Below are 144,179 nucleotides of genomic sequence, written 5' to 3'. Positions count from 1 at the left end.
TCTTAATTACATTGAAAGGCATCTGCTATTAGCCACTTCTCTTGCCTAAGTGTATTCGTATGCTGGTCGGCAGTTACTTGTCTGCCTCAGTGATCTGTAGTAACTTATACGTCTGATGGGAGGCCCGCATCTCGTGGTCGTGCGGTAGCGTTCTCGCTTCCCACGCCCGGGTTCCCGGGTTCGATTCCCGGCGGGGTGAGGGATTTTCTCTGCCTCGTGATGGCTGGGTGTTGTGTGCTGTCCTTAGGCTAGTTAGGTTTAAGTAGTTCTACGTTCTAGGGGACTGATGACCATAGATGTTAAGTCCCATAGTGCTCAGAGCCGAGCCGAGCCGACCTCTGATGGGATAGAGTGTCTTGTTTTCAACAAGATAGTGCACCATGTCACAAGGGCCGCAGTCTGATGGTGTGGTTCGAGGAACGCAGTGGCCAGTTCTCATTGGTGTGCTGTAGCCCCCCCGCACCTCCGAATTCGTCAGATCCAGCATGTCTCATATATGGTATGCGACTGAGCGTGGCGCGAGAGCTCATTGCCTGTCTTCGCGCAATTTACGGGAGTTAGGTGAGCAGTGTGTGTAGATATGGTGCCAACTCCCTCTACTGGTGTACCATGGCTTCATTACTTCTATGCTACGACGCATCACCACTGTTTTCAATACCAGAAATATGATGGGCGGTCATAATGTCTGATCAGTGTATAAAAACCGTTCACAAAGAGTAAAATGAAATTTAAATAAATTAATCTCCATTAGAAAATGCTCAGTACTTGTAATTGCCAACTCTTAACCACTTAAAGTTCGATTTATTACGCTGAATTGCACGCTTAGCTAAATGAGAAGCCACTGTGACGGCAGGTTCGTCTCCACGGTGGGTGAGGGATGGAAAATGACTGCCGTGTTCGCAGAACTGGTATATTGCTACCCGTGCAGTGGGGAAAGCTATGCTGATAAAACGTCAGGCCGGACTGTGTTTAGTGGAACGAGAGACAGAAAATATTCCATCCTTACTTGGTGAGTCTGCAGTCAGACAACGCAGATCACTTTTCTCAGAAGTGATGGAGAAAAGAGTTTTTCATAAGTTGGGTGGCCACGGTATGCGTTCCGTTTAACTGCAGAATTACAGCAGAACTGCCATTGTAGAGGGAAACAGAGAGCGGTCAAATTTCGACGAAATTTACGGCTTCTTATACAGCTTCCCAGAAAGCGGAACAAGAAAAGACCCAGCCGCAACCACAATAGGAACTGTAGGATTCGGCGAATCACTTTTACGGTATTCAGTAATTTCAGAGTTATTACTACTTAAAAGTTCAACACGCTTTCAACTGCGTCAGTAGGTGCACATGCATATCCCTTTGCAAATATTTTATATCACTATGCTTTAATAATCGCCAGGCAGGAGAAGACCCTGTGAATATGATTGTTTTGTCCAGACATGCATTTACTTGAATTATGCATCCACAGCCCCTGTCCAAGTTTGCCAATGTTTTTTCCATTTGTTTGTTGTTAACTTGATAATGTACATATAATAAACTGAGATCACTGCGGCCATTATTTATTTTCGTAGTTGAAATTGGCAATTCAGCTGGTGATAAGTTACTTCCGAACATCTGACGCCACAGTTAGATCCACGCGAAAATATCTTTCCAAAATAAAACTTCATTTCCAAAAGGTTTTTTTTATCTCATCTTATTAATTATCATGATAACTAGATAAATCACTTTTAAGTTGCTGCCGCAAGACTACTTTGTATGATTTATTGCAGAAAAATAGTATGGTAGTACATGCTATCTCTCTCAAGTGGAAGACTATCATTGAACTTTTTGAAACGATTTTACCTCTATTTCCATTTTTCTGTGTAAATTTGTGTTAGGGGGACACTAAATTGCGATTGTGTGTGTGGGACCTGAGCATTTCATTCATTTATTAGACCACTGGAATTACAGTTCCGGTTATGGCCTGCTGAAATTCACATATGCACGAACTAGGATTTTAGCAAGGTCTAGCGAGGTGCAGAGAGAACTTTCGGTTTATTCACAAATAGTAGACAGTGGATCAGATACGGAGATACAGCAGTTCAATGTTCTACATGTTGGTGTCAGTGATCTATGGGTTGAAGCATCGCAAAATAAAACGAGTGGAAGGAACGAACATTGTCTGGCAGAGGACAGTGAAGAAACTTCAGAAGTTGAATTTAGGAGGGAAGACGATAGAGAAATTTGACGTGCAGCCAATACTCCCGAGTTGATGCGTCTCGAACGCAGGACAGAGTGATGTAATTAGCGAGCTCTCACCTCAACAACAAGTAGCGTTCTATCTACAGATTTTTGGAAATGACGAATTTAGGAAACGTAAAAAGTTAAATGAAGAACGATTTGCAAAAAGCGAAAAGAAAAGTAAAGCAAGGCTCTGTAAAATGGAAAAACGATTCGAGGAAAGTGAGAAACCATTCAAGCGAAGTGGGAAAAACAGGGACGCCCATTTCGAAGAGAATAGGAAGCGCTTATGTGATTACAGGCTTTATCGGCATATTTCCGTGATAAAAATCTTCTCTACGTCTTCTGACAGATGAACAGGTATGGGCAGTGAATAAGAAATTCGACGATCATGTGACGAAATACGATGAAATAGCCACTTCCGCACAGATGAACCTCCTACGATAAACGGTATTGTTCGTGTATCGCTATTAAAATCATCAAAATTAAAATTGTCTTCTTATATATTGTATCTGTACTTAACGCAGTGTGCACTCTCATAAAAAACTGTTAGAATGTGATCTCAGAAGACGCCCGTGTTACAGAGTCTTAAGATGCAAATTTTCATGTATCACAAGATTCTACGTTTTATCTTTCCTTTCTTTGTAATTAATAACTTTTCTGAATGCTGTTTGAGTAGCTAACTGCAGAAGGTTTCGAAGTGTCTCCGGACATCGCATGTGTCCGTGTATGAACCAATGCTGCTCCCACCCAAGCATTAGAAACTGGAGAGTTTCTGTAATTTCCGGACTAGAAATTGCGTGGGTTGCCTTGGCAGCTATTCAATTAGTTGCCACTCTTTTTCTTTGAGGAAGCTGCGGAAATATGGGATCACCACTGTGCTGGCCTGAAAAGTGATAATTGATGATATTCTATCAACATTTCCCTGGCAGCATCCCATGTCGATCTCAAGGATGGTCACGTCAGGCGGTGCTCCAGCGTCTCTCTCCCACAACAGGTTTGCCAATGTGAGGTTGGTCCTATGGAGTTGTTTGTAGGTTGGTAGCGCCCGTGGTCTTGTGGTGGCGTCTTTGATTCATCATCAAAACGTCTTCGGTCCCGGGTTCGATCCCCGCCACTGCCTAAATTTTGATATATAATCAGCATTGGCGGCCGAAGACTTCCAGCATAAGAAGTCAGCCTCATTCTGCCAACGGCCTTGTCAAAGAGGGCGGAGGAGCGGATAGATATTCAGGGCACTCTCTTGTCCTAGGGGTGGAAAATTGCCCCTAAAGGCGGAAGAATCAGCAATGATCAACGACATGAGGATGCAGAAGGCAATGTAAACCACTGCATTAAAGACACGTAACGTATAACCACAGCACATGTGGCCTGTAATTGAAGAAGTGTCATCATGATCTCTCCATTGGCAAAAGATTCCGGAATAGTCCCCCATTCGGATCTCCGGGAGGGGACTGCCAAGGGGGAGGTTACCATGAGAAAAAGATTGAATAATCAACGAAAGGATAACGTTATACGAGTCGGGGCGTCGAATGTCTGAAGCTTGAACGTGGTAGGGAAACTAGAAAATCTGAAATGGGAAATGCAAAGGCTCAATCTAGATATAGTAGGGGTCAGTGAAGTGAAGTGGAAGGAAGACAAGGATTTCTGGTCAGATGAGTATCGGGTAATATCAACAGCAGCCGAAAGTGGTATAACAGGTGTAGGATTCGTTATGAATAGGAAGGTAGGGTAGAGGGTGTGTTATTGTGAACAGTTGAGTGACCAGGTTGTTGTAATCAGCAGTTGTAAGGGAAGGAGTAGAAGAAAAATTACAGAAGAATATGGGCTTGGGACGAGGAATTAAAGATGAGATAGACTAATTGAGTTCTGTAACAAGTTTCAGCTAGTAAAAGCGAATACCCTGTTCAAGAGTCACAAGAGGAGGAGGTATACTTGCAAAAGGCCGGGAGATAGGGGAAGATTTCAATTACATTACATCATGGTCAGACAGAGATTCCGAAATCAGATACTGGATTGTAAGGCGTACCCAAGAGCAGATATAGACTCAGATCACAATATAGTAGTGATGAAGAGTAGGCTGAAGTTCAAGACAATAGTCAGGAAGAATCAATACGCAAAGAAGTGGGATACGGAAGTACTAAGAAATGACGCGATACGTTTGAAGTTCTCTAACGCTATAGACACAGCAATAAGGAATAGCGCTGTAGGCAGTACAGTTGAAGAGGAATGGACATCTCTAAAAAGGGCCATCACAGAAGTTGGGAATGAAAACATAGGTACACAGATGGTAGCTGTGAAGAAACCATGGGTAACAGAAGAAATACTTCAGTTGATTGATGAAAGGAGGAAGTACAAACATGTTCCGGGAAAATCAGGAATACAGAAATACAAGTCGCTGAGGAATGAAATAAATAGGAAGTGCAGGGAAGCTAAGACGAAATAACTGCAGGAAAAATGTGAAGACATCGAAAATGATATGATTGTCGGAAGGACAGACGGAGCATACAGGAAAGTCAAAACAACCTTTGGTGACATTAAAAGCAACGGTGGTAACATTAAGAGTGCAACGGGAATTCCACTGTTAGATGCAGAGGAGAGCGCAGATAGGTGGAAAGAATACATTGAAAGCCTCTATGAGCGTGAAGATTTGTCTGATGTGATAGAAGAAGAAACAGGAGTCGATTTAGAAGAGATAGGGGATCCAGTATTAGAATCGGAATTTAAAAGAGCTTTGGAGGACTTACGGTCATGTAAGGCAGAAGGGATAGATAACATTCCATTAGAATTTCTAAAATCATTGGTGGAGGTGGCAACAAGAGGACTATTCACGTTGGTGTGTAGTATATATGAGTCTGGCGACATACCATCTGACTATCGGAAAAGCATCATCCACACAATTCCGAAGACGGCAAGAGCTGACAAGTGCGAGAATTATCGCACAACCAGCTTAACAGCTCATGCATCGAAGGTGCTTACAAAAATAATATACAGTAGTATGGAAAAGAAAATTGTGAATGCGCTAGGTGACGATCAGTTTGGCTTTAGGAAAAGTAAAGGGACGAGCGAGGCAATTCTGACGTTACTGCTAATAATGGAAGCAAGGCCAAAGAAAAATCAAGTCACTTTCACAGGATTTGTCGACCTGGAAAAAGCGTTCGACAGTATAAAATGGTGCAAGCTGTTCGAGATTCTGAAAAAAGTAGGGGTAAGCAATAGGAAGAGACAGGTCATATACAATATGTACAACAACCAAGAGGGAATAATAAGAGTGGACGATCAAGAATGAAATGCTCGTATTAAGAAGGGTGTATGACAAGGCTGTAGCCTTTCGCCCCTACTCTTCAATCTGTACATCGAGGAAGCAATGTTGCAAATAAAAGAAAGGTTCAGGAGTGGAATTAAAATACAATGTGAAATGATATCAATGATACGATTCGCTGATGACATTGCTATCCTGAGTGAAAGTGAAGAACAATTAAATGATCTGCTGAACGGAATGAACAGTCTAATGAGTACACAGTATGGTTTGAGAGTAAATCGGAGAAAGACGAAGGTAATGAGAAGTAATAGAAATGAGAACAGCGAGAAACTTAACATCAGGATTGATGGTCACGAAGTCAATGAAGTTAAGGAATTCTGCTACCTAGGCAGTAAAATAACCAATGACGGACGGAGCGAGGAGGACATCAAAAGCAGACTCGCTATGGCAAAAAAGGCATTTCTGGCCAAGAGAAGTCTACTAATATCAAATACCGGCCTTAATTTGAGGAAGAAATTTCTGAGGATATACGTCTGGATTTCTGCATTGTATGGTAGTGAAACATGGACTGCGGGAAAACCGGAACATATGAGAATCGAAGCATTTGAGATGTGGTGCTATAGCCGAATGTTGAAAATTAGGTGGACTGATGAGGTAAGGAATGAGGAGGTTCTACGCAGAATCCGAGGGGAAAGGAATATGTGGAAAACACTGATAAGGAGAAGGGACAGGATGATAGGACATCTGCTAAGACATGGGGGAATGACTTCCATGGTACTACAGGGAGCTGTAGAGGGCAAAAACTGTAGAGGAAGACAGAGATTGGAATACGTCAGGTAAATAAATAAGGACGTAGGTTGCAAGTGCCACTCTGAGATGAAGAGGTTGGCACAGGAAAGGAATTCGTGGCGGGCCGCATCAAACCAGTCAGTAGACTGAGGACCAAAAAAAAAAAATTAGGTTGGTAAGGACTCATTTACAACCTTATACGAAGTGGCCAGCAGTGGTAGTGAGAGGTAACGAGCTGAGATGTTCTGGCGCACTTCTTCCCAGTGACGTATAGTGGCCCTGATTTCGTGCTTGTTCCTGGTGAACCTGTCTCTGTTAGCCTCATAGAGCCTCATTCCTCGCCTGTTGAGTGGGTCCAAGTATTGCCGCCGTGTGTAGCGCTTCTGCATAAAGAAACTCCGTAGAAATGCTAGCCGGGAGGGGATCGTCCAGGGACTGATTGGAGCTAAACCTGTGAAGCCGAGGTGCCTCCCTGACCATTGCCAGTGTCGGACTGTTTGGACTCCTTGCACGTGTGGCATTTGTCCTGTGCACCAAGGGTCCAGCGCATTTGGTGAACAGGTTGTCTCAACCCTACCTCCTCCGGTACAGCGTGCATGTCGGTGGGAATATTTAAATATGCCCCCTTCCACAGCACCCAGTAAGCAGATTGTCTTATAGCTCTGCCAATTTTCTTAGATAAGTTAAAAATTTGCCCTTAAAGCCAGATCTTTGACATGAGGGAGGGGTTGGTCGGTTGAAATTTCTGTGCTAGTTTCCATAGGAATGAATTTTCCCTAATTTTGTTCAGAAGCAGACGCCAATTGCAAGTTGCCCTTTTCTGAAAGTATGCCTGATAAGCGACGCGTAAGATTTTTTGTTGATCACTGATTTGGTACCAATCGTCCTGCGGGCAGCGATTCGTATAAGGATCAGAACCGTCTTACGTCATCTGATGTCGAACCCTGACGCTAGCCTATACAATTGTAATGTGGAGTGCGTCATATCGATGTTCATCCTATTACTAACAAACGAGGTCATCTGTGCAGTCACGACGGAACACGCATGCGTCGTAAACCAGTAGTAATCAGCACATAGAACTTAGTTTGCGAAGCAGAGGATTCATTGTAACTATGAAGCGCCCCAGGGAAAGTGGACAGCCCAGCTGTACTGACATTTGCTCTTCAATAGAGTTCGACAGCTAACCGTTAATCTTAGTCCTTGAGTCCGAAAACAGATTCGTGACTGTATTAGTAACTTGGCACCAAAACAAAATTTCATAATAATAATTTTCAAGTAATTATGACTGACATTGTCGAACAATCTACATCTACATCTACACATATACTCCGCAAGCCGCCCAACGGTGTGTGGTGGATGGCACTTTACGTGCCACTGTCATCACCTCCCTTTTCTGTTCCAGTCCCGTATGGTTCGCGGGAAGAACGACTGTCTGAAAACCTCCGTGCGCGCTCGAATCTCTCTAATTTTACATTCGTGATCTCCTCGGGAGGTATAAGTTGGAGGAAGCAATATATTCGATACCTCATCCAGAAACGCACCCTCTCGAAACCTGGCGAGCAAGCTACACCGCGATGCAGAGCGCCTCTCTTGCAGAGTCTGCCATTTGAGTTTGCTAAACATCTCCGTAACGCTATCACGCTTACCAAATAACCCTGTGACGAAACGCGCCGCTCTTCTTTGGATCTTCTCTATCTCCTCCGTCAACCCGATCTGGTACGGATCCCACACTGGTGAGCAATACTCAAGTATAGGTCGAACGAGTGTTTTGTAAGCCACCTCCTTTGTTGATGGACTACATTTTCTAAGGCCTCTCCCAATGAATCTCAACCTGGTATCCGCCTTACCAACAACTAATTTTATATGGTCATTCCACTTCAAATCGTTCCGCACGCATACTCCCAGATATTTTACAGAACTAACTGCTACCAGTGTTTGTTCCGCTATCATATAATCACACAATAAAGGATCCTTCTTTCTATGTGTTCGCAATACATTACATTTGTCTATGTTAAGGGTCAGTTGCCACTCCCTACACCAAGTGCCTATCCGCTGCAGGTCTTCCTGCATTTCGCTACAATTTTCTAATGCTGCAACTTCTCTGTATACTACAGCATCATCCGCGAAAAGCCGCATGGAACTTCCGACACTATCTACTAGTTCAATTTGACAAAGTCTACGCAAAGGATTGCTAGACAAGTTAGAGTAGTTGTGGAATTGGCTATAGCACCTGTGTACGTAAGCAGGACGTCGAAGATAGTACGGCCGAGGATCGCGCAGCAAAGATTTTCGTTGATACTTTCTCATTGTGGTTTTTAGGTAAGCAACAAAGCACCGTGCAACGAATTTGTGGTCGGTATTCGTAGACTGACGAGTTCTCTATTAACCTCTCTCGTGTGCCTTTACGCAGTAGAACTATGAAACCTTTTAGAAATGGTGTGAGAAGTGGAATCCGAGAAAATATTTAATGGACGAGCTCTGTAATCGTTGCGACCAACACGTCCCAGAGCCAGAGGTAGATTTCAGAGGTGGCACAGTTGTTAGCACACTGGACTCGCATTCGGGAGGACGACGGTTCAAACCCACGTCCGGCGGTCCAGATATAGGTTTCATATGATTTCCCTCGACAGCTCCAGTCAAATGCCGGGATGGTTCCTCGAAAGGGCACGACGGATTTCCTTCGATATCCTTGACACAATCCGAGCTTGTGCTCTGTTTCTAATGACCGCGATGTCGACGGGACGTTAAACTTAAACTTCTCTCCTTTCTTACTATATCATCTCCCAAAGCTACCCAGAGGGTAGGCCGTCCGTATGTGGCGTCTTCTCTCTAGCGCAGTTTTTTTTTTTATAGGGTTACGAATTTCATCTTCATTGAAGCGTTTGTAGGGACGCCCCCCCCCCCCCCCCTCCTGTTCTGGTGATAATGGATTCCTTTTGCAAAGTTTCCTCGGATGTTTTCTCATATCCTTTTACTTAAACAAGTTAGTGAAATGTCTATGCGCTTCCGATATCGCAGCCTGGGTTCTGACTTCCGTTTTGCTGTTTCAATCAACCCAGTGTACGTTGGCAGAGACCCTTGTGTTCCAGCGTGATGTGGTAACCGATTGGTTCCTGCCCGTAGATACTGCCGACTGGTTGACTTCTAACATTCGTGTCGTGCAAATAAGCTTGTTGCCGGACAAAGAACTCAGTCTTGATGTGTTTTAATGGCGGTCAAAGTTGGATTATTGTCTAACATATGGTAGTACGGTACCCAGCAAACGTTAGAGATAGAATTTCATGGTAGACTTTCGCCAGACAACTTTTTCCACGCTATGAGATTTCAGGGTCGATCTCAAAGCTGATTTCACGTTAGTGGTCCACCAATCTATGTTCCTGTGGAAGTTGGTGCGTTTGTCGAGAGACTGGTCCGGGTTTTCTGGAGTTCGAATCGATGTGGATCAAATGGTTCAAATGGCTCTGAGCACTATGGGACTCAACTGCTGAGGTCATTAGTCCCCTAGAACTTAGAACTAGTTAAACCTAACTAACCTAAGGACATCACAAACATCCATGCCCGAGGCAGGATTCGAACCTGCGACCGTAGCGGTCTTGCAATTCCAGGCTGCAGCGCCTTTAACCGCACGGCCACTTCGGCCGGCCGATGTGGATCACTTGGCAGATGTTGGATATTTAGTCTTGAGATTCTAGGCTGCCTCTGTATCCCATCTATTGCAACTGCGCTCGGTCCGTGTACGCACAGTGCCGGCCGGAGTGGCCGTGCGGTTCTAGGCGCAACAGTCTGGGACCGAGCGACCGCTACGGTCGCAGGTTCGAATCCTGCCTCTGGCATGGATGTGTGTGATGTGCTTAAGTTGGTTAGGTTTAATTAGTTCTAAGTTCCAGACGACTGATGACCTCAGAAGTTAAGTCGCATAGTGCTCAGAGCCATTAGAACCATTTTTTGTACGCACAGTATCAAGAGAATGCGAGAGGTTATATCTCAGTGCCTACTGTAGAAGGTGCACAATTTCTTGTTCCGAAAATATGGTCGTTTTGATTCTGCCCTATGACGTAGTAATGGGTGAACACCTTGTGGGTAGGATGGGGCTGTCTACAAAAGTGTCATCTTTTAACGTCTGCCGTGTTTGACACTTGTTAGGCCTCAGTTGCTGGAACGAGTCGTGTGTAATAGTCTTTTGAAGCCATCGTGACCTACAAAGAGAAGGTAGACTTTGTTGGTAAAATTTCGGCTATTATTTTTCCTGACGGAGCGTAAGTATTATCAAACAACACATGTTCCTCTGTACACTGTACGCCGCGTCTGGTCGGTCATCTGGAGATGTTATTAAAATCTAACGTTGGGATGACAAAATGTGCTAAAATATGTGAACTACTCGACTTTAGCTGTCATCACTTCTTGCTTTAAGAATCTTTAGAAATCTATAATGGCCTTTAGTTCAAAACGACGGTGAATTCAATTGATGTTCAGAGCCGTGACAACTAAAGCATTCCGAAGCAATATAGGACACTTACGCAAAACTGTAGACGACAAATTAAAGTGAAAAGTCAGCGTCTGCTCTTGGTCCCTCTCGTCTTTTTGTTTTGTTTTATTTATTTATTTCTTTAGTTTTTTTATGACCTTCGCAGTGCGAATGCCACCGCGAGTGCAGGGGCAGAGCCGTCAACGCGCAGTCCTCGCTTTTACGTTTCACCGGCGGTAGACTTTCCTCAAGTTGTCCTTTCTGCAAGGTTTATTGTTTCCGCTATTCAACTGGTTCAAATGGCTATGAGCACTATGGGACTTAACATCTGAGGTCATCAGTCCCCTAGAACCTAGAACTACTTAAACCTAACCAACGTAAGGACATCACACACATCCATTCCCGAGGCAGGATTCGAACCTGCGACCGTAGCGCTCACCGGGTTCCAGACTGAAGTGCCTAGAATCGCTAGGCCACAGTGGCCGGCTGTTTCCTCTGTTCACGCCTACGTTGTTCACTCGTTGTTTTCACGAACAGTCTTACTTTTGCACTTCCGTTTAGTGTTCGAGACATTCGTATCTGTTTGAGTGTCGCCCGAACAATATTTGGGAGAACTTGAAACGGCAAAGCAGTGTCCATTGCTCCCTGAAGAGTGGCTGAACTTGATTATCCAAATTCTTGGGGTATTCGTCTGTATCTGTCGAACATGTGTTGGTTCTAAATATCGCACCACATCCATTCGGACTATCTTACTAAACAGAGATTTGACATAGCTCTGTCGATAATCGATCCTTGCCTTGGCAGTTCGACAGAATGCCATCCTTCATTGGGACAGTCTTTCCAAAGGTGGTCCACCGACTTCCAGTTCGGCACGTTTGCGTTGTCCGCTGTATGAACAAGTGCCAGAGAATATTCTAGCTTAAGTCAGTTCGAACATACTGAACCCCAGTATCGGTTTGACAGTAGTATGAACCGGGCCACTTTCTATCTGTTACCCTAAGAACCTGTTTGTAGGAACATAATGCATTACTGTTTTCTGGTTACGATATTCGAAAGTTACGTTCAAATCTCGCATAGTTCGAAAAGTATAGTCTGCATGTTGCACAGTAAAATGGTTAATGCTGCATTAAGTAGGCTTGAAATTTTGGATTCCGCTATTTTCCGACACTGGCCTTCCACAGATATCTTAGTTTGCTAACTTGAGAGAAAGGCGGATAAGTCTAACTGAATGCCTGCTAATTCGTCTTGTGCCAAACACAAAACATCTTGTATACAATCAGAAATTTCGCACCTTTTTGGCCTTTGCGAGATTCTGTCGAAAGTGTATTGCACCATAAATTTCCTAGACGCATTGGCAGTCATTTCACTCACCGATCTTCTGAAAAGTCGCCAAAACTGAGTGTTGACAAGTCGCCTTCACAGAGCCACAGCACGGTGGTCACTAACGGTGTCGCTGTAGACGGGCCGCAGCTCGCAGCACGGACGTGTTGACAGACGGGCAGCCAGCCAAGTGCCGGCCACGCTCGGCGTGCTTCATCCTAAGACACCTAACGGTGGGGGTCAGCTAACTCACGCCTGTTTATGTTGCATAGTCTCGATCCAAGTGAATGTCATTCAACAGTTTCCGTCTGAGTTAGTCTCTATATAACTTTGTGTGATACTTCAGTGTCAAAAAGTTTTTAGAAAGCTCCTCCTTTGAAAGAAACAGAATTAAATTTATAATAAGGGTTCCACAACCCCTACCCCTCTTCGGTTTTCCACTTTACAATTATGCAGGTCTAAATTTCTTGCAGATTCGTTTTCTTGGTATTCTCAAGAATCAGTTTATTTCCAGTGGAAGTGTTTGCTGACGACATTCAGCTGTTATTTATCTTGTGTACTTTCAGAGAAATAGTTCAGTTCCCTGCTGTTCATATCAAGGCTCTAGAAATGACTAAAATACTACTTAAATCGTCTTTAGAGAGAGAGTCCTGAATGAAATTTTAGATAAAGTTTCTAATTCTGGAACTGAAGATCAGGGTGGTATCATGGAGTATGATTGAGATTGGGGAAGTAATGTGGACGTTGGAGGCAATGAAGATAATGCAGCCTCAGGTAGTCAGTCAGGAAGTGACTGTGACGAGGTATGTAAGGTGGTATGTAATCACACAGTACAGAGGTCTCTTGCAAATATAGTAAGGGGGCAGACATGAGAAACTCCAGCCGGTGTTTTCCATTCTTCTAGGGAGACGTTGATGTTACATTTTACACCTGATATCACGGACGTTATAGTGAAACATTCGAAGGAAGAGGCAATTAGGCTAAGCCGGCAGGGGTGGCCGAGTGGTTCTAGGCGCTACAGTCTCGAAACGCGCGACCGCTACGGTCGCAGGTTCGAATCATGCCTCGGGCATGGATGTGTGTGATGTCCTTAGGTAAGTTAGGTTTAAGTAGTTCTAATTTCAAGGGGACTGATGACCTCAGATGTTCAGTACCATAGTGCTCAGAGCCAGCCCCATTAGGCTACATGATATTTATACTAATCAGGAAGAATATTATGCCTTCATATGAGTACTGATACTTATACATGAGACGTTCATTAAATAATGCTGCAAACCATCGTCCACTTTCATCATAAATACATGTTTGAATAAAGCTCCTAATGTATCACCTCAATAAGATAGAAACAGTGAATAACAGAGGGAGAATGAATGAGAACAGTGGCGTATTAAATTTACAAAATAATAATAAGCTTTATAAAATCTTTAGCAATTACAACTAGCTGATAAACTTACACACAAATGACAAACACAAATCAGATAACGAATGGTATTTGACAGGCATCGCATACATTGGGGTGGAACCTATAGAAATTCTCCCCTGAAGTAATCACTTTTAGAGTACGAAATTGTTTACGAGAATCCATTGTGAAATTTAGCTGCATTCCAATGGAAACATCGACGATCTTCTGTACAGAAAACGAAGGTTCACCTGTTAACAGGGAGCTGTGAATATCATTTAACAACCCTACGCCGCTGCAGTCGTAATTTGCCCTTTCACCTCGACTCAGGCTGCAGCAGAAACCGGCGTGCTGTGGACAAGGAGCGATCGCTGCGGCAAATGTAATGATGTGACGCATCCACGAAAATATGTAAACTACGCGGAGTGGCGTTCTGATTATCAGAACGCGAGGAGCTTCCCAATCAGAGCGCTGAAATCCTGACAGATTTCAGTGTCAGGGGCACCCGTTTGCTGGTCTGATCAAACCAATTCGACTCACAGGCACGTTGGTGCCTGCTGCTGGAGTTGTCAGCCAGACGGCCGACTCAGGACGACTAAGTTCACCCTCGTGGCACGTGATTTGTCCGAGATTAGTTATGAATTAGTTAGACTGAAGGTACAGTTGGACACTACCACTGGCTCTTAGTACACCACGAGATACTGACCACAAGTGGCACCCACTAGGGAAAGACATGAAGTCATCCTCCATCGGAGGACCAGAACACGGCAGCCGCCCCCACATTGCACAAACCAATCGGTCTATTTTTTGCTCTTTGAATATCCCCTCTTCACTGTTCTGTTGGCCGGCGAACGAATCCAGACACAGAACTGGGTTACCATGCATGGGGAGCATGCCGCTACGTTGCATATCCCGAGAGAGAAGCCAATCAGCGATGCCATATCTTCGTTGCCTGAAAACAGAAGATTTTAAACTAGGGAAATATCGTTCTCGCGGTAAGCAAGGCCATGCTTTGGCAGAAAATACCTAGCTAGACAGAACCACAGTCGCTTATTTATGGAATGATCTAATCATTTTGGGTCGGTCGTTTCCAGTTTCGAAGAAAGACTATTAAGCTTCCCTGACAGTCGTTCCGAAATAGTACAAGTTTTTGCCATGCACTAAAAGGATCATCAAAGGAGGGATGGGGAGTTACAGTCCTACCTCCATTTGGGGTGAAGGGGGGTTATGGTCCTACATGACACATACACCAGCCACTTTGCTCATATCATCCCAGCTTAAAACATGAGAATGCACGGAATTCTATGATCATCCCACCATTTGCACAAAAGCTCAGTTTACAGCAGTCTCTCTCAAATGGCTTCTTCCTCCCATTTTCTGCCATAGGGCCTTCTTCTTCCGTGACAGTCTGGCGCCTGGCCCAGGAAAAATGTTTTTCAGATCGTTGCCGTATTATCTGACCCTAAGCAGGAGGACGAGTGTGCTTCTACCAGAAGTCCCTAAGCAGGTAAGAACCACTGAATACTGTTTCCCAGAGTTACCCTAATGGCCAAGTCACTGCGCTCAGCATTGATGGCCCCCAATTCATAATGTTCCCCGTTCTCGGTCACATCTGCTACGGCACCCCGATTACAAGCTCTCTACTGGTTATACACGAGAGCATTCTGCCCGCAGTTTCCTCATGTAGAAAAAGTCATTAACCACACATAGCAAATGTAGTACCAGGGAACGTTGAGAGTACACCCTAAAACATGAACGTTAATCTGAATGATAGTGTTGTTAAAGTGAGAGAATGGAGTGCCACCTCTCACTGTAACACACTTCTTTCTGGAAGTAGTTTGATTTTATTCAGGACTGCAATACACCATATTGTACTCCATTCTGCAAAACCCTATTTCTCAACACAATCTCTCTGGCATGCGACGGCCTTACGCCACGTTACTGGCAAGGTCTGTGTGCCTGTATCGCACCGCTTCACAGGTCGACATCGGAGCCAGTGTCTCAGTGCATCAATAACCTCGTCATTACCCACATTCAACTTCCCGCGGAGTGCGTTCTTCACTAGGCCAATCAGATGGAAGTCGAGATGTAGATTGGATGAGAAGGAACAGTCTAATGAAGTGTTGTGGACTCTTCGCGGATGCACATACTTGGGCGAGGCCTAATGTTGTCATGCAGAATGAGACGTTCGTTTGCATTTTTGTGGCGACGAGCACGCTGAGATGGTTTCTTCAATTTCATGAGGGTAGCGCAATACACTACAGAGTTGCTCGTTGCATCATGAGGAATGACACTAAACAGTATACCCCCCTTCAGAGTCCCTTAAGGCTGTCGTCATGACTTTACCACCTGGCATTGAACTTTTTCTCGGGAGAACGGGTGGTGGCGCCACTCCATGGACTGCCTTTATATTTCCGGTTCGAGGTGATTAATCAGTGTTTCATCGCCTCGCATGATGTTCGACAAAAAATTGCCACTATTAGCACCGTAATATGCAAGCATTTCTACAGAGATGGTCCTTTGTTGCTCTGTATGGTTTTCTGTTATGGGCGAGGAACTCAGCGAGTACCTTTCACTACTCCAACTGGTGCACGAATGTGTCGCTACTACCATCAGAGGCGTCCATCGGTGCACTGTGGTGTTTGTTCGACATCCGTCGATCACCCCGAGTGAGAGTGTCCACAGGTTTCAACAATGCAGGAGTCACCGCTGTGTGCTGCCATCCGGCACGCGAGAGATCGGACACGCCTGCGCTACCTTGTTGCGGTGATGACAGACGCCTCGCCCAACGACTCTCCGTGCTTTTGTTCACGTCCAAGTCTCCGTAGACATTCCAAAGGGCCTATGTACATATGCAATGTTCTGATTTTGCGCTAAAAGAAAATCAGTGACAGTTCTGTGTTTGGAACTCACCGCCGTTAAAGATGCCATTTTGAAGGTTACGCAGAGCGCCGCCAGCTGTCGGAACTTCATGAAAGTATAGGGGCTGAAGCAGGAATATTGCACGACGTACACAAGAATCCTGCACTTTTTCAATCGAAATTTGCCTAGAAAAAGTAAGTGATGCATTACGTACTGAAGGTCGTAGGTGCAAACAAGGACAATTCTGTCAGTGTACACAATCTCCGGTCAAACCTAATGTGTCGACGTACTTGCAAAGGTATCATGATAAGAGAAGGTTTAAAAAAATGGCTCTGGGCACTATGGGACTTAATATCTGAGGTCATCAGTCGCCTAGAACTTAAAACTACTTAAACCTAACTTACCTAAGGACATCACACACGTCCATGCCCGAGGCAGGATTCGAACCTGCGACCGCAGTGGTCTGCAAAGGGAGTATCTCATCAGTGATGTGGTGCACTCCTGGAAAATACGGTAGTGGAAGCCTAGCTTTCACCCTGGTGAAAACTCCTGGGATTGCTGAGAAATTGTCTGCTTAAAGTCTTTGCCGACGGGTAGTTTTGTCATCAAATCTAACGATTCACTGAAACCTTCTAGTTGGCCGCTGTGACCGAGCGGCTCTAGGAGCTTCAGCCCGGAAACGCGTTGCTGCTACGGTCGCAGGTTCAAATCGTGCCTCGGGCATGCATGTGTGTGATGACCTTAGGTAAGTTAGGTTTATGTAGTTGCAAGTCTAGGAGACTGATGACCTCAGATGCTAAGTCCCAACCCGCCGGTGCAGCCGAGCGGCTCTAGGAGCTTGAGTCTGGAAACGTGCGACCACTACGGTCGCAGGTTCGAATCCTGCCTCGGGCATGGATGTGCGTGATGTCCTTAGGTTAGTTAGGTTTAAGTAGTTCTAAGTTCTAAGGGGCTGATAATCTCAGATGTTAAGTCCCATAGTGCTCATAGCCATTTAAAACATTTCTTAAGTCCCATAGTGCTTAGAGCCATTTGAACCATTTGAACGAAGTTGTCTAGACCTGGACTTATCATGTGACACCATGCTAACGATTTTCATGTCAGTTATAACGATAGGAAGATACGTACAACACAACATGCAGTCCCTGAGCGCAGAAGATACCCGACCCGGCCAGCAATCGAACTCGGGCCCCTCCAGGTAGCTACCTGAGGCGCTGACCACGCAGTTGCCGAGGCGGACGGGACAACATTTTTTGGATGGGTAATAACACTTACCATAGGCAGTCACGGGGCAAAAGGTAGCTAGAAGAAGGACTGTTCCCCCATTCCCCCTCACCGTTAACAGGCACTCATATGAGCTGGCTACAGTACTTCTCAGCCATTTGAAGTCGGCTGGCCGACGCGGGCACCCTCAGCAGCTGCGGGTGTTCCGGACGGGTAAGAGTGACGGGTCTCGCGACGCCCACACCAGACCGGCGGGCCAGCTGCGTGGCGGGCACGCACTCGGAGGACCCCTTTAGCCGGCTGTCCTCACCTCTAGCCTGGAGCCTCCAGGCCCGTCGCTCCCCATTAATTATCGCCGACACCGGGAGGGCAGAGTGCGGGACGAGAGCCCACGGCACGCGGGGGACTTCATTAGGCAGCCCCGCGCGGTTTAACGCCGGCACGAGAGCGCCCGAAAGGCTGCCCATCGATCCGCTGCCACCGGCTCCTCGCGATCTCCCAGCCTTAAAAAGCTACTAGTGACGTCACACCACTCTACCTGCCAGCTACCACTGTTGCAGCTCTGGCCTTCGCTGCCACTTAACGACTAAAGTCTCCTCCTACAGTACTACCGCTTCCCGCTATCCATCGATTTTCAACGCTATACGCAAGAACTGTGGGTTAGCACACTGGACTCGCATTCGAATGGACGACGGTTCAATCACGCGTCCGGCCATCCTGATTTAGGTTTTCCGTGATTTCCCTAAATCGCTCCAGGCAAATGCCGGGATGGTTCCTTTGAAAGGGCACGGCCGACTTCCGTCCCCAACCTTCACTAATCCGATGAGACCGATGACCTCGCTGTTTGGTCTGTTCCCCCAAACAACCCAACCCCCAACCTCCTCAAAAACTGTGCTATCTGCTTAAGCCACTACTATCATTACCATAGCACCTTCTGATTACTGATCTATTTGCAATCTTCCTGTACTGTCGACGGGTTTAGAATAAATAGTCCACGACGAGAACTACACTACCTAACTACCAACAACCTACATACCTATCAGAATTCTGTAGACACCGAAGCACAATATCTGGCTTACGAAAGGTAACAGAAGACCGGAAACTTCCCTTGGATGCACAAGAGATGATCTTCATGTTCTTCTTAGACTTAAGAAAAACCCTTGACACTGCCGACTTCGAAGTTTTGTTTGTCAAACTTAGCAGTCCGCAGTTCTCACTAATTGCAGTGCAGTGCTTTTGTTCACACCTGACATCTCGCCAGCAGTGCGTCGTGTCCAACGCCATAAAGTCACAATGGAGGCAGGTAGTAACAGGCACCACCTGGGTTTGATATTATGTCCTATGCTCTTTTCATTGTATGTCCATGATGTGTTGTCAGTTTTGTACTACTGAAAACACCACACGCATACTGATGACTACCGGCCAGAGTGGCCAAGTGGTTCTAGGCGCTACAGTCTGGAACCGCGCAACCGCTACGGTCGTAGGTTCGAATCCTGTATCGGGCATGGGTGTGTGTGATGTCCTTACGTTAGTTAGGTTTAAGTAGTTCTAAGTTCTAGGGGACTGATGACCTCATAAGTTAAGTCCCATAGTGCTCAGAGCCATTTGAAGCATGCGGATGACCTCCAGTTGTATCCAACTGAAAAACCAATATCTATCAAGAATCCCAATACCGACCAGAATGCACTATAAAATGGAGCATTTAATGTTGAAGCTCAACCCATCCAGAACCCAGTAGTAATGCTTGGTCATTCTATGCTAATCAGCCAGAAATGTCGGGAATACTTACCATCCTTAACTATAATTGGGACAAACATCAACTTCTCTCCTTCAGCACAGAGTCCAGGGGTAATAACAGATGAAAATATATATCTCACTTAGCAAGTAAATGTAAAGTGAAAGCTGGCAGTTGTGGCCGAGCGGTTCTAGGCGCTTCAGTCTGGAATCGCGCGACCGCTACTGTCACAGGTTCGAATCTTGCCTCGGGCTTGGATATGTGTGATGTCCTTAGGTTAGTTAGGATTAATCAGTTCTAAGTTCTAGGGGCTGACTTCAGATGTTAAGTCCGATAGTGCTCAGAGCCATTTGAACCATTTGTAAAGTGAAAGATGACATCAGCATCTCTTCATGTTGTTGTTGTTGTTGTTGTGGTCTTCAGTCCAGAGACTAGTTTGATGCAGCTCTTCATGCCACTCTATCCTGTGCAAGTCCCTTCATCTCCGAGTAACTACTACAACAGTCCTTCTGAATCTGCTTACTGTATTCATCCCTTGGGCCCATCTTTGATTTTTAACTTCCACGCTTCCCTCATGTACTACATTAGTGATCCCTTGATGCCTCAGAACGTGTCCTAACAACCGATCCCGTCTCCTAGTCAAGTTTTGCCATAAATCCCTTTTCTCCCTAATTCTGTTCAGTATCTCCTCATTAATTACGTGATCTACCCATCTAATCCTCAGCATTTTTCTTTAGCGCCACATCTCGCAAGCTTCTCTTGTCTTCCGGTCTAAACTATTTATAGTTCATGTTTCACTTCCACGCATGGCTACACTCCATACAAATACTTTCAGAAAAGGCTTCCTGACACTTGTATCTATACTCGATGTTAACAGATTTATCTTCTTCAGAAGCGCTTTCCTTGCCGTTGCTAGTCTACATTTTATGCCCTCTCTACTTGGACCATCAGCAGTTACTTTGCTCCCCAAACACCAAATCTCATCTACTACTCTGTGTCATATCCTAATCTAATTCCCTCACAACACCTGCTTTAATTCGACTACATTCCCTTGTCCTCGTTCTGTAATTGTTGATGTTCATCTTATATCCTCCTTTCAAGGCACTGTCCATTCCGTTAAACTGCTCCTCGAGGTTCTTTGCTGTCTCTGCCAGAATTACAATGTCATCGGCAATTTTCCTTTTGTTTTCCTTACTGTTTGCTGAGTATATATATTGAATAACATATAGGCTACAAACTTGTTTCACTCCCTTCCCAACCTCTGCTTCCCTCTCATGCACCTCGACTCTTATAACTGCCGTCTGTACAAATTCTAAATAGACTTTCGCTCCCTGTATTTGATCCAGGCCACCTTCAGAATTTGACAGTATTCCAGTCAAAATCGTGAAAACCTTTCTGTACGTTCACAAATGCTAGAAACGTAGGTTTGCTCTTCGTTAATCTATCTTCTAAGATATGTCGTAGGGTAAATATTGCCTTGCGTGTTCCAACATTTCTACGGAATCCAACCTGATCTTCCTCAAGGTCGGCTTCTATCAGATTTTCCATTCGTCTGTAAAGAAGTCGCCTTAGCATTTTGCACCCGTAACTTGTTAAACTGATAGTTCGGCAATTTTTAGACCTCCTGCTTTCTTTGGGAATGGAATTATTACATTCTTCTTGATGTCTGAGGGTAATTCGCCTGTGCTCAACAGACGGAGGAGTTTAGACATGACTAGCTCTCCAAAGGCTATCAGTAGTTCTAATTGAATAGTGTCTACTCCCGGAGCCTTGTCCCGACTTGGTTCTTTCAGCGCTCTATCAAATTCTTCACGCTGTATAATACCTCCCCTTTCAACTTCAGCTACATCTCTCCATAGTATTGCCCTCAAGTACATCGTCCTTGTAAAGACCTTCTGTGTGCTCCTTCCACCTTTCTGCTTTCCCTTCTTTGCTTAGAACTGGTTTCTTATCTGAGCTCTTGATATTCATACAGGTGGTTCTCATATCTTCAGAGGTCTCTTAAGTTATCCTTTAGGCAGTACCTATCATACCCCTAGTGATATATGCTTGTAGGTCCTTACGTAAGTCCTGTAGCCATCCCTCCTTAGCCGTTTTGCACTTCCTGTCGATCTCATTTTTGAGACGTTTGTATTCTTTTTCGCCTGCTTCATGTCCTACAAAAATACAAAAAAGCCATTCTTTGTTGAACTAAAAAAGAAATTTTTACCAACCTTACGCTTACAATTATTCATACAGTGATATTATTTATCAAAGTCTTTCGCCTAGGAGCCCAAGCCACTTGGAATTGTTCGTAAATTTCTTTATTCCATTATATTTGCGATTTTATACTCACAGTTCGTATTTCTCGATCATATGCGCAGCCGTTCTGATTACGTGCAGACGAGCGCAGAGATTTCCATACGCCCTACCTTTTCGGCTGTCTTATGAATCTACACCGCCACTAAGACCTCCCCTCGGCCTTAATGAATTTATCTGAACCATACGGTAGAATCACTCATTCGCATCAGAGCAAAAGCATTTCTGTTCCACTCCAATGTTCAGTCACTTATTCACAATCATTCTCAGTAACAGGGACCCGATTCTGGAATAACCTCCCGCATTGTAATAGATATCTGAATAACATCTCAAGCATCAGGAGACAGTTAATGACATATCTAGTAAAGTAACATTAAGGACTGGCATTTTCCCTGTACGCACTCATTATGCTTGTACACCTTTCTTCCCAATCAGACCTTTTTTCCGCAGTATTCTTCGATTGTTCTGTCTCCTTAATTTCTTTTCCCAAGAATTCGCTGTAACAGGAGACACCTACTTTGTTCATCAATAATTTCTTTTTATATCTGCCACTATCTATATTATTATTATTATTATTATTATTATTATTATTATTATTACCTGCAGCAGCAGCAGAATTACAAGTACTATCAGTATTAATTTTATTATATACTCACATTACCACTTCAGATCTTAAATCCTTCCTGTACTGTATGTCATATTGATATTGTTATATCTTGATATTATATTATATCAACAGGATATTGTATGTGTGAAAGCTTGGAATGATGTAGGAGAGGGTCTGGTGGCCTTAATCAGATCATGGCAAATAATGAAATAAATACAATTAAATATCAATGCTTCATCACATATGCATGCAGACGTTCTCTGTGGTATTTGAAACATAAGCTCTGCTCAATGTAGATAGGAAATAGCGTCGGAATATCTTCTGATTCGGGACCTCTACATCTACTACTCTCTATCTGTACTAATTAACAAATCACATTCTCATGGTTTGGAAAGAATAATGTCAACACCGCATGAAATGCATCATTAAACATAAACGCAGGTGCTAACCAAGCCTGCAGGTGGGTCTCTTTTGCTTAGCCACGATCGTCACATGTGCAATGCCCTTAATGTGTGGCAACTGTCAGTCGTGGTCAGAACAGCTATCTGTGTAGTAGTGAGTGCGTTGGAGCTAAACTCGAACGTGGACAAATTGTTGGTGCTTGTTTTGTGGGTGCTCCCGTAACCACGGGAACTGAGATGTTGGTAATGTGGGGGTCACCGTATCGAAGATACAGATAGCATACTGGGGCAACGGTAAAATACATACGCGAAATCACAACGCCGACGGACTTGTGTTTCGAATGATCGTCAAAGACGAGGGCCGCCAAAGTCACTGCATAACCAAAGTGTCATAGTTGTGAACCTTGTCAACATCAAATCAAAGCGAAGGGAAGCCTTGTAAACTTGGATTTCCAGGGCGAGCTGGAATTCGAAAACCACACATCAGTGATGCAAATGCACGTAACTGGGAAACGTGGTGGCGAATCATTAAAACCTTGAATATGCAGCAATCTATGAACGTCATTCGGTCGGATTTATCTTGTTTCATATTTATTTATTTGTAATTTCTGCTACCAGACACGTTTTTATTTATTGTTTTGTGTTTAATCTAACAAAATGCAACGCGTTTCGAACATGTTTTCTTCATCTTTATGCGTTTATACACATACATACAGGGAAATGTCACTAATAAAAAACCATGTAAAACTAGACCAACCTAGAACTCTTTTTATATTGTTTGTTACTGTAGTAGCTGGTGTGGCAATCGATGGTGATGAAATTGTAAGTCCTCAACAGTCACATAAAAGCCTTTCACGCTATTTTCACAACGCACAACAGATGCAAAACTACCTGCATACTATACAGACTGTGATATCATATATAGTCAACCGCAAGGAAATCCACCAGTAGAAAACATCACTGACATCGATTTGTGGCCATCCCCTACCCCCCACCCCCCCGCCCGCCCCACCCCCAAGTGACTCACCAGTCACTACAGTAGCAAACAATGGACAAAGAGTTCTACGTTAATCTAGTTTAAGACGGTTTATATTTAAGTAACATTTCTCTGTATGTATATATAAATAAACACCTTAAGATGAACACAACATGTTCGAAACGCGTTGCATTATGTTAGATTAAACATGAAACAAAAAATAAAAATCTTACCGATAGCAGAAATTAGAAATAAATAATTATCCCACTCAATCACCGTTCACAAACGTAGGCATTATGGCCGAACATAATTGTTTCATACTATTTCTAGCTTCTCGTCAAGTTTGCGTTTGTCACGTGCCATACCATGTCTACAATGCAGACTGCTAGCTGCAAAGAGTGAAACATGGAGATGGTCCAGTGATTCTTGGTATTCCATCGTCACTCTGAAATTCGCTGTACTGTGACCATTTTGGCTAATTAGCTCCACCTCATGGTTGAATACTTCTTCCCCTACGGTGATGCTTTCTTCCAAGATGCCCCTGTTCACGCAGCTCACATCCTCCAGGACTGATTTTGGGAAATATGTTAACGCTTTCGACGGAGGGGTGGGTGATTGCTATCCACCAATATCATTGTTACCTGACCTTGCTGTGGGGAGAATAGTATTGGATAACCTTTAAATTATAGCGAGACTTGAATTTGCCCACTCCAAGACGACTGGGAGCTGTTTTTAATGCCAACGGTTTCATTTACAACGTATTAGGAGTGGTAAAATTTTGGGTTTTTGGTGGTTCCGATGTTTGCGTTGCCCCTGTAACTGTTTGGCGGAGGGTTAATTGAACATCTTTCAGAATGTTTCTCTACCGTTCCACATTCGCGTAGCTCGAGGGAGAAACGAAGACATATCTTTCTCTACGAGCAATGATGTCTAGTTTTATTACAATCGGATTCAACAAAATATTTTAGTATTCGGAGGGGAACGCTGCTGACTAAAACATTGTGAATAAGTCTCGCAGAGGAGAGAAACGCAACTACCGTATTATATCTGTGATAAAACTAGAGGCTCTTTTTTGTGCTTCCTTTGTGTCCTCGATCAATCCAGTGAGGATAACGTACCACACAGCAGTATTCCGGAAGACGACGCACAATCATAATGTAAGCAATGTCTTCAGCAGATTTTTTGCATCTTTTAAGTATTCTGCCAATAAAATGCAGTCTTATATTGTCTACCTCACACCATTTTCTAGGTATTTAGCCGAACTGACAATCGTTAACAATTTATCTGATTTATCACGTAGCCGAAATTTAACAGATTCCTGATAGCACTCATGTGGATTACTTCACAGTTTTTATTGTGTACAGACAGTTACCAGTTTTTCGTACCATACTCCAGTAGCGCACCGGCTAATGAACATATCTACGGTTTTATGTAAACTGAGGTGGGAGGGAGGAGAATGGAAGGGGAAGGAACTAATGATATCTGCTACATCGTGCCTTTTGTGGAATCAGCGGCGACGAATAAAAAAACAGACACTACCCATTCATATAATACCTACGACATTTCAGCTTCCTGCGATGTATACAGCCCGCATTGCCTTACTGGGAACACCTTCATTTTAATTATAACCACCCGGTACAGCTGTATAGCCACAGCACCTGCCACAATGACGTCATGTAGAAGCAATTAATGTGTTCCATTCTTAAATCGGATATCGACGCGGCAGCGGGATGCTATGGAAACACGATACATACACCGCGGTGACGCCAACAGAATGGCCAGATCGTATAGAGTAACCTGTGGTGCAGTATTTTCCATGGCAGGTGGGTGAGCCTGACACGAAGCGAATCCGCACTGCGCGTTACTGACAGTGTTTGGTGCTCTTGCTGGGCTAAGTGTGACATCTGAGTGGCTTTCCATACCCGTTTCGACAAATGTTGTGCCCGTCCCAATTTCCGCTTCAGAAAATACGATGCACGAACTGTTAAAGTACGATCACACTCTCTCACAACAAAGTTTCCTCGATACACAGCCACGTGACGCACGTGTCTGACCTCTCTTACATGTATGATGACTGCAGCGAAACGGAGGGCATCCGACTGCAAAGTTAAATAAAATAAAATTACTATATTTGAGTACAACAGATCCCATACTAGACGGGGTGCTAAACGCACTGAGCACACTTGCATTGCATTCAGCAAGTTATGTTTTAAGTAATGGCAAAAGCAGCATGCTTTCTTTCAGCGTATTCTAGGGAAATGCATTTGCGCTGCAATTCTCAGGTTATTCGCTTTCGTACTAGTAAGCCAAGTAAATATTACTAGTCAGTACAAAGTCATATCATGTACACATCAAGATATAGTCTAAAGGTCCACGGAGATCGAAAGTAAAAGCTCTCCTTTGAAAAATTTGCGCATATGAATAATAACATAAATCATTTTCTAAAGCTAATCTGTTACACGGGATATTGATTAAGCAGGTGAGGAGGGGCGAGGGAGAAGTTTTGGAAGAGATAAGGTGCTGGGAATAATTTTAAGCAGAATGGTACCACAAAGGTTTTATTAAACTGTTCTGCTACTAAATGACCTGAATAACTTGTTTAGTAAACACATCTCCACAAATCATCATGGAAGAGCATTACCCAATTCAAAAATAAAAAAAGAAATATTCATAAACTGAATAACAACCTTTACCACGCTGAACTGATTAATAACATTTATCTCAAATATTAGTGAGCTTTTTAAATAGTAAAACATTAAAACCCGTAACAGAGTTTTGATTAACCATTCTTGTATCAAAACAGTAATTGAAGTGTACTTCTGATTCACTGACGTTGGCATAACCAGCCGACTGGCGCCATTAATAGGCAGATAGCAACAGCATTAAAAAAATTATACAGATTGTTATAAACAACAATTTAAGCACGAATTAAATTTGGTCACTAGAAGTATGAGAGATTCTCAAACTTACTTGAGTGAGTTGACAGTAAAGTAGTTCCCGAGGTAGAGTCCCTGCAAACAGTTTAAATCTGCTAGAAAGTTTCATACTTTACTAAAACTTTAAAACATTTAAAATACAAGAAAATGTAGTTAAGATTGAATTCTGTGAACTACATTCTGGTTTTGCGCTCCCAAAATTAATATAGCTGGGCAAGAACAAACAATAGCTGTATTAAAAGGGTTTGCTAGGTGAGGTAATAATAATGTAAACAAATTATACAACGATTATCATGATTCTCAGAAGAATATCAGCAGATGATATCCCTCAGAATAAAAGAGTATGGTAAACACAAAAAGACATTCCAGACTGAGATTGGAAAGGAAAACATTAGACATAAGGTGGCCACCAAAATTATTTTCCTCTGCAACTGTTCAGGAATAACGGATTCATAGCCATCGGTGTCATGTGCCAATGTTAATGCACTTGGTCTCACTCCTTCAAAAGTTCCTTCTCAAAGTTAACAATCATGCAGGACACTGCAGCAAACTCACCAGAAGTAAACGCCATAAGCAGAAGCCTCCCGGTTGGTCACAAGAGGGAACAATATTACTAAGTAACACATCACGCTGATGAGCGGGGTCAATGTTGGCATTTCCTCCGGCACGCGATATTCTTGATAAGCACGACCCCTGCTCAAGTCACTGGTCAAGATGACAAAAAGATACTCGTGGGTACAGTAGAAATAGTCACACATACATTATCGAACCCAGGCACTCACACAGGCCAGTCCTTCTCCCCTGTAGCCTGTTCTGCAAGGCTTCGTAAACTACTCTTAGCCAAGCGGAGCATTGCTTGAATGGGAACCTCAGGAAACGAAGGAAAAGTAGGAAATCATAGCATCTGAACTGATAAATAAACAAATTGTTCGATCACAGAATCCCACCACCGTGGAGGGTCGCTCTGTTGTGTGACTAGGACTCCTCAAGAAGGGCCAGCTGACATACGAACTGAAAGTTTGCAGGTGTGGCATTGAAGGAACTCTTCGGCAGATTAATTCAGATCCAAAGAAAATTCTCATAGCAGAAGAGCTACAGGTAAATGTAAGAGAGTTACAGCAATGCGTTAATTTGCATCAATGGGGAAGTAGGCAAGGTGAAGGATAGTGTGGTCGTGATGTGTGCGTGTAATAAAATTTTAAACATTTATGAAATCCAGTTACAGCTCTGTTGCAAGGTATTCGTGAAATGTCCATTGGTAACAGTGTGCAAGAAACAGTACTCAAGAGTTATATATATATATATATATATATATATATATATATATATATATATATATATATATATATAATGAAATGCTTAAGTTAATTCTGTACCTTTTCGTAGTAGGGGCGCATATTTGAACTTTGATCGCATTGATAGGGAAGAGGAGTGGGGTGGAAAGTAGTGATGTTCCTGGAATAATTTTAACCAGGATATTAGCCCAAAATTTTCATTAATTGATTCTTCTACTAAAAGACGTACCTATGTAAAGGTTTTTGCCAACACATTTACACACTTCGTCATGAAGCATCATTACTTAATTCAACAGTAAAAAAATAAATAGTCATAAATTTAATAATAGCCTTCAGTTACCTGAACTATCTTTACCTCAAGTATCATTCTGTTTAGTAAACAGAAAAAACAATAAAAACGTAAACTAACCGCATTAAGTAGTGACTCTTATCTTAAAACTATAAATGAAGTATACGTCTGGTTCACTGACTCTGGTATAACCACCCAATTCGCGCCGTGTAATTGTAATAGCAAGCGAACAGGAAGAGAACTAATGGGTACTACAACAGACAGAAAGCAAAAATACTCATAAACTGAATTTAGACTATTAAACAGACCGATTTAAACACCAATCAAATATGGCCACTAAAACCGCGGGGGATGTGCAAATATACTTGGCTAAAACTGAAAACATTTAAAATTACAGCAAAATACGAAGAAAGATAGTAATATTTTAGTGCTGGTGTAATAACAATAAAAAAAGAAACACAAGATTCAGCTGCTATCATGCGACTCAGAGGAATATCAGTACTTGTCCCTCACACTAAAAGACAATGGTCAACACAAACATAAAATGTGTACCATGACTTACATCACGAAAATTTTCAAAGCCATTTTCCATTTAGATCGAAAGAAACATTATTTAACGTAATGTCTCACCAAAAAAATTTTCCTCTATGCTAATCCTGGAATAACCATTTCATGGCCATCGTTGCCTGTGCTAATGTTAATGCGCTTCTGCTTACCTGCTTCTGTAGGCGTTCTCAAAGTTAACAATGAGGAAACACACATGACACAAAGGCCCCAAGCAGAAGCCTCCTGATCGGTTACAATAGGGAGCGGTATTGACAAGTAGTAAACTTAGCCCACGACTGTCTTCGTGGGCACGATGGCCTGTTTCCTCATGTGTCGGGATATGCCAGTTCACCCCTCTGGTCAAGAAACGTAAACACATAGTTTCGATTCGTGAAATCTTCTCGGGTGATCAGCCGAGTAAAGGCGTCGTCTTCTCGCAACGTTTCGAAGGGTTTCGTACCCATCATCTTCAAGCTTGAAGATGATGGGTACGAAACCCTTCGAAACGTTGCGAGAAGACGGCGCCTTTACTCGGCTGATCACCCGAGAAGATTTCACGAATGGAATACGCCGAGAAAGTCTCAAATCACATTTAACATAGTTTCGAGTCTCGCAAAGATACTGTCTCACGCACGCACTTATTGATGCCAAAAGTTATAGTTCTGCAAAAGTTTCACATGATGATCCTGCCGGATTTCGATATCAGGGAGGCTTTATGTTCAGGTTTTGGATGAAGGCTTTGCTTTGCAATTTTGCGATTTTATTTACTATTTGTGCAACTTGATCTTTTGTCTGTACAAGGCGTTTTTTTCCACCACTTACGAACGCTAGGGATTAATCTATGAGAGCATATGGAACCAAAAAGTTTAATGACCTTATTTCTGGAAATGCTTGGGTTCCATGCTAGGTACCATTTATTCAGTCACACAGTGTTACAGAGACTGCGGTTAAGTACACGCTTTACTCTACAACAGCAGTTACTGTATGTGTTGAAAATATTTCCATATGTATCAACGCACGCGTGCACGTGCCCTTGAATGTACTGTATATACGTTCAAATCGGCCAGGCAGCATCCGATCAGTGTCGAAGGAAGGATGAATACGGCGCTTCAGTGTCTCCATATCTGGAATGGGCTCTGCATACACGACACTTTTGAGATGGCCCTATAACCAGAAATAACACGGAGTGAGCTGGTGAGTGAGCAGGCCAAGCAACAGAACGCCCTCGTCCGATCCAGCGATGGAGGTGAGTCCGGATTTTAACGGTGAGGTGGGGTGGACCACCATCAAGTAGCAGCCACATAATCCCTAGTCTTCAATGGCAATTGTTCCACCATGGGACGAAAAGTCACCCTCAAGAAACACCGATATTTGAGACCTATTAGGCGAAGTTCAAGGAAGACTGGTTCCAAAATACAGTCACCAGTTATCCCGGTCCACACATTCCGGCTGCACCAATGCTGATGATTAACTGTCACCGTACCTTGGGGGCTCTGCATACTTCCCACAGGTGACTTTTACGAAAGCTGAAGATACTACCCTGCGTAAAGGTGGCCTCATTTGTGAATTGGATGGATGACGCAGATTCCGGAATTGTGGTTTCCTAGTGATGAAACGAGTAACAAAAATGCTTCCGATGTGGAAAGTCTGTCGATAGTAAGGCCTGTACACGCTGTAAGTGATGACGGTAATAACAAATGTTGTGGAGAACGTTCCACACGGTCGTCTGGCTTACACTGCACTGGAGTGTCAACTGCATGGTACTGACACGGCAGTCGCCTTCCGCAGTGTTAATCACATTTTCCTTCAAGTCTGGTGTCGGATCATTTAGGGTGCGTCATTAAGGATTTCCTGCTTCCATATATCAAACGTTGAATGCTGTGGTTGTTTTCGGTGGGGATAGGTCTCCTGATGCAACCTTGTGGCCCGCTGAACGTTACCACTTGCCTTTCCGCAAGTAAACACCATGTCGGCAAGTTCTCGATTCAAATACGGAATTATTGTGTAAATAATGTATCACATCCACTACAAGGTGAGTCAGCAACAAAAATGAATCGGACAGAACATTACTAGTTACTATGACAGGATAGGGCTCTAGGACATGACATACGGAACAGTATCACCCGCTAGGAGGAAATTATGCGTATTGGAATTGTGGCTGCGTGGTGCAGACCACAGTCTCCGTAGCAAAGTACAATTAAATAAATGGTCTCTAGCATCGAAACCATGCATTAGACCTTTTATGTTCCGTATCTTCTCATCGGTCAATCCCTAGAATTGGTACACGGTGGGAAAAATCACCCTGTATGTTTTATGATCTGTGAAATAAACACACATGTGTTTGCGCGCTGCACAGCATTGCAAGTGAGACACATATTTGATGCTGAAATGTGTCAAAACAGTAGGCCTCGTCACATTTCATTGCACAATATCTCATTATGCAAACGACTCCCATATTTATATGCAAACTGAATTCGATTTTGATTTGCGAGTCAACTTCATTTCAAATTAAATCCAGTCGAAACTGGGGACACTGTGGAATCGTACGTTTATTTTCAATTGCAATACAACTACAGTAATTTCGTAGGTTATTTATTTTTTCCCATGTAGACACTGTAGACGTTCCACTGCACTGTAGATGTTCCTGCCTGCTGTGCCCGGCTCAGAGCGACTGGGGCAGTTCAACAGAAGAACCGTTCCATACTCCGCTGGTTTAGCATATAGGGAATGCTACAGCCTCTGGTGGTGGAGGACAGATGCTGGTGACAGCCGTTCATTGGGCCCTATGTTCTCCCGGGACAGGCTTTGTCGGCTTTCACTGCCAAGGACAATCTGCGAAAGTCTCCTTGGTGGAAAGAGAATTTGGTACTTAAGTCAGTTTTTGAGCCACTATTAACGCAATTCGTTCTAGAGGAGATTTTTTCAGTCATCAGTTTTCCGGCTGGATTGATGCCGCCCGCCACGAATTCCTCTCCTCTGCCAACCTCTTCAACTCAGAGTAGTACTTGCGACCCGTATCATCAGTAATTTTCTGGATGTATTCCAGTCTCTCTGTAGTACCATGGAAGTCATTCCCTGATGTCTTAGGAGATATCTTATAATCCTGTCTCTTGTCAGTGTTTTCACATAGTCTTTCCCTCTTCGATTCTATGCAGAACCTCCCCATTCCTTACCTTATCAGTCCACCTAATTTTCAACATTCGGCTGTAGCATCACATCTTAAATGACTCGATTTTTTATTTTCCGTTTTTCCACACAGTCCATGTTTCACTACCATACAATACTGTGCTCCAAACATTTCTGAGACGTTTCTTCTTCAAATTAAGGCCTATATTTGATGCCAGTAGGATTATCTTGGCCAGATATGCCCTTTTTGTCAGCGCTGGTCTGATTTTAATATCCTCCTTGCTCCGTCCGTCATTGGTTGTTTTGCTGCCTAGATAGTAGCATTCCCTAACTTCATCTACTTCGTGAGCATCAATCCTGATGAAAAGTTTGCCGCTGTACTCATTTCCACTACTTCTCATTACTTTCGACCTTCTTCGATTTACTCTCAGTCCGTATTCTGTGTTCCTCTAATTTGCTCATTCAGTTCAACAGATCATGTGATTCTTCTTCACTTTAACTGAGCATAGCAATGTCATTAGTGAATCTTATCATCGACATCCTTTCTTCTTGAATTTTAGTTCCACTCTTGAACCTTTCTTTTATTACCGTCATCGTTTCTTCGATGTACAGTTTTAACAGTAGGGGCGAAAGACTGCAGCCATGTCTTACATCCTTTTCAATCCGAGCACTTTGTTCGTGATCGTCCACTCTTATTATTGCCTCTTGGCTCTTGTACATAATGTATATTACTCCTCTCTCCCTATAGCTTACTTCAATTTTTCTCAGAGTTTTGAACATTTTGCACGATTTTACGTTCTCTAACGCTTTTTACGGGTCGTCAAATCCTATGATCGTGTCTTGAAATCTCTTTAGTCTTTCTTCCATTATCAACTGCAACGCGAGAATTGCCTCTCTGTTGGTTTTACCTTTCCTGAAGCCAAACTGGTCGTCATCTAATATATCCTAAATTTTCTTTTCCATTCTTCTGTAAATTATCCTCTAGGGGTCATATAGATCTGGAAATTTTAATAAAGACACTGGCAGTCGCTGGGAATGATGGCCACCTGCTTTGGCCTCCTCAGTATTTTTCTCTGACTTTCTGTTTCTCAATATTTTCTCTTTATTCTGTTTCTCTTTTTATATTCAAATGCTAGAAAACAGAGTACAAAAAAGGCGTTAAAAAAAGGCGTCCGGATTTGCTGGTGTATGGAGGAGGGTTTCAACCGTATTTTATCTGAAGGGCCGCCTTTTTATTTAGGCGGTGGGAGTGTAGCGGCGTCTGCATAATTTTTTTCATCAGTGGAACAAAAATGTAGCTTTTTGATTGGAATTTCCTGTTGACATGTGTGAAACGTCACAAGAACAGATGCGCTCTGAGCTTTCAACTTCAGATTCTGCTCTGAGTAGAACGAATTCAGATTTTGCTTGCAGAGAGGACATTTCGACCTGTTTTCAGCAGAGTCATTTAGCATTTTTCCGTAGGTAGAGACACGTCGGGTTCCCCATCCAGTCCCGTTTACTGATTCTGACGAAATCCAAATGTTACACAATGAGAAAATTGAGCATAGTTAGCAGACAATGAATAAAAAATAAATACACACTTTTCCTATAGAAAATTAAAAGTTACTAAAGTAATAGATCACGAGGTTGTACCAATGTCTGGATGCAGTTGTCACGTAAAGATGGTAGGCCAGCCAGTAACTCCTCAAGCAGTAAGTGAAATTGTTAATATGGTAATAAAGCAGAAAGCTTTGTACATTGAATGGGTAATGAGGAAACAAGCCAAGTCTTATGTGAAATTAATACTAGTACTGCATAAATTTGTCAAAAGGTGTGTATGGCATAGGAGACTAATACCAGTAAAAAAAAGATTAGGACTGGCTCTGAGCACTATGAGACTTAACATCTGAGGTCATCAGTCCCCTAGAACTTAGAACTACTTAAACCTAACTAACCTAAGGACATCACACACATCCATGCCCGAAGCAGGATTAGAACCAACGTCCGTAGCAGTAGCGTGGTTCCGGACTGAAGCGCCTAGAACTGCTCGACCACCGCGGCAGGCGATTAGGCTTGATAACACAGAGATAGAACCAGTTAGACCAAGCACAGAGTACTTATAGAATATTGCAGAAGTTCTTACCGATGTAGTGCATACACAGAAAACCGGTTAGTCAATGACCTTTGTGAAAACTAATAAGGTGTTTTGCAGAGTACATTACGACAGTTAGTTTTGGAAAAAGGCTAACAGCAACATTGAGAGTAGGCTTGGGCACACTGGAATTGTGATAGACCATTGTGAGCAACCGTATGAACAGCTTATGTGTATTTAATTGGGAATTCTAGATTACTGTAAGAAAAGTGCGATCTAAGCAAATTACACAACGGCTTTCCACAATGAGGTTTTCCTCACCTCATGTAGATAAACAAAGCTGGAATACCAACAGCCGACTAGTAGACACCCGGTCGAGTCTAACTTTACTTCTTATTTCAAGTTCCAATCCATTCCTTTTCTTCTATCGTGTCTGTAGATAAAAGAAATTGTGATAATTATCCTGTAAGAGTACTCAGTGAGAGACCCCTGGAGTGATAGTAAATGAACCAACAACTATAAAAAAATAATAGCTTGATTATTACTTGTGGGAAAGGACCTTCTGAAGAAAGAGTTCAGTGTGTCGGAGTCTGAACGTAAGATAGAGCATGGCAGCTAATAATCCCAGTCTGTATGCTTGGTAGACTGAGGTAATACGTGCGGTGTGAAATTTACAATCCTCAAACCAGTCACAAAGGGAAATCACAAGAAAACGCAAACACAGGCTTGTAGTTCACAAAGATTTATTACACATATCCCCAAAAACAGTATTACAAAATCTTCTACAAAACCGGCCTTCCAATACCCACCAATAAGAAATAAAGTGCCTTGCCACGGTCCACGCGGTTCCCTCCGTTGGAAGTTCGAGTCCTCCCTCGGACGTGGGTGTGTGTGTCGTCCTTAGCGTAAGTTAGATTAAGTAGTGTGTAAGCTTAGGGACCGATGACCTTAGCTATTACGTCCCAAAAGAGCTTAACACAAATTTCCAAGTAACAAATATAATTGAACGTCTTATACAGTCTTTACAAGAGTATATGGAATGAAACAAGTTAAGTAATGATCATTCCTTTTAACTAAATAACAAATAGCCCCAGATAAATATAGATGGCAAACATAATTGCCCCTCAATTTAAAAGGAATTTACCGGGACTGAATCCCCACCGGTGAAACAAGCAACAGTACAAAATAATAAATAACAAATTTTAAGTAAAATAGGAAATTCTCAAATGGGAACCTTAGATTAATAAGCAGATCATAGACCAACGGAACTCCACCAATTATGTAGTGAGTTATTCCACTGAAGTTACTCGTGAAATCCCTTCCAAGTACAACAACAATATTTAGTCAGAAAAGACAGCCATCTTAGCAGTCAGTTTAACTTCCACTCAAAAAGGGGCAGGTCCCAACGGATGACACACCAAAATGCAAGAGCGACCAAACTACTAGGAGCAGGGGACGCACCTAGGCACAGCCCGAAAACATTAAGGAGAGGAATCTCCAAATAGGTAAAAGAGAGAATACTCAACTTTTGTCAACTACTGGGGCGAAAAGCGACTCTGGCAGGACACAGCCAAGCAGCGCCGAGTCACCAAAACGTAGCTGGCTGAGCTAACGGCGTCAGAACATATTTCAACCAGGGCGTCTTTCTCTGTATTGATCAATCCGGAACTAATTGTGCACGCCGCTCATAGTATACTGAAACATTAAAAAAAAATAGAAAAAAAAACACATACAACCAAACCAAAGGACACATCACAAACCCTCTTATTTCAGAGTTTTGGCCCCACCTCTACCCCCTTTAAATCTAATACCCTTAGCACATGAAAGACCTGAAACCAATAGCATGGAAAATTATTCACTTCTTACAGCTAATAATTCTTTACTCTTACAGGCAGACCCCAATAACGAGCATAAAGTCTGGAGAAATTTTCGGCCTGCCGAACCAGGATAATAAAAAAACCAAAGTCACGGGCCCTTCAGATGGCGGCCGCAGTATAAATCATATGATACGCAAGCAACATGACAAGCACACTGTCTTAACACTAAACACGGTCTGCGCGCTACCGTAGAATGACTCATGCAGCCTTCACACTACTCACGCTTAGTGCTTCCGTCACTGAGCAGTGTTTTACACTGATAACACCAACACTCAACATATACCGGAACCAAGGGTGTATTCCTTATTCCGGTCAGGGCAGGGGTAATCGCATACAAATGACTGTTTCCGGTTGTGAACAGATATTACTATCAGTTTGATCGCAAAACGTAACTTCAAAGAAATAGCATATGTTCACCATTTGTAGCAGCAAACGACTACAATCCCCATACCATACATGTGAATCCAGCATCAGGTGGTACGATAACACACTTGCTAGTACATTGGAGGCCATCACCACCAGCCCGTCGCCAACACACTCCTCAAATCATAACACAGCACCGTGAACAGCCAACGCTCGTCCGTAACGGTCAGTCCAAGAAACAGGCGAGCACAACCACTAGGACCCCGGAGCGGGAAACCAGTCGAACCATAGCCAGAAGCACAGCGTTTAAATAGCGGTGAGAAGAGGAAAACCAAAGAGAAAACGCGCTTGCCAGAAGGAACGGGATTACTGCCCCCACTGGATAAGAGAATCACTGGCGCCAGCGGCTTCCCCACGGCTTAGATGGTGAGCATTTTACTGTCGAGTAATTTGTCTTGCAGGATTTTTTATTAGATTATTTGCTTTATCTGAATAATTTCTTTATTTGAGGAGTCTTGTGTTATTCTTTAACCTGTGTGACAGTAATGTAAATTTTCTTATCGGTTATGGATGAGATTTGTGTTAGACATATGTGGTAAGGTGTTGCCTACCGTTTCAGAAGCAGAAACTGTCGAGATATTTTATGTCCTATAGTAACAGCGTATAATGTACATTCTTATCGTCATACAAGACATATTTGATCTTCAAGCTTATTGTCATAATGTTAAAAATGTTGTTTTTTGTTGCATCTTGGTTGTTACTGAGTATGAAGTGGTGAAGAAAAGATGAATGAGAAATTGTGGAGAACGCATGAGGAAAAATAAAAGCTTATTACGAGATGTGTGATGCTTTAGGTAAATGGATTACAAGAGTTTTTTTAAGCATATGTATAAAGAGGTAAGTGTTTAATTCTGTAATTACTAATGTTAATGAAAGGTTGGTTGGAAATATGTTCTGAAGAAAATTTCTTCGATTTTTTTGCGAATAGGAAAGAATAAAAAAATTTAATGCGTATTCATTAGGTCGGCCGAAAAGATCGTAGCATTTGTTCCTAATTTTAACACACACTACAGATACAAATAACAGCGAATTTGGCCGTTAATAAAATATTCTCCTTCACTACTTACAACATCCTGACAAACGTGGGGTAACTTTTCGATTCTGCATCTGTAGAAATCACATAGTTTTGAGGTGACGAACTTTTACAACCACGTTCGGAGCGCAGTTTCATCGGGGAAGGAAGTACCTTGAAGATTTTCCATAGAGAACGGAAAAGGCGAAAATCTAAGGGCGGAAGATCAGGTGAATAATGTGGGTGCGGAATGACTTTTGATCACAGCTCCTGCACAGTATTTTATTGCCAGTCTAACAGAATGCGGACGGTCGTTATCGTAGTCTAGCAGCACTTCACGCAGTCTTCCTGGTCGTCGTTATTGAATTGCGTCTGCATGACGTTTCGGTTAGAAAAAAATGTCAGCAGTGAGGGCTACAACCCGCGAAAGCAATACGTAATACACCATACCATCGCTCTTCCAGCAGATGTAAAAACATTATCTTTTGTGTATACACTAATTGCCTTCGTATAGGGAGTGCTGCTTTGTTTGGGCTCAACCACTACTTTCTTTTCCTTATGTTAGCATAAGGACACCATTTCTCGACCCCAGTAGCGATACAGAATGGGAACGATCGGTGTTGTTCACAAATCAATTGACGACGAGCAAGCAGATATGCATATATAGCACCGTCCGCCCCTATAGCTGAGTGGTCAGCGTGACGGATTGCCATCCTACGGGCCGGGTTTCGATTCCCGGCTGGGTCGGGGATTTTCTTTGCTCAGGGACTGGGTGTTGTGTTCATCATTACTTCATCCCCATCCGGAGCGCAGGTCGCCCAATTTGGCGTCAAATGTAATAAGACCTACACCAAGGCGGCCGGACCTGCCCCGTATCACGCCAAACGCTCATTTCCATTTCTACATATGCTACCTACTGGCTTTCATGTTTCTTGGCTTAGTGCATGAGGTAGTCGCACACTCAAGTTTCGAACCCTCTCCTCGTCATGAAAATGTAGCACGATGATGAAATGATCACAGTTCATCGCATTCGAGTGCAGTGATGTGGATTATTCTGGATTAAGGCGTTTAATATAGCACCATCAAACCCCGAAGGTCTTCCTGGACTCGGCGTCATTACTGTCAAGACGATCGTCCCTAAAACGATAAAACTTTAGAACTTCTTTTATGGTGTTCTCTGTCCAATAGCAGCATCTCCATACATGCAGCAAATGTTTGTGGCTGCCTCCGCTGCTGTCACCCCCCTTTGTATTAGGACTGGAGAGTATGTCAGAAGTGTAAATGTTTCAATTGCTCCCACTGGCATCCTATTTTCTAGCATCCAAAGCTGCGCCCACTATCTCCAAATGCCAAAATTACAATACGTGAAGTCAAATACCAACAGTGATATACAAATTAAAGTGAAAATCGATAAATAAATCCATAGCAGCTGGAGTATCAACGTGCAAAAGAAAGACGCTACGAACTTATGCACCTACCTAATGTTATGGCCCGTGGAAGAGAAACGGTAGCATACTTGTAAGGTAACGGTTTTATTTTCTGTGGAAGGATATAGCTAACATTGCAGGTTACTGAGCAAGGCTTCGTGAAGATAGGAGAGAAAGACCCTCTTCGTTGGTAATTAAAGAAGCCATTAACCATTTCAACATCTACATCTACATGGATACTTTGCAAATCATATGTAAGTGCATGGCAGAGGGTTCACCGAACTATCTTCACACTTCTATATTATACCAATCTCGTACAGAGCGCTGAAAAAACGAACACCTAAATCTCCCCGTTCTAGCTCTGATTTCCCTTATTTTATCGTGGTAGTTGTTCCTCCTCATGTAGGTCGGTGTCAACAAAATATCTTCGCATTCAGAGGAGAAAGTTGGTGATTGGAATTTCGTTACAAGATTCCGTCGCAACGAAAAATACCTTTCTTAAATGCTGTCCATCCCAAATCCTGTATCATTTCAGTTACACTCTCTCCCCTATTTCGCGATACTACAAAACGTGCTGCTCTTCTTTGAACTTTTTCGATGTACTCCGTCAGTCCAATCTTGTAAGGATCCCACAACGCGCAGCAGTATTCTAAGAGAGGACGAAGAGCGTAGTGTAGTCAGTCTCCATAGTAGATCTGTTACATTTTCTAAATGTCCGGCCAATAAAACGCTTTGGTTAGCCTTCCCCACAACATTTTCTATGTGTTCGTTCCAATTTCAGTCGTTCGGAATTGTAATTCCTAGGTATTTAGTTTAATTTACGGCCTTTAGATTAGACTGATTAATGGTGTAACAGAAGTTTAACAAATTCCTTTCAGCACTCATGTGGATGACCTCACACTTTTCGTTATTTAGGGGGGTCAACTGCCAATCGCACCATTCTGATAACTTTCTAAACCGTTTTGTAATTTGTTTCGATCTTCTGATGACTTTATTAGTCGGTAAACGACAGCGTCATCTGAAAACAACCTACGACGACTGCTCAGATTGTCTCCCAGATCGTTTATATACTGTAGATAAGGAACAGCAAAGGGCCTTTAACACTACCCTGGCTCTGAGCACTTTGCGAATTAATTCCTTTGGTCATCAGTCCCCTAGAACTTAGAACTAATTAAACCTAACTAACCTAAGGACATCAGACACATCCATGCCCGAGGCAGGACTCGAACCTGCGACCGTAGCAACAGCGCCGTATTACCTTGGGGAACGCCAGAAATCACTTCTGTTTTGCTAGATGACTCAATTACTATGGACTGTGACCGCTCGGACAGGATATCACGAATCAGGTCACATAACTGAGATGATATTCCGTAAGCACGCAATTTCACTACAAGTCGCTTGTGTGATACAGTTTCAAAAGCCTTCCGGAAATCCTAAAATACGGAATCGATCTGAAATCCCTTGTCAATAGCACTAACCCGCACATTCACCCGATTTAACTTCTTCCAATTGTTTCCCGTGGGGATTACTGAAAGAGAGAGTTTACATAGACGTAGCAACAACCCCTGAATATATGCGGGAGTGAATTCGCAATGAATGTGCAAACATTAGCGCAGAGATACTAATATACGTCGGATTGTCACTCTGGCACAGAGTTGCAATGAGCATCACAAACAGTGGACCAGCTGCACTGAAACACTTGTGAGAGGCAAGGTGACTCACAGTAATCAACCTCAAGGGAACACATTACTACTATGTCCAGTACGTTGTTCTTGAGTGACGCTAAATGTAATCTAAGAATGCACTACGGGGGAGTAGACGGTGTCACATGATAGCATTTTCCCAAATATCAATTAATGTACTTTGATTTTTTTCTAATCGGATGTGTATTTTTGTGAGATATTACTGTTTTGCAACAATTTTCACCCCATGTAAATGTGTGCAGATTACAACGTCATCTATCATGAAACGAATAAAAATGTTTAACACAAAAGTTACATATTTTTTCACGGGGAATACAAAAATAAAATGTAGGGATTCCTTTTTAAGATTTCAAAGTCATCCCTCTCCCACCCCCAGAGGTGGTGCAGCGGTGGAGAGGGGAGGGGGGGGGGGCAAGCGTTATGTTAGTGAATGTCCCTCTTCGAGGTGAACAACGTCTATTATCACTGTTATACTATATTACGTACTATATTTCTCAGCATGGAATATTTTGTCAAATACTTGTTTGCCACGGTACACACTTTTCCCGAGTAGAAGTATAAAGGCGACTCAATTCAAAAGTTTCTATTGTTCTCAAATAGTCAGTCCGAGAGGCTAAGACATCTGTGTCGAGCATTGGTTGAAGTAAGAGAGAGAGAGAGAGAGAGAGAGAGCGAGAGAAAGAGAGAGAGGGAGAGAGAGAGAGAGGCAGGGAGAGTGAGAGTATGTGCTGGCTTGGAGGCATGATTTCGTGATGCTGTTTCTGCAGCTTGGAATATATTAAATAAGGTAATATCCAGCCACATGTGCTAGCATTGCAGAAAGTTTCATGTCATGTATAAAGAACCTTTTCAATTATGTCTTGTAAATTTTCGCTTTGGAGAATGTGTGGGACATATGAATTTTCCGAACAGCACGTAAAAATAAACTTTCCCTGCTACGGTAATAAGAATCATCTATCATAAATATTGTAGATATCAGTATCAAAAATGGGTGGCTGAAAAATTCATCTTCTATTATTCACTGAAAGGACAGTTACTGCCACAATGATAAAGGTCTATTGTTCTGTAGGTTTTACTCATTAATAACTGTGATGACTTCATTAAGTTTACAGTTACAGTAAGTCGTAATGTTGGTGCTATAAATTTACGTTTACGTTTTGTGTGAGTACGGACACACTGCAGTTAGCCTCGCTGTAGAAGCGACAAAGGAGCCCGAGATTACACAGCCGCATGTGTCTCTCACCTAGTTGGACGTGCTCTTGGGTTTCAACGTCTAATTATGATAATTGCCGCTAACGAGGGTTGCCGAAGCTTTGTAATGGACTACTCCAACACCGCAGTTTCGCATCGGTGGCATTAACGTCGCCGTCTGCAATTAAGGTCGATCACCTAATTGTGAAGCGGTTCAGATGATGAGGTGCGATGCCAGACAACTTCCACGGAATGCCGTTTCATTAGTGCGAAACCGTCACCCGAGTCATCGCCGTGAGATTAGCCCAACAGCCTCTCCTAGCTCTACCATAAACAGCAAGACCCGGAAATAAAGAGCGGAATTACGCTCCAGAAAAGCCACTTGTCTTTAAGGACGTTAAAAGAACTTATGACAGGAATTAAAAGCACAATATCTATAAGAGAGCGTATGATTGTGCCTTACAGATAATAACATTGTGCTAGTCAAATGGCCGAGAGCAAGCCTTTCAATTGGAACCCACTTGCGTGTCTCCAATCTCTCATTTTACCAGCTAGGGAACTGGGACCTACAGCTTAACGAGGAATTCGAACCCAGTGCAGTTACTGGCGAGGCTTCACGTCATTGGGAGGTGAAGGCTAGGTTAAGGGCAGACTGGGGATTTGCCTGGTCCTGCTGTGATCCGATCCTGGGACCTCCTTATTCCTAGAGACTCGCTTTACCACTGGACCACAAAGCTCGTTTATGATTAAGATTTATTTAAAAATGGTTCAAATGGCTCTGAGCAATATGGGAATTTACATCTGAGGTAATCAGTCCCGTAGAACTTAGAACTACTTAAACCTAACTAACCTAAGGACATCACACACATCCATGCCTGAGGCAGGACTCGAACCTGCGACCGTAGCGGTCGCGCGGTACCGCCTAGAACTACTCGGCCACTCCGGCCGGCAGATTTATTTATTATGGGTATTTAAAGTTTAGGAAAATTTGAATAAAGCATATGAATAAGTTCCATGTGTGGAAATTTGAGGTGTGATAAACTGGTGTACGAAACGTCTTAACATACCTCTACATATGGTTGAGTTCAAAATGGAAGCGAACAGAAAGGTTGTGTTTGTGTCTGACGAGCACATTGCAACTGGAAAGGTACACATTAATCTTCTACTTTCCTCGAATGGTGGTAAAAACGATATCTCATAGACGGACGGTGTCCATAATCTCTTTATTATATTTGGCTCTCCTTTATCCGTTACTTTTGCCGAGTTGAAAATTCTGATACACCATTACACATCATCGTTTGAGTGGTAACCGCCGAATAACAGCAGTCGTCTAGGTATCACCTGAGCAACTCATCTTGCGTCACTCAATTCTTATCTGTGACCGACATTTCTACTACATCACTCTATGGCACAACTATTGGGGATTTTCCCTCATTGTGCAACCACTCCAACGTCGTTTATCTCGGAAAACTCTCGGAAGATTCCTGTGCACAACATTTTTATTGTGTTCACCTGCGTCTTAATATTATTCCAGACCGGAGCCATGTATCATCCGTCTCTTCGTTGTTCCTTTTACACATTTCGAGCTGTCGTCGTTGTCACACTGTTACCACACTGCAGTCTGTTAACTGGTGAAACACAGTTATGGCCACTACTAATTTCATACTGCTAATATGATCAGACTCCAGCTGTAAAGTGTATTGGTGTCAATGAAAGTTTTTGCCGGATTGTGTTTCGAACCCGGATTTCCAGCTCTGGACTTCCATATGTCAACGTGTGTCTACGTCCCGTACCCGCACAATCGCTATGATTACAGCACAAGGATAGAGAGAGACCTATGATTATTGTCGCGCCTTGTATTGGCTGTGTTTCTACGATGTACCCTGCAATGCCATTCAGACATTCAGTGATGAAATATACATATGCTGAATAATATCTGCGTTGAACAGTATTCAGATTTGCAGTTTATCATGATTAAAAACGATGTCGCAGTTTAACTGAAAAGGAGTACTATCTTGGAGGGCCCCGGTTTTTATGATGTACCATTCAATGTCCTGTTTAGCGCAGGTATTATGCAGCACACGTATTGTTATTTGGTGAATGTCCGCCGTCTTTGTTTTACTTCGTGGTTGAAATATGTTGCTGGCGTAAGAGTATTGGGAGAAAGCTCCAACTGTTGGATGGTCAATTCTGAAAAAAATCTGGAAGTGCTTACGACATTTGTTCTAATGTGAATGCCTAAAATGTTCAAATGTGTGTGATTCCTAAGGGGACAGTAAGGGAACAGACTGCTGAGGTCATCGGTCCCTAGACTTAGATACTACTTAAACTACCGTGAAGTAACTTATGCTAAGAACAACACACACACCCATGCCCGAGGGAGGACTCAAGCCTCCTGCGGGAGGGGCATCACAATCCGTGACAGGGCGCCTCAAACCGCGTGGCCACACCTCGCTGCATATTAATGCCTAGCCCACCAGCTTCTAAAGTAACGCACATTAACAGTTGTTAATTAGATCGGGTCTTCAGAAACACGCATATAGTTCTTATTCAACCGGTGTCTGTACACGGACTGTCCGCTGCCCGATTTAATCGGGCTACTGTATTGCTTCCTTTTTGTCAGTTTTCTATGTGGCCTAATGTGGCATGTCACGATTTCCACCAACAGACCTCTCTTCATGACTGGAAACCGCACACATTTTCCTGATTACAAGGGCTTTTCTATTTTCAATGGCCGATCGGTAGCGAAATTGAAACCACAGTGAAAATAAAAAATATTTAATTCGCAACATTTAGCCACACGTTTCAGCTACATTCTACGTCGTCGCAGCTCCAACTTAGGCATCTGTCGTAGCTTTGTATCAACTTTCCGAAGCCCTCGTCAAAGAAGTCAGCAGCATCAGCTTTCTGCCGCTTCTTTACACTTGTCTGCAGGTCGTTGTCTCTGCCAAAATGCTGTCATAGTCAGCGGTTCACATGAGCAAAGACACGAACCTCAGACGGAGTCAAGTCCGGACCGTACTGCAGGTGATAAAGCATTTCCCATCGAAAACGCTGCAGAAGCGTCTTTGTTGCAGCTGCAGTGTGAGGCTGAGCATTGTCGTGATGAAGACGAATGCCTCGTGACAATATTTCCTGCATGATGAACGTCTGTTCGTCTTGCTTCAAAATTCGTGCACTATTGCCGCACGTTTCTGTCACGCATGAAAGTACGAAATCTGGCGGTAATCCTCGGCATGAAGAAATCGAATGACAGGAATACTTCGCACTCGGCTACAGGCATTGTTGTTCTAGGCAGCCTGACGTACTCAATGTGCGCTCGGGAGTGAAAAGTGTGAGAAGAAGCAGTCGACTGGAGTATTGCAGATGCTACATAAGACAGCAGCGTGAAATTTCTTCAGATTTTCACTATGATTTTAATTTCGCGATCGATCGGACATTGAAAAGAAAAATGAAATAGCTTTTATATTTGTTGTGTGTATTATAATCTCAGTCTTCACCTAGAATTTTTTTCCTCACTAGTTCCTCTAGTACCCTGGAAGCTATTTCATATGTCTTAACACATTTCCTGTCTTTGTAACCCTTCTTTTAGTTCGAGTTTTATATGTAATCCTGTACTCGCTGATTGCCTGAAAGACCTCGTAGTTGGTTAGAGTATCACACGACTCCATGTCCAGGGCTGAGATGTAAAGCGTCACATAAAACGCGTCATTCCGGTTTCTTCATAGTCCACTAGTCGCCCTCACATGATATTGTACTTATCTTTCTGAATTTTTAAGTTTCGTGCTGGTAGACCATTTTAATCGAGGAATGCACATTTTGCCTGCGTTGGTCTACTAAGCTTGTGAACACCAGCCAGGACAGCCGAGAGCGCTAACACGCTGCTTCCTGGATTCGGATAGGCGCGCCGGCCCCGGATCGAATCCCCCCGCCGGATTAACGACGAGGGCCGGGATGCCAGCAGTCCTGGATGTGGTTTTTAGGCGGTTTTCCACATCCCGCTAGGTGAATGCAGGGGTGGTCCCCGCGTTCTGCCTCAGTTACACAGCTCGCAGACATCTGAACACATTGCACTATTCCACGGATTACACTAGACGCACACAGTTGGGGTACGCTAATTCCGTACCGGGGGGGGGGGGGGGGGGGGGGTATGGGGTTGTGGCAGGAAGAGCATCTGGCCACCCCTTAAATTAATATGCCAAATCCGATTAACCATGGCCGATCCTGCGCAACCGCGGGATAAGGCACAAGCGATAGATAGATAGATATCTAGACAGACAGATACATAGATAGGTCTACTAAGTTTATGCAAAATCATGTTTGCCCATAGCCCCTGTTCTTAAAAACTTGCGGCTTCTCACATTTACTCTTATTCTCTATTTTGTTCTCAGCATGTTGTTCATCCATTTCGACTGGTGCTATCATTCCTCTTTACTTTCACAAAGGACAGAAATATCACCAGCAGTTCCTGTCTCTTTGTCCCTGATTTCATTATATCATTTTCCTTCCTTTCCACTTCCTGCTTCCGCGATCTAGTTTTCCAGTGCAAACTGTTAATCAATATTCGAACGCATGGGTAAACACTGTTGTAGATATTTCATTCTCATAGCGAACATGTTTCCCCATCGGTCTTTTGCCAAATGATATTTTCCCCAGCTACGACAACAACAACAGCCTGTGTGCAAATATGACTAAGTTTCTCGCATGAGGAAAATGCTTAATTTTTATATCACTAAATGTAACCCCCACGGAGAAACGAGAGGAACTGCTGCAGTATTCCGCTGCTTTGCGTTGCCATAATCAGAGAGCTAGGCTGGTACCCTGGTAAATATATGTAGTTAAGTAACAACTGAAGTGCAAATGAAAAGCAGAAATGAAAGGAGATCGAAAAAAGAAACGTAGATAAAGATAAGGTGGAAAAATCATGACGAACTACTAATATCGGGAACTGATCAAGAACTAAAATAATTCATTAAGAGCTCGAGAACAAAAGGAACTGCGTACAGACTGAGCCCAGGAGATCCGTAAATATTGCACCAAATTAGACGAAAAACGAATCTTGACAGTCAACACTCAGCACAACCATCAATTAACATTTCTCCCATGTATGATACTACGCAGTGTTGTGCAGCATATTAACCATACCTAGCAATGAGACGACCGTAACAGACGAAAGTGACACGTAATATTCGACGTAGAGACACAATGTTTTAACTATAAAATCTGAAAGAAGACATTCAATGTCAGTGTGGTGGGTTCCTGATTATTATATAGCCAATGATGGTGACTGAATCGCAGTTATTCTTGGCTTAATCAATAGTTACGCCAATCTCGTACGCTATATGGAAAAACTTCGGTGAATTTATGAGTACGCTGCATAGAGAGTAGCATAAAGCCGGTAGAAGAGTCATGGTAACCCACTATACAGCTACTTCATGGAGACGCGTTGTGTTACAAGAGTTCCAGAGGAGAATCCGGCACTATGCCGAATACTCAGACTATTTCCCCTGTGCATTTGTTTGCATTTTATTCACAAGTTTGAGGAAGGACTACAGGCAGTATAGGAGGAATAATACACAAATAAAATTCTGTGAAATACGAGACACTTTAACACAATAATTACCTTAAGACTAGTATAGCCGTACCGAGTTATTACTTCGCAGAGATTAGCAAAACTGGCAGAAATTACACTGTTTCCCTAAACGAATCCAAGGTCCTGTTATTCTGACCTATGGAGTCCAGAACCAAAGGAAACATGCAGCAAACAGTAATATTGTGTTCCGCGTTCCTTCGACAGTCGCGGCGTTGTTTACTGCCGAACAGTATTGCGCACTCACTCTGGTACTCATTTTTGTTACTTTCGTGACACGTTTGTCTCGCTAACACGGAAACAAGCTTCATGAATGTTTAACGCTACGCGTAAACATATCTTTCAATACGTGGTCGGTAGCCGTGCTTGTGCAGTTTTTGATGGTACATTGGTTATCGAGTGTTATTTCAGTTTCTCTGGAAACCAATATCCAATGGAAACAACAAGGGTATTTTAATCGACTCGCGTTCCATATAAAAGTTATCACGGAAAAGAAAAAATGGAGCGACAGCTTGAACATGTGGCACAATTTGCGGCTTACGGACCAGCACGGATGGAGCTGACTGCTGCTAACAGCGCAAGGAAATCCCTCTTGAAATGTCACATAAATGTAATATTTCATGTGTTTGTAACGATTAGAATGTCCGTAATTCACGAAGTACACCTACATTTCAAAAACGATTACGCCCAACGGTGCTTGTCCCAGCGAGTGGATTAAAAATTGGTCAGTTCTCTAATAAAACGCGTACATACGCTTTTATAATGGACATGAGACCTTCGAAATATTGTTTGACGATTTAAATCCATTAGTAAGACAAAACAAAAGTAAAAATTACTTTGTGAAAATATACAGCAAGTAAAACGAGACTTGAGCGTACTGTTGTCACAGAAGTACTGCACAAAACCAGTTTTATGCATACGGCATAAATGCAAATATTTTGTATTGTCTACTTGTAGTAATCCATTGCACTGATATGGGAGGACGGGAGAAGACACACAAGTTGTAAATCTGTTAGGATGGTTTCGAGGACCAACCGCGATGAAGTGGCATTTTAGGTTTGGAAACGAGTCCGTCTTACATTGAGACTGCGAGGTCACTGAATGGTCACCAACATCATGCGCATATAGATCGACATAAGTCTCAAACGATATTCTGAGCATTTACCCGAGGCGCTATTGATCGATACTGGCTGTTTCGCTCTCCATGGAGTAAGGATGCTAAGCAAATACGAAGTGTTGCCCTTGTAGCCACCAGAATGATTACATTACAATTCTGAACACCTACCACAGCAACCACAGCAAAGTGAGTTTTCTAACCGGTGTGTGGCGAGGCGGGGGGGGGGGGGGGGCGGCTTTAGAGGTGGTGGACGGGGCAGTGTGGTGCGGGGGCGTGGCGTGGAGGGTGGTTCCGGGAGGGGTGACGTATCCAAACCTACCATAGAATTTAGACGAGTAGAAGACAGTTCTTCTTACTGATGAGATTTAGATTTTACGGTGACAGTTGGTAGCTCAAGCTGACAAAGAGCAGGGATGTAAATTACTCTTCAGTTATCCATCGTACCTATCTATGTTGGTGAAGCAGAATGTCTATTAGTGATGGTATATTATTACGATATTGCAGTGTCTGCGTTGTTAAGAAGAACGATTCAGTGTTCCTCCGAACATATTAATAGGTTAACACTCAGATTTCCGTATGTTCCTACAGAAAATTATCTAAACAGCAGGCATTCTCTGGTCTCCTCTATATGTTGTTGCGTTTGAAGGCGCTAGCCTTCATCGTTCAGCCCAGCAGAGCTTGGATCGATGTGTGATAGCCTTAATATAAAATAACTCTGTGTATGGCAAGATCCACATGGTCATCCGACACGCAGAATGCGCTGGCCGTGCTTTTGGAAAGCACGTTGCTGCTCACATCACCCTAACAAAACCTCCCGTGCATCATGAACAGTGTTTTCAATCTGCATTTTACTAACTTGGTGAGGTACGTAAGGATATCTTTTGCACAATGAATCGATCACTCTTCAACAACCTTTCTCAATAAGGGAGATCGGTACTAATTGTTACAATTTTCTTTGAAAGTTCACATATCATGACACAAAGCACGTATGCCCATGGGAAAAGTGCCTAACGTTAGCACATCATTTAATCTTCAGACAACAATTTTGGTCCCAGATGTGAGTTCAGAATGTTAATCCTTATATTACTATTTTTTAACTAGCATGGTACAACAACGTCAGTACCCGGCACGTTTTTACACTATACGGTGCTAGTTGTCACAAAATAATTGAAAAGAAATTTGTTTTTGGTTCTATAACATATATTTATTTAATCAGAAATTTTAGTCCCAGAGAAACAATTTTATGACGTAACGAAGCATAAAACATGAACACAGTACTGATGCTGGCATACAGAATACGTGTAGTTAACATAACTCTAATAATAAATGTCAATTACCAGAATGAGATTTTCACTCTGCAGCGGAGTGTGCACTGACATGAAACTTCCTGGCAGATTAAAACTGTATACCGGAGCGAGACTCGAACTCGGGACCTTTGCCTTCGAGTCTCGATTCAGCACACAGTTTTAAATATAAGTTTCTTTATCGGACTTGCCGTTTTTCCAAAGAAGAAAACTGTGAGGCATGGCACACCTATCGTGTGCCCCTCTTTGACTCTTTGTGCACAGTAGTCATGTGGTTGGTGGTTCTGATCAAAAGTAGGGCAGTCGCCTTCCTCATCAGATGATTCCTTGATCTGGAATTTTCGTCTTCATCTTTTAGGTTTCTTGTTATAATTTTGCTGGGACAACACCAGTAGTGGTGTTCCAGGCTGCTTTTGCTTATTTGCCTCAGCTGTCAGTGCGGCCTTTAGTGGCGAATCAGTCAGGACAGCACTCACTGGTTTATTCTTTCTTACTGTGCCATCGGGAAAGGTCTCAGTGGTTCAGGCTGCACATGTTTATGTGTGAACTGTACGGCAGCAACTGTGGAGGTGCTGGGCATGGGCCTGGATTGCACAGTTGTTGCTGTGCTACAAAATGTCCAAATGAGTTCGTAAGAGACGCAAAAAGCGGAGTTTCATCGTCTCCGTGTGGCCAGTCCGTCATAGCGAGGGAGGAAAATGTCATCGTGTATAAACATTTCTTTGTTAAATGGCCATATTCTATTCACCTGGAATCCAGCCTTGATGTTCCTTGGCGTAGCAGCTCTAAGCAAAGGTTGGTTCATTGTAAATGGAGTGTCATATGTTGTCATAGTGCTTCCAGCATTGTTTTTCATGCACGTGTCTGATGCAGACATAATATATTTTTTAAATGGGCCAAACGCCGCTGTGTCTAAAGATTACTATTTATGATACGTGTGTGGTGGAAAATAAAGCAGGATGACGCCGTTTTCTTTGCCTATGTCTATTACTGGAATATCAAGCTGCGAATGATGCTTATTCAGAAGAAGGGGAACCGGTCACTGTCTTGTAGCCGTGGAAGGGTGGATGAAATGATACAGGAATGACCTGAAGTTTTGCCCTGTCATTCACCCTGACTTCTTTGCAGAGCCTGTTCTTCCACATGGTCCATTTCGGAGAAAATAATCCCCACATTTCTTTCTTAGAAACACAAAGAAAGGCGGGATTGAGTGTACACTCTCATTTAGAGGCAGGGCAACAATAAATAGCGTTCCTCTTTCCGCAGAGGTCACAGCACCGACTTCTTTCACGCCGCTATTAACTACAAGCTGGGCTGGCGGTTGTACCGTAATGACACTGAAATTTGCATGGATCATAAACATCACTCTAATTTGTAAAAAATCTACCTAAATTATGTCGGTTGAAACTTGTAACCCTGCTTAGCCTCCGGTGTGCGGATGGAAAGCATCTAGTTCTGCATCACTCCAACCAACGGAAAATTTGACCTTATTGTTCACGGCGTACTGATATGCTAGATTTTTCGCTTGCTTCACGGAAATTGCGTAGTAGAGCTTAGCAGCTTACTAATGTATTCTTCAAGCTCTGCGACCTGCCAAGGTCACTTATAATCAATGGTTGCCACAAGCCCGATTCTGGAAGTAAACAGATAAGAAAAAGTTTTTAACAGGCCCGTATACACTTTTCTGCATGCATGTATTGTGATCGAGGAGATTATTTTACTATATATATACTAACGTATTTGATCGTTATATTACAGAAATATTTTTCAGTTCCCCAGTGGGCAACGCTAACAACGCAAGTTAAGCTGCCTACCTCCTTTTGTTGCTTCCATTCGCTCACGAAACCTCTACAACTACATATAATTTATGTTGTACTTTTATACCACTTTTCGCACTGAAGATGAGCCACTCAGGTCTTCATTCACTTCTTCATCATGTGTTTCGTAGGGCGTAATGCCCCTATCAGTATCTTTTTTATTATTAGACATTGTACCTGAAGGTTAACATAAATTTGTAAATTAAGGGAAAGTAAAAACACTCCGTGGAAAGTTGTTCAACCGTAGTAAGAAATGCACGTTTTCTGTCACTAGCGCCTTATTACCAACTGACGGCCGTTATGTAAAGGATTGGAGAAGTTAGAATGTAAGTGCTACCATCTGGTGGAGAAAAGAGGACACCGCTCTAACGGTTAAATTATTACAACTAGCCCCAGTCTCCCTTATTCAACACGACAGAAGCTGTCCTATACAGGGTGTAACGGTGTAGATATTTTCATATGTGGCATATTAATTAAAACAACAGCTGATTCCTCAAACTGGGGGGCTATCAAGTATGGGGTCCCACATGGTTCGATCTTAGGTTCTTTACTGTTCTTGATATACATTAATGACTTACCATTCCACATTGATGAAGATGCAAAGTTAGTTCTTTTTGCTGATGGTACGAGTATAGTAATAACATCCAAAAACCAAGAACTAGGTGATGTAATTGTAAATGATGTTTTCACAAAATTATTAAGTGGTTCTCAGCAAACGGACTCTCTTTAAATTTTGATAAAACACAGTATGTACAGTTCTGTACTGTAAATGGCACAACTCCAGTAATAAATATAGACTTTGAACAGAAGTCTGTAGCTAAGGTAGAATTTTCAAAATTTTTAGGTGTGTCCATTGATGAGAGGTTAAACTGGAAATAACACATTGATGGTCTGCTGAAACGTCTGAGTTCAGCTACGTATGCTATTAGGGTTATTGCAAATTTTGGTGGTAAGAATCTTAGTAAATTAGCTTACTATGCCTACTTTCATTCACTGCTTTCGTATGGCATCATATTCTGGGATAATTCATCGTTGAGTAGAAAAGTATTCATTGCTCAAAAATGTGTAATCAGAATAATTGCTGGAGCCCACCCACGGTCATCCTGCCGACATCTATTTAAGGATCTAGGGATCCTCACAGTAACCTCACAGTATATATATTCACTTATGAAATTCTTTGTTAATAATCCAACCCAATTCAAAAGTAATAGCAGTGTGCATAGCTATAACACCAGGAGAAAGGATGATCTTCACTATGCAGGGTTATATCTGACTTTGGCACAGAAAGGGGTTAATTATGCTGCCACAAAAGTCTTTGGTCACCTACCAAACAGCATCAAAAGCCTGACAGATACCCAACCAACATTTAAAAATAAATTAAAATAATTTCTGGATGACAACTCCTTCTACTCATAGGCTGAATTTTTAGATATAAATTAAGGGAGGGGATAAAAAACAACTTAAATATTAGTGTCATGCAATATTTTGTGTAATGTAATATCTTGTACAGACATCCTTTATTAACCTGACACGTTCCACATCATTACGAAGTGTCGTATTCATGATCTATGGAACAAGTATTAATCTAATCTAATCTAATCTAATCTACACATATCAATGTGTTGTAGGTTTTTCTCTGCATCGAACAGTCTTCCCACATACACGTCACGAACTTAACGGCATGTTGTTTCTCAGCGGGAAATGAGCATTAACGACTTTCTCCTGCCACATTTACTTGAAGGTACTAAGCAACCTATAATTATTGGCCTGGCGTGCGGGGTAGCCGCGCGGTCTTAGGCGTCTTGTCACGAACCGCGCGGCTCCCCTCGTCCACGTTTGAGTCCTCCCTAGGGCATGGGTGTGTGTCTCGTCCTTCGCGTAAGTTATTTTAAGTCAGATTAAGTAGTGCATAAGCTTGGGGACCGATGACCTTAGCAGTTTGGTTCCATAAGGCCTTACCACAAATTTCCAAATTATTAGCCTAAAAATGGTGTAAATACTGATGTTTTTCAGTGCACAGCCTGTACGTATGCCCGTTATAACATCTTACACCGTCCTGGCACAGAAAGAAAATGAAGTCTGGAATCTAGCCTACGGGTCAGGCCCAGGTGCTGCTGCAGAGCTAGCTTGGTGAAGTCATTGTCGGCGATCGATAAGGCCTACATCCAAGTTCCAGATGTTATTACTAACATCGTGACAAACTATTGGCCGGCCGCGGTGGCCGTGCGGTTCTAGGCGCTGCAGTCCGGAACCGCGGGACTGCTACGGTCGCAGGTTCGCATCCTGCCTCGGGCATGGGTGTGTGTGATGTCCTTAGGTTAGTTAGCTTTAAGTAGTTTTAAGTTCTAGGGGACTGATGACCTAAGATGTTCAGTCCCATAGTGCTCAGAGCCATTTGAACCATTTGAACAAACTATTGGCTTTGTTACATTCCTCTCAAATCTGCGTTACTCGACATATGAACGCCGTATAACAAAGGTTGCCCGCGAACCTTTATCTCAGACAAGCACTTCTACACAACGTAATCAGTAATTTTTTGGATGTATTCCATTCTCTGTCTTTCCTTACCGGCTGTGCTCTCAGTGGCTACCTACAGTACCGTCGAAGTTCTTCCCCGATTAATTAACACATGTCCGGTCACAGCCGGCCGGTGTGGCCGAGCGATTCTAGGCGCTTCAGTCTGGAACCGCGCCACCGCTACGGTCGCACGTTCGAATCCTTCCTCGGGCATGGATCTGTTTGATGTCCTTAGGTTAGTTAGGTTTAAGCAGTTCTAAGTTCTAGGGGACTGATGACCTCATATGTTAAGTCCCATAATGCTCAGAGCCATTTGAACCATTTTTTCCTGTCACGCAGTCCGTTATTTAGTCAGTGTTTCCCACATGATCATCCCTACAGATTCTACGGACAACTTCAGTTTTATCGGTTGACTTACTATTTAGCATCCTAAAAAATATTGCTTTACAAGCACTTCCATTCTCTTCATTTTTCCCACAGAGCATTACTGAGCTCCATTCAATGATACATTCCAGACACACATTCACGTAAATTTCTGCCTCAAACTAACGCCTATGTTTGTCATTAGTATACTTCAGTTAGCGAAGAAGACGATATCACCTTGTGCCAGTCTGCTCCTTATATCTTTGCTTCGTCTGTCATACGGAATTTTGCTTCCAAGGTAACAGAATTTCTTCACATCGTTTCCTTTTATTCAAGACTGGTTTCATACGGCCAGCCATGTATTCAGTTCTATGTCAACCACTTCATCTCAGTGTAGCATTCGCATACAAAGCCCTCAATAATTTGTTGGATATATTCTTATCTCTGTCTTTGACAATAAATCTTTTGCACTCTAAACTTCCCTGAAGTAGATAGACGTTATTCCTTGTTGTCTTATCACACGCTTCATCACGCTGTCCTTTATTCTTATCAATTTCTTACACATTCTCCTCTTGTCGCCGATTCTGCGGAGGACCTGCCCGTTTTAGAATCATATTAGATCTTTACATATCGAACACTTCGATTCTGTTCTTTTCCGGTTCTCTCGAAATCCATGATTCGCATCCATATGATCGTATGCCCCACATGCTCATTATCAGAAGCGTCCTCTTGAGATAAAGACGAATGTTTGATACTCCTAGACTTCTTGTCGTCACAAATTCCCCCTTCGGTTGCGTTTGAACACATTTTATGTGCTCTATGTTTGATTAGCACCGTGTTAAAATTGCAGAACTTCATCACGTCATCTGCTTGTCGTCGGTTTTGATGTTCAGCTTATCGTTAATCTCATTTCTGCTATGTCGCAATACGTATGTCTTTGTTCTGGTTACACTACATAATGTGTTTCCATTAGGTTTCGCCATTGAAAATCTCGCATATTGTTTCCTCGCATTCACTGAGGATACCAAAATCTTGTCACTGATACTCAAATAAATCTATAGCGTTTGCAACTGCAGCCAATATATGTAGTACTGAGTAATAAAACCGTTTCAGCTGTACAATCCTTTTACTCTTCAGCATTATCAGCTGCACTGCGTTTACAACTGCATCTTCAGATTTAAATGATTATATAAGTAGAAAAACAGCCATGTCGAAAAATAAATCATCCCGAATCTAAAATGAAAACGCAACGAAAGAGTTCTCACTGTAGTCAATTGATGATGTACATAACATATTATAGTAACGCTGGTCTTCCCAATATATATTGTGTATATCATGAACTGGCTCCAGTGAGTACATTTTCCATTATTTTTTCATATTCGGTTTGGGATTACTTGTTTTTCTATATGAATGTTTTTCTACTTATATGTAGATTCGCACCTGGAGATGTGTTCTAAGTGCTATGAAAGCGGTAGTGCATACGAATAAAATTATTGTATAGCTGAAGCGTTATCATTTGTCGCTGATAGTCTTCCTTCATGAATGTTAATTTCACTCTGAAACGTTTCACCTATTTGTGTCATTGTTCCTTGATGTATAGATTGAACGTTTGGGGTGAAAGACTACATCCTTTTCTCACCTCTATTTTAATCCTATCACTTCCGTCTTGCTCTTCCATTGTTGTTTTTCTCTTTTTGTTCTTGCACATGTCGTATATGCCCGACTTTCTCTACAACTTTCAGGGGAATAACACGTGGGCTGGGACATGAGTGGGAACTTGAACTGAGGGTGGAGGTGTGCTATTGTAGTTCGTGCAACTACGCCAAGCCACTGTACCAGGATGGCATAAGGGTTAGTGCATCTTAATAATGAGCAGGAGATCCGGGTTCGAAACCCCTGGCTTGGTACAAATTCTCACTCGTTGGTTCAGTTTCCATGCATACCTATAGCTTACAACTGTTCTATTGATAACATCCAGCACCATTTGCCAAAGTGGACAAATCGCACGCAGATGTCTTCATTTCTCTTAAATTTCACTTCTATTCACTTCAGTCTGCATGCGGTATTTACCTGTAGCTCACCCCTATTCCCCTGATATCCAGCACAATTTGTCGACGTCGGTAGATTGTATGAACGTGTCTTGGCTTTTGTTAAATTATTTTCACGGGCAAGGTCAATTTTGCCTCTCTGGTGCCTTTTACTGTTCCTACATGCTCTCATATCTTCACAATTCTTTTTCCTGCTACAGCTCAGTACTTTCTCTTCATGAGTTGATACACAATCATATTCTGTCCACATTGGACTATTCATTTCACTAAACGGATTGTGCATATGACTCTCACCATCACGTAGGATAGGAATATCTTCACCGAACCTCATCATTCATATCCGTTCACCCTGAAATTTATCCTCCCATTTCTTTCATTACTTCTTCGGTGTCACCAGTATAGGATATTGAGTGCTTTTTTTCTGTTATAAGTGTTCTGATTGGTTTGATGCGGCCTGCAACGAATTCCACTCCCGTGCCAGTCTCTTCATCTCAGAGTAGCACTTGCAACCCACGTTCTCAATTATTTGCTGGGTGTTTTCCTATCTCTGTTTCCTCTACAGTTTTTACTCTCTACAGCTCCCTCTAATACCATGGAAGTTATTCCCTGATGTCTTAACAGAAGTCCTATTACCTCTTCCATTCTTCTTGTCAGTGTTTTCCATATATTCCTTTCCTCTCCAATTCTGCGGTGAACCGCATTTCTTACCTTATCAATTCACCTAATTTTCGACATTCATCTGTAGCACCACAACTGAAAAGCTTCGATTCTCTTGTGTTCTGAACTTCCCACAATCTGTGTTTCACTACCATCAAACGTACATTCTCATAAATTTCTTCCTCGAATTAAGGCGTATGTTTAATACCAGTAGACTTCTCTTGGCCGGGAATGTCCTTTTTGCCAGTACTTGCCTGCTTTTTATTTTCTCATTGCTTCGTCCATTATGTCACTGCCCAAGCAGCAGCTTTCCTTAACTTCATTTACTTCGTGACCATCAATCCTGACCTGAAGTTTCTCGCTGTTCTCATCTCTGCTACTACTCATTACTTTTGCCTTTCTACGATCTACTCTAAACCCATATTTCGTAGTCATTGGACTGTCCATTTCATTCACCACATACTGTAATTCTTCTTCATTTTCAGTGAGGATAGCAATGTCAATAACGAATCTTTTGAATGATATCCATTCGCGTCGAATTTTATTTCCACTGGTGTACCTTTCTTTTATTTCCTTCATTGCTACTTCTGTTTATAGATTGCACAGTAAGCGCGAAAGGCTAGACCACTGCCCTACACCATTTTTAATCCGAACACTTCGTTCTTGGTCTTCGACTCTTGGCTCTTGAAAATGTCATATATTACCCGTCTCTCCCTTTAGCCTACCCAATTTTCCTCACAATTTCGAACATATCGGACCATGTGACACTGTCGAACGGTTTTTCCAGGCCGACAAATCGTATGAACGTGTCCTGATTTTTCTTTAGTGCATTCCTACCTCAGGATATTTTTAATGCGGGCTCTCCTTCCTTGATTAACTCCAGAAGAAAATGAGAAAAGTACATTTCGGCTATACACTGTACGGAAATAGAATCGACAAATAATTTATTTCAGCATTTCATTTACGTCATGCCTTTGACCTACCTGTTCAGTATACACTAGCGTCAGAGCAGACGAGGACTCTGCCACACGCAGCTCCGAGACGGTTCAGTGGTGCTGCCTGCACTGCTAACGCCATCTGTTGTGAGGGCAGCGTACTCTTCAATATTGACAATACGTTTCCTCTTCTCTCGCGGTGGAAAAGCACTGGAGTGCTCGAGCGAGAGAAACTGACTGTGAGTTGCATATCAGTTCACGTGACATCGTCATCTGTTTTATTTTTCACAATCGTAACTGATAACTAGATTCTGTATAAGAATACAGGTGCCTACATTATGTTTCAGGCCTGATATGTTTGTAGGAACGTTTATGAGCAGGATGCTAACCAAGAGATTTCTTTGATAATGTTAACTGACTAACAATTATGTTGTTAGGAAGACAAACCACGTGTTTACTCAGAAGATAACGCTTCGTTTATTCTGGCCAATCACACGAACTTCAACGTTAGGTGAGTTATACCTTTGACGTACATATGATCGGCCAAGGCATGATTTGCAAAGACGTGAGGCACATACTTCCAGTACATGCACAGTGCCTTCATTGAACACTGTTCACGTGATATAACGATGATAGCAGTGCGCCGATACAGATGGGAAACAGACCGATAATGATCCGTTTAATACGAGTCTTTTCAAAAGTTCCCCTCAGTGTGAGACAGAATTCAAGAAAATAATTTACTGCACAAAATACCTTCAAAGGCCTTCAATATAACCTCCATTTTTCATCATGAGAGCTTCCCAAAGTTTTGGCAACTTCAGTATTCCGGATAGTGCGCCTTCACTGTTGAGCTGATTACCCTGGTCACTTCACTGGTAACGTCAGTATTGTATCAAAACATGTTCGATGCAAATTTTCCTTCGGCCTAGGAAACAAATCGAAGTCTGGCGAGCTCATATTACGAATGTCTGATCCGTAGGAAAGTATTTCCTATGTGTATTTGTCGAGCTTTTCTCTCAGCGGTAAGGTGATACGCATTATGGTGCAAAATGAAGACACCAGCTGCAAACATATCAGGCCCTGTTTGTAGCTATGACTCTGTTCATACTGAAAGCTCATCATCAGTTTCACTTTTGACTGTTGGTAGCTGAATTTTTTCGCGCGTGGAAAGTCGGAACTTTTTCAGGTGTTACGACTGAGACTTCATTCCTGACTGCAGATGCCGTATCCAGGTTTCATCAAGTCAAATATTCCGTTTCAGAAATTGATCTCCTAGTGTTCGATAACACTGAACCAGTTGTTCAGCGATTTTTTGCGACCTTCTTTCTGTTCTTCACTCAGACGATACGGAATCCACCTGGCAGCACCTTTCCTCGTCTTCGATTTGTAGTTACGATTCTGCATCTTATACAATTTCCTCGCATGTTTTTCGTCGATCCTCTCTCAAAACATTATTAAGAATAGGCTGAGTGGTGTAGTCTGTTTAGTTGATGACCCCCACTTCTTCGGTTGTCATCAGTGCTTGCCCGACCCTCACGGAAACAAACTTACCACCGTAATATAGCGCTACGATCCTCTACTCCATTTTCACACACCTCTCTCAAAGTGCTAAGTTTACATTGGGTTCTTTCCTCCCTGAAATTCTGTTTTGATGTAAGAACGTCAGTCACTACTTGTAATCCGACCTCTCTCAGTTTCATCTTCCATTTTAAAACTGTATTACTCACGACACAGCCCGCAAACCAGTAAACACAGATACCTTCTTTACGCCTACGCCGGCCGATGTGGCCGAGCGGTGCTAGGCACTTCAGTCGAACTGCGCGACCCCTACGGTCGCAGTTTCGAATCCTGCGTCGGAGATTAATGTGTGTGATGTCCTTAGTTTAGTTAGGTTTAAGTAGTTCTAAGTTCTAGGGGACTGATGATCTCAGATGTTAAGGGGCTCCGGAACGCCCTATACTTGCAATGTTAAAATAACGCTTATAAATTACATCTTTCCTCACAAAGTATTTGAGGTAGGAAGTTGAACTTTTTACAGATTAATTATTGGAATATGGGCTACAACTTAACACAGGGATTTTACAAAATTTTAGTTGAGTTATTAAAGATGATTTGTTTTCAATTGTAATGAAATTTCACAACATTTTTTTGCAACTTTTTATTTATATATTCAAAAATATACAGTTTTTTGGAAAAAGGCTGTGTTAAATTATTCAGAAGGTACTGTGTAACATTTACTGAAAATTTGAAACAAATATGTTTGGAAGATCCTTAGAAAACATGTAATTAGTATGAGAAAATAAAAGTTTTGGGAATCGAGCGACAAAGATTGGATTAACTTTTTAGTGCATTCCAGGTCCATACGATGTATTATCTTCATCCTCTGCAAACTCCTCCTCCAGCTTCCTCTTGTTCCTCCTCGTGTTTACTCTTGCTTGTATTTCTAGACTCTTTACAGCCCTGTCTGCAGCCCGAAGGCGTTCCTTGTCTAAAGCAAGCATCGCTCGTACCATGTTACAACCTACCTTCATTCCTATATTTCTAAATACCTTGCACCTTACAATGCTCCTTTTCTTAAAAGCCTTCAGAGGATTTCTAATAACTTTACTTTTGCTCATTATTATACTTCAACAAAACAGAGACTCAAGAAACAGAATTAATTACGAATATTTTCGAGATAACGACAGAGTAAATAAACATGAAACAATCGACAATCACACGAGCGATATATATTGAACCATCACAGGTTAGCCACAACACATACTTTATCTCACATCACTAAAATGTACCTAATGAACACGGACGTTAATAATAACACCATTTGACAGCAGTTTAACAGCGCCACAGTGGGTCACGCCCATGTAGAACACATTTCAAAAAAAATTTAAAAATAGTTGTAGTCTTCGGAATTGAATAAATTATATATCTATTAAAAGGTAATAGTCTGCAGATTCAGAAAACGCAAAAAAGTAAAAAGTGAATCTTTCATGATTTTGAGCCTTTCCGGAGCCCCTTAAGTCCCATAGCGCTCAGAGCCATTTGAACCACTTTACGCCCACAGTGTCGCTCACAACTGACATGAATTTCAGCTTGATCACGCTACCGTATCGGCCACACATGCGAAGTGGGCAAGACTTTTCAAACGACCTGTAATGTGCAGGCGATATCGAACTTTCCTCACCATGAAGTTGCTGAGACCCGTAAAAGACCATTGTGCATGAAGCACCAAGTGAAAAAGGTGTTTTACTTAGCGAAATGCTGAATCACATAATTCCGACAGCAAGAAAAAAGAAGTGAGCGTATGCCATCATAGTCCGGGAGTCTCCGTTCGGGAAAGTTCGGCCGCCAAGTGCAAGTCTTATTTCAGTCAGCGCCACACTGGACGACTTGCGCGCCAGTGACATGCATAAAGGATGATGAGGACAAAACAACACTCAGACCCCGAGCGAAGAAAATCTCCAACCCGGCTGGAGATCGAACCTGGGCCTGCTTGGTCGGGAGACAAGCACGTTACCATCCTGCTAAGCAGGCGGCCTTTCCAACAGCAACTTTTCTAAAATGATTTAAGAAAGTAAAACTTCCTCTTACATACTGTAACATATCTGCCTCTGGGAGCAGTAATATTGAGCCCCAAACCTTGTAAGACATCGTGGTCACCTGACCTACATTGCTTACATATTCCGCCTTCACAATCATATTCCGCACATTAGGACACTTCATTCGAACCCAAACACGATAAGATAAAGTAAATGTTGCATGAATTCATGTAAACGATTGCAAATAACTAGTAAACCGCAAGTGTGCATCAAGATTGAAATTCTCGAGGCTGGCGTACACACACACATTCAAGACACGATTGTCGCAGGGGCTCTTAGTTCGAGAGAGGCAAACCGCACGCTAGGGGACCGGTCCCTTCAGAGGTCAAGTCAATCTATCTACGTCAGCCAGCGACCTCCTGTAGAGCAGACAGCGTTTGCCTGAGTGAAAGGAAGAACAACCCCGTGTTCGGCTTAGAAGCAAATTCCGCTACATTGTGTGTGGGCGCCCAGCCTACGCATTCTTTACAAACATATCACGCAGTTTCAGAGATATTCACAGAGAGACAGCAAACGCCAAACGCCGATGCTACAGATTTCCGGATTGGTCGCCTTAAACGAATCGTCATTCTCCCATTTTAGAAGAGCAATGCTGATTGGCAGACGATATTCCAGACGCCTTGAGCTGAAGGAGTAATGGAAGAGACCGAAAGATACACCCCTTCACATCTGGCGTGGAGAGGGGCTCTTGGAGCGAGAACACGTAACGAGAGCGTGTGCGCTCGTATGTATACTCAAAGAGCGAGGAACAAGTCTCCCGTTTGTACTTCACTGGGAGAGCACCTCTGTCGAGAGCGAATCGGAGTGCGACTCTATATTCAGTCCTTGCGATTAAGCGTTGTTCACTATGTAGGCCACCACAGTTATTGTGCGTTGTGAACGGACAGAGTTATTGTTAAACGCCAGCGAGCGAATTTTTGAGTGGCATTGCGGTGGACTGGTTATCTGACCGGTGTACCACGCCAATAGTTAGACTAGGGGAGAATAGGAGTCCTTGACTTCATCAAGGTGTAGGGAGAGTTTGATTGGCGAAGGTCAATGCAGATAGAACGAGAGTTATCTTATTTGTCAGCAGTGAGCGGCGGAGACAGCGGTCATCACAGCTTACGGTATTGTGCGCTACAGCTATTGCGAGCCCCATATTTCCTCCACAACAGTACACTTCACTGCATTTCACACGCAACAGCCTCGACCGCACCTAGCAACATTCTAACGGATAATTATTCAAGTTGAGTAGGTGCGGCTCTCTGCCATTCTGCTAAGTCAGTAACAACCTTAAACTTTGTATAGAATCTTCATTAGCGAATCCTATCCTTGAGAGGTAACTTCACATTCCAAAAGAACCTGGAAATAAAGTGTTCAGTTCATAACTAAAAGTGCCATTGTGATATCTCAGTATTTTTGGAAAATAAATGATAATTTTCGTTTGTTTCATGTTTTTCTTACACTAACTAGCACTACTCCAGTACCCAAGTATCCCACTAGTTACATAAGATATTTTGTGAATTTTTGTGACATTTTCTTACAGCGGACGACTCCAGAAGACATTTATTGGGGAAAGTTTTTCAGGCATTTCTCTCTAGAACGTTAGGAGCGTCTGTCTGACTTCCGTAGTAGGGTGGGGGTGGAAATTGCATTTTGCAGGAGCCACAGGGTAAAGGGAACATCTCAGATTAATCCGTTGCGCAGAATGACAGAATAGCACACACGTTCACAGCCTCGCTGTTGAGAAAGAATCCACTAGCTGGTGCATGACGTAAGTATGGTGAAGACAACGGACAGTCCAACGAGTATCAACGAGTTCTATGAGAAACTGTGACAAATTAGTAGTCATACGATCTGATTGGCAGCCACGACGCGAGATGCTGGAATTACTCCTTGGCTAGGCCGCAAAATCTCGCGTTTTCATTTTTTGGGCTTTGTTAAAGTATTATTCAGATATCTTTGGTTATTATAGACTATATCGTTTCAACAATACTTTGTCAGCATATGAACTCCGCAAGCCACCGTACGGTGCGTGGCGGAGGTTATCCTGTATCACTACGTGCTATTTTCTTTCCTGTTCCACTATCATGTATGTCTCTTCGTGGTTGTTACGCGAAGCGAGTGATGGTGGCAGCAGAATTGTACTTCAGTCAGCTTAAAATGCCAATTCTCAACTATCTCAGTGGAGTTCCTAGATACGAAAGTCCCTCCAGGGATTGCCATTTGAAATCGTGAAGCATCTCTGTAACACTTGTGTGGTGTTTAAACGTATCGGTAACGAATTTAACAGCCCGCCTCTGAGTTCCCAGAATGAGATTTTCACTCTGCAGCGGAGTGTGCGATGATATGAAACTTCTTGGCAGATTAAAACTGCCAGAAAGTTTCATATCAGCGCACACTCCGCTGCAGAGTGAAAATCTCATTCTGGAAACATCCCCCAGGCTGTGGCTAGGCCATGTCTCCGCTATATCCTTTATTTCAGGAGTGCTAGTTCTGCAAGGTTCGCAGGAGAGCTTCTGTAATATTTGGAAGGTAGGAGACGAGATATTGGCAGAAGTAAAGCAGTGAGTACCGGGCGTGAGTCGTGCTTCGGTAGCTCAGATGGTAGAGCACTTGCCCGCGAAAGGCAAAGGTCCCGAGTTCGAGTCTCGGTCGGGCACACAGTTTTAATCTGCCAGGAAGTTTCATATCAGCGCACACTCCGCTGCAGAGTGAAAATCTCATTCTGGAAACATCCCCCAGACTGTGGCTAGGCCATGTCTCCGCTATATCCTTTCTTTCAGGAGTGCTAGTTCTGCAAGGTTCGCAGGAGAGCTTCTGCAAAGTTTGGAAGGTAGGAGACGAGATACTGGCAGACGTAAAGCAGTGAGTACCAGGCGTGAGTCGTGCTTCGGTAGCTCAGATGGTAGAGCACTTTCCCGCGAGAGGCAAAGGTCCCGAGTTCGAGTCTCGGTCGGTCACACAGTTTTAACCTGCCAGGAAGTTTCGCCTCTGAGTTGCTTGAATGTCGTCCCTTAATCCTACATGGTACTCGTGGTATTACGTATCGATGCCATCCCACGGCGTATCGGGGTTGATAACGCAACTGCTAGTTTGCTTCTCGTACCAATAGTGGTCGCGTGGAGTCCGGCGGACTCAATGCTGCACGTCCGCTGAGCCACACCCCCAGCGGATCTGTACGATGAGCGCCCTCTGCCGCCATAATATAGGAGAGATGGTGGCAGTGAGACGTCCCAGTTGATATCGGAAACCACTTCGCCGTGTGATACTAAGCAGACGCCGTCCAGTCGTGCTTCCGACACTAAAGTTCATGCTCTAGGACTCTGTTTCTCCCTGCATTTTTTGCAGTGAGACTTCGTTCTCTTGGAGAAATATAAGTTATTAAATCGTCTGTTTATTGCGATAACTTGTTCGCTAATCAAGGGGGTATGACCAGCTGCGATACTGCTGAAAGACTTGGAAGGAGTGCAGGCACTGTACATGATTGCTGGCAGCGGTGATCACGAGAATGTACGGACGCAAGAAAACCAGACTCCGGACGGCCGCGTGGCACTACCTAGAAGGAAGACCATCGCGCTTGGTTTTCGACATCACAGTGTCACAACAAGTGTTACAAATCGGTTACTTGAAGGACAACTCTGTGCCAGATGCCCTGTAGCATGTGTTCCACTGACCCAAACCCATACCGCCATTTGCATTTTCAGTGGTGTCAAGCGAGAGCTCATTAGAGGACAGGACGGACTTCTGTTGTACACTCCTGGAAATTGAAATAAGAACACCGTGAATTCATTGTCCCAGGAAGGGGAAACTTTATTGACACATTCCTGGGGTCAGATACATCACATGATCACACTGACAGAACCACAGGCACATAGACACAGGCAAAAGAGCATGCACAATGTCGGCACTAGTACAGTGTATATCCACCTTTCGCAGCAATGCAGGCTGCTATTCTCCCATGGAGACGATCGTAGAGATGCTGGATGTAGTCCTGTGGAACGGCTTGCCATGCCATTTCCACCTGGCGCCTCAGTTGGACCAGCGTTCGTGCTGGACGTGCAGACCGCGTGAGACGATGCTTCATCCAGTCCCAAACATGCTCAATGGGGGACAGATCCGGAGATCTTGCTGGCCAGGGTAGTTGACTTACACCTTCTAGAGCACGTTGGGTGGCACGGGATACATGCGGACGTGCATTGTCCTGTTGGAACAGCAAGTTCCCTTGCCGGTCTAGGAATGGTAGAACGATGGGTTCGATGACGGTTTCGATGTACCGTGCACTATTCAGTGTCCCCTCGACGATCACCAGTGGTGTACGGCCAGTGTAGGAGATCGCTCCCCACACCATGATGCCGGGTGTTGGCCCTGTGTGCCTCGGTCGTATGCAGTCCTGATTGTGGCGCTCACCTGCACGGCGCCAAACCCGCATACGACCATCATTGGAACCAAGGCAGAAGCGACTCTCATCGCTGAAGACGACACGTCTCCATTTGTCCCTCCATTCACGCCTGTCGCGACACCACTGGAGGCGGGCTGCACGATGTTGGGGCGTGAGCGGAAGACGGCCTAACGGTGTGCGGGACCGTAGCCCAGCTTCATGGAGACGGTTGCGAATGGTCCTCACCGATACCCCAGGAGCAACAGTGTCCCTAATTTGCTGGGAAGTGGCGGTGCGGTCCCCTACGGCACTGCGTAGGATCCTACGGTCTTGGCGTGCATCCGTGCGTCGCTGCGGTCCGGTCCCAGGTCGACGGGCACGTGCACCTTCCGCCGACCACTGGCGACAACATCGATGTACTGTGGAGACCTCACGCCCCACGTGTTGAGCAATTCGGCGGTACGTCCACCCGGCCTCCCGCATGCCCACTATACGCCCTCGCTCAAAGTCCGTCAACTGCACACCCGGTTCACGTCCACGCTGTCGCGGCATGCTACCAGTGTTAAAGACTGCGATGGAGCTCCGTATGCCACGGCAAACTGGCTGACACTGACGGCGGCGGTGCACAAATGCTGCGCAGCTAGCGCCATTCGACGGCCAACACCGCGGTTCCTGGTGTGTCCGCTGTGCCGTGCGTGTGATCATTGCTTGTACAGCCCTCTCGCAGTGTCCGGAGCAAGTATGGTGGGTCTGACACACCGGTGTCAATGTGTTCTTTTTTCCATTTCCAGGAGTGTATTTTATGATGATAGCTGGCTCTGCCTCGCCTCCAGTGATGGTCATGTATTGGTCAGAACGAGGCCAGCTGGGGATCTGCATCCAGCCTGTCGGCGTGCTAGACACACTGGACCCTCACCTTGTGTAATGGTCTGTGGTGCGGCTCACCTGGTAATCCAACTCACCCTCACTGCAAAATTGTGAACCAGTCTGGTGGTTCGACGTGTCGCGCTGCCATTCATGAATAACATTGCAGGGTGTCTTTTCTGGCAGGATAACACTCCCTCAGCCACATTCAACTGTTGTAACCGAACGTGCTCTACAGAAAACATACTGCCTTGGCCTGCTCGGTGAACTGATCTGTCTCCAGTCGAGCACATATGGGACATTATTGGACGACAACTCCATCGCCATTCATAAACATTAACCGTCCCTGTATTGACGGACCAATGCCACAGACATGGAACTCCATAAAATAAAATGACACCCGGCACCTGTACAACACAATTCGTGCACTTTTGGGCGTTTTCATTCAACATCCCGGAGGATACACTGGTCATTAACGTACAAGCGTTTCACATTTGCAATAGCTTGTCTCGCTCTTACGTTATCCTGGTATATTGTAATGTCAACCACTTAAATATGGTCCGCAGCACGTGGTCGTGCGGTAGCGTTCTCACTTCCGGCGCCTTGTGATGACTGGATGTTGTGCTTAGGTTGGTTAGGTTTAAGTAGTTCTAAGTTCTAGGGGACTGATTACCAATAGATGTTAAGTCCCATAGTGCTCAGAGCCACTTGAACTTAAATATGTTACCTAGACAAATGTCTTCCCGAAGTTTCGTTACACCGCATTAGTTTTTGGTGTGGCAATTTTTTTTGCATCAGTGTATATTTATCGTATTTGTACACATATTTCACCTGTACCTGTAGCAAATTTCGCCCAACAGCTTCATCTCCGCACGGGTCCATGTTTACGACATCGTATTTCCCGATGGTTGGTTGTTTGGTTGTTTGGGGAAGGAGACCAGATAGCGTGGTCATCGGTCTCGTCGAATTAGGGAAGGATGGGGAAGGAAGTCGGCGTGCCCTTTCAGAGGAACCATCCTGGCATTTTCCTGGAGTGATTTAGGAAAATCACGGAAAACCTAAAGCAGGATGGCCGGACGCGGGATTGAACCGTCGTCCTCCCGAATGCGAGTCCAGTGTCTAACCACTGCGCCACCTCGCTCGGTGTATTTCCCGAACTACGAGTCGTACAATGATATATCCTTGAAGGTACGTCTACTAGTACATGTCGCTACTGTCTACAAGATTTGTTGTGAATGGAGTTAGTAGCAAGGAAAGCTTTTGACACCGTTCCTCACAAGCGGCTTCTAATCAAGCTGCGGTCCTGTGGGGTATCGTCTCAGATGTGCGACTGGATTCGTTTTTTCCTGTCAGGAAAGTCGCAGTTCGTAGTAATAGCCGGAAAATCATCGAGTAAAACTGAAGTGATATCAGGTGTTCCCCAGGGAAGTGTCCTGGAACCTCTGCTGTTCCTGATCTATATAAATGACCTGGGTGACAATCTGAGCAGTTCTCTTAGGTTTTCGCAGGTGATGCTGTAATTTACCGTCTAGTTAGGTCATCCGAAGACCAGTATCAGTTGCCAAGCGATTTAGAAAAGATTGCTATATGGTGTGGCAGGTGGCAGTTGACGCTAAATAACGAAAAGTGTGAGGTGATCCACATGAGTTACAAAAGAAATCTGTTGGAATTCGATTACTCGATAAATACTACACATCTCAAAGCTGCCAATTCAACTAAGTACCTGGGTGTTAAAATTACGAACAACTTCAGTTGGAAAGACCACATAGATAATATTGTGGGGAAGGCGAGCCAAAGGCTGCGTTTCATCGGAAGGACACTTAGAAGATGCAACAAGTCCACTAAAGAGACAGCTTACACTACACTCGTTCGTCCTCTGTTAGAATATTGCTGCGGGATGTGGGATCCTTACCAGGTGGGATTGACGGAGGACATCGAAAGGGTACAAAAGAGGCCAGATCGTTTTGTATTATCACGTAATAGGGAAGAGAGTGTGTCAGATACGATACGCGAGTTGGGATGGAAGTCATTAAAGCAAAGACGTTTTTCGTCGCGGCGAGATCTATTTACGAAATTTCAGTCACCAACTTTCTCTTCCGAATGCGAAAATATTTTGTTGAGCCCAACCTACATAGGTAGAAATGATCATTAAAATAAAATAAGAGAAATCAGAGCTCGAACAGAAAGGTTTAGGTGTTCGTTTTTCCCGCGCGCTCTTCTGGAGTGGAATGGTAGAGAGATAGTATGATTGTGGTTCGTTGAACCCTCTGCCAAGCACTTAAATATGAATTGCAGAGTAGTCATGTAGATATAGATGAGTACTAAATTTAAACGTCATGCACGATGCGGCAGTCTGTCACGCATTGCAGCTTTTATCACATCTTATCTCCTGAACTATTTGTCATACAATGACGTAATTTTGTAGATACATTTAGTGGTGTGTGTAGATACTGCCTTAAAAATGCCTTACGAGTAGTGTTATTAGAAAAGATGTAAAATAGTTTAAACGTCATGCACTACGCGGAGGTTTTTATGCAGCTCGGGTTTTATGTCGTAGCTTACTCCGATAACGTTTGTTGTCAGAAAATATGGGATATGTGTACAAAGTTTGGTTCAAATCGTCACAGTAGTTCCGAGAGAAACGTGGGCTATTCCTCTGCATACAAACACACACACACACACACACACACACACACACATTCATGTCCATCTGTGATAGTGAGATACGAAACATTTCACGGTACCCAGTACAGTATCAGTGGGAAATATGACTCAGCAATGACTAGGATCCTGTTCTGAGAATGCTGAAGACAGAGCGGCGTGGCAGTCGGAGCAGGAGAATGAGACAGTAGAGCTAGGTGGTGAGGTGCTCTGACAGATGAGAAACATGGTGGAACTCGAAGCTACGGATTTCCGCTCCCAGAGTGGGGTGTGCTGAGGCAGCATCTGGCGCTTCGCTGCCGCTGCTTGCATTCGGAGGGAAACTGCTGAGACGCGGCAGAGAACTTGGTGGATACAATTAGGGAGTTGTCGGCGAGGCGTCTGCTATGATGAAGGATCGTCTGCCCCGCGAACAGATTACGGCCAGTAACTGTGATTACTCGTGTCAGCTGCTAATTCAAAGACTCTTCCACTAATGGACGGCTTGATCTCTTAAAGAATTCCGAACATCAAGCTGTACGAGCTAACACGTGAAAAACCTACCCTTTTTTTCTAGAGTGAAGAGTGATTGAAGATTTAAAGCAATTTGAGAAGCCGCTATACATTATTCTATTTCAAGGACTGAAACGGCTAAAAATGCTGTCGTACTGCATAACTGGGAAACAGAGCGGCGTGGTCCGGATTGAGCTTCAGCTCCTACGAGAACTTCACCATCATCATTAGCGTGAGTCTTAGGCAGAAAATGGCTCTGACCAGAATAGGACTTAACATTTGAGGTCATCAGTCCCCTAGACATAGAACTACTTAAATCTAACGAACCTAAGGACATCACACACATCCACGCGCGAGGCAGGATTCGATCCTGCGACCGTAGCATCAGTGCGATTCCGGACTGAAGCGCCTAGAGCCGCTCGGCCACAACGGCCGGCAGTCTTCGGCAGAATATTCTTTATTTTTGATGTTGATGTCCTCAAGTATGTTAAAGCTTACAATATGAGAAACGTGTTTGGGTTCCGTGATAGTTAAATTCTGCATTTCAATTACATACGCAGTTACTCCACAAGCTACAGCTTCATTTTTGTTACTACTAAAGCAGTTATTTTTCTTTTGCCTTACAATTTCTTAATTGTCTATAATATAGGCCGCTTTCTTGAGCAGCTACAGCCTCGTCTTCTTGCAGGTGTATAATTCTTAATCAGAAAAGTTACTCCAAGTATCACTGTAGAATTTCTTTCAGTGTTGAATTCTTCAATTTTGCTCTAATTTTGTACAGATTAAGTTTACTTTTCCCTGCTGGCTGTATAGACTGTGCACGTTATACCCTTTTTCTTTTTCTTTCATCTTCTCTGAACTGTATAATCATTATATTTCGCCCTTTGTACTCGGTTGTTATCATACTTTGTAGACAGAGGGTTCACAGTTTCACGCCCGTCACCATCTCTGCCACATTATTTCTCTATTCCCTTACCTCCTTCATCTCAGAGAACTACAACTAGGCAGTCTGCTCTCGAATCAGCGTGCATACATAAGAATCTCCACGAGCACGTCTACAGATTAATGACGGTATCAACAATAGCATATTCAGAAATGTTGCTGATAACCTAGTACCGGTTACTGTCGTTACCGGCCAATTACAAAGTTACTCGCTATATCTAAAGTCCTAGAATATATTGGTCACGAACAACTTAATGAATACTTACGCATATTTAACTTAGATATGTGTCGTTCAAATTTTCGTAACCAGCATATCACAAACACTACAGTAATAAAGATAATCGGCGACGAGAAGTATTTCATACCAAATTTCGACATAATGTGGAGAAATAAGCAACAGATGAAGTTTTCAGATAATGCGCGGAAAGGATTTGAAGTCTACTTGAGAAACTGACTGCATCTTGTTGTCCGTGGCAATGGAAAGTCGTCTTGGAAGCATGTTCTGTCAGGGGCGTCAAGGGCGGCGCTGAACCCACGACTGTTCTCATCGTATATCAGCTGTAGCTCTTCGTTTCTGTCCTCCTGCAACTCAGGTACAGGAAATAGTTTGGGGGACACCTATTAAAGTCTTGGACATAAACGAAAAACTTCTTGTATTTACTAACAAACTTACTCAATTATATGACAAGTATGCCCCCAACGGACCGGAAAAGTAAAAAGAAAACTTACAAGCAGAGCAGAACAAAGTCAACCTGTTAGAATGTAAAACTCACGCATGCACGTACTTTCAACGAAAAGAGAAATAACCCAGATGTCCGATGGAAAAATCTAGGTGTAGGTACAGGCAAAGTAAAAGCTGCAGAAGATCGCATTGTCCCAGCCAATGAAGTGAACCGTTACCGCATATTACCTACAACCACAACTGAACCTAAGGGGGTAAATCACTGTAGCCATGAAAAATTCTATCTAAAGCAAGTTACTTGCAATACCGTCCAAATAGTCATCAAGTGTATCAGATCAGCATCTAAAGGACACAGTGGCATCACAGTCCAAATGACGGGGGTTATTATTGACCAACTACTACCCACTATAAGAGACATCTTCAATCACTCCTTAATGCTAAGAGTTATCTCTGAGGCCCGGAAACTGGGAGTATTAAACCTATTAATTGAAAAGGACGTTGCCATAGCATCCTCTTATTACCGTCCTATTAGCATTCTCTGTGGCCGTCCACACCGTCGATCCACCTACCGTGAAGAAGAAAACCGCGCCAAAACAGAGCGAGAAGCCGTCTGAGGTTCTGCTCAGGGCCCTACCTTGGATCTGTGACGAGGAGAACCTCGAAGAGGGGCTGTTACGTACCGGATTCCGGAGTACAACTGCAAAATTGCACAACCGGGCAAATAAAAGGCGACCGCCGCTGTACTTCGTTGTCGTGAATACTGCGATGGCTAAGGAAGCGCTTAGGGTTCCGTGTGACCGCCGAAACTCTGTCAGCATGGGCCCTAGGCTCCAGTGCTTTAGGTATCAAGGTGAGGGAGATATGGCTAAATACTGCAGCACCTCACTGCGGTGCGTCAAGTGCCCCGGCACGCACGACACCCACACCTGTGGCAGACGATGAGACGAGGCGCCATCTTAAGTCCTGGCCAGACAGAATCCGGCCTGCCGCTGCGACGGAAGGCGCAGCGGTGGACCGGACCCGTTAGCGGCCAGGGACGACACACAGGCAACGGCAGGCCGCAGCAGCGACTATTGATGCGTCAGCTGTTACACTGTGGAAGGGGCCGAAACCCATTACGAAGCTTGCATGCGTAGCGCGATTGTCTTGCGTTAGACGATTTGGAATCTCCACGCGGGACACGTTACCTTTGTGCGAATTCATTTTTTTTAATTGCAGAAATGAGTAGCTTGCACTAGCGACACGAAATGGCACCAAGAAGAGGAGATGTTGGGTGCACGACATTGATAGCAAGAGAGAAAGCTTAGGAGAATACCATCGTCTGTGTATTGATCTAGAGTCTGACGAAGATAGGTTCTGCGAATATTGTATGTCGCGAGAATGTTTCGAGGAAATGCATTGCCTGATAAAAAGGTAGCACCGAGAAGTGCACAACGAACCGGAGAAAGCCAATTGATACAAGGCACAGACAAGCCGTTTGTTTGAGGTAAGTTTTATCGATTGTGGCCTCTTTGTGCTTGAAATAGAAGTCATATAAATTATTCCATTTCAGTTTTTCTGTATCATATGAAAGGTTCGGCGGAAGAAAGTGCTGTCTCACAACGTAGTTACGAGTGGAGTGATAAATTTATCTACATTGTTTACGAATACAGCAAACGATAGTAACACCTAGTTTCTTATGTCCCGCTAGAGACATTGTATTCATAACACTGTCATTGAATTTAAACAAACATATCTTTGGCCGTTAACTTATCTATTCGTTCTATCGGCATAATTGATTTTAATCTTTTCCAGATACTTGACTACAGGCGACAGTCACCAGACCATAGCTTTTTCTTTTCGGTTAGTACGTTCAACAGCCTCAGATATTGTGAAACAAGTGTGCCAGGCAATATAGACTGTTCTACAGCCCAAGTATTTACCTACTCCTACAACAGAGATGTGGAAGAAATCTGAAGAAGGATTTATAGAACTGGGGGTTTCCGAACTGCCTTGGAAGCACAGACGGAAAGGCTATCAGGTTAAAATGCCCGAAGGATAGTGGATCCCAGTTCTTCTGTTACAAACAGTTCTTTTCGCTAGTTCTCCTGGCGATCGTTGATCCATACTACCGAGTTTACAGTGGTTGATATTGGAGGTAATGGACGTCACAGTGACAACACTATTCAGCTTTCTATCAAGAGTATATCGAGAACAAAAGTATTCTACCTCCAAATCAGGATCGCGTGTATCATACAAAAAGTTGTATTCTCTCACCTCCTCTATAAGTCTTTCTGTGTGCACGCACTACGAGCTGCAAGGCAAAAACCGCCTCATGCCGCTGCTTCGAGTCTTGATAACAGAACAGTAGAGTGGGCCAACAGTGGCAGGCAGCCGCTCCGGCTTGCGGCGAATCTGTAATCTGTGACAACCCGGCGTCGGCCGGTGCGGCAGGCCGCGTGCCGGTGCGTCTGAGCCGCACTCTGTGTGACCGCCGCCATACAATAACGAGCGATTCAACAGAGCGGCCTGCAGGCTGCTGTTCAAGGCCACAGGCCGGACGGCCAGGCCGCATTCTGTCTGGTCAGGCCATTATGCTCGCCGCGGCGGGCCACATTTGGCCAACTGGTGTGGCTGCCGGGCCTCTGCCAGCAACGGATGCGCTATGTGCCTATTCTGTATCCTTCCGCCATTGTGCCGATCGTTTCGGTACTAAAGAGTACCGAACAGACTAGTACTCGAATCAAAGTCCCATCTTTATACAGTATGCATTTCGGTAGCGATACCGTTCGGGTCTAGAGAACCGAAGCGCTGTTGTCGGTTCGCGTCGCGCAAGCCAATCGAAAGCAAGCGGCCGCACATCCGCGCATGCGCACTGCAGCGCGCACAGCGCCACGAACAAAAAGCGGCTAGCAGACGACACAGCCGCGTTATTCTTCGCAGTACCAAGCTTGCGTTTTCGCAGTACGAAGTGTTGCTAAAATACCAGCGGAAATGTCAGACGGAAATGAGGTTGGTAGATTCACAGTTCAGTGACACTGAAAGAGCGTTAAGGATTCCTATTGTGATTGTCGTTTATGGGTATTTTATTTGAAACAAAAACAGCAACCCTGGGTATGTAGTGGCACTTATTATTGAACAGTTTTGGAAAGTATTTGTAGCCTGTGCTAAAAACTGTAATCATTAGGTGATGACTGAGAGCTATAATTCCAGAGTGGAACAGTAGATAAATGGTCTGAAAGTGATTCGATTTCATCTGTAGTTCAGTCTTTCGTTTCAGCGTTCTGCTAGTTACATTCCCAGTAATTTAAGTTGTGCTCTTAGATTCCTGTCTAGCCGCATACTCAGAAATCGCTACATTTTCGGAATAAGTGGTGAATCATTTCTGACAAGAAGAAATATAAAGGTCACTGTCGATTGTTTCACTCACAGTAATTTCGTGTTTTAAACACACAAAAATCAAGAAATCATGACTGAGGAAGTGCGCTCTTATATGTAAGTAAAATTGCAGAAAAATCTGAACTTACACGGATAACAATTTATCAGAACGTTTTGCATATATACAGAGGAAAAATTTTTTTTAGCACCCATCCATTCACACTACGCTAAACAGCGGCTAATCGTGGCTGAATTCTTGTAGTATTGCGGAGAAACGTAGGCTGACTTCGTTGCCAAATGATGACGCGTAAGTCAGAAATGCGTAATAGTTTGGAATGTTTCTAATATCAGGCTTCACGTAATAGTTTTCCATTGTTACTTGAAAGTTGTAAACACGGTTCGACAGTTACTGACTAAACCATTTGTGGGAAAAAGTACACAAAGTCACTAGTACCATCAGTTCACACTCATGTAATATACGTAAACAGAACCGATGTCTTGCTATTTAATGATCTTTAAACTCTTATTTGCATTAAAATAACACGTATTAAGAGAATATTGACTGAAAACGTTTTATTTTTGGATGTAATTAAATTAAATGGCTCTGAGCACTATGGGACTTAATATCTATGGCTATCAGTCCGCTAGAATTTAGAACTACTTAAACCTAACTAACCTAAGAACATCACACAACACCCAGTCCTCACGAGGCAGAGGAAATCCCTGACCGCGCCGGGAATCGAACCCGGGAACCCGGGCATGGGAAGCGAGAACGCTACTCGCACGACCACGAGCTGCGGACAATTTTGAATGTAATCATTCACAGTAGCAACCTAACCTAACCATATTTCTAACAAAGGAAGATAGTCTATTATGAACTCACTTTCCAACCGGATGAGTCCTCTGGTGATTCTTTAGTAACACAATCACTAAATCCAAAGCTAAAACCGCTAAATATGTTTAAAATAACAAATTATAGGCGTACATGAACCACAGCTCACCGATCGATAAGGCTGAATAGCATATTTCGACAAAGAACCGAAAATGACGTCACTACCGAAACGAACCAACTACACCGATCGATATGAACCATACAGAGTAGGGCCTCTGGAGACAGGGCGCAAACCGAGAAGAAACGCCGCAAGCGCCGCCGAAGACAGAACCGAGACAGCTTCCACTAATGCCTAGAGGCGGCCGCAATATCGCACATGAGAGTGGCGCCGGAGACTGGCGGACGGCGGTAGCACAGCAGGAGGTGCACGCCATGCTGGTGGAAGCGGCAGATTGGGCAATTGTGGCCTTCTAACTCTCCACGGATGCAGAGAGGGCAACTCTTAAGGTCACCCTGTCCGCAGATATGGAGGAGGCGTGCCGCCAGCTGCGGCAGTGGCGCTCGCACCCGGCACACGATCTCCTTGCGGACGCCACAGGAGAAGGGACGACAACGGCCGCCGCTCCTCAACGGAGCAGCCGGCGAAGAAACACAGTGCGACCGACACACCGAAGAAGAACACGGGTTCCGCCGTGAAAAAACCAAACCCATAGCTCCGAGTAGCTCTGCTCCAACTAGTGGGCTGCTACAGCGACCAGGACGCTCTAGTTTGTCGGCTACGTCAGCCACCACACAGGGTAGACTCAGGCAAGCCGCTCACTGGCCCTTCAGCGCAGCCAACGGAGCAGGAGCGGTGGCGCTATGCGACGGTCTCTGGTCGTTTGGCAACGAAGCACGCATACCAGACACCGATGGGTGACTTGGCCTTCCCCCGCGCCCGGTCACGACTGATGCAGCACGGCAGCTCAAACAGCAGCACACTGTGAATAACGTTTGTCACAAGACGGCGACAGTCGTCGAGCTGCCGCAAGAGCAGCAGCACGGAGCAACAGAGGTGCCACGTTACTACAGGGAGAGCAGACGTTCACGCCACACAGTTTATGAGGATGTCGACAATATTGACATTAATGTTCATGATGTAAATGGGCAGGTGTTTTTGCATGGCCCATCCGTCTTTTGTGGAGGAGTTTTTAATTTCGCTCTACAAAATAATGATCAGAATAGAGCTGGCAAGGGATAGGTGCCGCACAGTAAAGATCAACAGATGGCTTGACTCAGTATCCGCTTGCGTGATACCCACTATTAAGCTATCCTTGTATGCGTTGTGGCACTCAGCAAGATATCCGCTACTACTCTTACTACCCGACCCAACTATCGCTGAGGGTTTTTTTTCCTTGCCTCTGGCTTTGATACTTTTTTCCCTTCTGCCCTTCAAACCGCTACCCTTCGTTCACTTTTCGATCCAATCTATCTCCAGATGAGCGCGTATTGATGGTTAACCTCAACCAGACTTACGCAAACATCGCTTTACCCACATCCTGCGAGACTTCAGTGAACACTAACCCTTAAGCAGAGATGATAGCAGATCTTTTCTGTCGGCCATCATGCCGGTGTGGGAATGGAGGGGCTCCACCTCTTTATAAAAGAGTATAGTGTTACTTATTTAACTTATAGGCAGTTAGTGCATACTGTAGAAGAGTAGATGACTATTGGATGGTAGATACATAAGGTGGCAAGGCAAAATGTGAGTTATGATGACGAAATGAGTAAAGGTTGTAGTTTTTTCTTCAGCGTTGGCCACCTGTTTATATTAAGTGTGACATGTTTAGTGCAACTTGAAACGCGATTGATTTTCAAAGAATATTCTTAAGAATTTATTTTATTTACTAGCGATTCATCAAGAACACTAACACATTTAAACACACTGTGTAAGCATGGAAGTAGTTGCCAGGGAGTAACTGATGAAATCATAACCAAGTTCCTTTTAACAAATGGGAATTTTATTCACTTTAATAGTGCCTAAAGCATTTTTCTAAAGGAAACAGATTTAAAATTATAATCAGAAGGCACTCTCAAAATATGGAATTTACAATTTATTCAGGGGCAGAAAGAAACAAGCTTGTTTGAGCCTTTGGGCAGAGAACCTTACCGCTTCCTTTTGACATGGCCGTAAATACGTTCGCTTACAACTGCCTCTGAAAGACTACACTGGTGCAAATATGCAACACACCAGATAACTTTAATGCAAGAGTTTTTACAATTTACACAAGCACACAAACTATGCACCCCCCCCCCCCCCCCCCCCCGTTGGAGGAATTGAAATGGTACAAAACACTAACAATTAAAATATTAACCTTGTCACCGAAGGTGCAACTTGATTTTAACGTCTAAGAAAAGTCTTACGGTGAAAGGGTGGCAACTTCATATACTAAAATGATCGTTTAAATAAAAGCCCATTGAATGCAATCTAATTAAAATTCTACAAGGTTGGCCAAACAATAGTTAAAATGCTCTACGGTACGCAGATACCGCCTCTCAATATCATAGGCAACACTACCAAATTTCCAATGATCAAAACGTATTTCAGGTATTAGGCCGTTAAACTCCAAGCAATTAATTCGTTAACACACCAAATCCGACGAACATGACAGAGGCAGCTACTAACGTACGGTAGAGTGATAGGGAGATTACTGAACAACCCGAACCTCAGGTTACTCTAACAGCCCCTACTCCACAAGGGAAAAACGGACCGCCCAATTTATAAACAACGCCCTTCCAGCGGGTGGGCAAACGGAGAAGAATGGTGGGACGACCCTAAAGGAAAACTGCTAGTGACCTCACCAAGAAAACAAGAATTTAATAATAGTAAATCAAACAACATATCACCATTATCACCAGTCACTTAACTTCTAATAAATAGTGATTTCTCGAGAAGACCTTGCACAGCACCCCCAAATCGCTCTCCCGAACCGTCCGCTGACAGCCGCTTAAGCGGACATAGGAAGGCGCGCCGATCTCCCGTCTCACAGCGTCGCAACTCGCACCGGCCAGACTGATGTCGCGCGGTTGACTCCTGTTGCTCTCGTGTCGACCGCGAAGTCACTACCCCTCGCTATACTCCGCGGCCCTCTGGACTCACGTGGCGACCTCCCAAGCGCCGAAGCTCAAGACGGACAAGTCATCTCGTGTCCCAGTGCGCGACCGACCCACCGATCGATCCATCCTCTAATGACCATTGCCTGAACAAACTCGAGCAGACTGGCGGCCTAACGCGCAGACCCTGATGCAGGAACTAAACCCCGACCGGGCGATCACTCGCTGAGTTCTCTTACAGGCGGAGTGGAAAGACTCTCATTTTGCCGGCTTTAAAGATTGATCCGAACGACAGACAGACACTAACTGCCTAAGAAATGCGGACTAGCAAGCTGGGGATGACCCATACTCACTGACCGGCGAGCTCATAACGCCCCTTAAATGCCCGTGAACAGACAACCTTTCCGCTTCCCCACCAGAGGGAGACACCAAAGCTGTGATTGCCACAGCGGCGCCTCTGGCAGAAACGGAGGGCGGCTCCTTCACACTACGCATTGCGGCGCTCTCTTCAAAACAGCAATTTTTTACCACGGTCCAGGTGTTTTCACATGTTTTTATTTCAATAACTTTTTTATGACGCTATCCTAAAATCCCTTAGTCCTCATAAAGACAGATGTTTCGCCGAATAGAATTCGGTGTCCATTTCCTAAGGCAAGTTCTGCCATGGCTTATGTTTCTGTATAGCGTACGCGCAGGCACCTCTCGTGTTCCGTCCGTCGTTGCTCCACAGTGCGTACTGTTTGGCAGACTTAGTAACAGCCACACTGACATGGTATCTTGTACGCTTCAGGCATTCTAAGCCCTAGATTGTCCTTCACAGACCTCATGACCTGTCGGACTTTTGCAGTGGGCCTGAACACCGATGAAATGTAATATCTCTTCAGTAGCCGGCTAATCTTTACCGACACTGCACCACAGAAAGGCAAAAACACAAGTTCTTAGCTTTCTTCTTCGGTGGTGTTCTCTTCTCTGTTGATGTGTTCCTTGCGTGTCACAACAGATATAGCTTGTGACACCTGTCCGTGGACGTACCAGTTTTCCCGGAAGACTCTTCGGAGGCGGCTCAGTTCTAGTGGCAGACTTTCAGAGTCTGAGACGACTTTAGTACGATGGACGAGGGCATTCAGAACGCCACTGTTTTGTGCAAGATGGTGGTGGCTGAGAGCGTGCAGATACCGATATGTGTATATCAGTTTCCTGTAGACACTGTGGCTGAGGTGCCCATTGGTTTTCCGTCGAACGAGGTCATCCAAGAAGGGCAATGCACCATCCGTCTCCACTTACATCGTAAACTTCTTAGAATACCTGAACAGCATTCATGGCCACATCATGTTTACGATGGAAGTCGAGACAGATGGTGCACTGCCTTGACGTACTTAGTAGCAGATGGTCAGCAAGGCCTTCGTCAAAAACAGACGACACACATACACACACACACACACACACACGCACACACACACACACACACACATACACGCATTCAGACGCAACTCATACACACATGACTGCAGTCTCAGACAACTGAAGCTACATTGTGAGCAGCAGCAGCAGTGTGTGATGGGAGTGCTGGCTGGGTGGGCGTAAGGAGGAGGCTGGAGCAGGGAGGGGGAGGCATAGAAGGGTACGGGTGGGGGGACGGTGAAGAGCTGATGGGGAGCATGCAGGGACGTGGTGGAGAGAGATAGGGCAGCTGTGTGTAGTTCGGAGATTAAATGGTGGGCAGAGGACAGGTGAGGGGGGAGGGGAGAAATAAAAAGATAGGGTGTGATTGTGGTAATGAGGGCTGTGTAGTGCTGGAATTGCAACAGGGACCAAGCTGGAGAGGTGAGAACAATGACTAATGAAGTTTGAGGTGAGGACTATTATGGGAATGTGGGATAAGTGGTAGGGAAAGCTCCCACCTGCGGAATTCAGAAAAGCTATTGTTGGTGGAAAGGATCCATATGGCACAGGCTATGAAGAAGTCACTGAAATGAAGAATATCGTGTTGGTCAGCGCGCTCAGCCGCAGGGTGGTGGTCTTATTTCTTGGTCAGAGTTTTTCGGTGGTCATTCACGTGGACAGACAGTTTGTTGGTTGTCATGCCCAGACAGAATGCAGCACAGTGGTAGCAGCTGTTTATATAGGTCATATAGCCCTGTCATTGGTGGCAAATGTGATGTTTGTGACCAAACTGCAGTAGGTGATGGTAGGCAGATTTATGGGACAGGTCATGCATACAGGGCTATTACAGGATATGAGCTATGGCAGATGGTGTGGTGTAGGGAACGACGAATATATTAGGCTCAGTGGATGGAGGAATATCACTGAGGGAGGAGTGCAAAGGATGATAGACAGGACAGTCTCATTTCAAGGCATGAAGAGAGGTAGTCGACAACATGGTGGACAATATAACTCAGTTGCCGCAGTCCTGGATGGTTTTGAGTTAGATGGGGAATGCTCCTCTGTGGCTGGACGGTTTTGACTTTGGGAGGTGGTGGGAGACTCGAAAGATATGGCATGGGAGATTTGTTTTTGTACAAGATTGGGATAATAATTATGGTCTGTGAAGGCTTCAGCGAGACTGTTGGTATGTTTCGAGAGGAACCAATCATCACTGAAGATGCGATGACCACTGGTTGTTAGGCTGAATGGAAGTGAGTCGTTGGTATGATATGGGTGGCATCTGTCGAAGTGGAGGTATTATATGGATAGAAGTACTGATGTACCCATCATTGAGGTGGAGGTAAACATCTAGGTTGACATCTGCTTAAGACAGTATTGCTAAGCAGTGCACATATTGGTTGAAAGCACCGATGAAGGCTGTTAATCAGTTGAAATTGATTTGCAAAAGTAAATAAATAAAACATAAATAAATGAAACTTGATTTTGTGACTGGTTGCTGCATATTTGGTAATTTTATGGTTTACGGTGGCTGCACGACGTGGGAACCACATGGAGCCCGCCATTCATCTAGGAAGTGGCTTATTGGATTGAGAAGCTGGCAGAGTCCTTCTACCAGGTAACTCTTGCAGTTCATAACAGTGGTGAAGCCTTTGTTATGATTATAAGGTTGGAATGAGTTGTTAGATGGTGGACTGCCGTTCTTTCTGTGGATGTAAGGTTGGTTTGTATGTTGAGAGATTTGGCAAATTATGGTGAGCAAAGTTCTCGGTTAAAAAATTTGGGAAATTTAACAGGGGCGGATTTGGCGGCATTAGGGGTGGATCATGGCTGGAAGGAGGAGTGAATTTATTCAAACAGGATTCAACATTGGTCTTTGATTGAGTCTGATTGGTAGGGTTGTTGGCGAAGAAGCGTTTCAACTGTAGGAACCAAAAGAAGGAGTGAATATCAACTCCTGCAATGGTAGAATTTAGGAGTGCGGCAAAAGGTGAGGCGTTTCGAAAAGACTCACTTCCTGTGGAGATACAGCTTCCAGATGAGAGGTTGATAACTATGTTTCATGTCTGTTTAGGTTCTGGATTCTCTGTGGTGGTGCAAGGGGGTTTTGGTGGGTGGGATAAATGTCGCAGATTTGCGAAGCAGAATTTTTCAGCTATTATGGGATGTGGGGGAGATTTGGAGGTTTTTGAGAGGTCGTGGATAGTGGAAGATCCAAGCGGGAGTAAGAAGTGTGCAGGTTGGAGGGTTTTTTGAGGTGGTGCTGTGCATGTCGTTCTAGTTCTCGTAGCGCAAGATTTTAAACGAGTTTTATGTGTTCAAGGAACTTGCGATTGCATAGCAGGAGTATTTTGTGGATGGAGATACGGTTCTGCACAGATATTTGGGCTTGGTTGAAATGGTTTTGCAGGACAAGGTTAGTTAGCGCTATGGACAGGTGGAATCTGAACAGATGGACGTCACTGAGAAAGGAGATGGGTAATTTAATGGTTAGGTCACTTGGGGGGATTTCCTGAGCCAAATAACAAAGCATGAACAGAATGTGGGACTGGGTTCTGGCTAGGGATCTGGGAACTTTATTCTATTGACGCAGACTGAAGGAGCAACGATCCATGGTGGCCATGGTGGTGGACAGACTGCGAAATATAACGTAAATAACGTAGCATTACGTCAGAAAATATTCGCAAAAATACACACAGATAAGTGGGAAAAATCACGAGAAGGACGAAACGGATGAAAAAGCGGGAAAAATATGAAATTTGTTGGAGTATACGATAGCGAAAGGCGGAAACTCACTAAAATTAGCTGAAATTCACAATGGGATTAAAGAAAAGAGGCAAATAATAAAAAATATACGTGGAAGGAGAGACAGCATTGGTCGTAATTTTTTGTTTTATTAAACGCAAAATCGATTTTCGGTCACTTAGTGACCATCTTCAGTGCTGTAATATATATACAGCAGATTAATCGATTTTCGGTCACTTAGTGACCATCTTCAGTGCTGTAATATATATACAGCACTGAAGATGGTCACTAAGTGACCGAAAATCGATTTTGCGTTTAATAAAACAAGAAAATACGACCAATGCTGTCTCTCCTTTCAAGTATACCCATTATCTAGTCGTGGTTGCACAGGACACTCCATGGAGTCGCCAATCAATAAAAAATATATTACTGGAGTAACAGGTCTGAGGGTGGATAAGCGTGAAGAAGGAGGACGGCAGGTGTGCCTGGATGAAGTGGAATTAGTGAGTGCAAACAGGGACAGAACGGAGAAAGTGTGGCGGGTGAGGAGGGGTGTGTAGCATGAGATACAATATTGTTTGCCACTGGAAAGATTCATGAAATAACACGCAAAAATAAGGGAGGAGGACACAAGGAGCGTGATTAACTTGACGGTATAGGATTAATGATATCGATGGGAGTAATGTGGGAGATGATATGCTGCATCAACTTTTGTAGACAAATATGTAGTGTTGGCAGAAGCGCCAGCACTGTGTTGCTAGAGGAGGCCGAAATGCACGCGTTTAATTACACGCTGACTGGCGTGAGGTCTGGAACAGGACAATATCTTGAGAATTGCAAATAAAGTACGTAGATGATGTAATACTTAACTTTAATCCACAATTGTAGAACATCTCTCTTGATGATACATGCTTCACATAATAAATATCTATTGAATACGGCGCCTTGCTAGGTCGTAGCAAATGACGTAGCTGAAGGCTATGCTAACTGTCGTCTCGGCTAATGAGAGCGTAGTTGTCAGTGAACCCTTCCTTGCAAAGTCGGCTGTACAACTGGGGCGAGTGCCAGGACGTCTCTCTAGACCTGCCGTGTGGTGGCGCTCGGTCTGCTATCACTGACAGTGGCGACACGCGGGTCCGGCGTATACTAATGGACCGCGGCCGATTTAAAGGCTACCACCTAGCAGTGTGGTGTCTGGTGGTGACACCACATCAACAATCAAGTGGTCATGTATCCGTCTGTTATGCGCTGTCGAAACTGTCGATACAGTGTGGCTCGTAAGTAGAGCGTGAAGTGCCGTTTGCAAGGCGATAAGAGAAACACAGTAAAGAAGAGAATGAAGGACAGACATTAGAAAATAGCAACAAAAGAATACAGCCCTGGGTTTGCATCAAAGAGAAGCCATGGCAAAATAATCAAACACTGGAATATCTAGGATGGAATCTAAAATATCATGATAAGGAAAATTACTAATCACAATACAGCGGAGATGGAGAGTCGCAGATAGCCACAATAAAAAGATTATGACAAATAATTTTTCGACCAGCAAGGCCTTCATCAAAAACAGTCGAATAACACATGCACACACTTACACAGTTGCAACTGACGCACATGACTTGTCTACGGCAACTGAAGCCACACTGCAAGCAGCAGCACCAGTGCATGATTGAAGTGGCACCTGGGTGGGCGTAAGGTGGATGCTGGAGCACGAGGTTGGGGGGGGGGGGGGGAGGTATGGAAGGGTAGGAGTGGGGGCATATTAAAATGCTGATGGGGAGCGTGCAGGGACGTAGTGGAGAGAGGGTAGGGCAGCTATGTGCAGTCAGGAGGTTAGATGGAGGGCATTTTAGAGGTGGGTGGGTGATGGTGATGGATAAGGATTAAAAAGTCTGAGTGAGATGGTGTAATGAGGGCTGCGTAGCGCTTTCGTGGGAACAGGGACCAGGCTGGGTGGACGAGGACAATAACTAACAAAGCTTGAGGCCAGGAGGGTTATGGGAATGTAGGACATATTGTAGGGAAATTTCCCACCTGCGCAATTGAGGAAAGCTGAAGTTGATCGGAGTAATGAATATGGCACAGGTTGTGAAGCAGTTGCTGAAATGAAGAATGTTGTGTTGGGCAGAGTGCTCACCAACAAAGTGGCCTACCAATTTCTTGACCACAGATTGTTGGTGGCCATTCATGTGCACAGACATCTTGTTGGTTGTCACGCACACATTGAATGCAACACAGTGGTGGCCACTTAGCTTGTAGATAACATGATTGGTGTCACAGGTGGCGCTACCTTCGATGGGATAGGTGGTGGGAGGATGTATGGGACAGATCTTGCATCCAGGTCTATTACAAGGTTATATGCCATGAGGTAAGGGGTTCGAACAGGGGTTGTGTATCTATAGCCACAACCCAGTCCCACATTCTGTTCCCACTTCGATTTGTGGCTCATAGAATCGCTCCAAGGGCCTTGCCATTAAATTACCCATCTCCAGCTGCTACCCCTCTTCCACAATGTCCTCCATCTGTTCGGATTACGCCAATCCATAACTGTCACTGACATAGTCCTGGAAAAACATAAAAACCAATCCCAAACGTCCTTGCAGTATCCTCTCCTCATCCACAAAATTCTCCTGCTATGCAACTACAAGTTTTTGGAACCCGTAACACTCATTGAATCTCTTGGCCTCTGGGAACTAGAACAATATGCACAATGCCCCCTTAAAAAACTCTCAACCCTGCTCACTTTCAACTTCCTCCTTGTAGTAACCACACCTACAGTAACCTCCAAACTTCCCTTACGTCCCCTCATGGCTGACAAACTATGTCTCACAGGCCTACTATATTTACACCTACCTCCAAACCTCCTTCCCACCACCACACAGAATCCACAACCTAAACACTTCCGACACATAGCCATTAACCTTTCTTCTAGTAGTCTTGGCCCCACAGAAACATCAGTGCTGACCAAAGGCCTTACATTTTGCCCCACTTTCAAATTCAATCTTGCAGGACTTGTTAAAATTCCCTCCTTCATCTGGTCCCTACAGTGGAAATACAGTTCGCCACCAACCCTACCAATCATATTCAGCCAAAGACCAATGTTGAAACCTGCCTTACTCAGTTCACTCCTCCATCCAAATGTGATCTGAACCCACTGCTTCCAAATCAACCTGTGTTGGCTTTCCAAAAAATCTTAATCTCAAACCATGCCCACCATCATTCCCAAACTCCCTCAACATGCAAACAAATCCTGCATCTGCAGGGAAAGCAGCAGTCCACCATTTAACAGCTGAACCCAGCTTTATAAACCTAACTGTAGGCAAAGGTTGCACCACTGTTATTTTGAACTGCAAGGATTACCTGGAAGAAGGACTCCGATATCTGATGAAACCGTCACCTAAATCCCTTGCTCCAATTACATCATTTCCAGTAATCAAGCAGGATCTCCAGTCACTCCTCATATCCTTAGGCCCATTCCAGAACCTCTCCCGAAAGTTCATATTTCTGCTCATTCCTGCCACTCACCACACTCCTACCATCTACATGTTTCCTAAAGTCCATGAACCCAACCACCTAGGACGTCCATTGTGGCCAGTCACTGTGCCTCCACTAAGAGAATCTCTGCTCTCTTAGAAGAACATCTTCAACGTGGAACCTTGCCTCCTGTATAAAAGAAAGCAACCATTTCCTCAACTGACACTCCTCAGTTCTTCTCCCATTACCATAGACGACCTTGCTGGCCCTGTACATGCTACCTTCCTTTACACTACCACCCCTAACGCACATGGCCTAATTGCTATTTAACACTACCTTTCCCCACACTCGACGGATTACAAGCCATCAACCCTCTTCCTGGTCGAGATGACCATGTAAATCCAACCGGCCAGTTCCTCAAAGATGGCCACAATTACTGCCCCTTTGAAAGAATTACCTAGAAACCAATCTGGGGCACAGCTGTGGCCATCTGCAAGGGACCACCCTATGCCAACCTATTCATAGGTCACCCAAAGAAATCCTTCGTGAACACCAAGAACCCTAAACCTCTCATCTGCTTTAAATTCACTGATGGATCTTCGCAATCTGGATTACGGATGAAAACACCCTATCCGCATTCCTCCAGAACCACAACAGCTTCTCTCATATTTGCTTCTCCTGGTCCTACTCAACCCAAAACTCCAGTTCCTACATATTTACCTCCACCTCAAAGGTGGCTACATCAATACCTCTATGCACACAAAACCCACAAACCACAACCATTACTTCCACTTCCACAGCTGCCACCCATTCCATACTATCAACTCGCTTCCATACAGCCTAACCACCAGTGGTCATCGCATCTGCAGTGATGATTGATCCCCCTCGAAATATACCAGCAGTCTCGCTGAAGCCTTCACAGACCATAATTATAATCCCAGTCTTGTACAAAAACAAATCTCCCTTGTTATATCATTCAAATCTCCATCCACCTCCCAATGTCTTGACTTTACCTTGTAACCCATTAGCCTCCAGGACTCAGGCAACTGAGTTACATTCTCCACTAGGGTTTCGACTACCTCTCGTTGTGTCCTGAAAAGGGAATGTCCTGTTTACTATCCTTCCCACGCCTCCCACAGGGGTATTACACCATCCACTGAACCTAATATACTTGTCCATCCCTACACAGTACCTGATCCCTTGGATCATATCACTGTAGTAGACCTAGATGCAAGGCTAGTCCCATATATCCCTCCCCCACCATCAGCCTACTCCAGTCTGGTCACAAACATCACCTATCCCATTATTGACAGGACTGACTGTGAGACCAGTAATGTCTTCTTCATGCTAAGCAGCAACCACTGTGCTGCATTCTATGTGGGCATGACAACCAACAAGCTGTCTGTCCGCATGAGTTTCCACCAACAAACTGTGGCCAAGAAACAAGTTGAAAACCCTATTTCTGAGCATCGTACCCAACCCGACATCGTTCATTTAAATGACTGCTTCACATCCTGTGCCATATGGACTCTTGCCACCAACACCAGCTTACCTGCACTGGTGGGAACCTTCCCTGAAATGTATCTTATGTTCCTGTAATCCTCCTGGCCTCACCCTTCGTTATTGTCCTCACCCATCCAGACCATTCTTTGTTCCCATTCCAGCACTGCAGAACCCTCATTACACCAACACACCAAGTCTTTCTACTTCTCTCCTTTTCCACTACCCCCATCGCCCCACATTTATCCTGCCCTTCATCTAACCTCCAGATCGCACATAGCTGCATTACCTTCTCTCCATCCTGTCCCTGCACGCTCATCATCAGCACTTCACTGTCGCCCTGCCCCTAACCTACTATCACATCCCTCCCCACTCCAGCCTCCTCTTTACCCACACCCAGCTGCCACTATCATCATGCTCTGGTTCTGCTGCTCGCACTGTGGCTCAAGTGCCAGAGACTGCGGTCATGTGTATGTAAGTTGCATCTGCGTGAGTACGTGTGTGGGAGTGTGTGTGTTTCTATCTGTCATCTATTTGTGACAAAGGCCTTGCTGGCCGAAAGCATATTTGTTGTGGTTATCTGCGAATTAGCACCTCCGCTATATGGTGAGTAGCAACTTTACTTTTCATGATATTGTTACATTCCATCCCGGAATTTCCACTGTTTGATCTTTGCCTGACAGCTTTTCTCTGATCCTAGCACAATTATGTTTATGTTTTTGTTAGTATCTTCTAATACATTACCATGCTCAACATCTTCCTACCATTTTCTAATGCCAGTCCTACTTTCTCTTCTTTACTGTGTTTTCTCTTGCTCCTCACAAACCGCAGTGTACCCTCTATCCATGAGCCACACTGTATCAACCGTCTCGACCACGCCTAGCAGGCGGCTACAAGACCAGGATGATTGTTGGTGTAGCATCTTATGAACCATATTATTCCCACTGATATCATTAATGATACACCTTCAAGTTCATCACGCTCAATGAGTCATTCTTCTGTGTTTTGGCATGTTTTATCCCGCAACTTTACAGTACCAAGCGATATTCTACCTCATCCTGCGAACCCTTCCCCAGCCGCCACACTTTTTCCGTTGAGGCCCAATTCGCACCCACTAATTCCGCCTCAGTCAGTCACACCTGCCGTCCCCCTTCTTCACACTTATCCACCTTCAGAACGGCTACGCACAGTAATATGCTTATTTTATTATTAATAACTTCTCTTTAATTCTATTGTGTCTTCACACCAATTTTAGCGGCTTTCTGCTATTCGCTGTCGTCGTCTACCTTATATATCGTCTTTATAGGCCCTTAATTATCTGTTCCACCCTTCTCGTGGTTTCTCCCACGTATCTGAGTGCATTTTTACGAATTTTTTCGTCGTAATTCTACGTTAGTTACGTTATTTTTCGCATTCTTTCCACCACCGAGAATCCTTGCTCCATCAGTCTGCGTCAGAACAGAAAAGTTTTTTTATACTTTGCCAGAACCCAGTCCTACACACTGTTCCTATGTTGTTACTCGCTCATGGAATCGCCCCAAATGGCCCTACGATCAACTTACCCATCTCCAGGTGCCAGCCATCCTTCCACAATATACTCCATTTCTTCAGACTCCGCCAATTCTTATCCCTCACCAACCCAGTCCTGCAAAACCATATCAACCAACACAAAATCTCCTTGCAATACCTTCCATGCAACCACAAAATTCTCCTGCTCTGTAATCCCAAATTCCTGGAACGCATAACACACATTGAAGCTCTTGAGCACATGGAACTAAAGCAACATGCACAAGACACCTCAAAAAAGTCTCCATCCTGCTCATTTCTTGCTCCCACGTGGGAGAACCAATGACTACCTCGTGTACAACACCCTCCAAAACGCCCCACGTCTTCTCATAGCTGACAAACCCTGTTTTGCAGATCTACTAAAGTTACCCCAACCTCCAAAATTACCTCCCACTACCTAACAAAATCCAGAATATATACAGTCCCAAAACACAGTCATGAGCTTTTCCTTTAGAAGCCTTACAGCCAGAGAAATGTCAGTCCTTTTCAAATTCGTCACCTTTTACCTCACTCCAAAATTTAGTCATGCAGTACTTGTTAAAGATCTTCTTTCCTTTTATCAGACCCCTACGGTGGAAACGCTTTCTCGCCACAACCCTTAATAATCACATTCAGTCAAAGTCGAGTTTTGAACCCTGCCTCACTCAGTTCACTCCTCCATCCAACGATGATCCACCACCACTGCGTCCAAACCAACTCCCTTAACTTCAAAGAATTTCTTAACCTCGAATTGTGCCTCACAATCATTCCCCAAATCCCTGGGCATGCGAATTAGCCTTACATCCGCAGACAGAACAGCAGTCCACTATCTAAAATCTGATCTCGACGTTATAATCCTACCAGCGGACAATGGTTATAGCACTGTTGTTTTGAATTTCAAGGACTACCTGGCAGAAGGATTCCGCCAGCTGTCAGATACATCCACCTACAAACCTTGCCGCAATGACCCCATTCTAAAAATCCAGCAGAAACTCCAGTCACTCCTCAAAGCCTTAGCCCCTCCCCAGAACCTCTCCCCAAAGTCCATCTCTGTGCTCACCGCCTCCAGTTCCTGCAATCTGACCTTCTACATACTTCCGAAAGTCTATAAACCTAACCACCCAGGATGCCCCATTGTGGCCAGTAATACTGCTATCCTTTTCATAGTGTTTGGAATGACCTGTGGCTGAGAGAAAGATTCTTCGAAATTTTGGCGCATGGATGTGCTTAACTCAACGTTCTGTTGGGTTGCTGCGCCACCGTCAGAACCAGAAGAGAGTAATCCACAAAATTACAGGTCCATATGAAGGGCTTATTTCAGTAGTGGTACAAGTCCACTTTTGACCATTCTGAGATACAGAGTCCTAAAGTTAAATGAGCGCTGAAAAATCTGCAGTTGAGGTAATGGAAATATTCAAGCATATATCTTCTTTCTGTTTGTTTGGACCATTAATGTCAGAGGCATTATAGGCAGAAAAGTGGAGGTAATGGAGTTGTACCACTATTGAAATAAGCCCTTCATATTATTAACGTCGATATACAGCAGGATGTTGGAACACATATTGTGTTCGAACATTGTGTATTACCGGTCTATTGACACACAGTAAACACGGGTTTACCAACCCAACTAGCTTTTAACTTGCACGAAGTGTTGGGTGCTATTCACAAGGGATTTCAAATTGATTCCGTATTTCTATATTTCCCAAAGGCTTTTGACACTGTACCTCACAAGCGGCTTACTGAGAAATTGTGTGCTTATTGAATATTGTCTCAGTTATTTGGCCTGATTTGGTATTTCCTGTGAGAGAGTGTCACAGTTTGTAGTAATTGACGGAAAGTCGTCGAGTAAAACAGAAGTGATTTCTGGCGTTCTCCAAGGTAGTGTTATAGGCCATTTGGTGTTCCTTATCTATATAAGCGATTTGGGAGACAATCTGAGCAGCTGTCTTAGTTTGCTTCCAGATGACGCTGTCGTTTATCGGCTTATAAAGTCATCAGAAGATCAAAACAAATTGCAAATGATTTAGAAAATATTATCTGCATGGTCCGAAAACTGGCAATGGACCGTAAGAAGCAAAAAGTGTGAGGTCGACCGCATGAGTGCTAAAAAGAAATCCCTTAGACATCGGTTACACGATAAATCAGTCAAAACAAAAGACCATAAATTCAACAAAATACTTAGAAATTACAATTATAAACGACTTAAATTCGAAGTAACACACAGAAAATGTTGTGGGTGAGACTAACCAAATACTGCGTTTTGTTGACAGGACAGTTAGAAAAACAAAAGACTTACTAAGGAGACTGCCACACAACGCTTGTCGGTCCTCTTTTAGAATACTGATGTGCAGTTTCGGATCCTTACCAGATATGACCGACGGAGTACATCGAAAACGTTCAAAGAAGAGAAGCACGTTTTGTATTATCGCGATATAGGGCGGAGTGTGTCACTGAAATGATACAGGATTTGGGGCGAACATCATTAAAACAAAGGCATTGTCCTTGCGGCAGAGTCTTCTCACGAAATTTCAATCATCGAGTTGGTCCTCCGAATCTGCGAATAACTTCAATGGTACTGGATGGAACTATGGAGAGGTAGCGGTTGGGTTGTTTTGGGGAAGGAGACCAGACAGCGAGGTCATTGGTCACATCGGATTAGGGAAGGACGGGAAAGGAAGTCGGCCGTGCCCTTTCAAAGGAACCATCCCGGCATTTGCCTGGAGCGATTTAGGGAGATCACGGAAAACCTATATCAGGATGGCCGGACGCGGGATTAAACCGTCGTCCTCCCGAATGCGAGTCCAGAGTCTAACCACTGCGCCACCTCGCTCGGTTTGTCCTCCGAATACGAAAATATTTTCTTGAGGCGGACCTACATATGGAGGAACGATCACCATAATGAAATCAGGGAAATCAAAGCTCGCACGGAAAGATATAGGTGTTCGTTCTTTCCGGGCGCTTTACGAGATAGGAATAACAGGAAATTGTAAAAGCGGTTCGATGAACTCTGTGCCACACACTTAAATGTTATTTGCGGAGTATCCATGTAGATGATGATTCTTTCTTGTCGCTAGAGAGAATCTTCCGCAGATTTTCTGTCCCCAGATTCGCATCCTCCCTACGGAACCGATGGAGCTGGACCCTTCGCCTTCGCCGCCGCAGCAGCCAGCAGCTCAACTTCTGAATAACTTCGGGACGCTTGTCCAGGCGCCCGTGCCTGGACCCGGCGCCGTCTCCGTTGTCATCGCTGCCCTCTCCATTTCTCGTCGGACGAGCTCAGAGATAGAGAAGGTGGGCGCCCTTTCTGCGTTTTCCGCCCGTCGTTCCCCTCGGAGAGCAGGACGGATATCTCGGCGCGCCTGGGGAATCGGCGCCGATCCCTGTTGCAGCTGCCGGCTCCTTGCGCAACCCAGCTTCCTGGCTTCACCTCCGTTGTCGTAAGATGGCTCCTTACACGTCAACGGTGCGACGTTCCTTTTCCTTTCCGGGGCGGGGGGGGGGGGGGGGGGGGGAGGAGGAGGAATGTGCAGTCCTAAGGCATCTAGTCAGTGCAAACCGACCAACGCCACGCCGCGAAACGGCTTCGAGAATGCGCTGATCTGAGAGCCAATGGAAAGAGAGCGCAGCGCCACACCTCCAGAAAGACAAGTTCAGCGTTTCCCGTCAACGCCGGTTTAAACGACCGCCCATAGCTGAACACCCCAGTTCGGCCGCAGTCTACGAGAGCATCAGTATTGAGTATTGTCCGCTCTGATAACTGAGTGGTCAGCGTGACAGTTTGCCGTCCTACGGGCCCGGGTTCGATTGCCGGCTGGGTGGGGGATTTTCTCCGCTCAGGAACTGGGTGTTGTGTTGTCTTCATCATCATTTCACCCCCCATCCGGCGCGCACGTCCCCCAAGGTGGCGTCGAATGTAATAAGACCTGCACCAAGGCGGCCGGACCTGCCCCGTCAGGGGCCTCCCAGCCAATGACGCCAAACGCTCATTCCCATTTCAAGTACAGCGTATTACGGAGACGATTCTTAGCCTGCGGTCCTGCGTGGAGTAATAGACTGTCATAGTACTTGTACATAGGAGGTACAACAAGTTAAGTAGTAGTTCTCTTCTGTGTAGAAAAAGTGTTATATTATTGTTAAAATTTAATGTGCTAATATTGTGGTGTCACCGCCAGACACCACACTTGCTAAGTGGTAGCCTTTAAATCGGCCGCGGTCCGGTAGTATACGTCGGACCCGCGTGTCGCCACTATCAGTGATTGCAGACGGAGCGACGCCACACGGCAGGTCTAGAGAGACTTCCTAGCACTCGTCCCAGTTGTACAGCCGACTTTGCTAGCGATGGTTCACTGACAAATTACACTCTCATTTGCCGATAGCATAGCCTTCAGCTACGTCATTTGCTACGACCTAGCAAGGCGCCATTATCATTTGCTATTTATCTTGTGATGCATGTACCGTCAGACCGATGTTCACCAATTATGGATTAAAGTTAAGTATTCCAGAAGCTACGTACTTTTTTTACTAGACTCAACTCCTTTAACTGTTCCAGACCTCACGCCAGCCTGCGTGAGCTTAAACGCGTGCCTTTCGGCTATCTCATAGTGGCTTGGCTGTCTTGCCAAGTCACAACAAATATCATTTTGGATTCCTGTCAACGGCCATCGCAACTGCTCTTCTTTTTTGTTTGTGTTGTCGTTGACTCCCACACTAGCCGACAAAACATAAACACCTACAAACTAATTATGTACAACGTGTTCTTCTGCAAATTGGTGATATCTCGTGCTACAGTGAACCATGCCGTAGGGTGTAATTCAGTATGTTACATGTGATGCCGTTGCGCCAGCGTGCCCTAGAATTTTCGTTTTGCTCATTTCCTGGAGAGACTTTTGGATTCCGGATAGCTACTGCTCATTTTTTATGAGTCACGGGCTGCTCGCTCTACAGCAGAACAATGCTCTTTGAATCATTTCAGCAGTGGATCAGCTTCTCTAACGTGTAAACTATGCTACAACATTTTACCTTTCGGAAGAATACGTATTACCTCAAAGAAAATAAAAGAAATCTACAAGCAAGTGTTGATGAAATGTAACCTCTTATAGGGACTGAAACTAACAAAATATATCTTTAGGATACCGACACTTAACAGAAATTCCCGTTTTCAGGGCAGGTGAAACTTTGAAGGCATTAAAGAAACCTAGTTCACTCGCAAACATCACATATTCCAAGGTGGAAGACCAGGATATAACATCGTGTACGACCGAGAATGTCTGACTAAACCATCCACACGTTATTAACTAGTTCTAAAAATGTAAAGAATTTTGCTCTCTACAAAATTATGTAACTGAAGAAATCACAATGCTCTCAACATAACCGTAATACGCAGTGCATCCGTGAAGCTATGATGCAGTTTTTATTAGACACAGACAGGTCATGACACAAGATATAAGTGTGAAACAAGATGGAAATGAAACTGTCAGAGCGTGCATACCTGTTTAGCGCAGTTCGACGTGGCTTCCATTACATTCCCTACATCCCTCTAGTTCCCAAAATTTTGTACATGGCTGCACGTTCAAAGGCCGTGAACAGTTACAATTAAAAGAAAACAACCCTCGGTCACTAATTTCTAACGAATTAACCGGGTTTCAACACTGCTAGGAGTGTCTTCCTCAGAATTTAAACCAAAGAATGGTCTATGACATGGTCACAGAATTATGACTAAAATCGTATGATACAAATTATAGGTACGGAACTATCGTGAAAGACTGGCAGTACTTATATGTCATTTATAGTCATAATTCTGTGACCATATTATAGACCATTGTTTGGTTTAAATTCTGAGGAAGACACTCCAAGCAGTGTTGAAACCCGGTTAATTGGTTACAAATTAGTTACCGAGAGCTGTTTTCTTTTAATTGTCCCTCTAGTTCTTCCCATACACATTTAATGTCATATCTTTCAACAGAGTGAACAGCGTCTGTGATTCTCTGTTTTAAATGATTAATGTCGTTGATAAGCTCACTGCACACACGTTGCTTCACGTTAATGAAAAAGTAAAAGTCTAATCACGTTATGTCCGGGGATCGTGGTGGCCATAAGTTAAAACCACTCTGTCATGTCCACTTGTGGAGAAATTTTGTATCCAGAAACTTGCAAACATTTTTGGTGTGTTATGGGGAAATGCAGTTTTGTTGAACCACGAGACCTTCTGGAAATCTGGGCACTGCATAAAACAGCAACAGGTCAAGGTGCTCGTTTGATGTCATTCTCTATTCCGCAAAGAAAAATGGGCCTATAGCTTTACAATGCGTGAGAAAACACCACTCATTCACCTTAGAGGTGTTACGCTCTTACTCCGTGTAGTTAAAAGGATCTGCAGAAGCCCTTATTCTGACATTATAGCGACGAACACGACCACAAACATGGAATGTGGCCGGATTGCTAAACACAATCGTAAATCGTTCATCATAGTTGAACTTATTATGCATATTTGCAAGAAACTCGAACCGTTTGGGTCCATCATTCAGTTTAATAACGCGCAAGAACTGCAAATTTTAACCCTAAAACGGAGACGTTTCTTTAAAATCTTAAGCACTACAGAGTTTTTAGGCCTACATCTTAGGTTCTTTCTTTTTTTGGGGCGGGGGGGGGGGGGGTTCTCAGATAGCTATCCGCGGCTGCCACACGGTTCGTTGTGTAACAACATCACCTGTGCACATATCATTGAACATTATACTACAGAAACTCTTTGCGATACTGTCCAATGTAGCGTAAGTTACAAGCTTTATTTTCGTTTACGTTGGCCGCAACAAACATTTCTAACTGTGTCATGACTTTACGGGCGCGCTGTATCAGATAGAAATTACATATGTAGAATTCTAAATACCAGTGATTGCTAATTCAGCATAAAAGACAAGCTTATGTCTATAAACGACGAAAACGGCAGAAAGTTGCACAAACTGCTTTATAGCGCTCTGTACGTCGCATTGTGATTCTAAAATCAGTCTCTGCCCTGAAGTGCCGACCAAAATACATCATGTGTTCCTACTTACACTGTCCTCAGGGAACGACATTCCTCCTACTGTATTCTTTCGTATGTTTTCCGTTAACCTGTAATAGGTACATTTTTCGTCAAGGAAGACAATAATAGCCCTACCACTTTCTCTTTCAGTTTCGATATGTGCTGTAGACAATCGTTTGCATATTATAAAAAAAACAGCAAATTACGGAAACTTATCACAACAGTTACATAAGCTTCCGTAATTATCGGCATTAGAGATATTTGACAACGGCGCATAAAACATGATGCGGCCAAGCACGTTCTCCGGTTCTATCTTGTTATAGTAACTGTTTTATACATAACTAGCTGTCAGTGATTTTGTTTTTCAGCTCCAGATTTATGTCAGTTAGCATGACAGCAGCAACACAAGATCCCCGATTCTTTAAGGAACCTATCGTATATAAACCATCAGTTGCAATCGTATCAATGATTATGACATTATATCTCCTGAACTGCGTGCCATGAAGTGATGCAGATATGTTCAGCAGCATATATGGAAATATTCTGCAAACTATGTTGCTAACAGAGTTGATAGAAAAGAAGTCGAAATCCTAAAAATCGGTCCTAACGCTAAAGTGTTACTGCATCAACAGCAAAAAAATGGTAAGCAATCAACTTCTTTCTTTCATTATTTTGTGAGTGTGTCAGTTAGAGAAAGCTTGGAAGTGGTTTGAAATTACGTGTAAAACTTGATGGAATTCGCTGAGTTCTCTCATCCTCAAATAATGTGTGAATGTGGTATGGGTAACTTTCGCACAGTGACATGCTGACTCAACAGATATACACACTTTCCCGCTACAGTAATTGATTTCTGATAAACGTTTGACGCAAGTTTATATTTCTTTATGAATAGCTTATGACAATATGTTAAATTTTTAAATACAGTTAATAATCATATGAAATACAGAAAGTTTACTTTTTATCTCCCCTGGAAGCTGTTAGATAGGATATATGCACTTGTAACTGAGTGTGCGGGTTACCGGGCGACGATTTGAAGCATTCTGTGCTTTAAGTTAACAGCTGCTAGCGGGTTTCTGTATTTTGCGTGTTACATACTCAAAACACGGTGTGTTTGCGTGTCAGTGTCACAGCCGCCGTAATCTTGGATATAATTTCACTGAGCAGCGCTTTAAAGGACTGGCAAGAGACTGACGCCAGCAAACAATCTGCGCGAATGCGGCTGCGCAGCCAGCGGTGTTCCGCGCGGCACTGTGTGCGACCCACCGCAAAGCGCTGTGGGGGTGTGTGTGCGGCTGGCGCCATTAGGCAGTCCGTGTGTGCGGCGCGCCAGGGCAGCAGCACTCAGCGCGTTATCCGGTCCTGGAATTACCGCCGCCCTGTCGGGAGGCGGCCCCACTATCTCCAGGACTGAATTATTACCGGGCTCGCTTTCCACATGCAGCCGGGAGCACGCAGCAATGCTAGGTTAACCGGAATTTTACGTACAGGGGTACTGGCGAGTGCGAGGAAGGTTGCCTCAGTGGATCATTATTCAACTGTTTCTCCCATCAGCAGAGGCTGTATAACATGTTCAGGCTCCCTACCGCAATGGAGATTCTCAGTAACAGTATTTGTTCCAGATATAGCTTACTTAGGGTTTGACCCCAGGGAATCTTCAAATTACATCAACAACTAGAAAGAAAAATTAACGAAAAGAAGAATGGAATAAAGAGAAAGAAATACAAAAGTCGAGTGGAAATGAGCGTATGGCATCGTTGAGCAGGATGCCCCATCCGGGGATGTTCGACCGCTATGTTCAAGTCTTAATGCATTCGACGCTACATTGGGCGATGATGAGGATGAAATGATGATGAGGCCTCCCACAAAATTACCGACCCATCAGCCTTCTGAGCTCGCTCAGTAAGATTGTTGAGAAGGTGATTCTCAAACGCATCACTAGGCACTGCATAACAAATGACATCCTGAGACCGGAGCAATTCGGCTTCAGGAATCACCACTCCACAACACAGCAACTCCTACGGGTCGTTGAACATATAACATATGGCTTCAACATAAACAAAGCTACAGGGGCGGTGTTCCTGGATATCGAAAAGGCTTTCGACCGTCTATGGCACAACGGCCTCATCCGCAAACTCAGCGACGCGGGATTCCCCGACGGGCTGCTGCGTCTAATACACTCACACCTCACAGACAGGAGTTTCAACACTCACGTGCAGGAAAAACAATCAACACGACACGGTATACACGCGGGAGTACCCCAGGGAAGCATCCTAGGGCCCCTACTGTTTAACCTCTATATAAACGATCTCCCTACCACACACAACACAACGATGGCAATCTACGCGGATGACACAGCTATCCTTGCGCAAGATTGGAAACCATCAAACATTACGTCACGCCTACCGACTGCACTCTGAGTGGCTGAGCCTTGGTTGGAGAAATGGCGTGTTAGAGTAAACGTCGACAAGTGCGAAGCCGTTCTGTTCACTAGAACTGCGCAAACACCGCTACTGCTGACCAATAACTCTAGATGCACGTCCAATACGTTTCCGCGAGAAAGTCAAAAACCTCAGTGTCTGGCTGGACCGGAAATTACTCTGGGGGGACCACATACAACACATGACCAACCGAGCTAGCGCGAGGCTCAAACAGCTCTATTCTATGTTCAACAGGCGTAGCACACTGAACAGAAGGGTGTCGAGGTCCATGTACATGACACTTATCGGACCCCTGATGACGTACGCAGCTCCTGTCTGGGGATACGCTGCGCCTACACGCCTGCGCCGTCTGCAGCTCATACAAAACAAAGTACTCAAAATCGTAAGCAATGCTCCACGATGCACACGCATCACGCACCTTCACCGGGAATACCGACTTGAGACTCTCACGGAGGTAATCCACAAACTCACCACAAGACTATACAGAAACTCCAGACATTCGCAGAACCCGTTTATTCTTAATCTGGGGAACTACGACCACAGCCATAGATGGAAACATAAAAGACATACTTGTAATGACATAACATCTATGGCCAAGCATACGCAAACATAACGGCACAGGTGAGCCCCTGTTAATCAGACGCCATTATTGGATGTCCAGCTGAAATACACTGCCGAATAACTGGCACCACACAGGGAAGCCGTACCGTACACCCCATGCAGACAAGCTCCACACATCCCCCACACAGTGAGATGATCTATGGCCGATCTCCCACTACTGTATAACGATCTTGATTGTTCCAGGAATGTAGCAGCTGCAGCAACTGGGACACATCGCCATCGCTTGTCACAGTAATGATGCATGATACCTGTACTAACAAATCCAACCTTGCATGAACTATCGCAGTTAGTAAGCCACTACTGCTCTTACTACCCATCCCACTGTCGCAGAGGTTTTTTTTCCAACGGTACGAGCCATAGCACTTTTTGCCCTCTGCTCTTCAAATCGCTACCCTCACTCGCGTTTCGTCCACTATCTATCACCTGATGGACCGTGTTAATGAGTAGTCTTAGCCAGACGCAAGGACAACATCACAGCCCAGCATCCTGTGATCCACTTACTAGATAACTAACATGTTTACGGAGGTGACAGTAGAACTTTTGGTTTGGTCACCACGTTGGTGCGGGCGTGGAGGGGCCCCATCTCTATAAAAACCCAGTCCACTAGCGGAGAAAATTTCCAACCCGGCCGGGAACCGAAACCATACTCGTATGCACGAGAGGCAACCACGTTGCCGCCAAGCTAAGCAGGCGGTCTATATAGATCAATGTCTGTTAAACAAAGATCAATGCCCAGGGTTTCCTACCACAATCTGGTTTGGTCCGAGTCGTGTTCAGTTCTCTAAGGGATCCGATGGAAGCACTCTAGAGGTAGTGGAAACGATATATGTAACTGTCTGCACTACCTAACGGCAGTCAGGGCCCTGTATGTGTATCCAACCGCTGCTGTGGACAGTTGCTGATGATCTCTCTGTGACATTTCGAACTCGTTCCACTTTCGTCATGAGAGTTTGGTAGTTGGGCTTTTGACTCGCACGAAGGATTCTTGGGGTTGTAACGCCGCTTCCTTTGGACGAAAAATGGTGAATATAAAAATTGTACCCGAAAGCCCAAAAGAAAAATCAAGATCCAAATGTCATAAACGAAAGAAAAAAAAAAGTCGCTTTTGGAATAATCTTGCTTGAATAGTAGCACGTAAAAAGAAAAGAAATTCAGTACCAAGTAGCTTAGTGTTTTGAAAAAGAAAGAAAAAAAATAGAATCCCATTAGTTTCAAAATGAAATCATAGTAGTTCGCAAGGTACGGTAATTAGAAATCACGGAGTAGGACGAACTATCTCAAAGAATACTCCTTATGAGTACTCTTTGAGAATCGTGTGTAATCAAAAAATGGCTCTGAGCACTATGGGACTTAACATCTATGATCATCAGTCCCGTAGAACTTAGAATTACTTAAACCTAACTAACCTGAGGACATCACACAACACCCAGTCATCACGAGACAGAGAACGTGTGTAATCCCTAACAAAGAGCCATGCAATCTTACTATGTTGCGAGAGTTTGTCGGAGAAAGTCGTACCTGAACGTGTGCTCGTATACGTGGGAACGACGAAATTGTTTTTTAAACGCTAAAGATTTGCGATTTACAACGACGCACTGAACGTGTAAGAAGTAAATCAGTAACTTCAAATAGGATATCACGTAGAATCCAAATAGTGATAGATTCGAAATGGTCTTACAATTGAATATCTTTGGTAAAAGACTGGACATTACCCAAAATTAGAAACTGTTAATGATGGACCGATATAGTGACTAAACTTTGAAACCGAATTTTGAGAAAAGAATTAACTTCCGTAAAATCAGTTAATGGACTCTGGAACTTGCATAATATCTTCGACTTACCTATACGTCATTAATTCCACCCAGATAGGAAAAGCTACTTTCTTACGGCTATGTTAGGATGTGAAAATAGTGCAATAAACCATCATTCAGTGTTATTACTGCGTTAGTAGCTTCTTTCAGTGCATTCAATGTTGTGTACTCAGTAAATAATTATCTGTGCGACGACATTGATTGTCCAAGGAATGCGGCGTGCGTAAGTACTTTTTGCCGTATAAACAAATTATCACTCTGTTACGAACTATTAGGCTCAAGTAAACTGAAAAACTTTCGTGGAGATATTGGTGTTATGTATGTACTGAAGCTATGATTAATACCGAAATGGGAACTGATATATCCCTACGCGTAGCTGTGTTTAAATACGCCGGGGAGCACGTAATTGCTTGACCAGATCGAGACGAATTATACGCACTCGGTGGGATTTCAGCGAAGCACAGACAGATTTTTTATATAACGTCAATATAAACAGCTTTACCGCTAGTTAACCAGACTGCGACGTTATAGGGTGAAGACGAGCAATCCGATTTCCAGGCAGGCACACAATGCGGAGCGCTGTCTAACAGGCTTATGGTGGTTTTCCACTGGTTGACAAACGTCGATATCGCAGCTCCTGGTGGATTAAATCTTCTACATTGTTGTCCATTATCCAGCAAGAGTAAGCGGTCTTTTTATGAGAGGTGGAGTGAGGCTGAACAGCCCAAAGTGCTTCAGACTAAAACGGGCCTGGTTCATGTCCGTGTTCGTTCAGACTGAACATCTATCTGGATGGTACAACGCCTGCTGAGCGATACGACAGAACTGCAGTCAGCTTCTGAAAAACAAAATCCAGCGCTCCTGATCGCCCGTTGTTTCCGTCGGATGCAGTTTAAGATCCGGGTAACTTGTTTGACACATTATTGAAATACTTCATTGTTGGAACTGTTTTTCAAAGATGATATGCTATCTGAAATGCCGCGTAGCTGCTTTGGACTGCTGCTGCGTTTTATTGTACACTGAAGAGCCACAATATTATGTTTCTACCTGCTTAACAACGTTTTGGTACATTTTTAGATGCAATACGGTAACGTTTCTGCTTAACAATGATTCGAAGTGTCCCTGGCACGCTATTGCAGGTATGTTGGACCAGATGTTGCAACGATCGATTCAGCTTTTTCTAAATACAAAATTTTAATTTTACTACAGGTTGCAAACCAATCAAAGACATAGGGAGCGTCAGCCGCAGACATGTAATTGTACTTATCACAAATATTTTCTTTAGCAAGAAGAGTGTTTTGATCCATGGGTATAAATATAGACTCGTATGAAAACTGAGAGACGCTTTCGCACGATGCTTCGCTACAGAGCGACATAGCTCTCCGAAACTTGGGACATGAATGGAAAGACTTGGTACAGCATATCGCAGAAGGTAACTCAAGAAATACGCAATGAGAAGAACAGAGATGACACTTTTATTCAAAGACAATATCTACAACTACGTCACCGGATTAATGATATTCGCTTGGACAACACAGAGGGCGGGACATGTCTCTTAATATACGAGCTGCATTCAAGTTCTAAGGCCTTCGATTTTTTTTCTAATTAACTACTCACCCGAAATCGATGAAACTGGCGTTACGTCTCGACGTAATCACCCTGCAGACGTACACATTTTTCACAACGCTGACGCCGTGAATCCATGGCAGCGGCGAAGGCTTCTTTAGGAGTCTGTTTTGACCACTGGAAAATCGCTGAGGCAATAGCAGAACGGCTGGTGAATGTGCGGCCACGGAGAGTGTCTTTCATTGTTGGAAAAAGCCAAAAGTCACTAGGAGCCAGGTCAAGTGAGTAGGGAGCATGAGGAATCACTTCAAAGTTGTTATCACGAAGAAACTGTTGCGTAACGTTAGCTCGATGTACGGGTGCGTTGTCTTGGTGAAACAGCACGTGCACAGCCATTCCCGGACGTTTTTGTTGCAGTGCAGGAAGGAATTTGTTCTTCAAAACATTTTCGTAGGATGCACCTGTTACCGTAGTGCCCTTTGGAATGGAGTGGGTAAGGATTACGCCCTCGCTGTCCCAGAACATGGACACCGTCATTTTTTCAGCACTGGCGGTTACCCGAAATTTTTTTGGTGGCGGTGAATCCGTGTGCTTCCATTGAGCTGACTGGCACTTTGTTTCTGGATTGAAAAATGGCATCCACGTCTCATCCATTGTCGCAACCGACGAAAAGAATGTCCCATTCATGCTGTCGTTGCGCGTCAACATTGCTTGGCAACATGCCACACCGGCAGCCATGTGGTCGTCCGTCAGCATTCGTGGCAACCACCTGGGTGACACTTTTCGCATTTTCAGGTCGTCATGCAGGATTGTGTGCACAGAACCCACAGAAATGCCAACTCTGGAGGCGATCTGTTCAACAGTCATTCGGCGATCCCCCAAAACAATTCTCTCCACTTTCTTGATCATGTCGTCAGACCGGCTTGTGCGAGCCCGAGGTTGTTTCGGTTTGTTGTCACACGATGTTCTGCCTTCGTTAAACTGTCGCACCCACGAACGCACTTTCGACACATCCATAACTCCATCACCACATGTCTCCTTCAACTGTCGATGAATTTCAATTGGTTTCACACCACGCAAATTCAGAAAACGAATGATTGCACGCTGTTCAAGTAAGGAAAACGTCGCCATTTTAAGTATTTAAAATAGTACTCATTCTCGCCGCTGGCGGTAAAATTCCATCTGCCATACGGTGCTGCCATCTCTGGGACGTATTGACAATGAACGGGGCCTGATTTTAAAACAATGAGCATGTTTCTATCTCTTTCCAGTCCGGAGAAAAAAAATCGGAGGCCTTAGAACTTGAATGCACCTCGTAGTAGGATGTGTGATCACCAGGGATGCCAGCGGTGCTCTGAAACGTGCTCCCATACTCACCAGAAGGTTGTTGAGTTCTTGTGATATGGCGTTGCATACTTACAGCAGCACAACTGACAATCGGTGAAATGCCGTTGGTGCACTTAGAGGAACTGCAATACGTCTTCACAGTACATCTCTCAAAGTCTCGATGGGATTTAGCTTGGGAGAACGGACAGGCCAGGTCATTCGCAGAAATTTCTGTCCTTCCAAAAACTCCTTAACCCGCTCTGTCACGCATAAAAATGATGCCAGTACTGAATGAACTTATTACCAAGCGCACATGCGGAAGGACTACACCGTTACAGTGCAGGCGTACAGCGTCACAATAATGTCGACTGGTAAATGTCCCGTGTTCAAAAATTTGGATGTTAGCGTGCCTGTACAATACCATGCCTCCCTGTACCATCAAACATGGACCACGAAAACGATCATGTTCGACAATTTTATGGAGGCACTAGGTGTTCACACTCTTGCTGTGTGAGTTTTCATCAAGTATTGTCGAACATGATCGTTTTGTTGGTCCAGCTGTTACAGCGGGGGTACGCATAACGTTTCAGGGGCATAGTGACCATATTTTTGAACACAGTATTTTAATCTGTCAGCGTCATTGTAACACTGTGCTCCTTCCCCATGCGTATCTTTCCAGCAGTTTTATGGATAAAAATGCGCAACCGAATCAATCAATGCATGTGGAAGATACTTGATGCTACAGAACATATGGCAAATGCACTGGATTGAGCCTTACAGGAACTCAACGGTCGGCGAAGGGATGATGAAGCAAATATGCTCTTTGACCAAAGGGATTTTACCAATGAAGCCGCCTAAGGAATGGACAGACTTTTTGAACTAAAGCGTTTCATGCATTTCATAGAGTATAGGTGAAGCTTGCAGATCTCATGTTTATCTCACAATTTCATCTGACTGTAATTTCTTGTCAAGTAAGGCCTTAAATGAAATCTCTATATATAATCGCAGAAAATGTGCCATTGGCTTTGGTGTACATATGGCAGAGACAGATCTAGTTAACGAAGTAACTACTTTAGAGTTGCATGTGAAGAAGCTGATTAAGAGCACTGACATGGCTACGCATGTGGGTATTCCGATTCAAGTCCCGTCAGGGACCTGTGGTATGTGAGGTGTAGACTTACTCCAGCACGTGCACATGCACCAATGTTGTCAGATGCTCTGCTGGAGGAATGTAACACAAGAGCTCCTTACCAAAATTGTGGCCAGCAGTGGTACACATTGCTGAGAATCATGTCCTGTCCTCTGTAATGTCCAAGGGATCATCAAGAATCACGATGACTGCTATGTAATTGTTGTGTTTCAACAAAAGTGTAATTTTAGTTGGTCTCACTGCACATTTCTTTCAGTTACCAACTGTGCTGTGTTATATGAAGGGCTTATTTCAATAGCAGTACTAGTCCATTTTTGTTCATTTTAAGATACAGAATCCTAAAGTTAAATGAGCGCTGAAAAATCTGCAGTTGACGTACCAGAAATATTCAAGCATATGGCTTCTTGCTAGAGATTAACCTTTATTTCTGTTTGTTTGGATCATCAATGGTAGAAGCACTATAATCAGAAAAGTGGAGGTAATGGACTTGTACCATTACTGCAGTAAGCCCTTTTATATCAGTTTGTTTCTATGTGTGGTACAAGTTCGATCGACGCGTGTTACTCAGCAGTGACACGTTATGCGACAGTTACTTTCGTCTGTAAGTCTCCTACCAGCATATATTTTAAAATCGCTATTGTCATTAGAGTAAAATAATAATAAGGCTATTATAACAAGATGATTGCTAAGAAACAGACGTTTTTCACAGGTGGACTTTGATGGGACTGCTGTAGTGCAGGTCATTTACCAGGTGATGGCCGGTTCACTGGCAGGGAGGTTGTCTAGTCGGCTAGTCGTATCTTGCACCAGGTTCTCTGGATGCGGTGCTCGCTATGACTCCTACAGCTGCGGCCACAGCTGCGTGTACACCATTAACTGCAGGGTGCTCAGAAGATACCAACGCTCTCATCAGAGTACCCACTTTACTGTTTCAAATTAACGTCTGTATATCGACTCTCGTTGGAAAGTGCGCCCAGCGTTCCACTCAAGTCACTCACCATGGACGATCGCTTAAGGTTTTGAAGAGCTCTGGCAAGTGTACCGTGCGTAGTCCCCTTGTCAAGACTCAAACTCTGCACGACTGCTTATCGTTCTGAAGAGCTCTTTCTCTCCTCTGGATTGGCTAGGGCCATGTCATTGTTGCCAATATACTATTTTACAACATCCATTTTAACTACTTCGTACAATAGATAATTCTCATAGCAGAAAGGCCGCGCACAAGAGCCAAGTAAGATATTTCTAGAAGGAATTCCCTCGCTTGGCAAACTGCTCGTCGTCTGTCAAGAATTGGCGTCCTTGGTCTTGCGGGCGCGCCCGTTTGTCGTCTATGGCTTCGTGTTTGCAAACTGGCTTTGGTCCAGCTTGACAATATGTGTTTAGGTCTGCGATTGCCACAATACCTGGTACCCACACAGTACGGGCCGGGTAAACAAGCTAGGCCGCCTTTCGGCATACAACTCCCTACTGCGCAAGTGTTTGTCGGCTCACGTCAAGGCAACTGTTGTGCGGGCGACAGGCTGATTGTCTCGTTTGGAAAAAAACATTGGAATATCTCTATACAGGTCAAGCAGTTCCTGTAATTTAAGGGTAGGGTCTTTGATTCATAATTAAAACGTCCTCGGTCCCGGGTTCGATCCCCGCCACTGCCTAAATTTTGATAAATAATCAGCATTTGCGGCCGAAGACTTCCGGCATAAGAAGTCAGCCTCATTCTGCCAACGGCCTTGTCAAAGAGGACGGAGGAGCGGATAGAGGTTCAGGGCACTTTCTTGTCCTATGGGTGGGAAATTGCCCCTAAAGGCGGAAGAATCAGCAACGATCAACGACATGAGGATGCAGAAGGCAATGGAAACCACTGCATTACAGACACGTAACGTGTATCCACAGGCCATGTGGCTTGTAATCGAAGAAGTGTCATGATGATCTCTCCATTGGCAAAAGATTCCGGAATAGTCCCCCATTCGGATCTCCGGGAGGGGACTGCCAAGGCGGAGGTTACCATGAGAAAAAAAGATTGAATAATGTGAAACTTGAACGTGGTATGGAGACTAGAAAATCTGAAAAGGGAAATGCAAAGGCTCAATTTAGATATAGTAGGGGTCAGTGAAGTGAAGTGGAAGGAAGACAAGGATTTCCGGTCAGATGAGTATCGGGTAATATCAACAGCAGCAGAAAATGGTATAACAGGTGTAGGATTCGTTATGAATAGGAAGGTAGGGCAGAGGGTGTGTTACTGTGAACAGCTCAGTGACCGGATTGTTCTAATCAGAATCAACAGCAGACCAACACCGACAACGATAGTTCAGATATACATGCCGACGTCGCAAGCTGAAGATGAACAGATAGAGAAAGTGTATGAGGATATTGAAAGGGTAATGCAGTATGTAAAGGGGGACGAAAATCTAATAGTCATGGGCGACTGGAATGCAGTTGTAGGGGAAGGAGTAGAAGAAAAGGTTACAGGAGAATATGGGCTTGGGACGAGGAATGAAAGAGTAGAACGACTAATTGAGTTCTGTAGCACGTTTCAGCTAGTAATAGCGAATACCCTGTTCACGAATCACGAGAGGAGAAGGTATACATGGAAAAGGCCGGGAGATACGGGAAGAGTTCAATTAGATAACATCATGGTCAGACAGAGATTCCGAAATCAAATACTGGATTGTAAGGCGTACCCAGGAGCAGACATAGACTCAGATCACAATATAGTAGTGTAGAAGAGTAGGCTGAAGTTCAAGACATTAGTCAGGAAGAATCAATACGCAAAGAAGTGGGATACGGAAGTGCTAAGGAATGACGAGATACGTTTGAAGTTCGCTAACGCTATAGATACAGCAATAAGGAATAGTGCAGTAGGCAGTACAGTTGAAGAGTAATGGACATCGCTAAAAAGGGCCATCACAGAAGTTGGGAACGAAAACATAGATACAAAGAAGGTAGCTGCGAAGAAACCGTGGGTAACAGAAGAAATTCTTCAGTTGATTGATGAAAGGAGGAAGTACAAACATGTTCCGGGAAAATCAGGAATATAGAAATACAAGTCGCTGATGAATGAAGTAAATAGGAAGTGCTGGGAAGCTAAGACGAAATGGCTGCAGGAAAAATTTGAAGACATCGAAATAGATATGATTGTCGGAAATACAGACTCAGCATACAGGAAAGTCAAAACAACCTTTGGTGACATTAAGAGCAACGATGGTAACATTAAGAGTGTAACAGGAATTACACTGTTAAATGCAGAGGAGAGAGCAGAAAGGCGGAAAGAATACATTGAAAGCCTCTATGAGGGTGAAGATTTGTCTGATGCGATAGAAGAAGAAACACCAGTCGATTTAGAAGAGATAGGGGATCCAGTATTAGAATCGGAATTTAAAAGAGCTTTGGAGGACTTACGGTCAAATAAGGCAGAAGGGATAGATAACATTCCATCAGAATTTCTAAAATCATTGGGGAGAGTGGCAACAAAAGGACTATTCACGTTGGTGTGTAGAATATATGAGTCTGGCGACATACCATCCGACTTTCGGAAAAGCATCATCCACACAATTCCGAAGATGGCAAGAGCTGACAAGTGCGAGAATTACCGCACAATCAGCTTAACAGCTCATCCATCGAAGCTGCTTACAAGAATAATATACAGAAGAATGGAAAAGAAAATTGAGAATGCGCTAGGTGACGATCAGTTTGGATTTAGGAAAAGTAAAGTGGCGAGAGAGGCAATTCTGACGTTACGGATAATAATCGAAGCAAGGATAAAGAAAAATCAAGACACTTTCATAGGATTTGTCGACCTGGAAGAAGCGTTCGACAATATAAAATGGTGCAAGCTGTTCGAGATTCTGAAAAAAGTATGGGTAAGCTATAGGGAGAGACGGGTCATATACAATATGTACAACAACCAAGAGGGAATAATAAGAGTGGACGATCAAGAACGAAGTGCTCGTAGTAAGAAGGGTGTAAGACAAGGTTGTAGCCTTTCGCCCCTACTCTTCAGTCTGTTCATCGAGGAAGCAATGATGGAAATAAAAGAAAGGTTCAGGAGTGGAATTAAAATACAAGGTGAAAGGATATCAATGATACGATTCGCTGATGACATTGCTATCCTGAGTGAAAGTGAAGAAGAATTAAATGATCTGCTGAACGGAATGAACAGTCTAATGAGTACACAGTATGGTTTGAGAGTAAATCGGAGAAAGATGAAGGTAATGAGAAGTAGTAGAAATGAGAACAGCGAGCAACTTAGCATCAGGATTGATGGTTACGAAGTCAATGAAGTTAAGGAATACTGCTACCTAGGCAGTAAAATAACCAATGACGGGCGGAGCATGGAGGACATCAAAAGCAGACTCGCTATGGCAAAAAAGGCATTTCTGGCCAAGAGAAGTCTACTAATATCAAATACCGGCCTTAATTTGAGGAAGAAATTTCTGAGGATGTACGTCTGGAGTACAGCATTGTATGGTAGTGAAACATGGACTGTGTGAAAACCGGAACGGAAGAGAATCGACGCATTTGAAATGTGGTGCTATAGACGAATGTTGAAAATTAGGTGGACTGATAAGGTAAGGAATGAGGAGGTTCTACGCAGAGTCGGAGAGGAAAGGAATATGTGGAGAACACTGATAAGGAGATGGGACAGGATGATAGGACATCTGCTAAGACATGAGGGAATGACTTCCATGGTAGACTGATGACCAAAAAGAAAATAAAAAGTAAGATGTTGCTGAGCTGGCGCTCGATTGGCGCACAGTAGCACCCAAGTCATGTTCCGTCAGGCTTCGATTAGGCGAATTTGGTGAGCGAGAGATCAACGTGAGTTCATTACCATACTCCTCAAACCACGACAGCAAGACTGTAGACCTCGTGATACGACAGTTATCCCGCTGAAAGTTGCTACCACCCGGAACGAAAACTCTGATTATTGCGACATTCCCGATGGAAGGGCAGGCAATTAGGCACTGCATAGTGCAGTCGTCACCGGTCGGCGTCCGCGGCGCAATTAGTGTTTCGACCAGTCATTCGACTGGATGATGGATTATCCGTACACGACTTTCAACCTCTGGTAATACCGATTGAGATTCATCCGAGCAGGGGACAGGTTGGCATTCATACACGGTTAGATCAGGATGATCCATTGTCCACCGCAGTTGTTCCTTGCGATGGCCTTGGTTAAGCATGGGAACACAATGGAGTCGTCTATCGGGGTTGGGTTGTTTGGGAGAAGAGACCAGACAGCGAGGTCATCGGTCCCGTCGCATTAGGGAATGACGGGGAAGGAAGTCTTCCATGCCCTTTCAGAGGAACCATCCCGGCATTTGCCTGGAGCGATTTAGGGAAATCACGGAAAACCTAAATCAGGATGGCCGGACGCGGGATTGAGCCGCCGTCCTCCCGAATGCGAGTCCAGTGAGCTACCCACTGCGCCACCTCGCTCGGTCGGAGTCGTCTATTGCTGGGCCTAATTGTCAACAACGTGCGCTGAACGATGAGTTGCGGCACACTAGATCATGCAGCACCATTCCATCCGGCAGTCGGATCAGTGACATATCACTGCTTTTCGTGCTTTACGAAGCGGTAAGGGCTCCGACCTGCACGTTCTGTGACGAAGCGTTGGTGTCCAGCGCTTATTATCATCCTTCAATCAGTTTTCATAGATGATCACAACAGCATAACGTTAACACCGGAACAATTCCGCCGATGCCGGGACGCTCTTTCCCGGGCTCCAGACCATAACAATCTGCCCTCTGTCGATGTCCCTTACGCAAACTGACTTCCTGCTTTGCATCTCGTAGCGTCGTTAGAACGATTTCCATTTGTCACTGCTCCGCATATAAAGAAGGGCGTACTGAAAAGAAAGGCTTCCGAAGTTTTTATTGAAAATTTCTTAAAGCTTTTTAAATAAGACAAATGTTATTAGCATTGAGCATCTTTATTCTTCATGTTTACTTATTTACAGCCCTTTGCCGTTAGATAGGTCCTAATTGTAACCTATAAGTTAACTATGACGGTGCTTGAGAGAAAGCGCGCTGTAATCATCTTTCGAATTGGAAGAGTTCCTCCACTCATAGAGTACCATCTTTGAACCGTGAATTTACTTTTTAAAATCTTTTCTTAAGGAATTTACTATACTTACTAGTGATTCATCAAGACAATTAACATATATAAACACACTACGTGAGTGTGGAAGTAGTTGCCAGTGGGTTACTGATGAAAATAAATAAAAATTTTTTTAATAAATGGAAATTTATTCCTAAAAGCCCACCATTTTTTTAAACAGGTTTAAAATTAGAATCAGAAAGCACCTGTAAATATCATGTTACAATTTACTCTGAGGCGGAAATAAGGAACAAAATTTTTTTTGACAATATGAGCTTTCGGGCTGAGAACCTTGCCGCTCCCTTTCAACACGGCCGTAGTCACGACCGCTCACAACAACCTCTGAAAGACTACACTGGTGCAAATCTGCAACACACCAGATAAATTTAAACTAAAAATTTTAACAACTCACACGAACACATAAACTATGCACCCCGTAGGAGGGATGGAAATGGCACAAAACACTCGCATTAAAAATTATTTTCCACCGAAAGTGCAACTTCATTTTAAAAGAACTCTTACGGTGGAAAGCTGGCAAATTTAAATACTAAAATGACCATTAAAATAAAAGCCCCTAAAAAGCAGTCTTACATAAAATGTACAAACATGCTCTACATTACACATATACTTCCTCTCAAAATGATAGGCAAGATAAAAACGTATTTCAGGAATTCGACCTTCATACCTTAAGCAATAAATTCGTTAACACCGAATCCGACAAACATGACAGAGGCAGCTATTAACGTATGGCAGATTGACAGGGGGATTACTGAACAACCCGAACCGCAGATTCCTCTAACCCGCCCCAACTCCACAAGGGAAAAAAAGGACCACCCAATTCATAAATAACAACCTTCCCGCGGATGGGCAAGCAGAGAAGAATTGTGGGACGACCCCCCCCCAAAAAAAAAAAAAAGCGGCCGGTGACCTCTCCAAGAATACACGTAGAATTTAACAAGTAAATGAAACAACATATCACGAATCACTTAACTTCTAATAAACTGCGATTTCTGGCGAAGACATGGCACAGCACCCCCAACGCTTTCCCGAACCGTCCGCTGCCAGCCGCTTCAACGGAAGCATGAAGGCTCGCCGATCTTCCGTCGCACGGCGTCGAAGCTCGCCCCTGCCAGTCCGATGTCGTGGTTTGACTCCTGTTGCTCTCGCGTCGACCGCGAACCACTACGCTTTTCTATAGGGCGCGGCCCACTGGATTCACGTGGGGACCTCACATGCGCCGACGCTCAAGGCGGACAAGTCATCTTGTAGCTCAGCGCGCGACCGACCAACCGACCGATCCAACCGTCATTGACCATTGACAGAGCAACTCGAGCAGACTGGCAGCCTAACGCGCAGACTCACATGCAGGAACTCAGCCCCGACCTGGCGACCACTAACTGAGTTCTGTCACAGGCGGAGTGGCCAGACTCTCAATTTCTGGGTTTAAAGTCTGATCCAAACGACAGACAAACTAGCACTCCGACGGCAGACAAATACTGACTGCCCCACACTGACCCGGCTGACCAACTGACCAGACTCGCCGACTAGCGAGCTCATAGCGCCCCTTACATGCACGTGAACTGGCTACCTTTACGCTTTCCCACCAGAGTGAGACACCAAACCTGCGATTGCCACAGCGGCGCCACCACCAGAATCGGAGGGCGACTGCTTCACACTACGCGCTGCAGCGCGCTCATCAAAACAGCAAATTTTTACTACAACTCAATCTCCTTCAACGTAATTTCACAGCCCACACGAGCGCTGTGTCATCTGTAAGAATCCGATGCCTTGTCCTCGTTGGCATAGAGCATCGTCCACACAGTTCCCACTTGGCCCCATCCGTTTTTTCATCTGTTCTCAAAATGTAAAGACCCTCGAGTACTTCACTTTGACATTGATGAAGCGGTGCACGCGATGGCGAGGTTGTGGTTCCGCAACAGTCAGATATTCTGCAGTGACGGTATCAATAAACTCGTCTCTCGTTGGAAGAAATGTGTTCGTCGTCTGGGTGAGTATGTTGAGAAATAAAAATGTAGAAATGGAGAATAAATAGGTTAGTTTCAATTTAAAAGCCTTAAGATTAAGAAATCGGAGGGATTACCTTTCAGTACGCCATTGTACTTCCTTTATGACATCATAAGATAGCATCAATACCAGTTGGTGTTCTCTCACTGTGAGCAGTGATGACGACGATGTTTCTGTTCATGCAGTAAGCTACTTGGTGTGCTAAAGAGGTAATGAAACAGATAACACTGCGACAGATCGGGCAACTCTCTGCTGTCCTACTTTTGTAGGCCGGCGTATTCATCCCCTTCAGTCGGTCGGTCCATGTTTTAGCTCAGTGAAAACATCACGTGATTTTTGAAAGCGTCATCAGTGGAGTTTTACCCCGAAGACCCAGTGCAGGGCCCTCGCAAGCACGCAGAAATGCCGCAACACGAAGTGGCATGGACTCGACTGCTGTCTGAAGTAGCGCTGGAAGGAAATGACACCATGAATCCTTCAGGGCCATAAATCCGTAAGATTACGAGGGGGTGGAGGTCTGTTATGAACAGAACGTTGCGAGGCGTCCCAGATATGTTCGATAATGTTCATGTCTGTGGAGTTTGGTGGCAAGCGGAAATGTTCAATCTCAGAACAGTGTTCCTGCAGCCATTCTGTAGAAATTCTGGGCGCGTGGGGTGTCGCATTGCCCTGCTGGAATTGCCCAAATCCGTCGGAGTACAAAATGGACATGAATGGATGCCGGTGATCAGACAGCATCACACATGTCCGAGTCGTATCTAGAAGTATGAGGGGTCCCATATCACGCCACTGCACACTCCACACACCATTAGAGAGCATCTATCAACTTGAACAGTCCCCGGCTGACACGCAGGGCCCATGGATTCATGAGGTTTTCTCCATAACCGTACATGTTCATGCTCCCGGTACAATTTGAAACGAGACTCTTCCGACCAAACAACATGTTTCCAGTCGTCAACAGCCCAGTGTCGGTGTTGATGCGCCCTGGCGAGGCGTAAAGCTTTGTATCGTGCCGTTATCAAGAGTAAACAAGTGCCTTCTGCTCCGAAAGCCAGTATCGATAATGTTTTGTTGGATGATACGCATGATGACACTTGTTGAAGGCCCAGGATCCGGAAGGGTTACACTTCTGTCAAACTGATTGGTTCTCTTCAGTCGTCGTTGGTCCCGTTCTTGCAGGATCTTTTTCCGGGCGCAGTGATGTCGGAGATTTGATGTTTTAAGGGATTCCTGATATTCACGATGTGTCGGTGATACTGGATATTGGGTCCCATCGCTCGTGCGCCGACTGTAACACCTCGTTCAAACACACTTAAATCTTGATAACCTGTCATTGTAGCAGCAGTAACCGATCTAACAACTGCGCCACGCACTTGTTGTCTTACATAGGTGCTTCCTACCGCAGCGCCGTATTCTGGCTGTTTACATATCTCTGTACTTGAATACGCCTGCCAATACCAGTTTCTTTGGCCCTTCAGTGAAGTTATGTGTTACAGAAATGGAGCAGTGCAATTTACACCAAAGTTTCGTCTTAAGTTTGGAAAATTCGCTAGTGTGAACTTTGAAAAGTGGAACATTGCTTATCGAAGATCAGAAATGTACCGCAGGCACTGAGCATTACTGGATGACCGAGAACACGTTGAAGATTAATCTCACTCACGAAAACCAGCATTTTCTTATGAGATTGTTCTTCGAAAACAGTCTGTCAACTAAGTGTCCTTGAAAAGCTCAGGAAAATGGTGAATCTAGTGAGACCGGATACTGCAGACATGTGGGTGCTGTATCGTGACAACACCCCATGTCACACTGCCACTTCAATCGTGGAATGTTTGACCTCAAAAGGCATTCCTGTTGCTTCCCAGCCCCCTTTCTTACTTGATCTGAGTCCTTGTGACGTTATATTTACCCAAAATTAAGGAAAATGTCTTTAAAAGAACGCCATTTTCAGATTATGGACACCTTAAAAAGAATATGCCACGCCAGTTGAAGCCTTTCAGCGGTGCTACCGAGATTGGGAACGACGACTTCGCCGGTGTGTAGCTCAAAAGTGAACTACTTTGAAGAGAATACTATTGTTATTTGGGGAAGATAAAAAAATCTGCCTCATTATTTTGTCAGAACTTCGTATAATTACACCATTCTCGTCTACTAACTATAGTCAAAACCCCAAACATGACAATGAAATAAAATATTCTCCTGCACAGAGCGCTTTTGAGTGAGTTCTTGACTGTAGACATTGTAATATCGGTTGTTTTGCTTGAGTCTCGAATTCGAGACTTTAGGAGCTGTCACGGAATTTGTCTCTTTTGTGTAATATCTGTACTCTCTGACGCTGTTAGACGTGAGCTTACTTTTGTGGTACAGACAGAGAATCTCTGTATCATTAAGCGCCTTATTTCCAAAAGGCTTCAAAGATTCGCGCAGTCCACCTGTTGCCTGTTCATTTGCGCTCGCCCGCCGCTGTCCTGCCTCTGCACCCCCCACCTTTCCCTGCCCCCCCCCCCCCCCCCCACCCTTTGTCCCCAGGATCAGAGTGTCCCCCGCTCCGCCTCATTAGAGACCCGGGGCTTTCCTGCTCCTCGTTAGCCGTCTCCCGGGCGTTCCTCTCTTTCATATGTAGACTATTGTTTGGTATCCAGCGGCAGAACCCTGGACTGAAGACGGCGCCCTGCTGCCGTTCGACTTGCTTGTTAGGCCCTGCCACGACGTCGGATTTGTAAGTCAGGACGGTGGCTAGTGGTCCACGGCGCTCCTGTTTCTGCTAGCAGCTCAGCTATGCAGATCTGATTTTCAGAGCAGGTACCACGACAATAAATCACGTTGGTGCATAAATTCGAAGCGTTTTTCTGTTATTTAATAAGCACAACAGATATACAGCAGATAATTTACTCAGCACCAATATATTCTCATTCACTATTTACAACAGTCCGCCAACGGTGGGGAAACTTTTTGGTTCCCCGACTGTAGAAGTCATGCGGATTTGAGGCGAAGAACTCGTAGGAGCCATATCTGGAGCGCATTTTCATGCAGAAAGGTCCTTGTAGGTTGTTCGACAGAGAGCGGGAAAGATGAAATTCCGAGAGTGTAAGATCAGGTGAATAACGTGCGTGGTGAAATTGCGCTTTAGCATCACACATTCATCCATGGGCCACCTAGATACACAATTTTGCGTTTTCCGTCGATATCTGTGTGAATATCGATTTGTAACCAGTTTGCATTACTCTTTCGTAGAGTGTCGTTTATTTTGCCTTAGAGTTTAATTGGGAATTTGTGACTTCAGACGTAAACGATCTTCATGTTAAACGTCGAGTGGTTAACACGTATTAATTAGGTAGACAGACTACTGAAGCAGTTTCACTTTTCAGGATAATATCACTGAAATGCGTATAGAATCTGTCTGACAGTGACACATATAGTGCAACACGAAGTCGTGCTGGAAATGGAGGTCCATAAAAGTCCGCTCTACATATACTAACATGTTCTACAAACTACTGGGATACCTAAATACTTACCGTTGCCTCACATGTTATACTGACTACTGTGATACCACCAGAGGGTACATAGCGTTTTGCCACATGTTCAGGTTTCTTCCCATTCTAATTACGTTTGGGGGAGAGGGACGAATGGCCTTTCAAAGGGCGCTTTGCTGTTATTAGTCTAAACTTGTCTTTGTGCTCTCAGTGTTTGCGGTAACTTCGAGGCTGAATTGTATTTGTCGATTCATATCTTAACCCCAGGACGCCCAAGCCTTTTTTTCTAACTTGAATGCCTAAGTGGGGAGGGGGGGAGGGGGAGGGTTCGGCGAACCCACAAGTATTAAATAAGTTTACTGACGAAAAATTACAACTTTGAAAATGGTTTATGTATTTTAACTAAGGCATCGGTTTATAAATGTTGTTCATTGTTATAAATATTGGATTGAGTGAATAAAAAGTAGACGTATTACAATACAAAATACAGATGTGTTCATATACAATAGACTACTCTGAGTCCTCAACTTAAAAGCAGGAGCACACTTCACAATTTTTTCTGTATGTGTGTTACACACATGTTTATGACACTGTCCACAATACTGTTTTGGTTTACTTAGATTGTTGCACTTCTGCTTCTTTGTTTTAGCTTCTCTTACACAAATATGGCACCGACCTTTCCCTGCAGGTGGCTGACGAGCTTCTGTTGTCACTTCTTTGATTTTCTTTTGTAGAATAGTCTCCATTGATTGAACAATTTGGTTAGATAACCCTCTTGCAGTGGCAATTTTTTCTTCTACCTGCAATTTCACTAGTTCCATTTCAGCTTGCAGAAGACAAAGTTTCCGTTTGTTGTGATTCTTTTCATTCCATCTTGGACGTTGCTGGATGAATATGGTGTTTGCATTTATAGCACAAATGTCGATGAGAGACTAAAATACAAATAGAGGCTGTCTCTTTGTTCCGCTCTAGCAGCTGTACATACGCGCCATCTGATCAATGGTATCAATTTCACCTTTAGTGGAATTGTAATATGCATTTATCTCGGTTTTATTCTTCTCTCCTCCAACAGTGCCTTTATCTTGGTGCATTGTTGACAGCATCAGTAAGTTTTTACTTGGTTTCGTTTTTGCTATGTAGGACACCAAAGTTACTGGAGGCCTACCTGTTGATGGGTCTGCGAACAAGATCATTGATGAATATAGCTCTCGATTTAACGAGTTCTTCATTATCTGGAATATACTTCCTGTCTGACTGGACAGTTCCTGCTGTAGTAACTTTGTAGTCTTCGTATAACTCTTCCGCCAAATCCACCCATGTGTAGTATCGGTGTGTAGCAATATTTCGACCAGTATTTTTCACAGGTGCTACCAGAAGTCTGACGACAACTGCTGAACCTCGTTCTTCTTTCGACAAATTCTAAACATTACCTGCATAGGGTTCCCTATTCAAGACGTATCTGTCAACTGCATCGGACATCATGCGTACAAGGATGCCATACTTGCCCGTTTTATCCTTCAAAACTACTTTGAAGGGGCAGCGCCCTCTAAACAAGCTGAGCATCTGATCAATAGTGAGGTGGACCCCTGGTTTATACAGTAGTGGAAACCTATCATTCACCTTGTTGAAAACATCACGAATTACTGTGAACTTGTCTGCTTCCCTTCTTAGCTGACGGATACTTTTGTCATCAAACCTTATGATTGTAATAAGTTCCTTGAAACGTTCTCTTGCCATAATAACCTTGTAAACTGGCCGACCCATTAGGTCTGACCAAAGATCCACCTTTAAGTATCAGGATTCCTATAAAGGTATACAATTCTTTCTCATTAGTCAAAGTAACATTTCACCTAACTGCCTCTTCATTTGAAGGTTTTGCTATCACATCCATGATGTCAGGCGTGAGAAGTAACTCCAAGGCTTCTCCAGTTGAATGGCAAACACCAGCTGGAATTACTCCTGCCTGCTTTCTTACTATATTAGCAACAGACCTCCGATTAATTCTGGGCTTTGTGGTTACGTACCTTCTTCGAGACTTGGCCACAATAACATCCTGACCGTCACTGCCTGAAGCTGCGCTATCTTCATCCTCTCTAACATCCACATCACTTTCCCGATCTGAATCATACTCCATAACACCATCCTCATATTCGCTTTCACTCCCCTAGTCAAAATCTTCATCTAAAATTTCATTCAGAACTCTTTCTAAAGAGGAGTCGCGTATTCTTTTAGTAATTTCTAAGTCTGGGTGTGAACAGTAGGGAACTGCACTAACTCACTGCAAGTTTACAAGATAAATAACAGCTGACTGACATCAACATTCACTTCCTCTGAAAGTGAACCGATGGTTGTGGGTTCAACGAAGGCCTCCCCCCCCCCCCCTAGGTGTCCTAGGGTTAATACCAGCACTTGGAACTGTACTAGTAGGCTTTAGTGGAAAAATCGATGTATGTCTTTAAGGGTCGTGCAATTGAGTTTCTTTAGCATTTTTGTGACACCTTCTCATGATTCAAACCAGTCTGTGACTGTTGGTTAAGCCTTTTTTGTAAACAAACCTATCCCCTGTTATTCCTATTTGGTGTGGGTCCGAGATGCTTGCGCATTACAGTAATATGCGCCACCAACTTGTTTTGTAAGCAGTCTCCAATGTATACTGCTTTCTGGCCATATAATAAAACAAAGTAGGCCACCTACATCACCTACAGTTGATGCTGTTTGGTCATTCCATTTCATTCACATACAATTTGTCATACCCTGGTAGCGGTCTGAGTAGACCGATGCCTATTGTTACTCACTGATACTCTAGCCACAGGTATCTCACAATGTACACTCCTGATCATTCAAAGCTAGCTGTCAGTCTCTGTACCTCTTTGAAATCCTATCAAGATTCCCATAGTTTTCTCAGTTAATACTTCATTACAGATAACGGTATTAACTGCTAAATTCTAAGGTATTGTTAAAATTGTACTCCAAGTCATTAGCCCTCGCAGTATAACAATATAAAATGGGCCGGGGGGGGGGGGGGGGTGCATCAACTTTATGCAGTTCTTTTCAAACTGTTGTTGTAATCTAGTCACTTACCTTATATTTTAAATTCTATAATTGTTTTGTACTTTTCAGTTAAACTTAACCCAAAACTGTAAGTCTTAATAGTAAATGTCACTTTCACCAGTGAATATCATATTCGTACTTTCATGTTTAGGACCATACTCACACAGCAATACTCCGTTGAAAGGAAGTCAACAAAGGTGAACGAAATCTGCGTTTGTTAGTTTTTATGGTGGTCATAGAGTACTCTCACCATTGTACTACAAGTTACTGAACGTATGGTGATAAACGGAGATTCACCTATCTCGGACACCTCTATCGAATGGATGAAAATATACTAACAAATCTAATACTACCATATTGCTGGAGGAAGAAATCGACAATAGCGTGGATTACAGAAGTAAGGAAAGATCTAGAAAGAGAATTATCAAAGAATCAGTAGGAAGTAACCATTTAATAAAAAATACTAAATTTGGAAAGCTTTCAAAGCAGAAGAATTAAAAAATCGTTAACAGCGTGGACAGTAGAAAGGAAGAGACTTCATGCGGAGAAAATGAGGGAATGCTGGAAAAATAGGAAACAACAAAAAAGATGAAGAGGAACTGAAGTTGTTAACATGATCCTAGTCGGTCAATACGATTGTGAAAAAAGGGCAACAACAATTAACCATATTTAATAGTGGGCATAACGTACTCCCAACCTCCTTGTCCCTTGCTAATGCACATTATGCGAAATGTGTTTATGTTGCTTGTGTTAATATACTAAATGAACAGTAATGGTCCCAGTAGACATTACAGGGACAAAGCTGAACTTATTTCTTTTTCTGTCGATGGCTCTCCGTCCTAAGTGACGTACTATCTTCAGTCAAGACACAAATTTTCTTAGATATCCCAAATGATGGTCTTATATATATGAGTCACACTTTGCTGCGGACCGCCGTGAAATGCATTCCTTCAACAACATCTTCATCCACGAGTAACGCTTGCACTATACGTCCTCAATTATTTCATGGATATATTCCAATATATGTCTTCCCCTACAATTTTTACCATCTGCAGTTCTCTGTAGTGCCGTTGTAGTTACTCCCTAAAGTCACATCATCTTGTCCCTTCTTCTGGTCAGTGTTTTCCGTATTATGTTCCTATCTTCTCGGACGCTGCGAGGAACCTTCATGGTCCTTACGTTACCAGCAATCTGATTTTCTACACTCTTCTGTAACATCATATCTCAAACTCTGCGGCTATTCTCTTCGGTTCCGGTTTTCCCGTTATCTGCGTTTCACTACCATACTATGCTGTGCTCCAAACGTACATTCTCTGAAATTTCTTCCTCAAAGTAAGGTTTGCGTTTCATACAAATAGTATCCGCTTATCCTGGAATGTCCTCTTTTCCCGTGCTTTGCTACTTCTTCGTCCACACTGCTTCGTCCGTTGTGGGTTATTATGTCAGAGACCGCAAAGGATTGTAAGAGGAGTTAAACAGATTGGACAGTCTTTCGAAAGTAGGATATAAGATGAACGTTAACAATGTAATGGAATATAGTCAAATTAAATCAGAGACTTAGATTAGTAAACGAGACCTTTAAAGTACTAGGTAAATTGTTTGGGCAGCACAATAAATGGATAGGACCACGGTAAGGATATAAAATGCAGATTGCCAATGGCAAGAAAAGCATTTCTGAAGAAGAGAAATTTGTTAACATTAGTTATAGATTTAAGTATTACGAAGTCTTTTCTGAACATATTTGTCTGACTTGTAGCCATGTAATGAAGTGAGACATTGACGACAAACGGTTTAGGCAAAAAGAGTATAGAAGCTATGGAAATGTAGTGCTTCAGAAGAATTTTGAACATTAGGTCGGTCGATCACATAACTGATGAGTAGGTAGTGAATACAATTGGGAAGACAAGAAATTTGTGGCACAACGTGACCAAAAGAGGGGATCGGTTGATGGGACACATTGAGTCATCAATGGATCACCAATTTAGTATCGGAGAGAGGTGTGAGGCGTAAAAATCACAGAGGGAGAACAAGTGATAATAACATTATCAAGATTCATCAGGATGTAGGTTACAGTAGGTGGTTATTCAGAGATGAAGAGGCTCGAACAAGATTGAGTAGCATAGAGAGCTGCATCAAATCAACCTTGAGAGTGAAGACTACAACAACAACAAGTTACTGAAGGCTAACGAGTCAGCACGCACAAGGACCTCATTTTCCAAATACAGAGTGGTAGTATATAGTTCATCTGCACTTTAAAATACTGACCTCATAACCAACATTTACATATCCCTGTTAGTACGTTACTTGTGATAATGCTCATTTCAGTCAGTTCAATGTTATGCTTAAGTGACCATTTCAGTGTATAATAGACCTTAAAGACTATATTAATTGTACGTCAATTAGTAAATAGTATTTGAGGGAGGAAGTGATGACTGTTTAGAAACTTGGTCTGGTGTATGTATACTTTCACTTTGATAACTCAATACTTTTTATCTTAATCCTCTGTTAATTCCGTATTTAAGCACACTGTACCTCCAGTAAGACGAATCGTTAAGTAATTTCTTTACAAATGGAGTGTTTTGATGTAATTATTTACACGACTTCTCGTCCAATAGTAATTTGTTGAATCAATACAAACAGTATCGATGCAGTCAAGAAGAGCTGTACATATTACAGAAGGTTACCTTAAGCAGTGATATGTTGCTTTGTACTTTTCTACGCATAACTGATTATAGTAAAATTCACAGTATAAAATTGTTCGTTTCCTTTTTTTGTTCACTTCAGTTTTCACATATATCACTTGTAAAAGACGGTAGTACATCTAAGGGTTATTAGGTCTGAAAACGAGATCATTACCGTCACACATGTAGATATATTTCCAGATCCTGCTAACAACTAAGTTTTTTAATTTACCAATTTTAGGCAATGAAGATAACCTACCTCGGTGTGATACTGTGACTCTTCGATGCGATGCTATAGAGAGTAATTACCGCTTGCTATTTCTTTTACGTAAACCAGGTATTATTGAATGAGATTTAAGTAATACTATTGCTACAACTAAATATTTTTGAAAATCCCATAGCCTTTTGTCATATATGTTTTTTCCAATTCTGGTATGGTCAAGAACTGCAAAAATGTGTTCCTTACGGTTTCTCCCAGAGCGTGTTCTCCTTTAGGCGATAGTGTTAATAGGTTATCCGTTTAGTTAGTTTCATTAAGACTATTAAGTTGGCTAATTCTGTAGGTGTGTATCGATCTATGTAAATAGGTAAATTATGTACAATATTTACTATTGTTTCAACAAATTACATCCATTGTGTGTAGGTTCCAGTATAAGTTGTTACAAATTAAAATGCGTTGAGCTAGAGTACTTTGAGGGTGGTACTGTGATCTCAAAATTTGCTTAACACTTTTACCTTGTGAAAACTCATTCAGTGTTTTGCACGTAAAGTTCTAAGCATTGTCTGTGAGAAATGTGACAGACTGCCAACTAATTGTATCTAACGTTCGAGGATCTAAATAATAATAATAGATGCTGTCATCGACCTGATAGAATAGAGCTTGACATGTTTTCAGCAAATAGAATACAGCTTCACGTAATTTCAGTAAACTAAATTCTGGATGACACATCTTCCATAGGGCATTGCTCCACTGACGTCAAGAGACACAATTAGTATTGGCTGTGTAAGATAAAGTGTAAATCCCTGTAGTGGCCCTAATCAGTAGGCTTTGCTTTTTGACACAGAAGACAAGTTATTAAGAAGGCAAGTTATTAATGGGAACGCAAGATACCTTCAAATATTTAGAAAGTGTAGTGAACTCGAGAAGCTATTTTCTGACATCACATACCACGAAAATCATCAATCAGGTGACCCCACGATGGGTTCCAAAATTGTAGTGAACTCGAGAAATTAAATGAGATGAAACACAAGTGGTTCGTAGGTAAGGGGTTCATGTATGAATGTAAAAGATTGCATATATAATCAAAAAAGTGAAATAAGTGTATTTATTTTTTGAGCGGTTTATACGAAACAAAACAAAATTATAAATCTCATGGCCGATTTGACTGGGCGTGGATACGACTCAGTTACTAAGGAGAAGGAGGATGGAGCGAATCGTCTCACGATTCTTCGTTATCGCTCGTCGTGTACTGCTGTCGGCAGGAGACGCTGCTTCGGTGCGGTGCGTCGGGTCTGAACTGTGCTGCACGGGTTGTCTGCCCTCATTTAGCAATCGCGGTTTTGCGGCGGGTCCCAGGTACAATCTCCGCGTTGTCTGTCCGTCGTCGGTTGCGCCGCCGAAGCTGTGCTACCACGGCGTCGGAAGGCGGATGTTCGTTGTGGATGGAAGAGCGACAATGTCCTCTACCTTCGGCGGTGTTTCCACGACTCCCCATTTCGCTTTTCATGTATCTCAGCTGAACTCCTCTTCGAAACATTATTCCTCTCCGGGTTGTCGTTGGAGGCCGAAATTTCCAAGGTAGCCCAATGACAGATCGCGGTTTCATCGCCGCGCCTCTCCGCGCAGAACGGAAATTTTCTATCCGGCGTGGGCTGGCGTGTGCCTCGTGAATTGGTATCTTTCCCACATTTCCACATCCTTATTTTCCTGCTTTCCGAGGTTGTTGGGAGAGCAGCTACACAACACCTCTTTATAACCGCTCTTTCTGCATGAGCCCTGGACAGATTCATGTTTGGGCTATGTCTCAAAATCTGCCGGCGTCCGTCAATTACAAGAAATGTCCTCACTGTCGAGGAAAACATCTTCTTAAGAATGCTGTCTTCTTTCACACGCCTCCCTGCGCCGATTCCCCGCGCTTTTTCCACGTACCTCCCTGTGCCCGTGGGGTTCTGGAATTGTCGGACCATCCCTGTTTCCTAAGGCAGGTAAAATGACTGCCGTAAGGCCAGACAGAATAAGTCACATGCTTTCGCGCGTACATTCTTTGCGTTCCGTCCTAATGGCTGCAGGTGTCCATCAGCTCTTGGATCGCTTCTCGCTGTCATGCGGGCGTTTCGCATTGTGTCCCTTCTTGAGCGAGGCGAGGATGTCGGCCCAGCTTCTAGCTGAGTGCTTGCAGAATGACTGCACCCAGGGGCTCGCCCCAGGTTGTCCGGCCCCCTCCTCCCGCACGGTTGCTATCGGCGACTTGACGAAAGTGGCCGCGGAATTGCAGTATTAATATAAATTCAGTTCAATTAAACATTTCGGGGCACCATGGGGACTTCAAACATGATGAGCATGCCAAACTAAGTTTCCTCTGCTAGTATTTGGACAGCAGTTGTCACTGGAAACATTCTGTCTGTAGAATGTAATGTTGTTTTGTAATGCTGTAAAATTGGTGAGTTTGTGAAAGAAGAGCCTTTATTTGATTCCACCTCATATCTGCATCTTGCAATGTGGCAGTGCTGTTACACGTATCTAGATAGCATTGTTTGGAGTGCGTGTCTTTCATTAAGAAATTTCTGTAATGAATTAATTGTCCTGTTAAATCTGGACGATCAGTCAGTCCTTGCGATAGATGGGACAAGACATCATCCTCAATATTATTCTGATTTTGCATGCATTATATCTAAATTAAAATTCTGTAGAAAATCTGTCCACTTAGTAATCCTAGGATATAGCAGCTTACAGGATAGTAAAAAGCTTAGATGTGGTGGTCAAAAAACACTTTAATGTATTTTCCGAAAATGTAATAATTCAACTTCTTAAAAGGCAATATTACGGCCATAGCATGTAACTCAATGGTCGAATATCCACGTCCACACAACAAGCAAAACCAGTTTCCGAAAAAGATGCGTCTCTGGCAACTCAAAAATCAAAATTCATATCAGGTTGACACAGGATTTCAGAACTTACTAAAGCATTTTATTATTGCGTCGAAATCTGCTAGACAGTTTTCTGACCAGTGTAATTCAACTTTTCTTTTAAGTAGATTCGCGGTGCTGCATTATTAAGTAAATTTTAAGGAACAAAACGACGAGAAACGGAGGGCAAGAAAAGGTATCAACTGCCGTTTTGTATTTGGAGCTGGAACATGCCGTTTTGTTTTTGGAGCTGGAACATTTTTCACTGTACTTACTTTATCAGGATCAGACGTTACTCCAGCACGACCGAAGAATTTCATTTCCTCAGAACCATACTTAGATTTCTGCAAGAGCTCCAACCTGTGAGGATTTACGTTCTGTCCAATATTCATGGTCAAGCAGTTACAATTAGCATGAACATATAGTTTCACTTTGCATTGGAGATCAGGTCTGAGAACTGTGTCTGTTGCAGTAATAAATAAGCAATAATGTGAAGTCGTTGCGGTTGAACACAGTACTGATAACTTTGGCCAACATGGACAAAAGTTGTGTATTTCGGAGTATCAATTGACAATAAGAAGTGCCAGTAGGATCAGCGGGTTCCTTTGCTACTCAAGTAATGTACTGCGTGAAATTTTCGTGATTGCTCTACCAAATTTTCTGGTTGCGTGCAGACTGGTGTAATTATTTTATGAACAGTAAACGCATCCATAACGACACGTACATTTTGCGTTAGGTTTATGTCCTGTGAAAATGGACAACAGTATGGTGGTTGTGATGGTTCAATTACTTTCGAGTGAAAGATTGTCCTGTTAATAGGTCAACAACCGTTCGTTTCGCCCACAGAATAGAGAAAGAATTACGGCAAAATGTGACATATTCCATCACATCCATGTAGTGCATATACTGGGTGATCAAAAATTCAGTACAAATTTTAAAACTGCGGAATAATGTAGAAGAGAGGTACAAATTGACACACATCCTTGGAATGACATGAGGTTTTATTAGAACCAAAAAAATACAAAAGTTCAAAAAATATCCGACAGGTGGCGCTTCAACTGATCAGAATACTTATATTGAGCATTATAAAGTAAGACAAAGCATAGATGATGTTGTTTCAAGGAGATAGTCAATATGTCCACCATCATTCCTCAACAATAGCTGTGGTCGAGGAATAATCTTGTGAACAGCACTGTAAAGCATGTCCGGAGTTATCGTGAGGCATTGGCGTCGGATGTTGTCTTTCAGCGTCCCTAGATAAGTCGCTCGCTTTCGATACACTTACGACTTCAGCTAACCCCAAAGCCAATAATCGCACGGACTCATGTCTTCTTTTGGGGATTCGTGAAGGACCGCGACCAAAGTGGACGATATTCCTACGTTGCGACATCATATCACTAATGCGATTGCAACAATAACAGAGGAAATATTACAAAGAACTTGACAAGATATTGAATATAGACTCGATATTCTTTATGCTACAAATAGTTCACATGTAGAGCTGTATTGATGATAAATCAATAAATTCTTTGAGTTGCTCTAAATTGTGGTGCATTTTTCATTCTCGTATCTACTGCGGTTTTTTTCTAGGTCTTTGAAATCTGGGAGGTTTGAGTGGGAAACCCTGTATATTGCGGTATGCATGCGAACATATTCCCCGAAAAAGCTGGCGAACAACATGTGCACGCTGCCGAACACACCATATCCTTCTCAGCCACATCGGCTTTCCTCGCAAAGAAGAATGAGGGAATTGCTCTCTATGAACAATTCGAGTTAGAGGGAGGGTTGATATACGGCCCTGGAATTGCAGACTAAACGTAAGTAAACAAGAATGTTCTTTGGGTTATTTTTGGCCAAGTTGGTCTACAAACAATTATTTGTCCGCCGTTATTGGATTAGCCATTTTTAATTTTCGAAATCTCACTTTATATTTGTGTTCAGCGACATCAAAAAAATATAGCAACACTTTGTTTTAATGCGAGTTGAACAAATATTACATATAAAAGTTTTTCCTAGACTTTAAACAGATTATTCTTGAGAAACGATTTTTCAGATCTGTGTGCAGCATAAGATAGGAAGAGTTCAACCTGTTAGCTTCTACCTTTCACCCCCGAGAAGTTAATACTTTTCTTATGAGCTTACACCTATAATATATGAACTGTTTCAGTATTAACTTTCTAGTGTAAAGCCATAAAGAGTGAAACAAACTTCCAGGAAACGTACTCAATGTTCAGTTTAACACCATACCGCAAAATTTAACGTTATTGCATTGCTGTTTGGTATAAGCTCCCATAAATTTAATATAGTTTCAAATGATGTTATCCACATTTAGTTTCAGATAACTGCTGAGAGGCTACACTGCAGGCAGTCTGCGTATTTTAAACTCGCAGGCCCTCGGTCAAACCATACTTACGGGCCCCAACGACGAAAGTGGCGGCTGAGCACACGATCATCACCAAACGACGTGCGCAAGAGATCTTTCACTCGCCTAGCAATACTTTTTTTTGGTTATAATAAAACCCCATGTCATTCCAAGCATGTGTCAATTTTTACCTCTCTATCTACATTATTCCGTGGTTTATTAAGTTTCCAAAATTATACTGACTTTTTGATGACCTGGTACGTGTTTATTGTACCAGATTTCTCCTCAAAAACACGTAACCACTACAGTATTATGTTTCTTAAATATAATTGATGTTGTGTATCCAGATAAAAAGATTCCATTGCCTTATCTTGTATAAATGCTTTATTATTGTCATTTTAACCATAGTGGGTGCAGAAACAAGCTTCACGTAAACCCTTTACCTTTAAAAGTTTTACTCTCATTCTGTGGTAATACTTACCATATGCCTCAAGTCTTTTCATTTTATAACTGCCCAACAGTATCCTATAAGGTGTATTAACTGACCTGTATCTATTAACAGTTTACTATGCGCTCTTTCACAGCCATATTAATTACAGTCTGCTATTATGGGGTTACTCTGCGGGTCGTAAGGAGGTGTTACTGCTAAAGAAAAGAAAAAAAGGCAACGAAGAAACTCTCAGGATCATTACATCAAGTAAAACACAGGATCACTGCAAACCTATACTTAGCAGGTTAGGAATAATGACAGTATTTTGCCAATATGTGTTTCTATGCCTCAGCAGTGTAAAGAAAATCCAAGATGATTTCAGAAAGAGGCAATACACTGATAAACACGACACCTACAATGAGAGGAACATTCAAGTAACAAGTTGCTGACTGACTGGAACGCAAGCCCTAAAAATTTCAATACAGAGGACCGAGAAGTGCAGTCTCCGCCGCTAGGACTGTTCAAAAGGACAATTACACAGAACTTGAAAGATCATCCATTATATTCTATTGGAGAATTTTTCAATATTGACCAAAGTGAATGTACAAAATAACATTGTCTTAATATGTTATATATGCCCTTATTGTGAATACTTTTCTGTGTGTTGTATAAAATTGTAACCATTTCTTATATATGTTGCCCTGACACATTCTGTCCAGGCATGATTGGTAAATGATGCAAACCTATTAATAAAGTAATTATTGGTATTGATCTTTATATCATATTTGCACAGCTTCCAGAAGTGTAAGATAAGCTTTGTTAAATTGTGAAATATCATTTCCTGGTGTGTAATACTGTAACGACAACATGTTTAAATTAGCAGTCAATTTCTCTGTGTTAGTAGGTTATTTTTCGAACTGCGCGTTTATGTCCCCCTCACAACTTTAAACTCTTGCAAACAATAAATCAATAAGATCACTTGCTTGACTGGCCATTTGTATGTTCCTTTCTTGTTAAATAATTACTTCAGTTGAAATACTATTGTCAGCTTGATGAACTACACTTCGTGAAAGATCACCTCAGTGGGCATCATTCTCACACGATAAATTATCTGCCATAACGACTGTATCACTTTCACGGTGCGATTCGAAATCTGTCTCCAATACTTGTTCATTTCCAACTTTCAAATGTCAGCAGACTCCTTTTGCTGAAGGTTAACATCTAAATTAATCTCTTTTTGTGTAATCATTTTGTAGATCTTACTTATATATATGATAATACTAATTTATATTAAAAATGTATTTATGAAAAATCTTTGACTAGCGTTGATAAAAAAATTTGCTATGTAAAAATACACAGCTCAGAAATGCTGGTATAACAATGTAAATAAGCACACCATATTACTGATGAAACATAGCTGTGTAAATCATCTTGTGATATACATTCACACAGTCTTACAGAGAATGCCAAAACTTCTAATACAGAATATACTGATATTGAATGACCTGGATGACAATTTCAGTATTACACGCCATATACAGCATAATAATCTAAAGTTAAACTATATGGATTGCCCATACATTAAATAGTTGTTCTGAAGATGATTCCTGAATTTAATGAATGGAGTTCTCTGTATTTAATGATAAGTTTTCCTCCTCTTCATTGAGACATGACACATGCAAAAAAGAAAAGCAAACACTGTTAGACAGTTATAAGTCTTTTCACAGTCCCTCTATTCACAACTGCTCTTCAAGTTTGGTGAATAGGTAATATTTTTCGTAGTGAATATATGTCAGAAAAGGGTAATTATAATGATGAGATGAATGACGAAAACCCGCTAAGCTTGTGTTGTAGGGCTATCTTTAACAGGAAGAGCCATGACGATCAGAAGATGATTAATCAGTTTTGTACATCATAATTCTGAAATAAAACGTCGGCTAATCCATTGCACCATCATATAAAGGTTATTTGCTGAAAGACATTAAAAATTATTAGATGTAAATATAGAGTAGATTAAATAATCCAAATCAATAATGTAAGTCTTGAGAACCATATAATTCGATTTATTAAAACATTCACATTAAGGCACAACCTTTTATTCCATTAGGTCAACTAATTCAGCTACAATGTGAGAGAGTAAATGACATTAATGAGGAATACTAACATGTCTCTTAAAAGTAAATCAGATCGAAAACCAGTCATTGAACATGTCCATGAGATCAGGAACCTGTGATAATAACGATAAAATGTGTGGTTGCAGATGACAGGAATAAATGCAAATATTTGAAGGTTGGGGCTGACTAGCTAGCTGCCCAAATCACCAGTCAATATGATTAATGCAGTTTGCATGCTTTGTGACGCAGTTCAGTGTCCCTAGGAGCTGTTCAGGAACTGCCTTATTACGTAGATTAATGTGGAACTTCGTCTCACAGTGTTTTGTTTGGATCAAGAAAATCTTATATTCTGTGGTTTCTTTATCGTGATCGTGAAGCAACTACAGTTTACTATGTTTTAGTTGACGTTTTGAATGTGTACATGAATTTGCTTGGAAGTTATTCGTGAGTGAACATTTTTGTCATACTAAAACATTATGTGGCGTGTTTCGTGAATATCTCGGAACATTTGGCCTCTGACATCATCTTAAGAATAACTCTGAATGGCCTGATGTAGTAACATATGAATATCTGTGGATCAGCTACCGTATAGAATATGAAAACTATTTGGGTTAGACTGGTGAATATCTGGCCTCCTTTGTGTGAAACTTTGTTGCAAAGACACTAATTACCACCAACAATAGTTAGGCAGTCAACACGGACTTGACAGATATTTAAAGCTTTATTTGAAAGCAATGTAGCATAATTAAACTGTCATTAAAGTTATTCACAGAAGTTATTTTTAATCCAGTATGTATGAAATTTTTATGAGCTTAAAGGTGCTGCTCTGAGGCTTGAATTATGTAGCCTTTGCATGCGAGGTATTTATTCGAATACTCTTTAGTGCTGCTTTTGTCAGTTCCAGTACCTACCAGTATAGAGTGAGGGAGCAGACCTTCTGAAGCATAACAAGGTAGGCGGACTGTACTGTTAGAGGAATCAAATTACAACATGACCCACTGCATAGTGTGCTACCAAGCGATAAAAATAAAGGAAAATCAATTACAATTAGACTTAGCAAAAATGAAGTACATACATTTAATGGAAAAAGGTTATTAGATATGTAATGAAAAGGCAGAAGTTATTGGACTAGCACAACATGCAGGTGGATATTTACAATTATTCTTTGCTGCATCAGCTGCATTGGGCTCATTAGATGATGGAGCTGCTGCAATTACAAATGCTGTTCATAAGGAACAAAAAGAAGACATAGTGTTAGCAGAGGAAAAGAGTCATAATGTTCTATTAGAAAAACGGGTAAAGGCTTACGAACACGATGCAGAAAATAATTGATAAACGCCATAATGAATCAAGTGATTATGATATAAGAAAGTGTGTTAAGGAATAACACTGTGGACTAATGCTTACAGGTTAGATTGTAGCGGCAGCAGCAACTAACATGCTTGCATGCGGATGCGAATTCTACTGCAGCGTAGAGTCTTTAATTCTTGTGTAACGCGACGTTTAATCAGTAGTTCAAGATGTGTGCCTTTATTTCTCTTTTTTGTGTGAGGGCGTCATAATGGCGTGGCGAAGAGGAGGTGAACCAACCACAGCTGTAGTATTGGACATCCAGAATTAACAAATTATAGCCAGCAAACGCGAGAAGGTTGCTCAAGTTACATCAGGGACGTCTTCTTTCACTCTTACATATGGTGTTAAAATTCCGATTAAAATTACGGAATAAATAGACAGGCAGTGGTAATAACTGCGTGAAGCTCAGTGTCATGGTGCAAGTCCTTCAACTGGATGCCGCTTGCATATCCATTATCTACCCTGTAATCGAACTACGGAAATGGGATCTACAGCTTTCTGAGAGATTCTCATTCAAATGGTAAAAAAATAGGCAAAGTCCGGGAACTTTTTTGAGGCAATGAAAAAACGGACGAAAAATCTAGTTAGCTTTTATGACTGATCATACTTTCAACTTCACTTTAGACTTGCAGTAAGGAAAAGCAAAATGGGGCCCGTAAGTATGGTTTGACCAAGGGCTTGCGAAATTAAAATACACAGACTGCGAAGAGTGTAGCCTCCCAGGAGTTATCTGAAATCAAAAGTGGATAACATCAGTTGACACTACATTAAATTTATGGGAGCTTATACCAAACCGCAATGAAATAACCTTAAATTTTGCGGTATAGTGCTAAATTGAACATTGAGTTCGTTTTCTGAGAGGTTGTTTCACTCTTTATGGCTTTACAAAAGAAAGTTAATATTGACACAGTTCATATATTATAGGTATAAGCTCCCAAGAAAAGTGTTTAATTTTCGGGGGTCAAAGGTAGAAGTTAATAGGTTGAACTGTTTCTATCTTATGCCGCATGCAGTTCTGAAAAATCGTTTCTGGAGATAAACCTGTTTAAAGTTTAGGAAAAACTTTTGTATGTATTATTAGTTCAACCTGCATTAAAACAAAATGTTGTCACATATTTTTGATGTCGCTGAACTCAAATATAAAGCTAGATTTCGAAAATTAAAAATGTCTAATCCAATATGGCGGAGAAAACATTATGTGTTGAACAACTTGGCCAAAAATAAACCAAAGAACATTTTTCGTTACTCACATTTAGTCTGTAATTCCAGGACCGTATATCAACCCTTCCTCTACTTCAAATTTTTCCTGGAGAGCAGTTCCCTCTTTTCTCCTTGCGAAAACAGCCGATCTGGCTAAGCTGGATATGCTGCGTTCGGAGCCTGCAGATGTTGTTCGTCAGCTTTTTCGGGGAATATGTTTGCATGCATACCGCAGTGTACAGGGTGTCCCACTCGAACCTCCCTGATTTCAAAGACCTAGGAAATAAGAACAACGGTAGATACGAGAATGAAAAATGGACCACATTGTAGAGCAACTGAAAGAATTTATTTATTTATTGTCAATACACCTCTACACGTGAACCATTTGTAGCATGAAGAATTACTAATCTATATTCAATATTTTGCCAAGTTCTTTGTAACATTTCCTCTGTTGCTGTTGCAATTCACATTTGTGATACGATGGCGCAACGAGGAATATCGTCCAGTTTGGTCGCATACACGCGGTCCTTCACGAATCCCCACATCAAGAAACCAAGCGGCTTAATGTCCAGTTAACGTGGTGGCTAGGCAATGGGTCCTCCAAGTCCGACCCCACGACTGGGAAATATCCTATCCAGGAACCTGCGAACAGCCGTTGATCACTGCAGCGGAGCTCCGTCTTGTTGAAAAGTAATGTCGGGTTGCAAGTCTTGTATCTGAGGTACACAAACTGCTCGAACATGTCCAGATACACTGGCCCAACCACTGTTTGTTCCACAAAGAAGAAGGGTCCAACAATCCTGTTGTGCTTTAGCCCGTATTTTTATAGTCGTATCTGCTGTGGTTTTTCTCTCCTGCGTCCTTGAAAACAGAGATGTTTGAGTGGGACACTCTGAAAATCACTTTGTGAACGTGCGTCACCCCAAGATTTTGTGCCTGAGACTCGAGTTTGCCACTGAAAGAATTCCACGGAGCAGTCATACTGTTTGGAACAATGGGCTGTAGAAACTTTAGTAACGCACGGAATAAAAAACCATTTCGCCCCAACATTCCAAACTTATATACTTTCTAAACAATGCAATAAAATCGAATTTTTGACCATTTTGAATGAGAAACTGGCCCTGACGTTGAATCAGAGCTCAAAATGCTACGATTTCTTGACACCACAATAATGTTCTCATTATAAGAAATAGCTCTCTCGGAGTTGTATAGCGGGCAGATATTTCCGATGGTTGACTACCTCCGCAGTTCGCCGTAGCCACTGCCCAATCTCTGGTTTGCTGCACAGTTGACGGATTTTGCAGCCGTTTGTCGATCTGCATACCTACAAAATGCTTAGGCAACAATTACAATATGACTGCATTAAAACCCTTCGTAATTCTTCTCTGTAACTCCTATGACGTAGAACAAGCGTGGAGGCGAACTATGTCCTTTAATTCACTTCAAATTTGACACAGTAGGCCTTCGAGTCTTAATATTGCCGTCTGGTTTCTGTACATGTTCTAAATAGCCTTTCACTCCCTGTATTTTACCCATGCTTCTTTCAGAATTTCGAAGAGTTTGTACTGGTCTAAGTCTATAAATACTATAAATGTAGGTTCTCCTTTACTTAACCCGACTTCTAAGGGAAGCCACAGAGTCACTATTGGCTCACTTGTTCCTACATTTCTCCGTAATCCTAACTGATCTCCTCTCGAGGTCGATTTCTACCAGTTTTTCCAATTTTCTGTAAAGAATTCGTGTTAGTATTTTGCAACCATCCCTTATTAAACTGATAATTAGGTAATTTTACACCTATCGGCAACTGTTTTCTTTTGAATTGGAATTAGTACCTTCTTCTTGAACTATAAGGGAATTTCACCTGTCTCATACATCTTGCACACCAGATAGAACAGTTTTATCATGGCTGGCTCTCCCAAGGCAATCTGCAGTTACAACAGAATATTGTCCACTCCTAGGGCCTGTTTCGATTTAGATCTTTCAAAGCTTCATCAAGTTCACGTTGCAGAATCATGTCTTCCGCCTCAGCTTCGTCTACGTCCACTTCTCTTCCTATAATATTGCTTTGATGTTCACCTCCCTCGCATAGACCTTCTATACACTCCTTCCACTTTTCAGACTGCTCTTCTTTGTTTAGGACTAGTTTACCATCTGAGCCCTTGTTATTCGTAAAGCTGCTGGTCTTTTCCCCAAAGTTCTCTTTAATTTTCCTGTGGGTGGTATCTGTCTTTCCCCAAGTGAAATTTGCTTCTAAATGCATACATTCCTCTAGTCATTCCTGCTTATCTGTTTAGCACTTCCCGACAGTCTCGATTTTTAAACTTTCGTCTTCTCTTTCGCCTGCTTTATTTGCTGCTCCTTTCATCAGTTAAATTCACTATCTCTTATGTTTTCTGTTAAGCCTTGTCCTGTTACCTATTTGATCCTCAGTTGCCTTCACTACTCCATCCCTTAAAGCTACCCATTCGTCTTCTACTGTATTCCCTTCCATGTTCTTGTCAACAGTTGCCTGACGCTTCCTCTGAAACTTTCAGCGGTGCCTGGTTCATTCAACTTATCTAGGTGCCATCTTCTTAATTTCCTACCTTTCTCCAATTTCTTAACTTTCAGTCTACAGTTCATCACCAATAAATTGTGGTCAGAGTCCACATCTGCCCCAGAACATGTCTTTCCGTTTAAGAACTGGTTCCTTAATCTCGGTCTAACCATTACGTAATCAAGCTGAAACCTTCCGGTGACTCCAGAACTCTCCCACGCATACAGCCTTCTGTTTTGATTCTTAAACCAAGTATAATCAATGATGAAATTTTTCTCTGTACAAAATTATATTAGGCTGCTTCCTCTTTCATCCCTTTTCCCGAGTTAGTGCTCACCTGTTATTGTTTTTCCTCTTCCTTTTCCTACTATCGAATTCCAGTGCCACGTTGTAATTAACTTTTTGTCTCCTTTAACTATCTGAATTATTTATTTTATGTTATCGTACGTTTCTTCAGTCTCTTCGTCATCTGCGGAGGTATTTGGCATATAAACTTGTACTACGGTGGTAGGTGTGGGCTCCGTGTCTGTCCTGGCTGCGCTAATGCGTTCAATATACTTTCATACTAGCTTACGCGCATTCTAATTTTCTTATTTATTATTAAAACCACTTCTGCATTGCTCCTATTTGATACTATATTTATAAAACTGCATCCGCCTGAGCAGAAATCCTGTTCCTTCCCATCGAACTTCAGCAGTTACCACTACATGTAGGTTCAGGTTATAATTTCGCCTTTTTTTTTTTTTTTTTTTTTCTTTGTAGCCTAGCTACCCTATTAAAGCATATAACATCCACGCTCCGACCCGTAGTATGCCAGTTTTTTTTCTCTTGATGACGACATCCTCCTGAGTAGTCTGCTCCCGGAGATCGTAATGGCGGACTATTCCAGAGAGCTGAGCTAATTTCAATTATGACGAAATGCAACGCCAATGTTAGTTTACTTGAAGCTGTTTACTTTGCTACTACTTAGGTAACTCCAGCTTCCTGCTGATGCTTTGTACACAGGCCCTGGGGAAAAGGCGCGTCTTATTTCTCGTCGGTGTCGTCCTGCATTTGGGTTCCCATGGTATCTTCTAAATCACTCATGGCCGAACTAAGATGGTTATTCTCGTCATTCTTTCACATTGCTCTATCTCCGATGACTTACATGTCCACCGGTCGATAAATTTTAGTATAGCCTCCCCTATTTTATTTAGTCTCTTGCATTTACTTAAAGCAAACAATTTAGCTAACAACAATTTATACTTGAATAATGAGATATTAGTTGGTTGGTCTCTACTTGTTACGACATACGAATAATCTACTATTGTATTTGCAAGTGCTTTTCGTAGCAGAATGTTGTTGAGTCTGAAGGGTCGACGCAGCAGGGGCTGTCATGCAGCTCCCGATGTAGATGGCCAGTATTAGTTTATACGTAAACGTAGTCCAGGCAGTACAGAGCGAGGAAACCCGCACAGAGGCTGCTCCGTTTACCCGAGAAATGAGCAGTAGAGCTTCACAGAAGGGAAGTTTTGATGATAAACCAACCATGATATTTTATTTGACATTTATTCAGCACTCTTCCTGAAAAGACTAAGAGAGGAAGAAAAATATTTTTCACTAACGCTTCGTACTTTTGTGTTATTTTTAGTAACGGATGTAATTTTTGTTCGGGTGCCTTAGCGACGAACTTAAAAGACTACCCTTTTTACAACATTTTTTAAATGTTTAAGGCGTATTAAGGGATTTCAGAAACTCTATTTGTTAACATGTTCTATATGTCAGAGATTTCAGTGAAACACAAAGTTTGGCGAAGGCGAAAAATGAAAGTGTTATTGGTGTGGAAAGTGGTAAAATAATTGCAAGCGCTTAGTGTTAATATTGTCAAAGGATCGCTTTCAAAAGACTCATACATATGCCTGACAATGAGATTTCCGCGTCCGCAAAGTACGTAAAGAGAATATACAAGATTCATGTTACATTTTGCAGTTTGTATTAGTGCTACAGGTGAATGAAAGAAGTAAGGAAAGAGGGTTAAGATTAACATCACGCCTGCCACGAGTTCATTAGAAAAAGTGCTCCTTCTTGTTTTGGGGAATGATGAAGTGACAAAATTAACGCGTACTTTTATATCGCATCAAGCGCTTAAGAGACACCTAAAGTGAGACGGTCTCTGTATATTTCAGACGTTCCGCTGCCGCGCGTTTTCTGCCTCTCCACTAGGGACGGACTGCTCGAAACTTTGAAGAGCAGTATAAGAGACCTTTTCGTGGTAACTGGATTCCGGCTCGCATACGTGAGTTTGTGGAAATTACGTCGGCTCCCGGCTCTTTGACTGTCAGCTGACTTTGTAACAGGAGCTCCCGATATAGGAGTCATGCCGATGAAATGGTATGGGCATGTTGCTGTGCGCTCTTCCCAGTGGATCAGTGTTGTACCTTGGGTAGAAGTGTGCATCAGATCTTGAGCGGAGCGTGGGAGTAAATACTAGATTCCAGCCGGGTGGGTGATGCTTGATAAAGTGCTATTCTGTGCTGTCAGAATCACAAGTTCACCGCGGCACGTAAAGAGGTACTGAACCTCTGTTCGAAACTTCCACTTTGTGTCCCTGTGGATGGGAAGCAGTATGAGAATCAATACCAAGGAGTTCTTACGTAATTTGATTTTATGGTGACAATCCGTTCTTGTAATCTCACGGTAACGAATGGGTGATGCGTATTTACTGTAGCGCCAGTTGATTAAATAGCGAGAACAGGGCCGTGAATGACCTGAAAGTTTTCGAAGCCGTTAATAACGGCAAACACTTGGATGTAGTATATACCGAGTTCTGAGAAGCAATTCCTTCAACTCCATTCGAACGCTGAGTGAAGGAACTACTATGAGGTGAAGAAGATGTGGCGACCTTCTTTTCATTACTCGAACAGCCTAGAATAACTTTCTGCGTTCTGTTTCAAAAGTAAGCACGAAACCAAGCACATATTGAAGTCTGTGAACCATAAAAATGTAATTTTTACAATAGAATACTATGAATGAAACAATCAGATACCTTCGATAAGTCATAGGAGTTTACAGCTGGTGATATTTTATCATTTAAAGATATCACCTTATGTTCAGTGAATGTTTAAACACATGACTGAGCATAACTAACGATTCTAAATGCAAACTTCTAATAATCCCATTGCTACACTGTTGGGTGACAACCGTGGAGTACATTACTTTCACAGAGATTTAAGGAAATTATACCTGTTAAAAGAGGATACCTACATCGATGATGAGCATCTGACAAAACCCCTGGGCTGTTCGACAGGTACCAACATGTCTTCTGCCCAATATTAAATCACATATACAATTATTCGTACATGGACCGACAATACCACACCACATGTACAGCACAACATAAAAACTCGGCAGGCGCAGTTTCGTCGCTCGGCGGTGTCAGTTACATTATTTTACAAAGTTGACCTTAATGTAAAACTGTGAGTCCTCATAGATGGAATAAAAGTAAAAAATTCCATAGATGGAATAAAAGTCAAAAATCTACACTAAATTTAATCATAAAATATTTATTGGTAACTGCTTTAGAAAAAACTTGAGGAGATAACGTTAGTCTGACCAAGGTAAGTAAATTGAAATTTCTCACATAAATTAATTCAGTACGAAGGATCTTTCACACTTAATATAGTTACATTTGTCTGCATTCCTGAATCGAAAATATGAATAAAATACATAAATATTTCCCATCTGCTTGGCGAATGAAAACAGTGATTCACTAACGGCTGATTGGGCGCAAATGTAACAAGTGCTGATATTGAGCTCAGCCTATTCGTCACTCTGCTAGGCGAAACCTAACCAGTCACACTTCCACTGGATATACTCCGTGCCGTAAGAAAACGAAAGCAGTAACACTTTACGTCGGATCGCTAAGCAAAGTGCAAAGACAAGAGCAAAATGTGCTAATGAAAATCAATAAAAAAAAACATAGCTTCTCTTCCAAAACTAATATTGCAGATACCCTTAATACCGATACCAATATCAATTCCAGAGAGGGAAAGTTGCTACTCACTTTCCTTCTCTGGTATTGTTACATTCCATCTTGGATTTTCCGTTGTTCAATAGCAATATCATGCACTGTTTCTCTTCAACTGAATGGCAATAGAATTATTGGACAACAGCCTGTATAATACAAAGAAGTTCCAACAGGCATCTTCCGGCTCAGCACTGCCTACTCACACGACCTTACAATGAGATGCAAGTGGGCATAAAACTTGCCAGTGCCGATTAACTCATAATAAAATGCACACACCACATCACAAGCCGACTTAGGGCTGTACACGTCTGACAACAATCGCACTGCTTCCATACACCTCCCTCTTTACAACTGCCACCTTGAAACTGCCTCCCTTCCTCCTTTCAAATACAACTCGCTTACTGCGACCACTATGACCTAGACGTTCGTTGGATGAATTGGCCAGTGAAACCTAAGTATGTCCCATTTAGCAGTGGGATATTTAAATAAACCGGCGACAAATCGGAAAATATACAGAGAAGTCTCCAGTAACCAATAATCACTGTCAGACTGACAGTGGGTGGTGGTTACAAACATCCCTATTGATGATGAGACCTAATTATGAAATATTTCGATCAGTCGGGGAAACCAGCATCAATTAATGATACATTGTGTTAGAGAATAAGTAGAATACATATTATAGGACCACACCTCTTCAGTGTCTTATTGGAGATATTATTCACATCGCATGATATTTTAGTTTTCGCAATTGTGTAGGTATTCCATATTTCAGATGGAGATATCAGATAAGTTTCTATTTCACTTAATGTCCTTTGTATTTCTTCTTAAACCTACTGCTTCAATTTCTCTTCTGAATCATTTGCACCCTGTGGCTTTGGTATGAAATGCATGCATAACAGATAGTATGTAAGGACATATTTATTCATATCAGCCATCGTTGTATTCGCATTATATGTCGGGCTTGAGGACATCATTACCTACGAAATGGGGTTGTACGTATTTGGGGTCACTGCCTTTGCAACATGCGCCTAGTCAGAGGTAATTATGGTCCTGTATCTTGAATGTTTTGATCACTTCAGTATGCATGCTTGTTGCTATTGAACTGAACGTCATCTGGAACATTGCATTATATTTTCGTATTATTAGTAGTAAGAAACATCTCTACTGCGGTGTGTCCTCTTGTGTGAATGCGTTTAATAAGCCTAGTGATCGGATGGGGGTGCGGCAGCCTATTTTTATAACACATGCCGGATGGTACAGCAGGAAACAGTTTAGCGCTGCAAAGTGAACATAATGCCGTCATTTCACCCACATAAAGAATTAGTATCTCTGCATATGTCTCGCGAGGTAAATAATGATCGACCAGCATAAAGAGGTGTGGATGTGCCTCTAACTGTGTCTCATGTTTTTTAGCCGTGGCTCACACCTGCAGTGGAGTCAAATGTGCTCTTGAGTGGGACGTGTTATTTATTGAAACCTCGCAGCACAGTCGTCGGCAGACTTGAACGTTCAACATGTTGCTGCAGTTGATCACATCTGTGTATGACGTCTTTCTTTATCGTGAGGACATTCTGGCGCGCGTAACACTTTCTTGCGTTTGGCACAGGTGCAAACTCGATCTATTGGTGTGTGCTTTCGTCTTGGCATGTTGCGCCTAATAACAGCGGGTCTGTTGCAGTGGAGGAGATGTGAATCGTGTTCAGCTCCAGTGTTGGGACATGTCAGTGTCATTCAGTCACATTACTCAGTGTGCAACGTTGGTCTCGCATGTAGTGCACTTGCCGTTATGTACTGACACACAGTTATCTGCTGAAAGATGGGAATGGGTAGGCTTATCGTAGGGGGTAGGGGGGGGGCAATATGTAGGAGTATGGGTGGCTGCCTACCTGATAATCGCTAGGGGGCATGACATGTATGCAGTCCTCCAGAGCAGGTCAGTACCATGCCCACACAATACATGTGTAATGCATGGTAGCCTATAGGGCAGCGTCTTAAAATGATTGCGTATCTGTCACATTTATATTATTTATACGTGCGTGCGTGCGTGTGTGTGTGTGTGTGTGTGTGTGTGTGTGAGAGAGAGAGAGAGAGAGAGAGAGAGATTATGCATGAGTTAAATACAGCTATCACCATTTCTTGCTTCCAATTTTATATTGCTCCTTGTCCATCTAGTCTCCATATTGCAGATCTCTACTTTACATTACTCCATCTACATCCTGTTTCCATGTTCTCACTGGTCTACCTATATTTCTTCTTTCAGTGAATATTACATTAGTATAATATCTCTGTAGACTAGGATATATTACATATATGCACAGTGTATTGAAACACGAAGAAATTTATTACACTCGCTTTGTGACTCTTCATTAAAATATGGACACAGTATTTTAATATTGCAGTTCACTAATACAGGGCTATATCTGGGATTTCAACATATAAATAGTTAACTCAAAGTAATATATACTTCTGAAATAAAAAGTTATTTTTAATAATTCATATGAACGCTAGTAAAAGATCTGGCAAACTGATGCTGCATTCATATTATGTGTATCTGTATAGAATTTACAGTAGTGACTAAAATTTTTCATATAAATTTAGTAAACTTATCTGTTATTGTTTCTGCGTGGAGTTGATTTGAAAATCACTGTGTTGTGGTGATTACTGACGTTGGCAACATTCTAATCACACATCAGATGCTCACACTGTTCATTTGCTGTAGATTTTATTAACTGTTGTAACTAGAAACAAAGATAACTTCTAAAATATCGGGGTTAGAATGTGATGCTCAAAAGCTGCAAAGATGTCATCTCAAGGCCATGAATTTTGGGGTTGATTTGGTTTTTCATTGGCATGTTGTGCAACCTAATTTTCGTAGAAGTGTAATGTTCATTCCCTCTTTTGAATCTTCTGTATCCTCTGCTGTCCCGATTCCCTGTGCAGGCAAGCATGCTCTCTCCTGCCCCCTGCAACAACCCATATTCTGTCACTCAGCTGTACCTGAATATCAGCCTCTGCCTGCTTTCCTGGGCCCCGAGGCCACAGATCCGACTGACATCGGATACAAGCGCACAAGTCAGCCTCTTGTAACGTCACAGAATGTTCGAATTACATGACTTTGCTATGGAGCAGAACAGAGCCGAATTCCTGTACTGACAAAGTTACTTGCCATTAAGTGGCAAAGCGCCCGCGAAACTCTCAATTACTCTCAGTGTGTTTATGTAGAACAGAAAACACACAAGTTGTCATTTCACGTTTAGAGACACAGTCTACAATAAGGAACTGCATTTCACAGGTTATCTTCGACGTCGGTTACTCAGGTCGCTGTCAATAACGAATTCAACTGCTCAGTATAACAGTGAGATGAAAAAAATCATACATCGAAACTCTAGAGGGTTGGGAGAAACTCTTTTCCTATATTTTCCTCTCTTAGATAGCGGTGTCACTAGTCACACTAAGGACTGTAAGTGGACTGGATTTGTGTTCCAACCACGTGTGAATCTTGAGGTGCATGCAACTAATTTCCTGTGTTTCATTCTACTATCACCAGTCATGGCAGAGACTCGAAGTCGAGTAGGTTTCTGTTCTAATCCCATGTGGCTACAGAGGTGGGTGTACAACCCAATGCGAGGGGTACACAGTTTGCCACTGTGACGAGAGGTGGTTGCAGGTGGAGCAGATTCTATTTTTCCATTTTGACTCGGAATTTTCTTTTCATTTCTACACTAGCTCTTATAGTGCACAGTTTGTCACACGTTTTCATCAAAAGGAAGTGCAGTGCACTTGCTATCTCCAGATTGAACGATTGAGGTCTGAGGTCTCCCACTTGTTAACACACCTCCATGTGACACATATTCTCGTTAGTTTGAATTACATCCTTAAATTGTTACCTTTGGCATTCCACACATAGTTTGGTTACCGTTGACGCAGAGTAAAGTACTTTTCTTTGCGTCTGTGTCATCATGTCCTCCGCAGAAAAATCCTCAGGCATCGCAGGTGACACTCTTTCGGTTTCTTTAGATGCTATTTAGTATTTAGATCCATAAAGCAAAATGGGAACTAAAACTGCCTTGCACATGAGGATCTCTGTTGCGGTAATGACATTGTGAATGTGATATAATATACAGTATTAGTCTGAAAAATTATGCACCAGTACCATTAAATCTTTATTGAATTTCTGAACCTATATTTGCTCATCAAGAGAGGATGCAGCCAGTATAAGGGAACTACTTAAAGAGTCAATCAATCCATGGTTATTTCTATGTTTTTCCTGACGCGATGGTTGCTGAGGAATCTTTGCTTTGCATATACAGAGTTTGGGACCAATCTTTCTGTATGCTGTGGAGAAGGCATTCAGGATTAACACCACTTCTTTTTAGGACTGAGCTACAATTGCATTATAATCAGCATATGGTAACTCAACTAATGCTAGAAACTGTCAGAGCCCTTCCTTTTAAACAGTCCGGATTAAAAAGTTTCT

Source organism: Schistocerca americana, chromosome 4, assembly GCF_021461395.2.
Source record: "Schistocerca americana isolate TAMUIC-IGC-003095 chromosome 4, iqSchAmer2.1, whole genome shotgun sequence".
Taxonomy (NCBI): domain Eukaryota; kingdom Metazoa; phylum Arthropoda; class Insecta; order Orthoptera; family Acrididae; genus Schistocerca; species Schistocerca americana.
The sequence above is the reverse complement of the archived record's forward strand: the minus strand, read 5'-3'. Positions refer to the sequence as shown.